This window comes from Leuciscus leuciscus (genome assembly GCF_965113295.1).
Source record: "Leuciscus leuciscus genome assembly, chromosome: 10".
NCBI lineage: Eukaryota > Metazoa > Chordata > Actinopteri > Cypriniformes > Leuciscidae > Leuciscus > Leuciscus leuciscus.
The window spans coordinates 36,771,167-36,915,052 of record NC_138734.1 but is presented as its reverse complement, the minus strand read 5'-3'; the positions used below and the strand labels follow the sequence as shown (position 1 = coordinate 36,915,052).

Here is a 143,886-nt window from a genome sequence, read left to right as displayed (position 1 = left end):
TGACCATTCAAATATGTTCCTATAGTTACCAATCGGCTCTTAAGATTCTCACCTGTACAATTTCCATAGCAGGCGCCAGGCAGCTCATTTGAAAAATGTACACTGCATAATGAGAAGGAAGTCGCGTAAAAACAGTAAACCGTTCAAAAATACAGCAAAATACTCGACGACGGATTTTTGGAAAATATTGGCAGTTATCATTGATGATCCGGGTAACCGATCCTTTCAGGTCTGAAACAATATGGCATTAAAACTCGTTATGCTCATAAGGCTTAAGCTCATGATTATGAAATATTTTAGGAAATCTGACCTAAGTTACATGGTCTAGAGGAGAGCATGAAAAAACAATAACACAATGATAGTAAACATCATTTCACGACAGTTTTGCCTGTTAAAAGCGAGCGGCAACCTTCCAGTCTCTCTTGTCTTGTGAAGCCAACACGGAAGTCAATTAAATAGTTAATTATTTAGGCTTCAAACATGCTCTTCAGACACCTACAGGTGACGTCACATCCATATATTTTTACAGTCTATGGTTAAAAGCCTCAAAGAGCAACTTTCCGACGACGTGTTTATCTGGAAAGTGACGGCCAGCCAGTCTTTAATAATAATAATAATAGGCCTACACTGTCCCCGTTATTTTTTAATATTTGTGAAATAAGTCTCATATAGCCTACTAATACTAATACACTTTAAAATATAATTTATTTCTGTGATGAAAAGCTGAATTTTCAGCATCATTACACCAGTGTTCAGTATCATTTGATCCTTCAGAAATCATATGCTGATTAGATACTAAATTATTATCAATGTTTGAAACAGTTGTGCTGCTTTATATTTTTTTGGAACCTGTGATACTTTTTTTCAGGATTCATCGATGAATAAAATGTTTTTTGTTTTTTTTAAACTGCATTTATTCAAAATATAAATCTTTTCTAACAATATAAATCACTTTTATACCAATTTAACACATCCTTGCTGATGTAAGTATTAGTATTAATAAAAAATTAAGCAGCACAACTCTTTCCAACACTGATAATAAATCAGCATATTAGAATGATTTGTGAAGGATCATGTGACACTGAGGATTGGAGTAATGATGCTGAAAATTCAGCTTTGCATCACAGAAATAAATTATATTTTATCGCATATTAAAATATAAAAACATTATTTTAAATTGTAATAATATTTCACAATATTACAGTTTTTTCCCCCTGTATTTTAAACATTTGACCGGTACTATATATATATAAAATACAAAAATGAAGGAGGGTGTTCCTGCACTACTTTACCTGATTTACTTGTGTTGCAGTGGGGTGATGGCGGGTCTGTGGTTGTCAACGGTGAGCATTATGAGGAGGAACTCAGTAGATGTGATGAACTCTATACATTAAAGGAGCTTACAGATGTTACTGCTCTCCATACTTCCATGCTTGCTTATGGCTTTAAGAAGATGGCAAGGTATGCTTTTGCTATAATTATAATTATTTATAAACACCAACACAGACAACAATCTCACAGTACTCCTATGGAGGATGTATACAGCCTTGAAAATGACTAAGCTGTAATTATATGGCCAAAAGAGATGTTGAAAATTGACATCTTCACCCTTTATTAAAATATTAAAAATGTGATTTGATATTTTGTAAGCATATTGCGTAGTTGTGCTTAGAGTCAATTGTTTTATTTGTGAATGAAACTTGCCAAATTGTGCGTACATAATCTTTGGCCAAACTCAACACATGCAAAAACAAGAGAGAACCAACAAAATATTAACAACTGTTTATGTTGTAGCCAATTTTTGCTTTTTTTCTGTGAGCGTTTTGCATTTTATTTTTGCATGTTTTGCAGAACGTAAGTTTGCCCCTTTTTTTGCCAAATAATTTTGTCCAAAAAAAAATACCTTAATCAAGTTTAGTTCTATTCTTCCCTCTTATTATATATATATATATATATATATATATATATATATATATATATATACACACACACACTCACCTAAAGGATTATTAGGAACACCATACTAATTCTGTGTTTGACCCCCTTTCGCCTTCAGAACTGCCTTAATTCTACGTGGCATTGATTCAACAAGGTGCTGAAAGCATTCTTTAGAAATGTTGGCCCATATTGATAGGATAGCATCTTGCAGTTGATGGAGATTTGTGGGATGCACATCCAGGGCACGAAGCTCCCGTTCCACCACATCCCAAAGATGCTCTATTGGGTTGAGATCTGGTGACTGTGGGGGCCATTTTAGTACAGTGAACTCATTGTCATGTTCAAGAAACCAATTTGAAATGATTCGAGCTTTGTGACATGGTGCATTATCCTGCTGGAAGTAGCCATCAGAGGATGGGTACATGGTGGTCATAAAGGGATGGACATGGTCAGAAACAATGCTCAGGTAGGCCGTGGCATTTAAACGCTGCCCAATTGGCACTAAGGGGCCTAAAGTGTGCCAAGAAAACATCCCCCACACCATTACACCACCACCACCAGCCTGCACAGTGGTAACAAGGCATGATGGATCCATGTTCTCATTCTGTTTACGCCAAATTCTGACTCTACCATCTGAATGTCTCAACAGAAATCGAGACTCATCAGACCAGGCAACATTTTTCCAGTCTTCAACTGTCCAATTTTGGTGAGCTCGTGCAAATTGTAGCCTCTTTTTCCTATTTGTAGTGGAGATGAGTGGTACCCGGTGGGGTCTTCTGCTGTTGTTGCCCATCCGCTTCAAGGTTGTGCGTGTTGTGGCTTCACAAATGCTTTGCTGCATACCTCGGTTGTAACGAGTGGTTATTTCAGTCAAAGTTGCTCTTCTATCAGCTTGAATCAGTCGGCCCATTCTCCTCTGACCTCTAGCATCAACAAGGCATTTTCGCCCACAGGACTGCCGCATACTGGATGTTTTTCCCTTTTCACACCATTCTTTGTAAACCCTAGAAATGGTTGTGCGTGAAAATCCCAGTAACTGAGCAGATTGTGAAATACTCAGACCGGCCCGTCTGGCACCAACAACCATGCCACGCTCAAAATTGCTTAAATCACCTTTCTTTCCCATTCTGACATTCAGTTTGGAGTTCAGGAGATTGTCTTGACCAGGACCACACCCCTAAATGCATTGAAGCAACTGCCATGTGATTGGTTGATTAGATAATTGCATTAATGAGAAATTGAACAGGTGTTCCTAATAATCCTTTAGGTGAGTGTGTATATATATATTCCTCATATTTTGATGGTTTAATCGAATTTTCAGGGTCATTAAAAACAAATATCCCCTCTCCGGACATTTGGCCACTACTGTTTATATATTTCCACAAACATAAATATATTCATGTTAGCCATGTGAAACTGTTTTTAATGTATAATTATGTATTATCACAGAATGTCCAGAGGTAACGTCCATGTGTTTCAGCATCCGAACTTCTCAATCAAATCAGCCCATCTTAAAAAGGATGTCAAGAGAGAATCTAAAGGTACAGGGACATCCAGGTCCAGAACTCAAAGACAGAAGCCTCTGAGAAAGACTGGTGACCAGTGTCTGATGGACCGTCAACATTCGCCCTCATCAAGCCACCTTTGTATGTTTATTCTAATGTATATTTGTATTAGATTCAATGTGTTTCTATTATTTCCAAATGCATCCATTAATACTGACTGTGTCAGTCACTCCAATCAACATGACTTTCTTACATGCACATCATGTTGCATTACTATTTACACTTAGCACTTGCCATATACTCTAATTATTCAGTATTATTAATATTAATATAGCACTATACTATTAAAATTCCTTTGAATATGTAGATGTAGGTGTAATAATAAGGGAGGCACATATATCAGAATCTCAGTAAATGATCTGAATAACATAGACAATGCATGAAAACACTGCACAATATAACCTAAACAGAACTGATGCTCATAGAGACTAATCTGAACCCATAATGTTTTTCTTTCCTTAGTTCCCCCCGCAAAGAGGAGAAAGGCCAGGAGCCTGTATCAGTATATAGACAATGAGTTCACACTTCCAGACAGCCATCACTCAGAGGAGACACCCAACATCTCTGCTGCTGAGTCTCAGTCCTCCTCCATCTCAACCTCAGACAGAGACGGACATCTGGAACAGCAGCCCATAGATCTGCATACTGATGCACTCATGATCCTGAGCTGAGCATGACTCCATACTCTATATACACACATAAAATGCCAATGAATTCTTATATTCTTCTTCTATTACACAAAAGCAGTATATATACAAATATATATATGCACAGAAACAATAATAAAATAATACAAAAGACAGACACCATTTGCTCATGGATGTGTATTTTAATAAAAATAATTCTGTCAAAATTAAATGAGTACAATATTTCTTTATCATGTTTCCAGTACATAGGTATGTCTTTTTTTCTTTTTCATTTTTTTATTGTTTTTCTTTTTTATGTTGTTTTAAAGGTTTTTAAAGGTTCATGCTAAGTAGAGGGTAACTCATTTCACAATTGCTAAAAGAAAAACTCAAATAAAATTAAAATCGTAATAGAAGTAAACTGTGCACAGCTTGCTGTACTCCATTCGTCTTGCTCCATTGTCTTTTGAAACAGGAACATGACACGTTTTGGCTACTTTCTTCCCTTCGATGTATGTACGTACGTCCCTATTTAAAGCCAATATGACGTTCTATGATGGATTCTTTTAAAACAACAATATTCATTATAGGTGGTTAGATTATGAGTTCCAAAACATATTTGGCATTAAAAAGCCGCCCCATGACAAAAGATCTACAACGGACAGGTCAGTAGAAGTACGAGTGGCTCTCTACAAACTGCCATTTTGTAACTCAAACAGAAGTAAATAGTTACACAAGATGTCCCCATGCAACAAGATACCACCATTTAACAATCAAATTGACCCATTTAGTGGAGTAAAATGGTAAAATAAGTTGATTGAGATCATTAGGGATCAGGATGTGTAAAATATCTACCCCACTGAATCCGATTGACACAAACACTGCTAAAAACACAAGGTGGGGCTCCAATCAGTTGAATCTGCTATTGCCTATATCCATTATGTAACTCCAGAGTTGGGAAGGCCAAGTTTATTTTAGATATTGAGGAGCATGTGCAACTTTCCAGTGACCCTGCGGCCTCTAACTTCCACCAGATGATCTGCAGGTCGACCAAAATGGTTACTGCACTACACATACCTTCTGTTAAAATGCCTGACACAATACAACAAGCTAGACAGCACTGTCCTAAGAGTAAGTGAGGTATAACTGAAAAGAACGAAAGCAGGTGTAGATACGGGAATGTAACAATCTCATGATGGCCAGCAGCAAAAAAATGTGGGCTAAGCTACATTCAACACCACAGCGGCGTGCGTGCTGGCTGAGTGAACTGCTGGATTGACACGGGGTCGATTGACAGTTTTTCCTTCATGGATGATCAGATTAAAAGAAAGAAACAGGCTGCCTACAAGTGCCTGAGCCAGTTAACATCACACTTACAAAGGCCAAGAAAAAAGATTGTTAAAGAACATCTCGGAGGGGGGGGGGAAACAAAACAATTGCACTGATATGAGGTCGAGGTGAAGTTCTGGAGCAACAAACATAATCGCAATTTAAGGAGATGTTCTAGGTGCTAAATAAATACATATATTTCGTTTGCAAGTTTTCTGTTCATTTTTAGGAACGCTCAATTGTCTTGCATGCTGCAAGTTCATACTCTGTCCCTCCATTACTGAACAGGAGAGGTAGACGGATACAGTAATGCATCATGTGCATTAATTGAAGTACAGTGCATCCAATGGTAACAAAACTCGAACAACGGTACTCAACAGCCAATGAAACAACCAATAACAAAAGTTGAAACGGTGTCAGTCTGTATAGTTATTAATCTAACAGGAGAACTATCAACACAGTGACACTATTCACATGGATATAAAACGCACAGACTTAGTATACGAAGTTAGTCCGTGAGCTTCAGTGGAGCTTCTCAGTAATCAAACTAACCTTAAATTTCTTTTGTCAAAAACTGCCTTTTTATTTGGTACAGCCACAAAAATTAGAAAACCACAAGTTAACTTAAAAAAGTGAAGGTTGACATTTGCATGATACCCACGGCTATAAAGATGGTAAAATATCGGTAAAATAGATCCATTTAGGGCAAAGGTCTATGATTGAAAATATAATTCATCTACATTGGACCCAAAGGCAAGTCTGCGTCGTCACTGTGTGATTGTGTCTAATGAAACTGGTGCTGGTGCCTGAGATGCTAAAGTAGCTTAAAAGGTGAGACACTATATGAGCCATGCATTATTCGCACTCTTACTCCAATGGAAACATCGGAAGGTCGCCAAACTTCTGTATGCACAACATCAATGTTCATCTAATTCCTAAAGGGGCAGCTTAGGTTGACCAAATAATAATAAAAATAATCTATAGAATTTGCTTGTACATAGAAAAGGACCTGCTTTAAAATCCACAGTATGGTCTGGTGAAGCGACACCTGTTTCCGCAAATAAAAGAACATTTGTCTAAATACCTGAGCTCTGACTGAGAAAAACCAGAGTGCCTAGCTCAAATTTTCAGTAGGAACTTACCATTATGTATATTGTTGATATGGTACGCTTGAAATACTATGCACTGAATTCACCCATGAAAAAAAAAAAAAAAAAAGTTTGGGAAGTTGATTTGTTTCAAAATGAGCACAACAAACGGACAAAATATAAACTAAAATAAAAATGACTAGATAAACAGAATAATTAATTATCTTTAAATAGTGTCACACAATTTGTATTTGATAATACTAATTTAAAAAGAAGCCTCTCTTCTCATGTTTCTATTCATTCTGCTCGGCTGCTTCTGGCAAACGGCAAGCGACACACCAATTCAAACGCTTGTTCTCGCCATGGCAAACAACTGGAAAGTCCTATTTGTAGCCGTCCTGAACATTGCCTGAGGGAAATACAAAAGGATTATGTATTTAACATGGACAATAGAAATACTGGAATATTTTAAGAAATAAAAAAAATTAATAAACCCAGCAGTAAAAAAAAAAAGAAAAAAAAAGGCCTAAGTAAAATAAAAATGAGAAAGTGATTTTGCAAAATAATAAACACTGGCCTGGACTGGATAAATGTGCATTAAAAGGAACAAAAAAATAAATAAATTACAGAGTAATTATGTATTAAATTTGAAGAGTCTGATTTAATCATTAAAATATACACTATCAAAAAAGAACCAACCATTTAGAAGCGACTGTCTGATTTACATGTATTTTCTTGGGATCAAGCGTTGTCATACTGGGAATGTAAAATTTGTTGATGAAATTGAATATATATTAGGGCTGTCGACGTTAAAGCTTTAACGCTTGCGATTAATTCAAAATCCTTAATGCGTTAAAACACTGGAATTTAACGCAAATACTTTACACCATTAATGTAATTTACGTCACACAGTTAGATGTTCTTAGAAGTCGGGAGTTTATCTACAACGGCGCAAGCACCTGTAACCCTGATCGGCGGAAATTTATATTATAACTGTTTAATAAGCCGTTTTCGCTTCTCTGTTTGCGATCAGATCATTTTAAGCTGCTAAACTCCAGGAAAGCCTGGAAACTCCAGGCAGAGAAAATAGAGGCTCATGTTGCGTTTTCAGTGAATTATTCATAACTATCTGTTATGTTGCAGTGTTTAGTAAATCTGAATGGATCCTTGTACTGTAGTAGGTATATACAGTCGGGTCAAGACGGTTGGTTTAGGGGTGTCAATGTAGTCCTGTTTGGTATCGCAACTGGACTTTTGGAGTCTCCAAGTGTCCTTTTTAGGGAAAGACACCTAAATTTATCTTTAAAAACAGCTTGCAGAAAATACAGTTTTGTGTAATTCACCCTTCAATTTGAAAGTTTACTTTGCTGGATATAGCAAATGATTACAAAATGACCGCATTAAACAAGATAAATGATGTTATCCTCTCCACCAGTAAGCTGGTGTGTGGTGGGCGTTCTGGCGCAATATGGCTGCCGTCCCATCATCCAGGTGGATGCTGCACATTGGTGGTGGTTGAGGAGATTCCCCCTTCTATGTAAAGCGATTTGAGTGCAAAGAAAAGCGCTTTATAAAAATGTAATGAATTATTATTATTAAGCTTAAATTTCTCAATAAAGGTGCGAATAATCCGCAAAAAGGGTGCGATTGACAGTATATCGTATATATAACTAAATCATTTTTCTCTGTGACCAGACAAATATACACAGAATGATTTATGTTCTTGTGTTATAAGGAATGAAAGCTGAAATTATTATACTGAATTAAAATAAAAACAAAACTAAAACTAATCATTTTTCAAAGATGCAAATGACATACAAATTGGATTTTAAAACAAACTAAAACTAAACTTAAATTTAAAATCAAAATTCTATGCAAAAAAAAAAAAAAAAGTAAAATTTTTCAGACTATAATTACCTTGGTGCTCTCACCTGGACTAGTGCTAGTGCAAAAAGTTGTCGACTCTGGCGAAGGAGCAGGAACCAGAGCGAACCCTGGCCATCAGCTGCACGCACTCAGTGGCCTGACCCAGAGCCAGCATGAGAGGAGGCTGTTTGGGCAGATTCTGAGACTCTGAATGACGGAAAAGATCACAGATATGAAGCCATTACAACCATTAAACAAGTAGGAATGATCATAACAACTTGGCCATGTTACCGGGTCATTAAAAGCTCATTTACGTGCCTCATGTTACTGTGACCACATTTAAATAACGAGGCCTACATAAGTGCTCATGTTCACATAGTGTATTCATGTGTGATCTCAGCCTTACCCAGAATAGCGCTGTTCAGAGTGGAGCAGATCGCCTCTCTTTGCATGGGGTCCAACTGCTGGCCCACGGGGCAGTTCCAGGGGTCCGAGTACGCCAGCAGACTGAATGCATCCTGAGCACACAAACACACACGCTGGCGAGTGGGCACAAAGAATGTAAGAGTACTGCTACCCACAAGGCTAATCAACTTTCCACTTCAAATGTGCAACAAACAAGAGGCAGAGGAGTTGAACAGATTACTTTGCATGCATGCAATATGACTGCAAGTCTAAATAGACCACTTCACCAATATTTAATATAAAACACAACAGTCAAACTGACTTTTATAAATTGCACAATATCACCATAACACCTTTTTCCAATGTTGCCTGTGCAAACATCCACCTATTCGTCACATTCGCAAACCTTTCCTCCTCTTTCCCTCCATACCTGCAGCATCTTTTTGTGAGTGGCGTTCTTGCCGTACTGTCGGCAGAGCTGCTCGCTGAGGGCCTGAAGCTCTCTGCCGAACTGGATCATTCTCTCCGTGGCCGCCTGGTTTCCTCCACACAGCTGTCTGGAGCTGCAGCTGTCATCTAGAGGAGCAAATAAATTGCAATGACACCCCAGAAAGCAGACATGTTTGCGACTATAATTACACAGCGCACATAGATATTGTGATAGAAAAAATGTCTATAGTACTGCTGGGAAATCTAGCCCAGTATTGGTACATTCATTTGAGGCTGTTTAATTAGCCAGTGAAACTATTGGGAATGTAAGTATTTCTAAATATAATATAATTTTATTATAATTATTACAATTTAAAATAACTGTTTTGTTTTCTATTTGAAAATGCTATTTAATCCTGTGATGGCAAAGCTGAACTTTCATTATATTATAATTATATTGCATTATATATTGAATATTATATTGTATTATATTATATTTCAATATAATATATACACTTAAAATATATTCAAATAGAAAACAGTGGTTTAAATTGTGATTATTACAATAAGTATATTGTAATATGATATAATACAATATAATATTCAATATATAATGCAATATAATAATAATATAATGAAAATTCTGCTTTGCCATCACAGGATTAAATTGCATTTTAAAATATATTCAAATAGAAAACAGATGTTTTAAATTGTGATTATTACAATAAAATGCAATTTAATCCTGTGATGCCAAAGCAAAATTTTCATTATATTGAATTATATTATATTATATTTCAATTATTATAATATAATATAATTAATATAATATAAAAAAGTCCTCCATATAATAGTGACTAATTAGTTTTTTAATCCATCTGAACCCTTTTCTCAAACCAAAGCAAAGATCAATGTCTGAAAGCATCCAAAGAAATTCAATTTTTATTTTTTTGAGGAAGAAAACTGTGCACTTGGTGCTAATAAAAGCTACACACTCTACCGAAACTTCACAACCACAAACTATCGCACTCTCTCTTTGTAACCTTGGAGAAAAGCATTTAATGGGCTGAGTTATAGAGGAGCTCAAATTAGCATCTCTCAAGGGGGAGAAGGACAGAGCATAGTCACATTTTTAAAAAGGCGTTCTCACACCCTGTTGAATGTGATATTGAAAATCCTACACATGTGTTGTACCTGCTACTCCATTGCCAACACTGCTGTCATCCGCCTGTAGGATTTCCTGGTGTTTGTACGTGCCATTCATAATGCGAGTTGAGCTTTCTGTCACGCCATTGCTGTAATGTTCTGCCTCAATCTCCATCTCACTATCACTGTCAACACGCAAAAATACACAGTCAACAGCAAAGTCTCTCGAGAATGCAAGTACACAACACATTTATATGCTTGGCCTTGCTTGCATTCAACCGCATATCAAACTCAAACCCACAATCACTAACCCAAACAACACCGCCACACACCTAGTCTCCTGGTTGCTGGTGGCACTGTGTGGCTGGGACTTGGTGGAGTCGGTAGAGTTGGACTCGGAGTAATTGACGGAGGAGGGAGAGGAGGATGGAGAGGAGGAGGCGGAGCTTACGCCTGTGTATTTGTTGTGGCTCTTATTTTTGTTAGGAGGGGTGACCCCGTTACTGCATGTGGGACTGTCTGCTCCTGAGTCACGAGGAGGGAAAAAACAACGAGAACTATCTTAAACAACATGAATAAAAGTGCTTTACTTGAATTGTAAGTTACATAATCCACCCAACTGCAGTGCAGGTGAAACAAGTGATTCAATAAACCATCTGTTCCACATCTTTTATGAATGTGTTCTCTTGAAGATGTTACTCATGATCAGACCCACACAGAATCTACGCCCACAGAATTCAGAATTTGAACATCTGTTCTTTACAAAGTTCTACACATCCCTCAACTCTTGTATTTTGGTTTAACAAATATTTGGGCTAATTGTGATTAATGCTTTCAGCTACTAAATAAGTTACTTTGTTCATTCTAACATATTTTAATACATGAAAACCATACTGCAGAATTATGTACATTTGCAACCCACATTCAGGACAAAAAAAATTAAAAAGTGTGGGCATGCTGAAAACAATTTAAAGAGATAGTTCACCCAAAGATGAACGTTTTGGTTACCCATATTTTTCAATGAAAATTAGTATGGAAAAAAACGGGGACCATCAATTGTTTGGTTACCAACATTCTTCAAAATATCTTCTAATAATTCAGAGAGGTTTGAAACAACTTGAGGGCAAGTAAGTTAACAGAAACTTTGTAGATAGAGTCTTGGGCAAATGGGTGAACCACAAAAATTGTCAATAAATATTTAGGTCATATTTGACCTCAAAATAAATGAACTAATATTACTAATAATCATATTTTGCAAAACATTAAGCCTATTTTAGGAGCATCACAAATGTTTGCACTGTGACTTTGTTTTCATATAAATGTAATGCAAAAATAGCGAAAAAGAACACTACTGTTCTTATTTGCTGAGGATGTAGATTACCTAAATGGCTTCAGATTCCCAAGAAATATAATTTCTTATTTTTTCTCTAGATTCTGGCATGAAACATGGACATTTTTCCATGGGATTCACCCAAATGCATTGTTCACAAAGTGCAAAAAATATTTTAAGTAACTGAAAATGTGTGGAGTGTGTTTGTTACCTGTGCTGTGCAAGTGAGCGTTGGCGGCTCCGTGTCGGGGGCTCATGTTGGGGGAGCCGGGATAGCTGTCCTGTGATTTAGGAGAGCGGACACTAAAGCACCGTACCTCACTATCTGTACCATTCACCATCTCTACAAACTGCCGACACCTGAGGGAGGGCAGAAAAGAAAAAAAAACACTGTTACACAAGCAAGATCTCACACACAAATACCCTCACTTCAGACTTGCCAATCAATTAAAATGTCTGTCAACCAGGTTTCTCTTATCCATTATGCCTACTGACTGACACTGTCAGCTCAGCAATCCATTAAACTGTCTGCTTGTCGTTCAACTGTAATCCATCACAGAGAAAGAGAGAGGAGTCAGCTCTCACTGCTTCCTTCCCACACATCCTGGCACTATTCCCACGGCAGCATCTGACGTCTGATGACATCCAACAGTGCAATTATGCACCTCCATGTAGGGCTTTATATAAAAAGTTTCATCTTCATGTCAAAACAAAATTCCAGCCAAGCAAGATTAATAGAGATGGTTTCCAAAGAAAAGTTTAACAGCGTATGCCCCGTAAATGCCTGTAACATGTTGAGAAAAGAGTTTATTGATATGTAGTGCTTACATTGAGGGTCTGAATGCAGTTTTCCTTATGAACTAAAGAGCAGGGATATCATGTTTTCAATGCATGACTAATGGTTTTTAAAGTCTAAGACCACAAGTCAATACAGAATTCAAATTAAGCATAAAAATACTCATTTTAATTGGATCTTTACACTTAAATTTTGAATAAAACAAAGAACATAGTTACCAGAAATATATATTTTTTCCAATAACAGAGATTTTGAATATACACTATCGTTCAAAATGTTGGGGGTTGGTTGGTAAGATTTTTTAAATGCTTTTGAAGTCTCTTATGTTCATCAATGTTGCATTTATTTGATCAAAAACACAGTAAAAACTGTAATATTGTGAAATATTATTTCAATTTAAAATAAATATTTTCTATTTGAATAGAAATAGAATTTGTATTTTTATATTTGTATTTTAAAATTTAATTTATTCATGTGATGTCAAAGCTGAATTTTCAGCAGTCAGTCTTCAGTATCTCATAATCCTTCAGAAATCTGATGCTGATTTGCTGCTCAAAAAACATTTCGTATTATCAATGTTGAAAACCATGATCAATTATTTTAGGATTTTTTGATCATTAGAAAGCTTTACTGTGACTTTTATACACTACAGTGCAACAGTCGAGTTCCCAGAAAAACTCGATACATTTTATCCATAAGAAAAAAATTTTTGAACGATAACTTATTAAGCTTAAAGACAACCTAAATGATGACCTACGAGGTTGGTAACTGGTAGTTGCTTCTGTTAAAGCCGTCAGCCTGCCTAATTTTAACTAAGTTTTAAAATAATCGTGTTTAGCAGAAATTTCCACCAGAGTGTCGAAACAAGCAAAACGTGCTAAAAGATCTTGTCAGCTCCGCTCACTCCAATGAAGCACCACAAAAGTTTTAGAGCAAGGTCTTTCCATGCTCTAAAAATACTTACATATTTGAATATATATGCATATTTTGCAATAAACACACATATATATATATATAAATATCTGACTAACTTTTGTCAAAGTAGATAAGCAAGCCTTTCCATTTCTTTAACTTCAGCTATCATCTGAAACCACGGATTTTAGTAGGTGGATCTTCAAATTGCATATAATTTAAAAGGCATTGTTTCCCTTAAAACCTCTCAGGGACATAAATATTCAGAAGTATGGGCTGCGTAATGCATTATAAAAAAACATCAATTCAACAGGGTAGCTGACGTATGACTTGTAAGCGTTACTTTAAAAGTTAAAAGGCAGCTTCTTTTCAACCTTATGCAACAGTATGACTAATCATATCAGAAGCAGCTCAGAGCAAAGCAACCATGAACCTCTTTTCCCCCTGAGTGTGTGTTTTCACTATGAAGACACATAAAAAAGATCTTCATTCGTCAGAATGACTATAGGGCACTATAAAAACCTTTATTCAGTATAACACTGAGTAAAAGATTGCCCTAATCTCAGGCTACGAGTTTTCTGAGAACGCTTGCATTATGAAATCCAGACCAGAAAGCTGTGGATGTTCATATGCAACTGAGCTCCACTGATCCCCAGAGAAGAAAACACATTTTTCACCTTGCTTCAAGTTAAGCAATTCCTCTCGATTCATTCCACACAAAGTGGCACACACATGGTTCTCCAAGTCTGGTAAACAAACTCACTTCAACATGAAGAGTAAATTGGGGTTGTGTTCTAGGAGTCCGGGGTACAACTGCTGTGTTGCGTCAATGGCTTCTCCAACACGTCCTGCCAATACCAGTTTCTGTATTCCTGTATGCAGAAAGAAGCAAATGAGATGAAGAAATGACAGGTGTGTCTTGCTTTTGTTTTTCTTTAAATGGTCATATCATACATTTTTAATCACTCTCCCTGAAGTCCACTTAGATTGTTAGTAAAGTGTTTTGAGCATTCATAATTTAGTTTTATGATCATTTTCTTTTAAACAAGTGTTTTATTACTGCTGTGCCTTTAAGACTTCTATGTAATTGCCCTTCTCACATGTGAAAGGATACATGTGCTTACACACAAGCCGAGGGGGTGTGCTGTCAGGGGGTTTGTTTCCAGTGGTTTTTAAATGTTCCATTTATCTATATCTCTTTTCAAAATCTCTTTTCAAAACCAAAATTACATTTTGACAGTTTTACAAAACAGTGCACAATGATACTTATAAAAATAAACTTCAGCCATTTATTTTCGAACATTGGGATCTTTCAGTAGGATATGCAGAGCAAAGGTGCAACACACACACACACACACACACACACACACACACACACACACACACACACACACACACACACACACACACACACACACACACACACACACACACATCAGGAAAAGCACAAGGTTTGGAGAACTGTATACACTTTTTATGTTCTTATTTTGTTTAGGAATTATATTATCAATCCTACTTCTTGTTTTGATTATGATTTTAATCCAAGGGTTTCTGAAGGAGTCATTTTTGCAACATAGATTCTATATATATATATTCTATATATATTGTTTTAGATTCAAATGACACTCCCTTAGACTTTGCCTTTCTTTGTGAGCAAAATTATATATAACATTTAATGCATTTAATTGATTTAACAAATTCAATTAGTTGTTGCCAGTGTCACATAAAAATTATGGTAACATTAAATATTCAGTGTGTTGATTAAATATTCAGTGTGTTGATTAAAGCTTAAATCAAAGGTTTTTCTATAATTTTACACTGAGAAATTGATCAAATATTCAACGTTTTCACCCAGTCGTGTACAAAAAAGGTGGTTTTGCTTTACCAGTAAAATGTTAAGTTCCTCATAACAGTAATATTTTCCTACTCAAACCATAAATTACATGGGAAGATCTGTTATTTTTAGCTAAACTAGTTGACTTTGATCGAGTACTCACTCTGTCTGTTTTTTATTGAGGTTTGGTCCTCTTGGATCATGGTCTCTGTGGTTCTGGCAAAGGCCATTGCTGTGGCACAATACCCATGATGCACCAGGTAGCTGGACACCATACTGCAGATATAAACGTAAAAAGGTTAATGTGGGAAATATTATGAATCACGAATTAGCCACATAAGGCTGATTAGCAGAGTAACATGCATTATAAACTACAGCGAATAGAAGTAGATGTTTTATCAATATTGCGACTGCTGAATTTATTTTCAGGTGACAGGCTGCTCACTTCTGCAGAACCGCCTGCCAGTCTCCCAATCTTTCTCCGATGGGGAAGCGGGCGATCATGCTGTGGATCTTGGCCCTCCATTCGCTCATGTAGTCCTCAATGTCAAACACAAAAGGCTGTTGGCCAAAATTAGCATCTACTATCTCCCCTGGAGTTTGCAGCCCTACTGTGGGGTACAGGTTAGGCTGAAATGAGAGACAGAAAAAGAGAAAGACAAAAAGAGAGAGCTGAGAGACTGCTTAGAAGGTCTCAAGAATCATTCAGTCACACCTTAACTGGAAAAGCCTCAAATGAAGCTTCATGCAGAGGCATAAATCCTCATCTGAGCTCATTACTAGCCTATGCCACGCTATCAATCTGCTGTAACTGGTATTCATTTAGCAGACACAGAGCGACTTACAAATGAGGAATGCTACAGTGCAAGCCATTCATTTCAAGGGGAGAGTAACGTGAAGTGCCGCAATACGAAGATCCAAAGTTGGGCAGAAAAGTACAAGCTAGCACAGAGATACATACACATGACGTGAAAAAATGAGGAAACAATATAGGCGGAAAGTTACATCCAAAATTCGGTAACACTTTATTTTAAAGTCCTGTTCCGCATGAACATACTATGTACTTATTACAATAACTGGGTTATAACTAGGTACTAACCCTGAACCTACCCTTAAACCTAACCTTAACCCATGTAGTTACCTTATATTACCAGTACTTTCTTGGGCAAATACACTGTAAATACACATAGTGTAAACCCAAAATTCTGAGGTGATTTTTAATACAAACACCTCCAAATAAACTTTATTTCCATTTTTAAATTATCATGATGAGGAGACAATATAGGCATAAAGTTACATCCAAAATTCTGAGGCGATTTTTAATACATTACAAACATTTTCCAATGTTTGTTTTATTTCCATTTTAAATTAGATTGTCAATTCCAGTTCATGTGGTCTCAGACTCATTTTAGAACAGTGTTATTATATTATTATGTATATACAAGTATAGTATTTATTAATATTTCAAACAAGCTTTTATTTGTATATTTTAATTTTAATTTTATTTTAAGTAATATTTTGTGCTTTTGTCATTTTTACTAATTTCTTAAGTTTGTATTTAGCTTTAATTCATTTTTATTTCAATTTTAGCCATTTCCGTACTTCAGCTTCAAACTTATTTCAGTCAGTTGCAAAGACAAAACAATTTTTTAAGTGTTTCATCTGATATTTATATTTTATATTATTTAAATAACGGATTTTTTTAAACTTACTTTTAGATTACACTGTTTGAGAGAGGTCTGTGTGCTTTACTTACTGGCAGATCTGTGAAAGCCACACCTGGAGGAACAAAAAAAAAAAAAAAAAAAAAAGTCAGAACCGCTCAGTATTGTGGATTCAGAGATTACATAAGAAAGATACTGAAAACTTTATCTTGAGTCGATAAATTGATTTCTAATGATTTAAGCATTAATACGATTTATGCTTAAATAATTTTCCATTAAATTAGTACCTAAACTGTGCCCGTTCTTGGTGTAAAAGCATGTGTTATTGATGAGGTTCACGCAGCAGCCAATGACGTCACCCGTTGTGAAGGTCGGGCCATAAGGTTGACCAGTCCCTGAGGAACAAAAGGAGTGTCCGTCGTCCCCATGATAACCATAGGAGTGCTTGTCCCAACCTAAGGTGAGAGAGCGAAATTCAGTATTAATTAATTAAACAGTTGGATTAAAAAAACTGCATTTCCTGTTTCGATGTTTGGGGGGAATCCGCAGAATCCTGTAAAGTGGATTTGAACATGCTAAAATAGACTTTTATCGGATGATAAAAAGCGTTATCAGACCAAAATATGTAATATTCAAAGATGCATGGTATATGTAGAAATTTCCCAATTGTGTTGCACATATGTAGAAATATTCAGAGTTAGGGGGGCACAGATTTCGCTTGCTAATAAGGAATCTTGTTTCTGCCTCTGTACTGATATCCACAGGATGAGTCGGAGCCGATCCTAAGCCTGCAGCGTTTGATATGCCATCTGGTCTCCAGCATCATAAAATACTGCTTCTTACATAAATTATGAGCACCAATCTGATAATACTGCTGGAAACAATATATGATGGACAGCAGAACCCTGGGACAAAATTATAAAGGTGGGCCCCAGCAGGCACAAGCGGGTGCAATTATCAATTATCATCAAATATCAACAATGATATTGTGGACAATAAAACAAAAAGCATTTTAATTGGAATTAATATGACAACGTGTACAAACAGTTAAAGGACAAGTTCGGTATTTTACACTTAAAGCCCTGTTTACAGATCGTATCTGATGAAATAGAACGGTTAAGATTAAAATTTGGACACATGCTGCTGTCCCGAGAATTTTAGGTTTATTTCGCTCCCCCCCCCCACCCCCACCCCCACAATGGTTGTCTATGTGCACTGGAAGATTCCGTCCTAAAAACACATTAAACTTTCGTTTACAAAGACGTGAAACTCACCGAGTGGTCAGGGGTGTTCACTGATATGTTCACTCAAAAATCGCTGAAAAAGATGCATTCCAACAGGTTTTATCGTATATCGTATTTATCGTTTAATAGGACGTGCTGTGAGACCGCAGCACCTTTACGGTATTACTCCGCCGCTTCTTCTTCTGCTTCTTCTGTGTATTCAATGAAATGCCGGTGGTTTGCTTGCAATTGGCAAAGGTGCATTATCGCCACCAACTGGGCTGGAGTGTCTATTATTCAAGCTCTCAACGGAAGAATCACGGGTGTGACGCGTTTGGCAAAATAGGTCCACAAAAGCGAAATAAACCTAAAATTCTCGGGACAGGAGCATGTGTCCAAATTTTAATCTTAACCGTTTTATTTCATCAGATACGATCTGTAAACAGGGCTTTAAGTGTAAAATACCGAACTTGTCCTTTAAGAATTGCTCAAAAGACGTAAACGTTCTTTTTATTTTAACGTATCTGCCGTCCGACAGTCTGAACGGGGTTTGAGATGTCGTTGACAAAGCATTGTGTCTTGCTTTGGACTTGACTGACATTTTGACACTGCTTGTTTGCTACCCACTATTTACTTGTAATTATTCCTCTCACTGTAAAAAAAAATAAATACAAGTTTATGTCAGTAGTTGCATATGCATAACTGTAACCACAAAGTCTTTTTACAAAAGTGATGGAGAACCGCGGACCATATACGGCTCTCAGTGATTGCTAATGAGTAGATTCAATTAAAAATTCACGTATTACATATTTAAAAATGTTACATAAGTGAATAACCATCGACGCCCGTTTTCTCATGTATAATACAACCTCGAAATATGGTGTGGCACAACAAGCTAAAATTTAATTGGACAATGTGAAGTGGAGTGGTAATATCTCAGTCTTTTTCATAAATCGGTTGTAAACTACATAGCCACAGTCTGTTTTCAGTTTTTTAACAAAGGTGACATAGAAAGGTGAAATAGAAAAAAGAGAAGTATTAATCTTTACAGCCCGCATGGACAAATATTTGCGTTTGCGGAGCGATCTGGATCTGTGGTTTCGCATTAATGGTAGTGTTCAATTAACTCTTATTTACGTATGGCATTGAATATGAATATATCATGGTGGTTAAATTAAGTCTAAGTGCCATCTACAGGCCTATTATGTGAAATGTAGGCTGTTAGGTGGCCTCATATATATATATATATATATATAGGCAGATGGTCCTTTTTTAGATTTGAGCCCCTGCCTCTGAGGAACTGATGCACTTATTGCCTCCTGCCCGATGATGTTATCTTCCCAGTTGTTCTAGAAAACTGGATATAACAACAAAATTGTCCTTTAAAGGCTTCGTCCACCCTAAAGCTCGTTCGAGGGGCAGCTGGACAAGCCTGTGTGTAAATTTAACAAGACCATTTTAACAATTCAGTAAGCCTCGGCTCGCACTGCCTCAAACCACCAAGAGGAGGAGTCTGTCTACCTCACTGACTGGGCTGAACTAAATCAAAACTTGTACGTGTGTCGGCAGACCATTATGATTAGTACATGATAAAAATGGTGTTGCGTAAGCAATTGTATTTGTAGTCACTACGTGAAATGGAGTAAACAAGTGCATTCTGTGAATGACAGACAGATGCAAAAAGAATGAAAAAATTAGGAAGTAAGGCAGTGGCTGATGGGGGCTTGTTGTGTGGTATTAGATTAATCTGCAGAGCAATGCAGGCTGGGATATTACTCCTAAAGCAGAGCTCAGTGTTCCCTTCATGCTAATGAAATGGGCAGAACTCCAGTATGGGATCAGAGACACGGAGGTCAGCGGGGGCGTGTAAAACCATTACGCTCAGACCGCACACATAACCACACACGCAAACATACAATGCACCATACATTCTCATGGGAAACCACACATGACTTTAATTGATTAAAGTGTTTTGGAATCATGGGATGTTTAGTTATTTGCAAAAACCAAGTGAACTAAAGAGAGAGAGAAAATATAGAAATATTAGATATATTAGAAGGGAGCATAAAAGATATTAGAATAAAAAATAACTTACAGACATTTGATCACATTTAAACATTCGTATACATTTGTTTGTGTCATTCATATATATATCACCTACAACTAGAGAAATAATATCCTTCTGTTGGCTTTAGAATCCAAACTAACTAGAAAATACATTGGCCACCCTACATGCGTTTGTCTATATTTCCACTATATTCCAAAGCGCTCTGACAAAGAGTGGTTTAAGCAGAGAGCACAGAGGTCAATGAACACACAATTTGCAGTCAGCACGCACATGCCGAATTGGCTAGATTGCTCCAAAGCATTTCAAAGGCATCAGGCACAGTGGAGAAGATAACAAGCAATTGACAAAGTCACTTGATTGGTCAGAGGGATCACAGGAGGGTGACATTAACCCAACTGTGCCCAAAATACAGACCTTTTTTCTTATACAATCTACACCATTGTTCAAAAGTTTTGATCTTTCTATATATAAAAGAATTTTGAATAATTGTATTATGGTTTCCACAGAAAACATTTAGCAGCACAACCGTTTTTTAACTTTGACAATAATAAGAAATGTTACTTGAGTCCCAAATCAGCATATTAGAAGTACATTAATATGTACTGTTATGTTTCTACAGCACGATGTGCTTCACACTCCTAAATGTATTGCTTAATTCATTATAGTCTACTTACATATTATATCTTCATTAGTGTCAGCTTAACTGAAGCTAAAACTTATTTACTCCACCTGCTCAATTAGGTCTTTAATTTAGCAGCAAATTTTGATTTAATTTGAACCAGTCCTACTACTAATTACATTTCAATTTAATCAGTTAACTTGACGTTATCAAATCATATGCTTGTACAAAATGATAGGATAAAGCAGCCTACATATTTTTCAAATTCCAAATATTGTGTAGAGGAGTATGTTCCACATACTAGGGTATTCAGTCACATTTCCTTTTTAACATTCTGCATTATGATAATGCACGTTTCATTTGTATTTTTCCATCAAACTGGATTTTGTTTGGTTATGGTGTCTTTTTTCACTGCAGTTAGTAATTTAAAACTAGTCCAGTAGCAGCTTGATGTCCTCTGCCGTGTGAATGGATGCTCTGTCAGAATGAAAAGATTTTCTCTGATTAATTTTAGCTTTTAGCTATGAATAATTATGACAAGGCTTTGTGATCTCAGAACATTCTGTATGCCAGGTAAAATCCATTGAGGAAAACCAATAATGAGATCTAGGTCTCCTCTCCTTCCCTTTGAGGACTCATGAGGAAAAACACATTACAAAGTTATTTCCTGAGATTGAGGAGTACAGAAAGAAAAACCCTGGATTCTCTGCATTTGCAAGGTCATTCTGACAGCTAATGTTTTTCAGGGCATGCTGAGGCATGTTCATGGCCTGAATTACAGTCTGATTGACTAAAGGATATTAAAAAAGTGTAAAAAAAAAAAAAAAAAGAAGACGACAAATGATCTTAAGCTACAAGACCAAACTCAAAAGTGAATCATAATGTCAGCACTGGCCTTTTCATGAACAGTGCACGCTAGTGCATAGAAAAAAAAAAAATCTGTTCATAATCTTTATCAAAATGCAATAACTTGTCTTTTAATCTTCAAAGCTCTTCCTCACAAACAACTTTATTTTTTGGCTCAACGAATCCCTCTCATCCAATCGCATGGTCCCATTCCGGTATGTAACACCCACTTCACACAATCCAACCATTTCGATGGATGAAATCAAGTCCCTCACAACTTTTCTCTCTCCAATATTCTGCCAGAATTAAAATAGGTTATGACCAATACATTTTTTATTTCAGTATGTATATCTACATAAAGCAATTTTCTTAACTACAAAAGTTGTCTGTTTTTTAAAGCTACAAAAATGGGCTGACTCACCCATTCTTCAGTTACCTACAGTTCACCATGACCCACGGTCAAGGCTGGGCGGTATGACAATACATATAGTTACCACGGTATAAAATGTCTATCATTAGAGATTTTGCTTTATCGTTTATATCGCGGTATGTAAATATATAGCACTATCGACACTTCAGAGTGATGAAATACATGAATGAGGATATAAAGAGCGTGCTTGATGTTAAAAAGAGTTATAAGAGCAAAATATCTTGAAAATGAACTCAGTGTTCGTGCTGACTGACACCCTGGCAAAGTGCATGCACAGAAAGCGGCCTCTCTCAGAAGGAAATCGTGAATTTGGGAAGTGCTCAGTGTTAAAATGTGTTATTAAGCACATAAGCAGTGAAAAAGAACTGACTGACGCACAGCGTAATCGCACGCAATCGAAAATTCAGTTCTCTTTCAAGTCTTATTGCGCTTGAATGGTCGAACACAAACGCAATTATGTCAAAATTCCCATCTTGAGGAGTATTCATGTAAACACAGCCGGTTAAGTCTCAAGTGAAAGTAAACAGTTGGGTGTAAACCGGATGTGTATCAGTATAAAGATCCGTGTGTTTGGTCTTAAAGTGACAGCAGCCTAATAAACCTACCCGCTGCTCATTAATGTGAATCAAACAAAAGAGAAAATAACTTACTCTTCTTGACTGAATAACTTATTTTTAGCTTTAATAAGAATACATTTAAATTTAATTCATACAGTGAAGACTATGCAATATTAAATTTTTTACATTCTATTATAAAATTTCTGTACTAATTCTAACTACATGTTAAATAAACCTATTATACCTGAAAAACTTAATTTGGTTAATTCATATTTTTGCTATATTGTATTTGTCCAGTTGTTTGTAACTTGCTTCTTTTTTCTTATTTTTAATAACGGAAATGAGATAATGATGATGTGATGTATATCTTTATCGTGAAATAAAATCTCATAACGTGACAATGAGATACCCATGGTGAGCACATCATCCCTTTAGTGTACATACACGCACAAACACTCACCAGGCAGTCTGTTCATGTTTACCCCCTGGGCAGACAGTCCAATTCCCATGTACCTGGAAACACCAATGAGAGAGGACAAATGTTAGCTTTACGAAAAAATTAGGACACTGTCACTGATAATCTCTGAAACTGTATTTAAACCATATATTATGCTCCTGATAAAGTTACTATTCAACTGGGTTTAGTGACTGGGTTCATTTTAAAGGTCTAGAATTAAACAAAAAAGGTCAGAAATATTTGCCCTGCATAAATAAACGAGATACAGGAAAATAGAATTGGCATTTATACATTTAGTAGAAGATGCATTTATGTAAAGCGACTTACATTGCATTTAAGGAAAAGAAAAGGTCCATTGTCTATTGTCAATAGTGTAGCATGTATAAGCACATCTCTAACAGAAGTCACATTCGAAACAAAAAGCTTTCTGTTGGTCAACGTGGTGAATACATGACCAACCTGAACCTGTTGCAAAATGGCTGGATTTCGCTTATGAAATTTGCTGAATAACAGTAGATGTGACCATACTTTAAAAATAAATACAAGAAGAATCAAGCATCTAAATAATATCGAATAATAAAATAATATTGTAAATAATATAATAAAATTAATGGTGATTAGACTGAAGAGCCCCTTCTCACAAGGGCTGAACAAGTAGGAAGTTAGATGTGGTATATATTAAAAAGTGCTAAGTGAGTCTGGGAGAAAGTTCCACAGCCTGGGATCACAGTGACTAAGGAATGACTTGACACTTTTTAGTCACAACCTGTAAGCTGCAGTTAGATGACCTAGTAGAACAGGAGCAATCCTGCTGGAATATATTTAGTAATCACATTGCAAAGTGGTCACAGGAAAGGGTGGAACCCTTTTCCATTTATTTTTGGACAATGATATCCTCAAACCGAAGGCATGACAAACACCAACTACTGACTCAAGCATGACACATGGTTTCAGAGCAATTATCATTCTGAGACTGTGAAAACACCTTTTCATTCATTTCAGAATATCTTAGTATTTGGTTCATAATTTTGCTTTAATGAGCAACCATAAGTTTGAGTAAAACCTGATGATCATGTTCTTCATAATGATTTGAGAATGATCTAAAGTGGATCTTGGGCTTCAGTGGAAGAAAATAACAACTGAACATCTGTACAAAGAGTCACATGATCAGTGCCACAAATTTACAAGGCGATCTAGAAATAGTGCTGAATATTAAATATTACTGATTAATTTTACCTTATACGTAAGGTAAAATTGTCTTTGTTTTCATTTTTTTCAGAGTCCTAAGATTTTCAATGTACACTCAAACTTTTGAACCCCACTACATGTAAAACAGATCTGATACCTCTTCTCTTCAGATTGCTTCCCGTGATGCATCTTTCCAAATTATAAACAAATCTTGTATCTTGTAACAACACTATATACAAATGCCTTCAACCAGAAGCTATTTGCACTTACCCATCTCTTCCTTTGCTTACGATCTTCACCTCAAAGTAGTAGATGCCACAAGCAGCGGGAATGGGATGGGTGGCCCGAACAGACGCTGCATCCTTGTGGTTTTTTCCGTGGCCTAAAGCAAGACGGAAACATTGAGGGAAATGAGTCACTGACCAAACACACCCTCTGATATAGATGACTGTCCACATAAATAACAACAAAGTTCAAAAAAGTTTTTGAGGGGACAAGGGTTTCCAGTTAGGGATAGGTCACGATGGTTGACGACAACAGACACTCTCCAGTTGTTTTCAAATGCATGAATATATCTCATGCCAACAGCCCATAAGAAACACATCCAATAGGGCAAAGGTGAATCTAAAACGAAATACAGAGCTTCATTCCAGCTGTCATTTTCGCAGTTCTCCAGACAATCACTGTATAACATTCTTTCTTCTGTGGAACATTAAAAGAACATATTTTGAGAATTGTCTCAGCGAAAGACATTGGTCACCAAAACCAAAATATCTTCTTTTGTGGTTCAAAGAAGGAAAATCAAACTAATTTTCATAGTGGGTCTAATGTAGGCACAATAGCCAATGCGCTTAAGGTATTTAAATAAACCATTGTATGGGCCCTAAATGGGTTTGCTTTGTTCATGGGTTCCATGTCGTCCTATCTGAATTAGATACTGGTGCTAATTCATATAGGGCCGACATGGAACCTAATTAGCCCAAGTATGGGACTAATTTAGATAGGGCAGACATGGAACCCGTGGGCCCATACTCAATCCCATATTGTGCGTACATTGGCCCCACCATGAAATGTTGGCTGGGGAATGATATGAGGGTGAGAAAATAATGACAGAATGGTTTGGGTGATTTGGGTAACTAATTATTTTCAAATGTTAAAATACTCTCCTATCCCAATTTGATGTGCAGAGACATCTATAATTAAGCTGAGGTTGTATTCCCAAAGAGTGCAAACAGTGTGGCAATAAAACATTGCTATGTTTGTTTGAATGGTCCAACATGTCAACTTTTGGCTCAACCAATGGCATAAGTTTGTGGTGGGACTACCTGTTTGTGAACACATTCCCCACCAACAGTTTATTTGTAGATGGAGTGTGTTTGGAAAACCTATTTAGAGGGAATAATTATTTCTCTTTTGGTGCTGTTGGTGGTCCAGAAATGAAACAATGCACCTTTAAAAATTAGTAGAAATTAAAAAAAGTCAACATGAAAAAAATTACACAGTTTACCTTAAAAGACTTAAGTCTTGATGTAATTAATCAGTAATTAATTCAAAAGGAAATGTTTTTAATCTTTTGTCAAAATGTTACAACTTAAAGGTATAGCGGAGGATGTTTTACTTCCTGGTGGGTAGTCTAAACTATTGGTCCTCCTAATTGTCAATCATTCTGGTGAATCAATCAAACTTTTCAAAAAGTGGAGAGGGCGGGTCTTATCTAAAATTTGGAAAGATCCTCCGCTATACCTTTAACACACTGAAACGACTTTCCTCCTCTACTTTGAGCTCCTCCCCTTGAACTGCAAACTGCACTGGTCAATTCTGATTGGGTAAGCCCGTTTTCATAAGACCAAGTTATTTCTGATGCATAGCCTAAATCAACTCTCATCATGTTTCACTCAAAAGGTCAAATTATGGGAACAAAACTGATTATGAATGGCATTTCATGTAGTCTTTTAAGTTAACATGTAATACACTCTGACTTCAACATTTCTGCTCATTTCAATTGTGAGAAGTGAGTGTCATTGCCGTCTAAGCCTCCATGTACCATAGCAATGTGCTCCAATCTCCTAATCCATTTTCCTGCAGGTTGCTAACACCTGCCAGCATTAACAGACACTCAGTATTAGATTCTGCGAGGCCAGGCTTGCCTCCTGAGCCAATCATTTACTCAAACCTCACTGCACTTCAAGAGTCTCATGTTGAACTTCTCCGTGTGAACGTATATGGACGTATCTTTGTGTTTATGTGCCCCAGACCTGTAACTTAACCCACATCTGCAGTTTGATTCCAGAACACCATGTCACCATTGCTACTGTATGTGGTAGTTTGAAGCACCAGTGTGTAAAAAATGATGTACTAAGTATTCATTTATGCTTCATCATCACCATCTGATAACTGTAATAATATGAATCACTTATTTTTAGCATCCCAAGTTCTGCTATCAAGCCACAATAGGTTTGTCTGCCAAACCCAGACAAGCATTCATAATCAAGAACACACAAAATCTATTTATATTCGTGGCTCACACAACCAGAGTAAAGGCAGAAGACCCTGTATGTGCAAATCCCTGACTCTCTCTTTCAACACACACACACTACAAATGCACATACGTGTGCACGCTCCTGCCCGCCCCCTGCTCACACGCTCAATCTATTTATACATCATGCCATGACCACACCATTCTGGGAGCACAGAACAGCGAGAGGACCTTGGGTGATTCTCTCCTTCTTTAGCTGCTTGTCTGTCTGTCCCTCCCTCTATTTCTCTGCCAAACATGTTTAATGCACAAAACACAAACAGCTTTCATACAGAGTCCTCCTCTGCAGTGCATAATCATAGGTCTGGTGCATCTTAAAGCGCTGCTCTAATCCAGTGTAGGACATATCATTTTTTTATTGTATGTTCTGCATCTGCGCTAGCTGCTTTCAACATGCCTCACTTTTCTCTTATTTTTGTAATGGGGATGAGCCAATAATTTGTTAACACCTTTAGGACACATAACCAACTCATTTCCAGTCTTGACACAAGGGTGTATCCCACAAAAACTGTGAGAGTTTACATGCATGATCTCACACTTATTCTACTTAATACTGTTGAATGAACCAGGCTTACGCGGCTTACAAGTAAAAATGAATATGATGCAATATAATATAATGCAACGTCCTGTATTCATTTGTGGTGCTGGGGGTGGGGGGTACCATCTCCCAGAAATTTGTTTTTGCAGGGTGGGATGTCTGTAATTATGTTGAGTACAGTAGGCTATGCACAATTGTAGTATTTGTTGAATCGGATTCAATTCATGCCAATTTAACAGAACATTTCATTACTGCATTACATTAATACACCTGGTATTAAGATGCATTTTGGTGGATCGTAACACAAGTAGATGAGAGAGACACACATTCCTGTTTACACCTGGTGTATAATTCATCAATTTTAACCACTTCTGTCCTGATTTCATAGACGGGAGGGTCTATGGGTGGATAAATGTTTGGGCTTTTTCAGATCGTTCAATCTAATGGACGGAATAAGCTCAAGCAATTTACATATGAACGCGACCGGAGATGACAGAAAAACATATGGAGAGCAGCAGTTTTCATTTCTGTTCTGATAGCCGCAAGACCACACTGAACGCTGTGAGTGTGTGTTAGAAACCAGGAATGGTGAGAGAACATTGTGCTTGGTACATTTTTCATCTTCAAGTTCAAACCAAACTTGGATCTTCAGCTAACAAAGTTTAAATCCCATTTGGCGGAGAGTAGGCGGTCTTTTGTGGCTGTTCGAACACATTCGACCACATTAACGTTTACACTACAAAAGCAATCCGGTCAAATCAGTGATCCAATCGACCAAAATGCATATTAATACCAGGTGTAAACAGGGCCATTCTTACTTTACTAGGGGTGTAACAATATATCGTGTCACAATATATCGCAATACAAAAATATGTATCGTGGATAGTGACAATATGTATTGTCTATATAGTTCACCCAAAATGAAAATTACTGTGTGAGAAAAAATTCAAGTTTTCAGAGTTTTAGTGTCAGTACTACATTAAACTACTATATATAATGTTGAATATAATGTATAATAATGCAATGGGGGATTATTTGTGGGTCCTGATAATGCCAAATGTCTGATGTTACCAGTAAAAGTGTCCTACATTATTTTAAATATATCTAGTCAGTGACAGTGAAAGCATATTCGTCTAAAATAATTCTGTATTTTCAGCTTCAGAATCATGAATATTGTTATTCTGGTGTCTCTATTGTCCTGTGCTTTGGGTTTCAGCACCAAGTCCAAGACTATTCATTTACACACTCAATGAAATACCAAATTTACCATTTTAATCAACAGTACATTTTTTCTAAACCTTTTACCATATGTCTTGGAGTATTGCATTAATATCATATCGTGAGTTGAGTATCGCGATATGTATCGAATCGTGACATGAGGGTATCGTTACACCCCTATACTTTACAGTAATGATAATTTGAGGGAATATGTGCTTAAAGTTAGCATGAAATGAAAATTCACCAATCTTCTCTGGTGACGTACGCTGAAATTCTCCAAACATTTTGTCCGCTTAAACTCACCCTGTCTTACAATCAACTGCAAGCTCACATTCAGCCGATGTGGCTCCATCCAATCAACAATCAATTGAATCAAGTTTTACATTTTTGATTTTTTTCCACAAAATCATTTATTCAAATATGGAAGAAAACATCTCTTGCTCTGTCCGTTTCATCGCAACTTTAAATAGTCATGAAAAAGACCACCCAAGAGGACGTCTGACCGACATGTAAATCAACCAATCACAGTTCGTTTTGTTCTGCGTCATGTTTAGGGCCATGAAAATGTCGATGTCCCTATACGATAACAGACCAACATGCATCAAATAAATGATTAATTTAAGAACGCTGTGCAAGTTTACTGCAACAATGGTGCCGCGAACTTTACACACTTTTGAAAATCCAGTGTTTAGTTGACCCCGATAAGCGCTCATTGTCACAGTTGTAAACACGACAGCTTCTTCCATGAGGGGGTTTGGCATCACAACGTCTTTGTTTCCAGGCAGACCGTTAATGAACGCAAGACACGTCTCCTGGAAATCCAAACCAACTAATCAGATGACTACGAAACTCCCAAAGTATTTCTCATTTTGTGTGTCTAACGCATCAGACATTCAGCCAGCAGTCTGAGGCCGTGACGTCTGAGGCTGAGACTAGGATGATTATAATTTCCTTTACTTGAAACTCATGATGGGAGGAAAGGCAGAATGCAACAAAAAAAAAATCTTTACACAAAATATTATTATTATTTTTGATACGGAGTGAAGTATGACTAAGAAAACTATGACTAAGAAAAAAAGAAGTAAATTAATGGTTGGTTGAATGACATACTTATATACTCTCATATAAAAAAATCAATCAGCATCACAGAATTACACTGCTATCTGGTAAAGCTCTCTGACAAAACATCTAAGGGAAATGTGGGAGCTGCACAAGGCTACAGCTGGCATCCATAATAACATCAGCTAAGCAGGCAAAAAAACAAAACTACAATATGAGAGAACAAAGACACAGGGAGAGAAGATTGGGAGTGTTGTGCTAGTGTTAGCAAACAGGGTTTCACAGCTTCACAGAGACACTAGGGGGAAACGAACACAATCTGATGATGTCACCGCACCGACTAAACATGCATGATTGGCTCCTCAGACAGGCAAAACCCCTCTATAGGCAAACATTACAATGAGCTTAAAGGAAACAGAGTTCAACAGCATGCACACAGGAAATGGATAGCAGTCCACCGAACCACACGGAAACAATCTAGGCTTAAGTTATATTTCTATCTATTCATCTTGCCTAAATCTTGCACAGACACAGCAAAATCTGCATCTGGGTAATGGGGGCTCATGTCCTTGTCAGTGTGACGATGTGTAAAATGAGGTCCACATTGCAAACAAAGATAGAGAATGTACCTCTCATGTCTTTTCCACGTGTTTCATCATGCACAGACTGATTTTTTTTTATTAATTTTTTTACATGCATCCTAAATAAAGATGAAGAGCCACATAATTTTATATCATATAAAAGCACAAAATTGCATAGATTTTCATCAAAATATTTGACAGCACATATCTATTGTCTTTACTTGATGAGAACATGATTCAAAGATATTACCTAAAGTTCAGTCTACAGAAACAGAATCTGGTACACTGGCCAAAATAGCGCTGAAGGTTAATAGACTGCAGGTTAAATTATCTATTAAGCGGAGCTGGTTTAAATATATATTTAAATACATTGCTACAAGATGTATATAATGGCTCTTTAAAAAACAGATTATAGAAACAAGCCTTTTTTTTATCCTAATCTAATCAAGGCAATCCTGCTTTGAGGATAAACTGACTAAACAGTCAGGCTGACAGAACAAAAAAAAAACACAAAGATCCTTAACAAAAAGGAAGGACATCAATATCAGTGTATCAATATCATATGACTCTTAAAAACCAAATACTTGGCAAACATCAGCCACCATATGAAGTGGTAAACATACCCATAGCCTGAAAGAGGATAGTGGCCAATGAGGTACAATTTTCCACAGACACAAAGCAGTGTACATTACCAAAATAATGCAGTGTTGTTCATTGCTGGGTCAAAGGGGATGAACTAAACTTTAAGGATAAACTTCCCCCTGGACCTGGGCATTAACACAGATATACTGTCTGTATGACAGCTGTCAAATGGAACACACATTATGTAAGAAAATGAACAGCTATAGTCTACACAAAAGTGACCTTCAAGTGAAGTATTGGACAACAGGCCCACAGACACACAACATTATAATCAGAATTAGGTGCATTATAACAGCATTTGTGCCTAAACTAAAAATAACCAGGGTACATGTTGGTAACATTTCAGTAATCTGTCAGACAACTGACAACACAATACAGCCTTTTACAAACCTAATAATTCACATAGATGCTACAACAAAAGAGCTCATTGTTATTAAGACATCACTGAATATCATTGTTTTAAACTGATTTTTAAATGTCAAATTAAATGGCAAGTCAAGCTAGCTACTTTATTGTGATTTAAAAATCATACTAGCAAGTTTACACTAGCAAAAGTATTTGTAATACACACTTGTGTTTAGTAAATGGATGTGTCTATTAAGTTAGCATTAGGGAAAAAAAGTATACTAGCAACTATATTGGTATAACTAAACTAACTAAAGAATAAGTAATAAAAGTAGATAACAAAAATTATTACTAGTAAACTGTACACCAGCAACAATTACTACATACAGCAATGGCATGCAGTGGTGTTCTCAAAAGAGGAGGCAAAGTCCTGACGCTTTTTTTATTTTTATAAACCAAATGTAAATTCATGTCCCAGTTACTCTTTATGTTGACACATTTTCCTGATTGAATAAACAAAACAAAGGTAAAAACAAAAAAACAAATACAATTCTATTTTGTATTCATTAACTAGCCTATACAATATAATTAATGTTCTTTTTATTAAAACCAATTTTTACGTTTATTCTAAAATAATAACTAGCCTAACTGCAGTAACAATTTAAACAATATATTTTATTAGTGAACTGATGTTCCGCTGTTCTTTTTAATAGTCAACTTATTTTTTATCAGTCATCAAGGTTGGTAAACACTGTCACAGACATGATGTACCTTTAAATTCAACAAGCTGATTGCTCACTAAAACAAAACACATTCATCATGTTTTCAGGCCATTTTGAGTTTGATTTTGGCATGACATAAAGTGGTGATATCTATGTGGCCAAGTTATTTAATTAGTCTTCCCATTAACGCCATCATTTTGTTAATTCAGATCAATTCGTGAACGTGCACGAAAACAAAAGGCAGGATTTATCCCACGAACTAATCATTTCCAACCATGACCAATAATATCTAATGATTGCCTCCTCTCATGAGACTTTCCCCCGATCATTCTCAATTACCCCTCACAAAACCCACTGTATGCTTTGGGGGTCTGTTAAAAGTCAATGGACTCAGGGGAAGCATTGCCTCCCGCTATAACTTTTCCCGCTGGTTTCACTGTTGAACACTGTTACTTTAGTGTCACATTTTGTAATATTTGTTGCATTGTTTTATTTTTGTAATATTGGTTATTTTCTCATCCAATTTTTTGAGGCACTGCCTCCCTTGTCTCCTCGGAGGAAACGTCTCTGACGACTAAAAGGCACTGTTGCTGTGCGAATGAGCGGGCTGGAGCGCGTTAAGTGTTTTCTGTTAGAACGGTGTTGTGTAAGCGGCCCCTAAGTTAACAATTAATGATCTTTGCAACGGAAGTGAATCAATCAAAACTAACTTTAGCTGGACAATAACTTTATTCTAGAGCTGCTGTAAAGCCAAAACAATCTCTGTTGCTTTAATTTCCTATTATCACTGTAAAGCTGCTTTGAAACAGTCCATATTGTTAAAAGCGCAATATAAATGAAGGTGACTTGACTTGATACAACTCCAGTTTGAAATGAATAGGGCTAGTTGATATGTAAACTACAAATTCCCATTGAATTCAATGGCAAAAATGTGCAATTTGTTAACAGCAACAATGCAAGTTACTTGGCACTATTGGGACAGTGACTAAAGGCAAAGAAATACTAGGCCTAATAAATAATAAGTTCTAGGGACTAACTGAATAGATATTAGTCACTACTGGAATGACGACTTGTTTAATGTATGTCTAATGTCTAACTAGTGAAATTGAGAGCAGTTACTGTAGGATTATACAGCAGTAATCAAATGATAGGTTCAACAAAAATAGATACTACTTGGCCTGAAAGAATATTTTTAAAACAGCTTGCCAAAACCATTGAAAGCCCATAGATTGCGCTTTAAATAGACTAATAGTTAAACAGACTGATAGTTCTCAAAATAGACTGCTTTATTATATATTTACTAGAAGCATGTAAACAGTTGTTAAACAAAAAATTACATCTGCACTGGGTAAATTCACAGTCCCCCCTGAGGCGACTGGGTCAGTCGAAAAGCCACAACAGTTTAAACAGCTAGTGTTGTGGAATTCGAATTCATTATAATGGCGAATTCGAACGATTCGAATCAATTCGATATTGTTCGTCAATACAAATGCGCACATGTTCGTGAGTCAGATATATCGGATAAGCACAACAACAACAACATAACATTTTCAGCTATTTGTTTCGTTGTGAACGCGCCGCGCGTCCTTATATAAATCACCCGATAGCGGATAACAAATACACTTATGCAATGCGGAGTAAACTAAACAAGCATTTGCGATTCATTGTAGCTGCTTAGCTGCCCTTATTGCCCTGCCGTGGCTAGCTAGCCCCAGCATCGACTAATTCACCGAAAGGGAGTTCAAACCATAAGCTTGGCAAACCAATAACACTTGATGTTGTTGACATGGCAATGGGTAAAAGGTAAGTTAGGTGTCCAAAAAGCTAGACTCTCCAGTCGTGCTTATGCCCCAAGCTACTCTCGCTAGCCGAATTCTGACATGACGGTTTGCTAAATGTCAACCCATTTAGACATTCCTCTTTCCTACTATACAACAAAGCAGAAGGGGACGGAAAAACACAGCTCAAACTAGATCGGGGGAGAATGCATATACTCGAGTGCAGCGAACCCAGACGGGATTGTCAAGGCCTATGGGTTGACAGTTCAGCGTGTGTCACATCTGTATACCTTTGTAATGCACCCGCAGATTATTCTGTGAGAGCCCGATGTAGCTGTACTTATCCTTGGGGCTCCAAGATCGGGGTAAGGGGGTCTCTTCCTCATTCACGGCCGGGTACAGCCGCTTCAAACGCTCGCTTAGCTCATGCTCTTGATAATTAAAAGCAGGATCTCCTGTTAGCAGGCTCCCCGCTCCAAGCTCTGCCATTTTTGCTTATGTTTTTGTATTCCTTCTAGTAATCCTACCCTGTTGTGCCAATCCGCTAAAAAGGAGACAGCGCTAGACTAAGGAGAAACACACACACACACAGCAGCGGGGAGAGAGAGATGTCCCCGGATAACAGCCGCTCGCTCGACAGTGACGTGTGGGTACTGTAGTCGAACACAAAGCCTGCGCAGTGCACGCGGCTGACATGAGGGAAGTGCCGTCAACTACATGACCCATACCTAATTCAACTGGGGCTGTAAAACGCAGGCTAGGATTTGTAGTTTTTATGTATATGGCTACTTGATTTTTATGAAAGTAAACCATGTCGAAATTAAACAATCTCGAATCAGTGTCTCGGTGGTTGGTCATTTATTCAAATGTGTGGTGATAAATTCATTACACTACTAGACTCAGGTATAAAATTCTGTCACTCTCAGCTATTTATGTAACAGACTTCATGTAATCCTTATCCCAAACTCTTGGTCTGTGAAGCAGTCATTTTACCTTATTGACTTGACTTTATTAATTTAAAGTGTAGGCCTACTGATTGTTTTCTGTGTTAGCGTCCATAACATGACGAGCATATTTTTGTGTCCAAGTACATTATTTTCTTTTAAAATAATTTGATAAATTCATGACATATATCACCTTATTCTTAGTTCTTTTAGTTTGAATTCCTTTTTAGTACATTTAAATAATACATATTATTGTATGTTTTGTTATCTTAAAGTTACCCCCAAAATGTCAAGTGGTGAAACTGTCTGAACAAATGAACAGACTAAGAAAACTATTTAAAATACATAATACAAAGTTAAAGTCTTAATAATACAAAGTTAAAAACTAAATACTATGGCATCATTTTAGGTTTTAATCCTTTCATATAAAAGTTTTATAAATTTCAGTAGTTTTAAAGATAATTGAAAAACCTTTGTCCAGCAATTTGTATATTCTCAAATGTCAGAGTGGCACAGCTGCAAACATGGCTCTTTTATTATAAATTGACAAGGTAATAACAGTAAACATGAAAATGCATCATCCAGAGGTGCCTAACTGATCCTTGTGGCAGAGTGAAAAAGTTTGTAGATCTCTCTCAAATACTGGTAAAAACTGCTCATTTCAAGTATGCTACCCATACTTAGTAGGTTAGTATACTTTCCCTGTCAGGTGGTACAACTACAGTATATATCCATATTTGGCTGTACCGCCTGACATAAAAACAGTCAACAAATGAATTCAAACACTTTGAAATATTATTAAACAACTGAAACTCGTTTAAACATTGTTCATGACTCAAACATATGCATTACATTAGTTTTGAAAAGTTTTCAAAAGAATAATATTATTAGCCTATATGTTTTAAAGAATAATGCTTTTTATTTATTGAAAATGCTAATTGTATGACATGTTCAGTAAAGTTTACAGTTAAAAGCAAGTTAATTATATTCAAAAGCAAGGTCACTTCTAACCCTACGGTCACTGATCAAGACATTTTGTTCAACAAGTTGAGTCTAAAAAACAGACGCTTGTCTTAGAAAAACAAGACACTCGGTGGTGTAATCCAGTAGCCCTGGCGTTTACTGCCAAGAGGGAAAAAGACAATTGTTAAATCATAACAGAGCATCCTAACATTTAAAATATTTAGCAAAAAACGTAATTTATTTGAACATATACACGTGAATTGAATGCAACCCATATGACGTTTTAGACGATAAAGGCATGCCGTGAACAGCTATACATGGAAGGTCTTTTCAAGGGTCCTTCGGTATCATGGCAACCACCTGTCAAACAACAACAATGCCACGCCGCTGAAGTTTCAGTTGGATGTACGCTGATAAATCTGCTGTGGAATATTCTAAAGCTATTTATTCGTCCAAATGTCACTGAAAGAACAACAGTTGCCACCGTTGTTACACTTTGAAAGGCAAGATATAAGGAGATTTTAGAATCGTTAATGTTGCTTAGTTCACTGAACTAGAAACGATTGCCTCCAAACAAGTCAGAAGTAAAGTGGAAAACAGCTATTAAATCAATAAATGACCAATAGCATGTTTGTACATCAAGATATTTGATTTAAATAAATATATACGTTTGAAGGAAGTTGTATATGTTAATGATTACCATCTCCCCACGTTATTCTCTATTTTAATCACCTTTTATTATTTTGTAAAGTTCAGTTAATAGTCCAGCAGTGTGACAAATGTTCATATATTTAATGTAATATCTAATTTTTTGTTTAAAAATCGTTTGGATGAAGTATCTCCTGTCACTGCTTGACATATCGACTAACGTTAGTTGAAACTGTCTGTCTTCTGATCGTTATGTCTCACTTTCCGTGTAATGATGACAGCAATAGAGGATCACAGAAGCACATTACTGGCAGGATGTTTAGGACAAAGTTTATAAAAGTAAGTTATAAACCTCCTGGTTTAATTACTAGTATATAACAATAACTAGTGCTGTCAAATCGATTAAAGGTGAATTGTGTAATATTTAGGAGGATCTGTTGACAGAAATGCAATATCATATACATAACTATGCTTTCAGTGGTGTATTAAAGACCTTACTTAATTGTTTTTACTAAAATGTTTTTATTACCTTAGAATGAGTCATTTCTATCTACATACACCGCGGATATATATATATATATATATATATATATATAGATAGATAGATAGATAGATAGATAGATATTGATATTGATATTGATATAGATATAGATAGATAGATGGATAGATATAGATATATATTATATATTTACAAACATTTATGTTAGATGCGATTAATCGATTTGACAGCACTATTTTAATCACAAAAAAACAATATTATTTGATAGTATTCCAGTCATGCACTGATAGCTAGCTGACTTAGATATGGATCTATACTGTTAACTGTTTACAGTAAATAAATCAAGTGTGGCTTGGATTTAGGAACGTATATTTGGTTTATTAGTCCTAAAAATAGATATTTATTTTGTATTATTTGACTCCACCATCAAATGCCCAATAATGCTGGATCACTCTCATTTTCCCTCAGACCAAAGTGGGGGAAACCTCCAGTGACCTTTCACCCAGGCCTGCTGATGCTACCTATCAAATTGTCCAAAAGCCTAAAGAAAAAATACTTCATGGGTATAGTACAACACATAGCCTTCTCAGTGTTCATTTTTAGCAAAACTAAACTATTTTTAGGTTAGTTGTAAAACTTTATAGAATAGTTTTAAATAAAGTAGTTTTATACAATAGTTTTGAAACTTAGTCATCTTATTGATCTTTTCCATGTCTATTCTGAATACCAATGTCTTGTTCCTAATGTCTACATATATAATGTGCTGCAGATCTCTTGCCAAGCCTCGTTTCTTAGAGCAACTGGAGTGTCATCTCAAGAGAGATTTAGAAGCTTTAGACACACACAGCCCCAAAGTCCAAGAGCTCCGACTGCAGGTTTATATCCCACTTTGCATTAGTATCTTGTGCTAACTTTATTTTATTCTAACCAAAGCTGCATTTGTTTGACAAAAACAGTAATATTGTGAAATATTGTAAAAAATCTCAACTTTTCTATTTTAAAATGAAATTCATGATGGCAAAGCTGAATTTTCAGCATCATTACTCTAATCTTCAGTGTCACATGATCCTTCAGAAATCATTCTAATATGATGATTTGATGCTCAAGAAAAAATATTATTAGGTTATTATTATCAATGTTGAAAACAGCTGTGCTGCGTAATTTGCTCTTGTGAAAATCATGATAATTTTTTTCTTTAGGAGTCTTTGATGAATAGCTTGATGAAAAACTCAAAAATAGCATTTATTTGAAGTAGAATTTAAGTCTTAACCATCACCTCTGTTTATTGCATATATTTTCTGAATATATATACATATGTGTGTATGTTTATGTAGCATAGTATTTAAGATTTTTTTTTTCTTCTGCTTTTTCCCCTGCATTATGAAGGTTTATCAGGAGGTCTTTGGCTATTTAATTGAAGAATTTAAAACCTATAAGCCTATTTTGTCTGCCATCAAAAATGAATATGACATCACATTAGGTATGTACAATCTTTTTATTATTTGTGGTACACAAAATGTGTAAAAGTGATCCTGATCACCCTCAGTACTATAATCTGCTGCAAATGTAAAATAGAGGAAATCTAATTCATAAAATAAAGTAAATAAATAACATAAAATGAAATGCTAATGGGACTGAATGGGTCAGTAGTGATTGATGTTAAGAAAATAGTTGAGATGAACTTGTTAATGTCTCTCACAGCGCATCTTCGTGAGCAGATTAGGGATCTGCTACCACTGCGGGCAAAGATAGTGCTTGTGTCGGAACAGTGTGAGAAGAGGATTCTGGATCTGAAAGTGCAGGAAAGAGATGAGATCCGAAATCTGAAGCAAGAGTGTCAGCGACTGCAGGACGTCGTCAAGAGTATGAGAAGACAACAGAGTTCTCTGCAGACTCAGGTGGAGCTGGAATGTTTTTACAGTTTATTATTTCTGGCCTTTTGTAGAAATCAACATTGGATTATTCAGACAAGCTTTGCTCGCTCCGAATATTTGTATTCTGCATGGTTAAATATAACAACATATCGGTTAATAACTAGCATGAACTTTCAATTTGCTACAAGAGAGGAAAGCTTATTTAATTTTTTATTAATTATATCATCTCATGGTCTATTAGCAAACGAATCATATTATGTTGTGGTTTCTCGCATATTATGTTTATCTTATTAACATCTGAACACAGTTTGAAATGAATTGAAATCTATTGGATGTTTACAGCAGATGCTTGTCAGGGCCAAACGGTGGGTCAGTGATTTACATTTCAAGTGGTGCAGGTCATTCATATACAAATTTGGGAGAGGAGAGTGAAGAAAAAAAGAAAAAGAATAATGTTCAAACGAGCCAGTTGTATTTTTTGTAATTTTAGCAATTTTGTTATGTGCTTTGTAATTTAGTTGTATTCTTTTTTTATATTTCTATTCAACTTTTAACTTTAAGTCATTTTAGTACTTCAATTTAGTTTAAGTTTTTTAAGAGTACGTTTATTTTTTATTTAATGTTTATATTTCATTTTATTTTATTTTATTTTCAATTACCAAAGTTTTAGTTTTAGATAACAATAACAACACTGCTGCTTCCATAAGCATATATGAAAAGATATGCAAATTGTTGAGATGATGAAACAAACTCATGTGCATCTTATCTCTTCCACAGGTTGATCGTCTAAAAGAGGATCTGGCCTCCCAGTATCAGCTATACAGGGATGAACGGGATGCACGAAAGCTGCTCATCACCACAATCAGCACAATGCGCTATACTCAAGATACTGAACGTGATGATAATAATGAAGGTTATAATAAAGGTCACACTTGTGATGGTGATGATGATGATGAGGAGTAGCACAGTCTGAAAAAAAAATAAACATGGAAACAAAACAATTACTGCTGAATTGAGTGTATGACTTTAAGAGAATAAGGAGCCAGTGGAGGAAGCATAGCAGAGCTGTGATGTCAGATTAATGTAAGATGTTGAATGTTAGCTGGGCTGGAGGTTTCTGCATAGGTTTGATTGCCAGGAGTGAGTTGCAGTAGTCATGATGAGAGCAGAATAGAGCCTCTACCAGTCTACTAGAACCAGATTAGCTTCTATGGTAAGAAAACGAGAGTGTGTTTTATTGGAATATCTTGTTTTTGGAAGGAGTGGATAGAGATTGAGGGTTGAGTTGTAAGGAGGAGGTTTGACTCTGCTTGTTCCTCTCAGAGGTGGAATCTGAGGATCCTATGGTGGTGAAAATGGCTTTGCAGGTGTGTAGAGAGGATCTTACCAAAGCTCAGGTTGAGCTCAACCGCCTGGAAGCAGAATACAGTGATGTGGTCCCTCGACGGGACTGGGATAACCTGAATCGTATGCATGAGGAGACTCTAATAAAGGTATGGATAATTTTTTTTTTTTTTTTTTTTTTTTAAAGCTGTTTCTTTAACTTTCTATTCATCAAAGAATCCTGAAAAGATGTATCACGATTTTTTCAAAAATTTTAACCAGTATGAATAATAAGAAATGTTTTTTGAGCAGCAAATTAGAATGATTTCTGAAGGATCATGTGACACTGAAGACTGGAGTAATGATGCTGAAAATTCTGCTTTTTGACATCAAAGTAATAAATTACATTTAAAAATATATTAAAATAAAAAACTGTTTTAAATTGTAATAATATTTTTTCCATATTACTGTTTTTACTGTATTTTGATCAAATAAATGCACCTTTCGTGAGCAACATCCAAACGAATGACTCATAAACATCAATTCTAGAGGTAGAGTGATACTAATAATCATTTGACGATAATATTTAATTTGATTTCTTTCCTTGTTTCAGCTGGAAACCTTACAAACAGACTTTGACCAGATGAAGTCTGAATATGACACACTGCTTGAGGTTCATCGCCAGGTAGTTATACAGCGAAACAGTCTTCAGAATGAGCTGGAAGGATTCAAAGAGGTCTATAATGATAAATAAATAATCATAAACTTATCTGATTACTTAACATTCTTCTAATCTACAGTCAGCACCTGCTGTGTTACACTCTAATCAGTCGGTGCTGCAACATGGCTCTGATAACAAACACATTGTAACAACTCCCAGACCAAACTGGGAACAATGTTCAGGTATCAGTATCTGAATCTTCCGTAAGGCTTTCACCAAGTTTCTCTTCTTAATATAGCACATATGTTGAGCATATGTTTTAGATGTTGATTATGTAATGTATTTTATAGACATACTCGGAGGAATTGAGCGATGTAAAGAGCTTTTTGAAGGTCAGTCCAGCCAAAAGAAGCTGGAGATCTTGCTGCAGGAGATGAATGGACAGAATGAGTTCTTTACTGGACTTGTAAGTGTTCCTATATATATATATATATATATAAAGCATTTGTAGCATTAATGCTTTAAGCGTAAATACTCTGATTTACAATATGCTTGTTGTGACTAACTTTGGGCCCAACTCGATATTATAATTGTTTTGACAGGGCACATCCAGTGAAGTCCCCATTTATCTACAATATGAGGGGACAATTAAGAATCTTAAGCTCAAGAAAACAGATGTTATCAGAGTTATAAAAGATATCTGGAGGAACAAAACTACAGAGAATGAAAAGGTATGGCATACTAATATCCTGTCTTGATTTGTTTAAACATTCACTAGTTGAGTACTTATAACTGTATTTCTCCACACATTTTTCCTCAATGAAGAATGATTACTCCAGAGATCTGCAGATGTTTCTTCACAGCTATCTTGTGGAACAATATAAGGATAAGTCCGGAGAGTGGGCTTACAGCTTGATGGAAAGCATCCAAAACAATCTTAAAGATGATTTCATCTGCCTTTTCAATGACATCTTGACTGGGAAGGTTTGTGCTTAATCTAAGTTACAACCATTTGCCATACTGAAAAAGTCCATTGAAAGCAGGTTTTTCAGCTTCTGTATTTAATAGGGGCCTCCAAAACTATCCCAAATTTTATTGAGATAATTATATACTAACTGAGATTTGCTGTATAATAATTGAGTGTCATTTTGTGGCAGGTTGATGAGAGTATCTACCATGGACAGACACAGCTGCTGTTTCACTTGCTCAAGGTTTTTATTCAAAGTGACATAACACAGTGCGGATCACTAACTGTCTTAGAATTTAGGTGAGTGACAACTCATATGTCTTCAGTAGAAATATATATGATTGTGATTATTATAATATGTGTGCTGATTATCAGTGAGGCATTGAAGAAGGCTTTCGCCCTGAAGTCAGATCAGGACATAGAGGAGCTCCTGATGACGGCTCAGACAGAGCTAAGGAGTAATGGAGTGCGCATTTCTTATCAGACACTTTATACAGAGGTCAGTTTGGACAAGAAAATATGTACACTACAATTCAAAACTTTGAGGTTGGTAAGCCCTCTTATGCACACCAAGGTTGCATTTATATGTTCAAAAATACAGCATAAACAGTAATATTGTAAAAAAACAAAAAAACAAAACTGTGACTACTTAAAATAACTGTTTTTATTTGATTATTTATATAATTAATATTAATGTAAAGCTGAATGTAAAGCTGAATTTACAGTAGCTATTTCTCCAGTCTTCAGTGTCACATGATCCTTCAGAAATCATTGTAATATGCTGATTTTCTGCTCAAGTCACTTTTGATCAATTGAATGCAGTCTCTACATAAATGTGTTATTTCTTTTCATTAAAAAAACAACTTACTGTGCCCAAACGTTTGAATGGTTCTGTATATATTAATATGTTAGAACAACATCATGTTTTGTGTGCATGTTGTTTTCACTCCAGGACACAGATGGAAGACACAAAGAATTCCTGAGTCTAGTTAAAAAACAAGCTACCGCTGAGAGACTCCAGTACATCAGCGAGCTGAGAGTGCAACTTGAAGGAAAAGGGTGAGAAATCATCCATCAACTGTTTACAGAATGAAATGCATTATTAGATATATCGGAGTAAAGCCACATCAAATGAATCCTGTATTGTCATAGTTGTGTCCTGTTTTGTATGTCATCAATGTAGGGAAGTGGACGCAGAGCATCTCAGGACTGCCTTCAAAACTATCGACCCTTCACTGGATTCTGAAACTCTGGACTGGTATCTCAGTGTAGCTTTTAAGACAAAGGAGTGTGAATTACAAGCTCAAGCTTTGAACACGGAGGTTGTGCTACAGCGTCTCTCTGTGGCTGATGTAAAAAGGGCAGGGCCAGAGCGATGACCATAGTTATGTCAAACACAGTTTTGTTTTTTTTACAGCACACTACATATATAAACCAAGTACAGCACTAGGGCATAGAAATAGCTCTGTGTTAATAGTTTGCATATTGCTATGTAATTAGAAAATCACATATCAGGAATGACACAACATTAAATAATTAGATAAAAAAAATATATCAGTAGCCTTTCTGACTTCTTTTTTGATTTATTTTAAAAAGAAAAGAAACGTCATGCTTGTTATATTGACATTTTACCTCGAAAATCAAGAAAGCTGTATTTATTTGTATTTTCTGTAATTACTTGTCAATAAATGGTACATTTATATTTATTTGTTTGTCAAGTTTATTCTGATGATTGTTAACACTTTAATGTCATTTATTATTATCAAGATCTCAATTTTCCAACCCATGGTAAATGCAAAGAAGCACTGCGTTTGTGAGGCCTATTTATCAGTTAAACTAATCGAAAATTAAACACTAAACAGAACTTTTCTGCCACATGTAGTTTTATTTTACATAGAATTTAGAACGTTTTTAAATAGCAGAGAAGTTGTACAAATATCGTTTCTGAGTGACAATACTTGTGTGAGTATTTTAAGTATACTATTCTTGGATTCACCTGCTGCTCGAAGCTCTAGTTTTAGATTTGGAAAGCAATACATCAAGAATCGGTTGACTGACTGTCAAGAATCAAAATTCAAAGCAGTGTGTAAGTGCTTTGCGCATGCTCAAACTGAAGAGGCCGCTCAACTTCTGTTCACGGCGCGCTGGAATCGCCATAACTGGAACCGGGGGATTCGGTTTAGGGCTCACTGAGGTAAGATGTTGGCCACATATTACTTATAACAGCTAACGTTGTATTTACATTGCACAGAACTACTTTATATATACTTTATGCAAAGTAGGACTGGGGCTTTTTTCCAATAATAATCTGAAGCGCTAGCTAATAGGACACGCCTATAGGACTGGAGCGTGTACGGGCCGCGCGAGGGTGTCGCGCCCGCATGCAGCTCATATGGCTCTGAGGTATTTTTAGAACGGAACGAGAGCGCATTTGCTCCAAGTTGACCGTCACTATTCAAACTCCGAGTCGATAATTAAAAAGTAACGTTCACTTCTACGTAAAGCACAACTTTTTCCTCATCACAGTTTAGCCGGCGAGTTCGCTGTAGACAGTTAGCACGTCGGCTAAAGCTACAATGAATCAGTCTTCACCGAGGCCAATGAAAGCTAGCTAATACTCTTAGCATGTTGACTTTTAATGGTTAGTAACGTTCTCGATCAAATAGCTGTTGCAGTTGGAAGGAATAATTCTAACCACAATTCGGAAGTCATCATATCGCCACTGACTGATTTGAATTTATTGAGTAGCCTACTTGTAACCAACCTACCAAGCTAAAACCTTTAAAATCCTCTTTAGAATGGCAAGCCGAATGTTTTGTATAGATCAGTCATTCATTTAAGTGTCATTTTAGTCGACTTCTCTAGCTTGACAGTAATCGTTCCAGCGTGTCGGGTGCAAGTCAGTTATTGTCACCCATACATTTGTAATTTGAGATAAATTGTCATTAACAGCTCAACTAAATGCGTGTTGTGTAGTCCAGAACTATAAAAAGGAACGATTGTACGTGTTAGATGTCAGGGCACACTATAGATTTTGGAGGAAATTCATTGTTTAAGTTTGAAAGACAGCAGTGAATCATGGCCCAAGCAAGCACATGATACATTAACCAGCCAAAGTTGCTGACAAATCTGTATGAGTGTCTAACAGGGTGGAGCAGGAGTGTGTCAGATTCCATGAGTTTCTAAGTAGAAAGAAGTTTATAAAGACCCGTTCATATAAAGTTTTAACAATTGTTATAATGTATGAGACTAGGTAAGTCCACACCACAAGTTACAACTATAATGATAACTTTACAGAGGAACGATATCAAAACGATTTTTCCTGGCTGATGGGATAAAAACATCGGCAGCCAATTAGAATCCACCTGACATTAAATAGATCGAGCATACGAAAATGACTACAAAGGCTGTATAATGCATGCCAGGTCAGTAGTTGGCGATGTCACTTGTCAAAACACCCCGCAAACATGTAAAATGCATGCACATTACGTCACCGTTTTCACATATTGCCGTTTTTGTTGTTTAAATGGAGAAGATAAAAGACATTGTTTTTAAAAGCTTGTGTTTTCAGGCCCCAAACACACAGTTGTCTTGTAGATGAACGACTAAAACCCATAAAAAGTTTTCCGTTTTTCAGTTGAAAACGGTGTTGTGTAAACGCCCTTTGTTGATCGTTGAGACTATTGGTGGAAATCGTTGTACGATCAACTTAGGCCTACAATGCTTTTGGGAAACGCAGCCCAGATTGATTCTGATTGGCTGTAAATGTTTTTTTTAGCATTAATCAGCTGGACAAAATCGTTCTGAAAGTGATTCCAATGACATCGTTCATCTTTGTAGTTATAGTTGTTGTGTGGACTTAACTATTCTCATACATAGAGTGTAAAAAAATAAGTAAAAAAAAGAAAGTTGGACAACGTGTCTCCACTTCCTTCCTCTGTAGAAAAATTAAGCCAAAATATACCAGAAATGACCATTGTGGATTATGTCATTTGGAGCCAGTAGTTATCCTGAGGTGGAGCCGCTGTATAAAGGTCCCGCCCATGTCATGCTACTGTAGACTCAATAGAGCATCACAGTCCCGCCCACAGCCGGTGCCGGAAGTAAAAATTCAATACAATTTCTCCATTGACAGTTGGGGTATAAGCCATAAAAACGTAACCATACATGGTAGACTTAAAACCAGCTACGGCTGTACTAAGCGATTGTATATGCTCATATAACCGCCAAAAGTTCATGGGGCACTAACCTTGTTTTGAGATAAATGCCTTTTATTCGCGATGTCTTGGAGAAGTACTTCATTACCCACAATCCTAAACAATCCCACAATCCCACAGTGATGCATCTGATTGGTGGAGCTCGTGTAAACCCCGCGAAAGTTCGTGAAGACTCAAGATAAAAAAAAATAAAAAAAAAACTGTTGCGTTTTTTTGCACTGTATCACTGATGTGACATTTGAACCGAGGAGTCTTCATATATGGTATGAGTCATATCAAGCATTTTATGATGCCACTGTCAAAACAATATTTAGCTTAGGCATACCCAGAGCCATAGAGAGCTCTTCATGCATTTACTGAACATTTGTGTAATAATTTATGGCAAGTTAATAAACTGAATATGATGCACTTTCTGGTTTGCTGACCTTCACTTTTTAATTTTCACTTGTTGTTATTAAGAAAATACATTAAATGTTATTAAAATTAAGGATGAACTATAACTTCATGAATAAAATGAGCATGGATCACAAGTGGGAAATTGTTGAGACATTTGTCAGCAACCTGCCCGTGGGCCGCTGAAACTGATGAGCAGAACGCCGCGCGGACTGCCAGATCTGCACCCGTGAGCCGCGGACCACCAGCCATGCTTTCCAGTCTATTTACACAATTACTACTGAAAGAACTGCTATAAACGGCACAAGAAAAAGTTCGCGTGGCTGTCGTCAGATTTTAAAGTCGCTCTAAAGGCTCTTTCGCGGTTGTGGCTTCAGTCGACTTCAGTGAGGCGCGGTGGTTTATGGGATGAGTAGTTCCTTCGCTCGGAAATGAAAATATGTACACAGTCTTGTACCTTTGACTTTTTTTGGATTTTCTCGCCGTTTTTTCACTCGAAATGATATGTTGTATGCCTATGAGTTCAGCCGTAGCTGGTTATCCTCAGACATGCTCTAAAACTCTTTAGATACGGATTTTCGAAAACGTCAATGGGAGAAATGAATGGGAAATTTACTTCCGGCACCGAAGCGCTCTCGGGCTGTGGGCGGGACTGTGATGCTCTATAGAGACAGAGCGTATTTAGGCCACGCCCACACCCAGGGGGAAAACAAACCAACTGTCTCCATTGACATTGCATTGCGAGAGGCTGCCTCCTTGTCATTTCTTGCTTCTAACAAAAGACAGAAAAATGCCTAAAAACTGCTGTGTGACAAGGTGTACAGCAAAGAAGCTAAAAAACCCAGAAATAAGTTTTTATTAGCTCTCGACCCCAAAAAACGAGTGTTTAGGACATAAAAGTGGATACAGGCAGTTGAGACAGAGCGTCACGTGTCTCATTACTCTGAGAACTAACGTACACCCGCTGGAGGAGACCGTAATCGGCAACACAGGATAGTTTATCTTACAGAAATATAATATATAAAACTGACATTTGGATATTTGGCTCACCAGTGACCAAATGTTTAACTTACTGCACACGTGGTGTATTTTTAGTGCATACTGAGTGTCAGGATCCCACAATTTACCCATTCATTCCAGCCTGTATCCACTTTTATGTCCTCAAAAGCTCGTTTTTTGGGGTCGACAGCTTATGAAAACTTATTTCTGGGTTTCTTAGCTTGTTTGCTGTACACCTTGTCACATAGCAGCTTTTAGGCATTATTCTGTCTTTTCTTAGAAGCAAGAAATGACAAGGAGGCAGCCTCTCGCAATGCAAAGTCAATGGAGACAGTTGCTTTGTTTTCCCCCTTGGTGGGCGTGGTCTTCAGATTATGACGCGTTGCGCTCTGTCTCTATAGGTGTGTTCGACTTGAAGCGTTGATGTGCAGACTGTTCAGAGTGTGACATTAAAGTACAGCGAGAGCGATTAGAAACTCGAAAGCATACGGAGCCGTCTGCTCTCTAATCGCTCCCGCGCTACTTTGATGACATACACCGATAGGTCTGCAAGTGCCGTTTTAAGTCGAACACACCTTTTCTCAAGCACAGCTGTCAATCATGATGTTACACCTGTAGTGGCAAGATTCAGTCTTTGTCTTTGAAGAAACTTCTCGATTCAGGGGTTTCAGTCAGGTGATCATCTAACAACCTCAGTTAAGACCCTCATTATAATACTGTTTCATACACCTTGCCCCCCAACTTTGCTCAACCAATGAGTGTTCATTAGGTCATTTTTTTATATTTTTTATTGTTCACCCATGCTTTTTTTGTACTCCCCATCAATCATTTCTTTTCTTGGCTCCATTCCTAATAGTGGAGAGCCATCACCTAGTTTATCATCAAAGTAACATAGAAAACCCGTTTTTACAGTGTCATTTGCATCATTGCGCTTGATAAACGGATCTTCATATTAAAACATCTGATGTTCCACAGGGGTTGGTACAGCTGGCTGGGTGTTTTTCACAGAGCTGCTAAAGTGAGACATTGTGCACTCTGTGACCGGAGGCCCTCTCTGAGTTTCACACTACTGGCTGTAAAATGAAAATAGAAATTCTTAATGAAAAAAACGTTTCAAGAAATACACTAAATACCCTGTTTTTATAGCATCAAATTGTAAGACACTAAAACCAAACTTATTATAAAAATGAACTCTTGAACATACGTCAATGTGATAAGAACTAACTAAAATGACAGATCTTTTGAAGTGTAATATTTTTTGTTTTTTTAGTTTAGCTCATCCCATTCAGTGGAAGGGGTTCATAACCTGATTGAAAAGTTTTGGCTTCACTTTTCAGGGTGTGTGTAGCACACTTCAGGGCTTGAATGTCGGCGCGGGTATTGCGCATAATTGTAATCATTCCCGCAGGTCTCCCATTTATAATGCGGGAAATTCCTGCAATCATTGATTCACTTTAGCATGAAGGATGTGTTAGTAAATTAATCCACACAGATTATAAAATCAAATCAGTCTTTTAACAACTATCTGCGAGACGCAATTTCACAAACAGCGTGAGTGTTCAGTGGTGCCGCGTCTTCTATCTCTCTAGCCCCTTTCACACCAGTGCGTTGATCCCGGGAAATTGCCGTAAAATTGCTAGAGGGCCTTCTGTGTGAACGCAAACACGTCCGATGCCTGCATGGGGACCTAGTAACATTGCCAAGATCAGGATCAGTCCCGGAACATGCCCTGTGTGAACAAAAGCCAGGACCAATGCCGTAAGGGGTGTGTCGCAGTGATGACACACGTGCCATTGCACGGGCCTTTCTACAACCTATGCTACAGCATATGGGGAACGAGCCACTCGGCAAACCCAGTGGCGCTACTGGGGAGTATGGACTCGTCTTCGTGTAGAAATGACATCTGACAGGAGTTATCACATCCTGACGTCACGTGTCTTTACGGGATCTTTACGGAATGTGTGTGAACGCACTCACAGATTTAGGTGTTGTGCTGAATTTCTACCCCCTGCCAAATTATTACCCCCCTAGTATTGGTCGAAATTCGGCACAACACCAGAAAATCACTGGCAGTGTGAATGAACCAAAAGCAAACGATCCCGGGACACATTATCCGTGTATTTTCCGGAATCTCTGTGTGAAAGGGGCTTCTGTCTTTCAAAATGTTTTGCGCAAGGCAAGGCAAGCATCAAGCGCTGCAGCCGGCGATAATACACACTCACGTTTAGGAGTCGAGACATGGCGGAATATTCACTTGCTCAGTCGGGCCAGCAGTGCATCACGAATGAAGTTTACCATTTGCACGTCTTTTTAAGTCTTACCAGTTTAAACTTTCAAGTGATTTTAAACTATTCAGTGCTCGCGCGCTCTCTGTTTTTTTTTGCGGATTATATTGCTTTCACACGCAAAACTGTGTCAATTTCGGACTTCGGGAGTACACTCTAAACATAGTCGGTTTTGTCTTTAATAAGCTTAAAACGCATGTGACAGTATAATGAACACAGGATCCGTGCACTAGCTCTTTAAGTGACGGCAGCCATATGTGTCTGTCATTAATTTTGTTGTCAAAACAACAAAAGATCGCTTTAAGTTGAAGGAATCAGGATCAATAGCCTATGAATTTAATTTAGTCAGGACTAAAATACAAACCAGTGTTATTTTCACTTTATTCAGTTTCTGTGTTTCTGAATACTAGTGTTAGACCTATTAAAAAACGTTTCTCTTTATTTGTATCTTTATTCTATTGGATTTATTTGTGCGACTTTTTAAAAATTTTATTGAACAATTTAAATCAAGCTTCCTTGTTTTGTGTAAATTCTTAACAACAATATTACCCCTTTGTAAAAATGCAATGAGTGCAAACATTTAGGCGAGATAAATATAATCATTTTTTGGGGGGAAATTTTGGGGGATTTTCCAAAACGAAATTCAGGCCCTTGGCACTAGAGTTATTGTCCTTGGTGAACAGTCCTTTAATCAAGCCATGTTTGGTCTGATCTGTGTGGCTTTTTAATTTTGTGTGCTTTTGTTGTTTGAGTGATTTGTTTCTTTTTTTTCTTCTGTGTGTGTGTAGGACTATGTTTGGACATATACTGTCAGATAAACTAAAAAGGTGAAATCAGTCATTTTTTGCTAAATAAACATTTTGCATACAGACAAGGAAAAATATCATTCAAATTATTCACACTCACATGAGATGATTCCTATCAGAGTGGGCCGCCATGCTGATATCACATGACCAGCCCTATCATGCAATTGACAAGTTACTATTAATGTTTACTTCACATATTGCTTTCAGTCAGTGTGTGTGAAGCCTTTTAACTAAGCATAACAAGTAAATCTAAACAAACCAAACTGTGTAACATACACAATACACACACAAGTGATAGTATAAAAACAAAACAAACACTTTGGTGTGAAGTATCAGCATTCAGTACACAAAAATTGTGTATCCATGCCGCATGCTTTTAGCTGTCAGTATGAAGTCCAAAATTGCTGGTAAGTAATATTGGGTCAAATAAAAGGCAGTGCACCTTTAAATGTAGATTAAATTCTCCTTAAGTTTCTGGGTTTTTTTTGTACTAATGATCTTGTCAATGGTTGTCATTTGTCAACCCTCAGTAAGTCATATACATTGAGTCATTTATTCTGTCTCCACTAGTGCCTGTAGAAGGGTGAATCAGAATGGGAGACAAGCCGATTTGGGAACAAATAGGATCCAGCTTTGTGCAACATTACTATCAGCTGTTTGACACAGACAGGACTCAACTTGGATCAATATATGTGAGTATTGTGTCTAGTTCTTTTGCTCAGGATAGTTCTCTCTTGACTAGTCCTTTAAGGCTGTCCCACACTAAAAGATTTTTAAAAACTTATCAGATTTTCAAAATGTAAGAGACCACAAACATGACAATAAAAAAATTATAGATTACAATTTTTTTGTTCCTATAATGTGTGGAGTGCCGTGAAATGTGACTAAAGGCTGGTTTATACTTCTGCGTCGGACCTACTAGGGCTGCAGCTATCGATTCTTTTTGTAATCGATTAATCTAGCACTTAATCGATCGATTAATCGGATACATTTTTTTTTGGTGTTTTTAAACAACCAAAACAAATAATGCATAACGAAAATGATGTGGCTGTAAAATGATCAAGCATTTGGCTTTTATTTCTCAAAAAAAAACAGAGGTATTTATTCCAACTCCAACATTTGGCTCCAAAACTAAGCCTATTTATTGCAATTTTTACCCATTTAGTGTTTATAAGTGCCAGTGCCAACAATTATATAACAATACAGTTAAGTCAACTTACTGTAAAACATGTATAACATGTAAAACTATGAATACAAACTTAAATGATAAAGGCCATTTGGCCTTAGTTTTGTCTTCTTAATACAACATTAAAAAAAGGATTGCATTTAACTGCAATTTAACTTCAAATTGCATGCATTGGAGAGACACCTACACATAGTGTAGCTTTGAAAAGGGGAATGTTTTATTGCAAATATGCATTCGGTTAAATAGAAAAAGAACAGCATTTTGTTTTTCACTTAGGCTAAGTATATTAGCACGTTTTGTAGTATTATATTTTTTGTTAATTGAAAATGTTCTATGCTCAATTACTTTGGTAGCCGATTATAATGTCTTCCCCAAAAGTACGAGTGGATTTGGAGAAGCAGGCTGGGGATTTTCATTTTTTGTTGTTGTCTGTAACTATTTGGCAGACGTGACATACAAACAAGGTCTCGCAAAGACTGCAATACAATATTTGTTCCTCCATCACGTCCCGGTGTATACAGTAGGGCTGAACGATATTTTGTTTTAACATCGACATCGCGATGTGCGCATGAGCGATAGTCACATCGCCGGAACATGCGATGTGAAGGGTAGTAGCACGCATGAGAGAACGGTAGCACCAGGGTAGCACACAGTAAACACGAGTTTGTTGTATGGCTTGTTGCTGGGGTGACATGCACGTTCTGCGTTGCCTGCACAGTGATTGGTTCGCTGTGCCGTTGCTCACCGCCAACATTTACTGGCAATCTAAAAATAGGCGACGAAGAGGATCCGCTGCAAAAAAATGATGATTTCGTACCAAAAAGAAAGTCAAAATCAGGACTATTTCGGCTACAAAAAGGAGGATGTTGACCAAAAAGAGGTACTTTGCCTGGAGTGTTATAAAGTTGTTGCCACAAAACATGGAGGTTGGTGTAAAGCTGCTGTTTTATTTAAAAATGTGTTCTGCTTTTGTGTTTACAGAAATATGTTCTAATTTTGTGTTTACAGAAATATGTTCTAATTTTGGAATAAAATATTAAGTGACCTTTTTGTCACTTGTAATGAAGCTTGCTTATTAGTAGGGGTGTAAATCGGACAGTTAATCACGATACGATATCGATTCTCTCAGGCAGCGATACGATTTTTGCCGATACCTCAAAAAATTCTACGATACGATTCGATTCGATTCAGGGCTATATCGATCGATTAATCGATATTTAGATATTATATGCCAAATGTACACAACCAGTTACGTTTATTAACTCACACTAATACATGCAAAAATATATAACATGAAAGTTTAATTAAACTCTGAAAATTGCACACCCTCTCCCAATTGGGACATTTACAAGTTGTTTGTTACAAGTAAAAAAACAAACAGATAACTCCGTTCTTGTTCATTTTCATATATCATGTTTGTTTTTTTTATATTGTGCATTTGAATATCAATCAAACTGCAGCTGGGTTGTTTTGATTAAGTAATAATAACAACAACAAAAATACTGGTAACTTATAAAATTAAAGTTCATTGAAAGTATTTTTTATATCTATTTTGTTTTTGTGGCAAAAGCAGATAACTCCACATTTCATGTTTCATTTCAAGTTAAATAAAGCCAAATAATTGCTATGATACATAATAAAACGCTTGGTTAATCTTTGTAACGTTAATCTTCTCAGCTGACATAGACGCCTGTCAAACTTTGTTGTTGTGATTAACGTACATGCAATACAGTGAGCTTTTCCCTCACCACTAACGTGCTGTTTTAGCAAGATTCCGTGAAAAAGTTTCAGCTTTTATTTTCCTTTTACGGCCCGAAGAAGATATCACGGGTTCATCAAGTTCGCTGAAATCCACCCTCGATCACTTTTAGTCAGCTTTGATGAAACTCCTCTCAGCTAGCGCGTCTTTTCAAAGTGACAAGCAAGCAGCCTTGTCATCTGACCTGAATACTGCGCACTGATGCGCTAAAACTGACTTTTCGGGGCTTGTCGTTTCTGCTGTAAAACATGAACTTGCGATGCCTTGACAGTGGAAAATACCGGCTTTTGTGACAAAGGGTTCAGTCAATCTTGTCAGGCGTCTATTTCAGCGGAGAAAAGTTACGTGAGGATGTGGAGTGTGTCAAAATAAAGGTACCGTATATCGATATTTTATGTGTGGTATCGATGCATCGTATCGTTAGACGTTTGATCGATGCATCGATTCATATCGATGTATTGTTACACCCCTACTATTAGTGAAATTATTAATATCATGGAATGGTAATTATTGACTTTAGCCTGGATTGATGGCTCGCAATATCGCAATATATATCGTTGGGAAAAAAATATTGCAATGTAATTTTTTTCCAATATCGTGCAGCCCTAGTATACAGTGAATGCATGCTGAAATTATTGTTGCGTGGCTACATAAAAGTTTAAGCATGTGATGCATTGCCGCAACGGATTGAAGCGCGCGTCCGAGTGAAAGATAGAGCGGTGTGTGCGCGAGCCACACGAGAAAACACTGTATCCGCGCCACTGATCGCAGCGGCAACGAACACTTTGATCACTTGATTTAAAAAACGCATATCAGTGACACAGGGATGGAAATTAACTTTTTTGTCCACAGGCCACTGTGGCTGGTGGATTTAAAAATCTACCAGCCACTCAATGTTTTTACCAGCCACTTTCTTGTTTTTAACCTACAATGTGTAACTGCATGTGAAAATGAATACTACAAGATCTACAATACTTAAGCAGTTTATTTAATCTCAAGTCTCAATTAAATACTGACATTTTCTCTTTCGTTCTTATACACACACCAGGCAAGGCATTATGGGTGCGTTAGTAGGCCCACCCACTTCACTTTTCAACAGGCCCACCCAAAACTTGTCTTCAAAAAAAAAAAAAAAAAGTTTATATATTCTAATTTTGTCAAGAACTATAAAAAATCGTCAATAAGATCATAATTTGTGCTAAAATAGTCTAAATGTTTAGTTTTAAATTTAAAAAAAAACTGGTTATGTCTATCTTGATGTTTCTGCGCAAATTCAGCAGACGGGTTTGTTCCGATCAGAGCTTGTGAGTGGAGAACGCATTTCTGAATAGCTCGCTCATTCCGCAAGGTCGCTCGCTCAACCCAGAATGGCCTGATCCTGGTTCGAATATGTGGAATAGGGCTGCCTCCGACTTAAAAAAAATTCTAGTCGACTAGTTGTTGTTCATTTAAGCCATTCGTGGACAAATCGCCCCTGTATATTATTTTAATTATGCTTAAATAGGCTATAGTCTACAGGATAATGCGCGTTTACGTAATATAGCCGCACTCAAGCGCACGACCGCACGCATAAAGCTTGCCACAAAGAACCGGTAAAAGTAATGAAAATTAATGCGTCTAAAATAGCAAGGAGACATTTAATTATTTATTAATAAACTGGTGTTTTGCGGATTCGCCATGAACGCCAGAGAGAAATGCACATTTCATATGGATTTCACAATCAGAGAGCCTATTTCTTTTGGTTTTGAATATTTTCGTTTAAAAGTAGACATTTCAAGCTTTCTGTAATATATAGCCTATATCTCTCAAATCTGTGAGGCACAAGCTGAGTTTCGGCGCTCTCCAGTTCACATGCAATGCAAGTGATCATGCCGGCGCCTTAATACATTGTCTGCTATATATTTTCTTATTATTTATTATAAATACAGGCAATTCGTTGATAAAACATTGATCAAAATTAAGATACAATTTATACAAAACGAAAATCTTTTAAAAAGAGCCTTTCTACAAAACAAAACTCAATGAAGTGGTCAAAATCATGTCTTACATGTCATGTCTCCAGACATATTTGCGCATCTCATGATGTATCATATCTTTCTCGGCGAACAGCGCCGTTGCTGGGAGGGCGCCAGCGCCTCTGCCTCGCGAGTGGATGATAGCCCTGAAGACGCCAATGGTAGGCTATACCTTTAGTGGTAGTATAGGTACCTTTTGTTAAGTTATACCTCAAGAGTCTTCGTAGCGCACTAAGAGACAACGGTACGATGCGTATGGAGATTCCAAAGCGCTCTTCTTTGGTCAGAACCATGGAGAGCGATCGCGGATAGGTCCGTCCTATGCACCGACACTTTTTACAATGCAACAAAATATTTAAAGAGCATCAAGCTATTAAAATCTATATTTTATTTTATATTTTAATCTGTTATTTTATCAGTCATTTTTATTAGGTTAAACAGTGATTGAATAACGGTTTTAATTTAACATTTTTAATTTAAGGTCCACCTTGTCTCGTCGTAAACTAACCAATCTCGGGACTCCCCATTGTCCGCTTTTCTCCATCGTTCTTTAAAAAAACGTTTTTTTACCTTCGATGTAATGCCAAATTTTTTTGAAGGTGTGCCTCCTCTAAAAGTGTCCGCCGTCCATGTGAAACAGTATGCTATTTTTATTTACCCGCCACGGTGGCCGGTAGGTGAAGCGAGTTTACCCGCCACAACACAAAATCACCCGCATTTGGCTGGTGGCGGGTGCTAATTTCCATCCCTGCAGTGACATGATGGGTTTTAACTTCATTCAGGAGATTTTGGGTAACTGCACAACTGACAGATGACTTTGAGCGCACCGCCAACGGTGTGTGTGTGTGACCAACTTTCGGACCCTGCACTAGCCTATAATTTTGTTTTTAAAAATGTAATTATGTATTTAAAAGTTGCGTTTATCTTTACTCTCCGCCATCGCGCCAACTAACTTCAAAATGTATCACGCGCTATGGTGTGCTTCCTGAACATTGAACAACGGTCCGTATGAAACAATCAGATCCCTGCGCGTATAGTGCGCGTCATAGGAATTTAACGAGGCTTCGAGGCAGAGTTTTTGCCTCGAGGAATTTTTGTAATCGAGTTAATCGAGTAACTCGATGAATCGTTTCAGCCCTAGGACCTACGCCGGAGCCTCTATGCTGTGGGCAACGCGTTGGTTTTCATTTCTGTGCTACACACAGCCTATGACGTAGCTACGGCGTGAGTTCGACGCAGAAGTATAAATTGGGCTTAAAGGGTTAGTTCACCCAAAAATGAAAATTCTGTCAGTAATAATTACTCACCCTCTGTTGTTCCAACCGCGTAAGACCTTCGTTCATCTTCGGAACACAAATTAAGATAGTTTTGATGAAATATGAGTGCTGGATCACTCCTCCATAGGCTGCTAGGTGGCCCAAACTTGCTGGCCCAGAAAAGTTATTAAAGAGATCGTTAATATAGTCCAAGTGACTACAGTGGCTCAATCTTAAGTATATCAAGCGACGAGAATACTTTTTGTGCGCAAAAACAAACAAAAATAACGACTTTATTCCACTATTCATTTCCTTCTCTCTGGGCCTCGTAGTGTTTTTGCGCTGCGCGTCTGTGAAAACTAACCGAGCAGATTCAATCACTCTTAACACACTTTGCACCACAGGAAAATCTGATAAGAGAATCAGTAGAACCATCAAGATAATCGGGACTTCACAGGTTTGTCGGAAGGGGGGGAATTGGGCAAAAAATCGGCCCGATTATCTTGTAGTGTGTGGGTGCCTTTAGCTAAGAGAGAGAGATAACAATTAGAAATGTTTTTATTGTCTCTCTGTCTTGCCATCACGTTAGTGTTCAAAGCGTCCCTTGGTTTATGTCTTGCAGAGCGACGCTAGATGCCCAGTAACAAACGAGTTTTGTCGTGTGTTCAACAGAAGAGTCTTTTCAGGCCAGAATTGTTGTTTGCCTAAAATGCTCATACTTGGATCTATATTTTGAGCAACATATAAAAGATGTTAAACAAATATTGATGTTGGATATTTGTTGAGGAAATTTAACAAACAAAATATATTAGTGTAATCTGTGGATTAAAATAAAGTATTTATGTGTGATTTGTTTATCTTCTGTGAGTGCACCTGTTATTTGTCACTGTCACTTGTTAATTTACAAAATTTTCTGCTGTCGGTTGGAAACTTCGTATCTCCATTTTTTTTTTTTTTTTTTTTTTTTTCATAGATCATTACTAGCTCACCTAGTTCACCATGAAGGTCACCCTTTACATCTGTCTGTGGGTTTTGCAAATATTTAACCAAAGAAAAGTAGTAAAAAGAGCATGTGACTAAACCATAAAACTAATATATATATATATATGGCTAATGTTTTATGTATTTGAGGAACGAAGAAGTGTGTGTTAGTCTAGCAATTGTCGTCGAGTCGTAACCAATACTGTCTTAAATGGCCTGTGTATAGCACATTGTTTTCAGTAACATGAGATTTTGGCCAAATGACAGGATAAACTGAGCACTTTATAACCTGTAAATTGATGAAAAGGTCATGCGATGCCACTTACTGGCTCAGATGCAGCCATTCCTATGACGGACAAAACGCGCATGTCTGAAATTCTCAGAAATTCCTTGTAAAAACCTTGTAATTCCATTTGAGCTTGATTTTGGTCAGTAATATAATGACACATGAAAGTCTGACTATATATAAAGCCATAAAATATGAACTTTGACAATGTGGTGTTTAATTGTTTGGAGAAAAAAAATAGTTTTTTCCATTTTATGAAAAGCAGTGTTTTTGGAGATACAAGGTTTCCACCAAACAGCGAAGATGTGTGTGTATATATATATGTGTATGTATGTATGTATGTATGTATGTATAAGACTGGCCAAAGCACTGCTTCTCTATCTACATATTGGCTGATTTAGCTCATCTACATGTTCTTTTTCTCTTAGATTGATGCGTCATGCCTTACGTGGGAGGGTCAGCAATTCCAGGGAAAAGCAGCCATTGTCGAAAAGCTTTCCGTAAGTATTTGTGTGTATTTTGTTAGGGGTGGAATTTAATTCAAAGTAGTTTAATTGGTTAGGATTCATTTCTTATTTCCTAAAAAAAAACTAAAATCAACCGATATTAGTAAGTCGGGATGTAGTAAGTCGGGATGCACCGATATTACAATTTTGACCGATAATTCTTTACTTTTGAAAGCCGATTACCGATATATTGGCTGATAAATCAAAATTAAAATTGTATATACTTTGTTAGCCTGTATGCATAAACAAAAGGCTCACCATTAAAAGCCATGTCCCAAACACTTCAACATAAATCAAACAATTGATTCAAACAAATATACAATACATTAGCCTAGCCTAGCCTAGTTTGAACCAATGTAAGATTCCTTTACTTTTCAAATAAATTTTACACTCCTATGGCCATCTTTCTTTATTAAAAAATGGTAACACTTTATAATAAGGTTTCATTTTGTTAGCATTAGTTGAACATGAACCAACAATTAATGAGCAATACTTCCACAGCATTTATTAATCTTAGTTAATGTTAAGCTCAACATTTTATAAGACATTTTTAAGATCCAAAGTTGTATCTGTTAACATTAGTTAATGTACTGTGAAGTAACAGTGGCAAATTACTTGTGACAATGACAATATTGTTATTGTAACAATACAAATATTTTATTAACTAATATTAACAAAGGCTATTGCTCTCTGTTAGTTCATGTTAGTTAATGCATTAACAAATGATACCTTATTGTAAAGTGTTACCAAAAAATCTATTGTCTAACAAAAAATAAAAAACCTAAATAATACAAACATTGGGCTGCATATAAAGAAATAAAATGCATGTGCCATGGATAAATAAAACGGAATCGCCTCCGCACGGACAATAAAGAAATTATTTTAATCAAACCACATTGTTGATGAAAATAATACGAGAACAAAAAATGCTTGTTATTAATAACGCATCAATATTTAAAAAAAAAAATATTTTATTGTTTTATAATACAGTAATAGTAAACATCTTTAATATTAGGCTTACTCTTTCAAATTACATCATTGCTGTTTGAGCAGCGTGCACTGAAGCTGAAGAGAACTAATGTTAAACTGAATCGCTTTGCTAGAAGGTTAATCAACTCAACGGATGCTGAAGAATGCAACTAAACCCAAAGAATTTACAACTTTTTATTACCATAGTGTATACAATTATAATTATATGACAGTCGCAATCATAGCTTTTAATGTTTTGCGTTGCTGTTTGATCACGCGCGCTGAAGCTGAAGAGAACTAACACCGGGAAACTGAAAAACTTTTCTAGCAGGTTGTTTAAATCAACAAAACGCATCCTATGTGAGATTAATATTTTAATATTAATATTAACAGATATTTATATTACATTAACTTAATATTACGAGTTATATCTGCACAAAATTACGTGAATGCACAAGCGAACTTGACTGTGCTGGTCAGAACGTGTAATCCCTGTTCTGGATGCGCTAAATGGCAACTAAACCCAGAGAATTCACAACGTTTTATTACAATGGTGTTCTCATTATAATGGCATGTATATGACAGTCCCAATTATAGTTATAAATGTGCATTGCTGTTTGAGCTGCGCACGCTAATGATAAAGATGATCACTGGTACAATTAAGCATTCTACATTAGATTAATCATATACATATATATATACACACACACACACACAAAATAAACATATTACAGCTTACATTGGCACAAAATGCTGCGAATGCTCAAGCGAACTTGACTGCGCTCTTTCCGCCTCAATGTGCTCGTCGCGCTGAAACACTGGCAAACAAGAATTCACAACATTCTTTTACAGGCGATCAACAGTTCTTATCATAATGTTATGGAGCCTATGTGACATATCTTCCTTTTCGAAGAGATTCCAATCATTCAAAACCATCATGGCGAACAGCGCGCATCTCTCAACTGAAGTAAATCATATATTATCTATCGGCCGATATCGATATGTGGTCGATATATTGTGCATCCCTAGTAGTAAGGTATCTTTCCATTTAATATACATTGATGATATACATCTTTTTTTTTTTTTTTTTACTTTATTTTGTGTGCATTTTTTAATTTTCACAAAGAACAAAATAACCACTAGAAGGGTACTACAAATACAGGTCTTCCATTTGTTTCATAAATTTGGGTGAGTTACATAAGTCCATTTCCACCATCGTATTTTACATTTATGTGCTTCCAGTCTCAGGTCATGGGTCATTTTTTCCATTGCAAATATTTCCTCCATTATATTCCTCCATTGGTCCAGACTCAAAGGTTCCATTTTTTGTTTTGATCTTTTTCAGAGCCTGCCCTTCACAAAAATAGCTCACAGCATAACAGCACAAGACCACCAGCCCACCCCTGATAGCTGCATATTGAGTATGGTAGTAGGCCAACTAAAAGTAAGTACATTTTATTTAAGTTTAGTTTTGGTTTCTGACAGTTATGCTATTGCAGCAACGCTTGAGGTGAACAGTTTTGGCAAATATGTACAGGATAAAAGTGCATTCTTGCCCATTTGAAATGCATAACATTAATCCGAGTGAGATTTAACTCAAGAGCAGCCGTGGAAGGTTTCAGCCTCTCTTGATTTTCCCTCTCACCTTACGTGACATGGTAGTGCGCAGTCAAAGATTTCATAAGTATTTCAGAGCTGTAGTGTATGTGTTTGTCTATCAGGCAGACGATGACCAGGTGCTGGGCTTCCACCAGACCTTTCTGTTGAAAAGTATCAGCACTGCCTGGGTTTGCACCAATGAAGTCTTCAGGCTTGCCCTGCACAACCTTTGAGCCTAAAGGCTCTCGGTGGTCACATGGCCTTTCCTCCTCCTAATAATGTCTGTAAGGACCAGTGTCCGCTTGGGTTCACGCACACCATACAGGCTCTCTACTAACGGCTTTAAGCTGTGTTCAGATCAAGCATCTGTGTGGATCTAGTATGGTGGGAATGTCATGACATGCTGAATTTGTTGATGCCAATTTGCCTGTTGTGTGTTTGTCGATTTCCTTGCGCCTTTGCAGCATCAAAACAACCAATGAATGAGTGACGTGAGAAATAATCGAGTTCAACTTAATGAGCAACGACTTTTATCTTGAACTCTAAAGATTTGTTATGAAGAGCTCTGTATTTTAGCCATCATAGGATGGGAAGAAAAACTAACTTGAACTCAAAATGTGTGAATATGGCACTTTTGGGATCAGTTGGATTTCTGTTAAGGTTTTTAGATTTCAGTTATAAATGACCATTTGGCCATTGGGGTCAAATTATTTTTAATTTAGTATTTATTACATTTTAAATTAGGTTTTATTTTTATACATTCATTTTTTATTTTATTTGAGGTTTTTATTGTTTTAAATAATTTAAATTATTTTTATTCTAGTTTTATTAATTTTGATACTTCGGCTCAAACTTTTTTTCAGTTAGTTGCCCAGGCAAAAGCTTATATAAACTTAATAAAAATATTAATTTTCTGTTTGATTTCAGCTTTTTTAATTAACAATTTATTCATAGTTTTAGTTAACATAAACAACACTGCACTGATGTGTACTAAAACACTGGGTTAAATGTGTACTAAAATGACATCTCCAAGTTTTAACAACAGAGTTGTATTCAGTGCATGGGTTATCTTGCACAGAAAGCAACTTTTACCTTGTTAACCTTCTTTTGTTTGAGTTACATCTGTGTGTGTATTTAAAGAGATAGTTCACCCTAAAACGAAAATTAAGTCATCATTTACTCACCCTGGTGTTGTTCTAATGCCATTTTTTTCGGACCACAAAAAGAGAATTTGGCAGTGAATAGCGATCAGCATCAAACTTTTTTAAAAAGACGCAAAAGTATCACAAAATGATCCCATGCAACTCGTTTCATATATTCCATAACCGGTTATAACCGAAAATGAACCGAAATGTAATGTATTTTTTAATGAATATCCTGACCTTGGCCGTTGATCTTCTCTTCACGGCTATGCCACGTGTGCATTTTTGAGCCTCTCTTAGCACCGTAGTACACTCCGACTCACCCAGAAAAAGAACACAAGTTGTGTGAAAAATCAAGATGAATTAAAACCATGACATATAATACATTGCCTTGAAATCCCCAAAAAAGTATCCGTGTACTTTCTCCAGACCGGAACTCCAGTTATCAGATGACAGTCAAAATGACTCAATAATTTCTTGTTAGGATGAACACAACGGATATATTCACCTTAGAGAAGGTACATGGATTATATTTCATGTCGCATTTTTGGTAATCTTGATTTCTCACAACTGCAGCGCTAGAGTCTCATGAACGTGCAGTCAAGCATGAAAGACCAATGGCCAAGGTCAGGATTTTCTTAAAATAATAATGCATTAAATTTCTGTTTGCTTTTCACCAGACCCTATCGTATACCACAAGACCACTTGGAATATACAACACGTGTTGCATGGGATCATTCTGTGATACTTCTGCGTCTTTTTTAAAAAGCTTGATGCTGGTTGCTATTTACTGCCATTACGTAGCCTGGCAAGCCAGACCTACATCAAGATGTTTGGTCTGGCAACTCACCATAGACACGCTCAATCCGAGGGGCGGGATAAACGGCTGTCTTTCAAATTCCCTCTGCACGCAATTGGACAGCGCTTCAACCAACCAGAGCATTTTCCCAACAGCGGAGCTAGTTGATAAATTCAACTTTTGCCATATCTGGCCGGCAAAACAACGAACACATCTTCCTTTTTTTAAGAATGACTTAAGTGCCGTTCTTTGCTCTTTTCTCAAAGAAAAACTTAACTCCAAGTCCTCCAGAGTCGCGGCCAAAACCGATTCGAAAGACTGTTCTCCAGCAGCCGTCATTCTTTGTTTTCAAGTAGCAGCCAGGGAACCGTCGCAACTCTGTCGTCATATGTTAAGTCCGCCCCGCATACTCTATACGCGACGTGATTGGCCTGACCCAATTTAGGTTTTTGCAGCCCTTAAAGTCTATGGAGAGTTGCTAGACTGCCCTGGCTGCAAAATACATTTTGCTGCCGCTAGGGTGCGTCTAGATTTCTAGGCTAGCCATTACGAGCACGAATAGGACATTTCTTAAAAATTCTGATTTTGTGGTTTGAAAAAGAAAGAAGGGAATACGGCATTAGAACAACACCAGGTTGAGTAAATAACTTCATTTTCGTTTTAGGGTGAACTATGCCTTTAATAAAATGCAATAACCTAATAAAGGGTCAGTATATATGACATAGATGATCCCTTGTCTTGGGTTATTGTATTATTTATGGTGATTCATTACTGAAGATAATTTGAGCCCAGAACTAGGTTCAGTGTTTATGAGAAACTGACCCAGATTGTTTATCACCTTTACATGCTTTTGTCTTATATACTGTTTTTATTTTTTATTTCACCTTCACTGACCAACATATCCTTTAAAAAACATTAATTAAAATAACTTCTTATTGGGGAAAAATTTAGAATATTGTGACAAATTATCAGCCTTAAATTTGTCTTGGTTGTTTAATGCAGCTTTTGTCTTTCTGTATCTGGATTAATTTGCCTTGAAATTTGCTAAACATATCTGAAAACATGCATGATTTTTGATTAAGTATAACAGAATTTTTAGCTCTGGTTTAGCTATACCCCTTCTCTTTAATGAAGTGTTGCACAGAATGAAATCTTCTTTCTAAGTCTCTGTGTTTCTGCTTTGTCTAGGCAGATGATGACCCCATCATGGGATTCCATCAGAGCTTCATCCTGAAGAACATTAACGAGGCGTGGGTTTGCACCAATGACATGTTCCGCCTGTCGCTGCACAATTTTGGTTAAATGTCCCATGGTTAGCAGGAGGGAAGTGGGGGAAGGTGGAGGATGGGGCCCACCCTGATGACGCCTGTACCTGTCAATCAGCCCTTCATTCATCACACTAAAGAGAAACGGCACCGGATTACAGCAGTCAATCACAGAAAACATGCAGGCATATACATTACTGCCTCTACTCCAGAAATGACGTTTCTTTGCTGAAAGCCCACACATCCATCAAACTGACCCTTTTCCTTCCCCGACCTGCATGATGATGGGGAGCTGAAAGATCAGAGGACGCCCTGACCAGGACAAACACGTATTAACCTAACCTCGGCTGTTTGATATTTACATTTTAGTTGCTGATTTTTGACTTTGAAATAACAACTGTCTGTCTTTGTTTGCTTAAGTACAAAATGTTATCAGCTTGTTTTTAGAATATGCTTTAGATTATTATTTTTTTTATTGTTGTTTTTGCCCCCCTTGGAAATTGGTGTCTCCATTCATTGTGATGTCAGGTTGCTCTAGCTATCCAAAGAACACAACCCTAATTTCCCCTTCCCCCTCAGACCAGTGTGCTTCCCGATTTCTGCTCACTGCTCTCTGTGACAATAATTTCCAAGCCACGATACACAATAAAACCTTTGACTTTTTCTTAACAACGTCATCTTGTTCATCCCCCTGTCTGGTTGTGCCTCTACCTTTTTTCCCCTTTTCTATGCTTGACTGTTCATATTTTTGATACGGTTTCATATTAGATTCTCTCATGAAGATTATTGTTTTATTTGAGCAGAGCCAAACACAATGGAGCCGGTATTTCTCTTGTTATAGGTGGCCAGTGTCTCCTGAAGCAGATGTTCATACTAAAAATTATTTTTCAACATTTTCTATGTAACCCTAACTCTATGAATGGTAGAATCATCAATGGATGCTCTTGTTGAAAAAAGGAAAAATTATATGCGTCCTCCAATGATGCTACATCACATAAAGCAAGTTTAGGCATGGATAAAAATGAGTTTGAGACAAGCCGAAAACCCCCAGAAGTGCAGATTAATTTTCGTAGTGCTTTTAGAGGCTTATTTTCCCCGTAATGGGATGTGGGATGTTATGTTTCATAAGCTTGTTATGTTTTGTAAGTATGAATGTAAATGCCATCGAGTTTGTAGTGTGCCCAAAGCTGTTATTACCTTCTATATTTAGGTTTATATTTTGACATTACCGTCTTAAGAAGGATCACGAAGCATGAAACGTGACATCAGAAATACTAGTTTGTGGGAATAAGAGGTGATTCTCTTCATTTTCACATGTTTACACTAAAGGAGTTATGCTCATTGTTTAGGATTAGAAATCCATATTCACAAAATATGAAGGCCTTTGTGCCAAGAGATGGTACAGATATTTTAGAGAGATGTCTTCTGAGTTGTAGCTTTTTGCACTGAAATATCTAAACACATCTGTTAGAACATCATTAATGAGTCGATTTCTCACATATTTTTGCTGGGCAAATACATGTATTGTACACGTTCGTCATGCTTGCTCGCCCCTTCAGAAACGCCCTCTCATTTGTGGTTTGAGGGGAATAGCAAAAGAAGAATTGATTTTTCCAACAAAAACAACAGTAATACAATGTGAATACAGTAAGAGACTACTTCAGTTGCATACATGTATGTGGAAATAAAGGAGATCAAAGTAAAGTGTGATGTTATTGTTATTTCTTTAGGTGGTGAAGGAACTAGATGAAATATTTATTTTCTTGCTTAGGCGATTTTCTGAAAACTATAACAAAATTGAATAAGTTAAATAATAATGATGACACGACAATGAAATATAAATATTTATTAGAGATCTCTGAAAACAGGTTATCTTGTTAAAATGTAAGTGTCCGTCAAGTTAGGTGATTCAGTCCGGAACTAAAGAAATCCTGCCAGCAGAGGCGGGGGAATGAAATGCAGTGAACGCTCAACGGAAGTTGAGGGACGGTTGCAAGCTTTAATGAGGGGCGAGCTCAGATACTAAATTAAACTTGAGATTTTGACGTTTCCAGCGAATTAATCCCCCCTTCCCTACTTTATGGCTTCCAGTTCCAATATGGACATAGAGGGCGCGACCCAGCACCTTCGGGACATCTTAAAACTGGATCGTCCCGGTAATTCGGCCGGTAAGTTGCCGGGGAAGGGAGCAGCTAGGCCGCGGTGGGATGATGCTGCGCAGCGCTTGATTTCAGCGCGAGCCAGCTGACTATAGTGGCTCAAAAACGCGGGACAACGCTAACTAGATTTAATAAGTGGAAAACGTTATTATTTTGTGTAATATTGTGATTGACTAAAAGGGGGTAACGTTAACGTAGCAAATAAGTGCTAACGTTACACTCCTGCTGGCGCAGCAGCAGCTTTGCTCAGACAGAAAGTGTTGAGTATTAATTGCGACATTATAAGAACAAATGTCATTCAAGAGTCTAAAGCACTTCATATTTATCACTATGCGGTGGCTTGATAACCGTGACCACAACAAACATTTTTTTATAGAATTTGAGAGAAGGTATGTTTTTTTTTTGAAACCTAGACAACTTTTCGTGCATCATCGCTACGGGGTTTCTGCAGGTCTTAAAAAGTCTTAATTCATCCTTACACAAACGAAGGCCTTAAAAAGGGCTTGCATCAAAACAGAGAGTCTTAAATTCATAAAGGCATGGAATTAAATGTTACATGCACTATCTACACGTTCTTAAATCAAGATACATTCACCGGAGAAGCAAAATGTAAAATCAAGTCTTGGAAAAAAAGTGAGGAGATGCTTAAACCAAAACCAGATATCGGTAAATGAGTGATATAAACTTCCCTTTGAATTAAGTTGGTTTTTCTGATCCCACACTGGCAGATATTTGTTCTTGTTTTAATTATAAAATCACTTCATTTTGATCAATTTCACAGAAAGCAAGACTTAATATCTTTGCTTCTCCAGTAAATGTATCTTGTTTTAAGAATGTTTAGATCTTTTTTCTTTTCTTTTTCTCCCAGAAGGTACATTAAACCTTGTCTATATTCTAGTGGTTGGGAGCAAAGTGAGTCAAGCTTGTTTTTGTTGTTGTAAAAAGAATTAAGTAGTAATGGATACCTGTTGGAAGTTGTATCTTCAACGTATGTATGTTTATCAATAGGAGTGGAAATCAAAATATCTGTAAAGCATAGATGGTAATTCATATTGACATGTTTTGGAAGTAATTTTAGTAAGAGTCAGAGGATGTACAGGTGCATTTAAGACTTGATTTATCAATCAAATAATTCCACAGATTCCTCCTTGGTAGAGAGCCAGAGAAATCTGTCTTTCAATGGAGAGTTGAATGGAGTTTTTGGAGCGGATATTATGAACGCAGGAGGACATGCAGAAATGTTGGAGCCGACTTCTCACAACTCAGACAAACTCAATGGACAGGAAACACAGACCATGTATGTATTTGCTGTCATTAAACATTAATTGTATAATATTATTCTCATTCCATAGCAAACCATTATTGTTATGATGACATTATCTTTCTATGATCTGTATTTTCATTATGTACTAAACTTAAAATGGTTTGTTATAATATTTACACTACTGAAAGAAGTCTCACGTTCATGAATGCTGCATTTATTTGATTTAAAATACATGGAAAAACTATGTGAAATATTATTACAATTTAAAATAACATTTATATTTTTATATTTTTTTAAAAAAGTAATTCTTTCTTATGGCAAGCTGAATTTTCATCATCATTACTCCAGTCTTCAGAGTCGCGTGATCCTTCAAAAATCATTCTAATATGCTGATTTGATGCTCAATAAACATTTCTTCTTATCAATAGCTATGTTTCCATCCACCTATTTTTATGTGAGGTTTGGGATAACGTATAAAAAACCGTATGCGCTCAATTGAGACAGATAATTTTTTTCCTGATAAGAAGACATGCACATAAACTACTATGGAAACACATTTACTGAATAAATCCCTCGATGCTCAACAAAAAACTCATGTGACTTTGCCTCAGGATGTGATTGGATAACTGGACTAACCAGTGGATCAGTTTCATTGTACAGCATCTTAATTGTTGATTTGAATATTCTGAAATGCCTGAGCCAAAGTTTGTCATCAAAATGATTTGGTTTAATTCCCTCTCAGAAGCGTCTCACATGATTGTGTTCCCAAACCACAGCATACAAACGCAAGATAACATGACAGCGTTTATTGCGCTTCTTCTGTGCGCTCTGAGACGCAAATCATTTATGACGTATAAAATAAAAAATAGAACTACAGTGGCTTTCACGATTGAAGCAACTTACGTTTTTATTACAGATATTTTGCGCCAATTTACAAGGAAGTGACTGTTTTGTTCTCTTGATCATATGGGATGGAAACGCTGCTTTATTCGCAGATGTGCTTTATGCGATATTCCAATTTTACGCATAAGTTACATTTGCATCTTTGGATAGAAACAATAGCTAATGTGGAAAAACATTGTTGCTTAATATTTTTGTGGAAACCGTGATGAAAATAAAGTTTAAAAGAACAGCATTTGTTTGAAATTGAAATCTTTTCTAACATTAGGTTCAGGATTATGCCTTAACTGTCACTTTTGATCAGTTTAATGCATCTTTAATGTTTGAACGTTAGTGTATGTTGAGTAAGCAGGGTTTTTTTTAAAGATATTTCATAAGTCTGTTTTTTGTACCAGCTGCCTTTCAGGAGATGATGAGTCCACCTGTGTCTCCATCAGATCAAACAATGTGGAAATTGTGTCCAGCCGTGACTCTAGTATTGACAGTAAGGCTCGTGGTAGCAACAAGGTGTGTAAATTAATGAACTTGTACAAAACTGTTTCTTATTTGCAGTTCAGGGTTTCACGGTCATGGAAAACCTGGAAATAAGTAAATTACCAGGCCTTTCTAGTCAACAAATCTTCCAGCTAGAAAATTATTTTTTTAAACTCTATAAATTGATATTTAAAAACTAACTATTGTGACACTCGTAACAATTAATAGGTCAAAATATGTAGAAACCCTGGAAATTGTTTTATTCTCTGAATCTTTTTCTCATGACTGTCTTACAGGTTAAAATACAGCCAGTGGCCAAATATGACTGGGAGCACAAGTACTACTATGGCAATTTAATAGCCGTGTCCAACTCATACGTGGCTTATGCCATCAGAGGTCGGTTTGCACACTTTTCTGTTGCTGTCTTTGTACATGGCTCGTTTAGCACACTACTTTGAATCAAATGTTGATGGGATTCAAATGAATGGTTTGTAATTGTTTATCGCTCACAGGTGCAAACAATCATTCTATGATCCGCGTGCTGCAACTGGGCTCGACGGAGCGTTCGCTGCTGAAGGGCTTCACCGGTGCAGTCACAGACCTTGCCTTCGCCCACTTGGACTCTACCCTCTTGGCCTGCGTGGATGAGGCTGGAAACATGTTCATTTGGCAGCTCACTAGTCACAACGGCAAAATACAGTATCCTCTGTAGATGGAATTTTACTAGATTTGATTATGTTTGTTAAAAAGAAAATCGCATAAACAGGAGGTTAATGAGATTCCCGAAGGTTGGAGACCACTAATGATGTTTTAAAAAGTAGCATGATCAGTGTCACAAATATTCCTTAAAAATAATATTAAATATTTAATTTTCATTTTATATCACAACTTTCTCCTAAAAATCCTAAATCTGTCTTTTTTTTTCAGGTTTAATAAAAAAAAAAATCTGGATTCACATGTATTTGAAGTAAAAGGTTCACTTAGGTCCACTTCTGATATTCTACTAACTATAAGTAACTTTACAGCAAATACATGTCAACTAACTTCTCATTAGAGTATTAGTAGACTGGTTCGGGTAAATAGAATAAGTTGACATGTAGTTGCAAAGTTATTTATAATTAGTAGAATATCTGTTGTGGGACCATCAAAATAAAGTGTTAGCAGATATTAAGCTGACAGTCTACTAATACTCTTAGAGCTAGGTGACATGTTGTTGCAAAGTTAGTTATAGTTTGTAGAATATTTAAAGTGGACCAATGAAATAGTATTACCTAGTAAAATGCTAATAATAAGCAGGTGAACTGTGATATTTTTCTTTAACATCGATGTCTCTTAGAGATGAAGTGATCGTTCACATCCACAGGCCTGAGGACACTCCACTTAATTCCAACCGCAGACTCATCTGGTGTCCCTTTATCCCAGAAGACAATGATGAGAACCCGGAGGATGCGTGTCAGACATTGGCACTGCTTCATGAAGACAGAGTATGTTTTTTTGTTTGTGGAATTTGACAGTTTTATAACTTTCTTTCTGAAATGTCACCATATTATTAGATTTAAAATGTTTTTAACACTATTACTCTCTTAACTGGATTTTTGCTTGTACTTGTAGGCTGAGGTTTGGGACCTTGACATCCTCCGATCCAATAACAGCTCATGGCCTGTGGATGCCACTGAACTGAAAGAGGGGTTTATCACCATTAGAGGACACACAGCAGTAAGTCCTGCCATCCTTTAGCCTGCAGTGCTGTATTAACTAATTAAGAAATGAGATAGATTTAATGTCATCAATGGCACATACATTTATGTACTTATGTAGTGTCATGTTTATAATTAAACATTACTTTTTCTATGCAGCGCATTAGTGAGGGAGCGCTGTCCCCTGATGGCACTGTCTTGGCCACAGCAAGTCATGATGGATATGTGAAATTTTGGCAAATCTACATTGAAGGACAGGACCAACCCAGGTACATGCTTGAGACATTATGAAATTGAACACACTGTAAACATTGTAGGTCTATAAGCTTTTTTGGTAACACTTTATTTTAGTGTCCTTGTTACACGTTATATGTACTTACCATAGTACTAACAGCAAATTATGCATACTTACATGCAACTAACCCTCAACCTAATCCTACCCTAACCCTATAGTAAGTACATGTAGTTGTTTAATATTACTCAGTACTTAAATATATAATTACAATTGAACAAAGACACCTTAAAATAAAGTGTGACCGCTTTTTTAATTTAAGAAATTAATACTTATTCAGCAAGGATGCATTCATTTGATCAAAAGTGACAGTAAAGGCATTTATAATGTTACTAAAATATTTATATTTCAAATAAGTGTTGGTCTTTTTACAAAAATATTCAGCAGTACAATTGTTTTCAACATTTATGATAGAATCAAAATATAGCAAAAATTCTGATAAAAGATCAGAAATGTTTTTTGAGCACCAAATCATATTTGAATGGTTTCTGAAGTATCATGTGACGCTGAAGACTTGAGTAATAGCTGCTTCATGTAGCTTTCATGTATTTTCCAAATAAATGTAGGGTAGGCAATTCTTTTTATATTTACTTTTTGTTATACTGGTTGAACCTCTCTACATCCTGATAGCAATCAATAATAGAAGTGGACAAAATTTAAAAACATGTACATATATCTTCTGTGGAAGTCTCAGGACCAAACAATGTTTGTCCAATCATTGCATCCTGTCAACATATGTATTTCCATACCTCCGCGCACCCTGCTCGTGAACGCATCACGTTATCATCAGCACGTTCATAGTGGGATCTTATGCTTTCAAAGCTAGCTTGCTATTGCTAGCCTCTCCGAAATTGCCTACCCTACCTTTAATGAAACATTTATTGCATCTAGTTTTCAAGGGAAAAAATATCTGTACTAATATACATTTATATTATTAAGTGTATATAGTAAACTTATGACTGTAATTACCACATAAATGAGTTGTCAATATATACCATTTATATATTTAAAGAGGTCATATGATGGTTCTAAAAAGAACATTATTTTGTGTATTTGGTTTAATCCAATGTGTTTATGCGGTTTTAGGTTACAAAAAGTAATTTTACACATGCTGTACATTATTGTTGCTCCTCTATGCCCCGCCTTTCTGAAACGCATCGATTTTTACAAAGCTCATCGTTCTGAAAAGTGTGGTGTGCTCTGATTGGCCAGCGATCCAGTGCATTGTGATTGGCCCGAAAACCTTAAGCATGCGATGGAAATGTCACAACCGTTACCATATTTGGATCATCAGCTCCCAAAGCAATAATGAGAGGTGATAATGTCAGCACTACGATATCAATTCGAGCCCGAATCTGATCCGGAAATGCAGATGACCAAGCTGATCGATCAACTTTGCTTGTTTGAATAGTCAGTGGCAAATTCTTAAAATATGAAAACATACTAGCAGGCTGTGTGAGTCAAAGCGCCAGACTGTACATGCAAATATGGAATTGCTTTTTGGAATCAGCCTTTGTGCACCGCCGGCCTTGTTCTCTCGCAGGTTCTGGAAACAGTCTTCCGAAAAATGCGCAGCACACAGTCGAAAATTTGAGCTGTACTGTTCTGGAACCGTGTTGTAAATAAAGCTTAAGCACCGTTTTCTAATTATCGTCATTTGGAAGGCCAAACGAAGTAGTTTGGCTTTTGCCATGAAAAACACATGGCGGCAACAATAATACGGCGATAATAAAAGTTACCCCGCCTTTCTTTGCATATACATTTGGGTGGTGTTATGAAACTGCCCCACATACTGGCGTAGATTTTATGGGGGCGTGTTTGAATGAAGCGTTTTAGCAAGGTGTGGCTAAGCCTTAAACTTTATAAAGCATATCTCTTTAGGTTTGACACTTTGAGCTTTGTAACTCTGCAGATCTTATACTTGCGCTAACAGCTACATAACACACTAAAGAAAAAGGAAAACATGATATCGCATCATATGACCCCTTTAATATGTAATCATACTGTTAATAATAAAAATGAGTATTGACAAGATTTTTCCTCTGAAGCCATCCTGTAATTAAATCGATAACCTACGGACTGTAATAAATGCAAGTAACCTTGCTCCTTTTGTAGATGTTTGCATGAATGGCAGCCACATAATGGACGGCCCCTTTCCTGCCTGCTCTTTTGTGACAACCACAAGAAGCAAGACCCTGAGTGAGTCTCAAGTTCATTTAGTCTTCAGTGAACGCAATTACATTTTTGTCACTCTGGGCTTTAACTGTCTTTGCTGTTTTCTTTACTCTTTGAAATTGTGTGTCTTGGACATGTGCTGTATATCTTTGAACATAAAACCATTTTTGTTTTTTCTGAAGTGTCCCGTTTTGGCGATTCCTGATCACTGGAGCTGATCAGAACCAGGAGCTGAAGATGTGGTGCACAGTGTCATGGACCTGCTTACAAACCATCAGGTCTGTTCTTAAGCTAAAAGCTGTAATTGAACTATGGAGCTTGCATAATCAAAAGAGGTGTTTATATTTGTAATTGTTAGATATGCCTATTGTATTGTTCAAGCTTAAAAGGTTAGTTCACCCCAAAATGAAAAAATTGTCATCGCTCACCCTCAAGTCATTTGGTTCATCTTAGAAACACAAATGAAGATCTTTTTGATGAAATCTGAGAGATTTTTTTTTTTTTTTTCTCCATTGACTGTCCACGCAACTACCACTTTATTGCTTTGTTCATAAAGAGATTGTAAAACTAATCCACACGAATCGAGCAATTTAGTCAATTTTCTGAAGATACTGGGTTGTTTTATAGGATGAACAAATTTAATTTAGGCTTTTATTCACATATAAACATTTATCAGCAAACATAAACAGAAGCTCAGCCGTTCATGCTTGACACGTGAGAACAAACCTCATTGGTTCTTGCGGAAGCTTAAACGTGCTGCGTAACATACAAGAATGAACCTCATTGGATCTTGCAGGTTACCATTTCTGTTGTGTGTGTTGATGAATGTTAAGTCTAAATTCAATGTTCATCATATAAAGCAATCATGTCTCTTCTGAAAATTTGTACTAAACCACTCAATTCATAATTGGATTAGTTTTACGATCTCTTATAAACTTTTTGAAGTGACAAAGTGGTAGTTGTGTAGACTGTCAATGGAAGGACCGAAATCTCAGATTTCATTAAAATATATTAATTTGTGTTTCAAAGATAAACAAAAGTCTTACAGGTTTGGAACGGCATGAGGGTGAGTAAATGATGACACAATTTTCATTTTGTGGTAATTAAATTAACCCTTTAAGCATAAAACTTTCGCCTATACCTTAAGTCTATGGATGTGATCTAAATATGAGAAACAAGCTACAGTTAGTCCAAAATGCCGCCGCTAGAGTTCTTACGAGATCAAGAAAATATGATCATATAACACCGATTTTATCATCACTGCATTGGTTACCTATAAAGCTCCGTATTAATTATAAGGTAATGCTACTGACTTATAAAGCCCTAAACGGCTTAGCTCCAGTCTATTTAACGGATCTTCTATCACCCTATAATCCATCACGCTCTTTAAGATCACTAAATTCAAGGCTTTTGGTCATACCTAGGATATCCAGAACCACCAAAGGAGGGAGAGCATTTTCATATTTGGCTCCAAAACTCTGGAATAGTCTTCATGATACTGTTCGTTGCTCAGACTCGCTCTCCCAGTTTAAAACTAGATTAAAGTCGCATCTCTTCAGCCAGGCATTCTTATAATCCTACAGTTCAAACTACAATCCGGCCTCTAGCTCATAAATGCCAGAGGAGAACTGGCCCCCGACTGAGCCTGGGTTCTCCCAAGGTTTTTTTTTTCTCCATTAGGTCACCTGATGGAGTTTTAGGACACCATTACGTCACTTGATGGAGTTTTTCGGTTCCTTGCCACTGTTGCCTTTGGCTTGCTCAGTTGGGGATATTTTGGGGATATTTAATTTAATTTTATCAATCAATAAATTCCTCTTGAAACAAACTTTGTTGTATTATTTTAATTTAATACTGTGAAGCTGCTTTGATACAATCTGTATTGTGAAAAGCGCTATACAAATAAACTTGACTTGACTTTTAGAAGAACTGTTAATTTGTTTCAGGTTTTCTCCAGATCCATTTAACAGCAGTGTGCTACCCAGCCTGAAGGCCAGTTTGGACCTGTCTGCAGAGTTTCTTATCCTTAGTGATGTTCAGAGGAAGGTCAGACTCATTATTTTATATTTCATATTTAATGCCCACATGTTTTGTTTACTCACTCTCATGGCGTTCCAAACCTGTATGATTTTCTGTCTTCGGTTGAAACCACAATTGGTTATTCTGCAGAGTCCATGTTGCTCACTTCCATACAAATTAAATTAAGTCGTTATTCACTGAAACAGTAGCGCTTCTAGCTCATATGGCGCCCTGGGTGAATCTAGGTGGCGGAGAGAGCTGAACGTGCTGCAACTGAAGAAAATGCATGCAAATAAAAAAAGAACACCAACAAATTCATTTTGACAACACGTTCTGCAAATACTCACAATGCAACCAAATACAGAAATGCACTGCAAATAGCACAAAGCTCAACATGTTGCAACTGAAGAAAACGCATGCAAAAGAAAAAACACCAGCAAATTAAGAAAACATCTTTCTGTTTGACGACACGTGCTGCAAATACTCACAACGCAACTAAATGCAGAAAAGCGCTGCAAATAGCACAGACCATAACTGAAATGTTTCAAGGGTACCCCATCAAGTGACAAACCTGTCTGGGACATGTTTATTGTTCAATATCTACTGTCGTCGATGACCTGAAATGTGAGGGTTTGTTTATTTTAACATCCTGATCGTATGTGCGTTGAGTATTTGATAGCGTAACGCCGTTTTCAGGTTTGACTAATGTTGACATAATTGCAAAAAAAACTAAAAACTTTAGAATTAAAAAATGCTAAAATGTTGTTTTACAAATTGCTAAACAAATTGTTGTTATAATGAGTTCATAATGTCTAAACATAAATCTGAATGAAAAACTTGGAAATGGTATATGAGCTATTGTGTAATCCTCTGCTGCCATCTAGTGGCTGTAGTTGAAAATTCATGTTATTTAAATTTTAAGTGTTTGTTTTCCAGTAGAGGACAGCAGTCTTCCACTAAACCATGGCACATTATTCATGTTATCACCATGAATGAAATTGAGAAATGTAGGTCTTTTTAAAGTGAATTTTTTCAAAAAATTATTTTGCTGTTTTATATAAATGTATATATTTAAATTATTACAAATGGAGGGCAGTAAAAAAAAATATATATATATAAATCCCCCAAAACCACACACCTGTACAGTAAAAATAATACAATTTTATATATATATATATATATATATAAAAAAAAAAATTCTATTCAGGTCTTCTTTTCACAAAAGGAAAAAAATCTGAATTAAAAATGCTAAAATACTTTCCTAGTGAGCACACTGTGTGACGTATTCATATGAACTGATTATAGCTGCACATGTATTTCCATTAGTATTGAAAGATATCACTTTAGTGCCAACCAACATGGCTGCCTTATATGTGTGGAAAAGGTTGCTTGTAAAAGAGTGAGATATTTGCATGATCTTGTGTAAAGATTGTTACATATTTGTAACAAAAATTGTTACAAAAACTTTTCTCTGTCTGTTTACGTAAGCTTGTAGGACCGAAAAATGAATTTTGTTGCCCTATGTTTAATAGCATAGCAATGTTTTATTATATATTTAAAATTACACTCATAATGATACGAGGCTGCATACATACCTTTGTCACATGTTTCCCCTCTTTTTCCTAATTTAGGCTCCTGGCTTAGACCTTTTTTTTCTTATCCATAATTTCAATTTGTGTTGATTTAGAACTTATCCCGCTTTCTCTACAGACGTCACTTCAATGGAAGCCCTGAGGTGACTTAAAACAACTCCCGCTCTTCCTCACTTCTGAGTGAGAGTACTTTTCCGGGTGCACACACCGAATCCCGACCAGGGGTGCGTTTCCCAAAAACGTTGTTAGCCAACTATGATTGCAAGTTCCATTATTGGTAATGACAAAACTTGAGACCGTAGTAGGCTTTGGGAAACACACCCCAGGTAATTCCCACACTGTAATTCCCATGGCTTGTGCCACCTCTGTAAAGATGTCACCCTGGGCGATTGCCCATGTCGCCCATGCCTAAATCTGCCACTGCACTGAAAAACTCTCCCTCTGATGTAGCTCTAAAATGTTATTCATTCAAATGGTTAGTCTTTTGGAAACATTGACGTCAAACCTGATGCAAAACATCTTCAAACACTAATTGTGGATGGGACATGGGAGATATTCTTGAATCTAATAATTGTCTAACACCAGAAAAGACTAAAATTAGGTCTGTCTGCAGGGTTTTGGAATTTCAGTTATTTTAGGACAGTTAGAAAGACAAATAGGAAGTATAAAAGCAAATTAAAACCATGGTCAACAATCTAACTCCAGCATGTGTACTGTTTAATGGGATTCTTGAGCTTAGGTCAATGTTGCTATTACAACAAGCAAACATTGACATTCTGTAAGTAAATAACTGGTTGTTTATTAGCAGCTGATTTTGGGTTGTGTGTTTGATATGTAGGTGTTGTACGTCATGGAGCTGCTACAGAACCAGGAAAAAGGCTGTGCCAACTTCACTGCAGTTTCAGAGTTTCTGCTTACATACCCCGTGCTCAGCTTCGGCATACAGGATGTTGCCCGTGCACGATTGCGACACACTGAGGTCCTTCCCCCTGATGAGGAAAGTGAAAGCATGACAACAGGTCTGTTCCTCCCTTATTTTAATGCTAGCTTTGCGTGTGCAAATGTTTGTAGTCTTGCTGTAAGGTGAGTGAAGATGCGTTCAGATGACGCTAATAATGATAATACTGTTGCGTTTTAATATCTTCTCACAGAAGGAAGCCAGGGGCCCTCAGAGTCCAAATCAGGAATCCAGATTAAACTCTACTGTGTGCATACAAAGTGAGTTATTTACATGCAAAAAACATCTCTCGATGGTGGCATGATATTTGTATTCAGATATTCACAACACTCTTATGCCTACAGATCACTACAGGATGTGCAGATCTGGTTCCAGCCCAATCAGGGGGCCTCATCCTCCCTTTTCATGCCTCAGTCTGGATCACAAGATGGCTTTGGTGAGTCTGGAAAGTATACTATTAGTTTTTTACATATGTTTCCGAGACCATCACTACTAAATCTATGCTATGGCAAAAGAAATGTATTTAACCAAATTATGGTCTGAATTAATTAAGGTGAGCGAAAACATCATTGCTTTGTGTGACTTGTTTTTTATATATCTTATGTATTTAAATATACATCTTTTTTTTCTTTTTCTTTTTTTTTTTTAATGTAAATGTCAAGCATTTTCACATTATGGGATTTATTTATTTTTTCATTCCCCCAGGTTTTTCTGACCCGCTGTCTGATCTGAATGTGGAGGCAATGAGCTCTGATAAGGAGTCTGGGGACAGTGGATCACAGAATGACCTGAGTAAAATTCTGCCGCTTCCAAGTCCAGCTGACTTCATGAGTCCAGCCCCATCAGCCTTGCCCAAACTCATGACCCCGGATGCCTTTATGACGCCCAGTGCTTCTGTAAGCCTTTAATATTACAGATTCATCATTAGGTCGCTTCAGTGATGGTAATCATTTATCTTTGCTCTCTTGTTTTTTCAGATGCCCGCCTCTCCTGGCAGCAGTGCAAGCAGCCTGACCATAGTCACGGCCATGAGCAGCTCAGACAACGGTGCAAGGTGGGAGATCAACTCATTTTTGTCAAGTTTTCTTTTTCTTATTTTAAAAAACATTTTTACCCTCTTCATTTTCATAAGTGTTTTGTTTTTTTGAGACTTGGATTTCACTGTATGAATAACACACAGTGTACAAAAGTACACGTTAGAGTGTAAAATGTGGGACCCTGTCACACACTCATAGGCATTGCTTAATTTTCTTTCTTCCAGGGGTGGAGATGATCTGACCCAGAGCCCTAAAATGTCTGTCGAATGTGGCAACACTAGCTTGACTCTGAATGCCAGCACTGGCAGTTCAAGATCCAACTCCATCCTTATCTCAGGCCTTGGGGAAAACATCCAGGTATTAATGGACATGGTAAATTGCATTTAGTAATATATTGTCTATTATTGACGGTGTATAAATGTGACTTTGTAAACTAAGATTTTTTTTTTTTTAAGAAATTAATAATGTTGTTTAGCAAGGATGCATTAAATTGATTCAAAAGTGACAAGACTAGGGCTGCGCGATTAATCGTTTAAAAAAAAAAAAAAAAAAAAATATTTATTAATGTGCAGCTTGTCAGTGAAGCACAGCTCTGTGATCAGTAGTAAATGCTGCTCCATCAGAAATCCATAGGGTGTCGGCGCTAATAGCCTAGTGGTTAGCGCACTGACATATGGCGCAATGCGCCTCTGGCTGACCCGTGTTCAAATTCGACTTGAGGTCCTTTGCCGATCCCGCTCCTCTCTCTCCACTCAATGCTTTCCACTGTCCTATCTGCAAAAAAAAAAAAGAAAGCCATAGGGCGCTCGTGCAGAAACTCCAAAAATGCCCTGCAGAAGTAATGTCGTTCCAGGAAATCCCTATGGGCATCATACTATATCAAACGCGGTAGCTGAATAAACAGAAGATTGACATTTTATTGGTTAAACATGACTAATAAACACACGACTGTGACAATATATGGTTTATCTGAGTTCATCAAGCCTTGAGTATTTTCATGATAAAGTATATTTATAATTTATACTTACAAAGCTAATCGACATAGCCTTTACCGCTGTATAGAATACTATGAAATATGTTGTGTGCCTTATTCTGAGTAAGAAGCCACATCATCTCACAGTGGGATGCTCAGTTGTCGTTATGAAGTGAGTTTGGAGTAAAAACTGTTATTAAATGTTGTCTTTTGTTGGTCAAGAGGTTCATAAATGCTTCTCGTGTTTGGAAAGATATTTGACGTGTTGCTTTTTCAAATGCACATAATAAGCGACGTAATAAACGTTTCAGATGGAGCAGCATTTGCTACTGATCACGGAGCCATGCTTCACTGACAAGTAGGGCTGGGCGATATGGCCAAAAACAAATTAGCACGATAATTGTTTTATATCAGTCGATATCGATAATTATCACAATAAATGTCAAATCTTAATTTCTTTTAAGTTTAAAGGCAGATTTTTGCTCCTAAGTGAAAGTTGAAGAAACCGGAGCATTAATCGTGGTTTTAAACTACTCTTTATTGTCAGAACGTATCATGACAAACACTTGCCAAACGGGTGAACATTTCACAAATCTGAGGTAGAACATTCAAATATTTGTCATTTTTCCTTAATAAAATAAATATCTTTACTGTAAAATAAATGTCTTAGTTCCTGCTTGTGCTAATGGGGGATATTGTTTCAAGTCTTGAAACAGGTTTGTGTTGCCTGACTTTGATGGCACGTATCTTCAGCACAGTTTGCAGTGCAGGCTGCAATATTAATATTACATGTTTTGTCTCGAAACGCATATTTGGCAGTGAGTTGACAGTAGTATTAGCTTAAGTATGCAGATTTGCTATGTAAAATTTATGTTCATTAACAAAAACAGTAACATCTGTTAAAAAAGAAATGTAACAACCTCATTTTTATTTGGTAAAATGTAATATTCTGACTGTTCGAGTTTTATTAAAATTAACCATTGGTCATCCAGTATCATGCATTTAGATCATAAAACCAGGCCTATAGCACCTCACTATCATGGCAAAATGTAACTGTTTTCTATGGTATTTATTTGTATGAAAAACAGTAGCCAGTAGCCTAAATACATTAAATACTGTAATTATATTCCATTAGTCCTTTAATACATTGTCTACATTAATAATATAATATAATTCAATATGTATATGGTGCAGTTAATATTACTAGGCTAACGTTACAGTAAATCCATGGTGAATGATGGGAATTTGTAGACGGAAAAGCCTTTTGACTATCGTTGCGCTCAGTGTTTCTCCTGTTGGTCAGCGCTGTTTCATCTGCCTTTAAACTGGTTTAAATCACTGAGACATTTGTGTTCTCCGCTGAATTCAAGCGCTTCTCACTGGATCTCGTGACCGAGACGGATCAGAGTAAACGCATCTGCCCTAGTGAGCTCGCACTGCGCTGCCGTTTGGACTTTGAGCCGAGCAGATTAATGGTCCGTGTGGTGCGCGGTTCAAATGAGTTTCGTTCCGCTTTTGGCGCATAAACATTATCAAACATTATCGAACTCTTGATATCGTTTTATCGAGAAAAATTATATTGCGATAATTATCGTTATCGTTTTATCGTCCAGCCCTACTGACAAGCTGCGCTTAAAAAAATAATCACAGCCTTTGCGATTCCATTATCGCACCAAGCCAAATCGGTTTAAGCGCGATTTCGGGTTATTGCGATTAATCGTGCAGCCCTAGCCCTTTTAAAAAAAATTATTTTTTTTACACATTTTAAAATATCATTTATTGTGACACAAAGCTACATTTTCAGCAGCCATTACTCCCACGTGATCCTTCAGAAATCATTCTAATATACTGATTTGGTGCTCAGACATTTCTTATTATTGTCAAGAATGAAAAACAGGTGTGCTGCTTAATAGTTTTGTGGAAACTAATAAATGTTTTAAGGATTCTTTGATCAATAGAAAGTTCAAAATAACAGCATTTATTATAAATGGAAATCTTTACTGTCATTTTTTTTTATCTTAAAATATGTCAGTGCCATTGTTTTGTCTCGAGATGCACATCAGTAATGTTTTATAATAAATGTCCTAATTAAACTAAGGCCTAATCCTGGCTTAATCTAAGCCCTGTTTGTGAAACCAGGCCATACATTTCTTAATTTGATCCTAAACTTGAATGGTGGAGTAAATGCTTATGTCATTACTGTACATCTGAACAAATCAGATAAGATTTCAGCACTCAGCTCAGACTGTCAGTCCTTTAGATCTGATGTAAATGAAAAACTAATGTAACAATTCTTCTGTTTACCTGGCATCCCTCCATCCACTCTTCCATTTAAAATCCCCATCCGGTTAGGGTTTCTCTCCCCCACTGGTGCTTTCTCCATCCCTACTGCGAGAGGCCTCTCTGCTCTGCGAAGCTGCTCCTTACTCTCACAGACTTCCCCTCCCTTATTTCCCCTCTCCTCCACAGGTTTCCTCTCCAAACCCTCCTCTCTCCCTGGATCTCCAGGCCATAGATCCCATGATTGTCCCTCAGGCCTCTCCAACCAGAACTCGCTCTCCGGATGTTATTTCCTCTGCTTCTACGGCAATGTCCCAGGACATCCCCGAGATCGCCTCGGAAACCCTGCAGAGAGGACTGGCCAGTGCGGCTGCTGACTCCGTCTCCATCCTGCATTCTGACAGCATGGCTTCAGCCGCATCGGTCCTCCACCTGCTGTCTCCGAGAGCCCGGAGCAGTGCTGAGCACAGTTTGCTGCCTCTCGAATTGGGTGCAGCATCTGTGGATGGAGAACAAAGACTCAATAACACACCCTCCCTACTAGAGACAGCTCTGTCACAGGAGAACGCTGTAGCGGCTGGAGGTTCTTGTTCTGACAGCAGCGTGAACCATGCGTGGCCCGCAGCACCCGATATCACACGAGAGACTCGCAACAGCCTGAGAGACAATGGTTTGGGAGACTGGTGAGTTGCTGTTCTATAATATATTATGTACAATAATATGTAATAAAATATAATTTGTATTAGTGCTGGGCAGTATGACCCAAAATCCATATCACGGCGTTGGTATAAAATTATACCGGTTTCACGGTATATGACGGTATATTTTATTTCAAGCATGACCACATTAAACCACATTTTCTACTGATTGAGAGAGGAAATACTGCAGTAGATTGACTTAGAACGCCCTATTTTACTATCATGAGTGAATATTATTGAAAAATTCCACACTAGTATTAATACAGGTTTTCAAGGCTGTGCCAGCAGGAGGCGCTTTAGGAGCGGCAGAAACAGCAGTTTCCCCAGTAATGGCTGAACACAAAGCAGCAGCGCTGATAAACGCTGCTTTTTTTTAGGAAAGATAAAGAAAGATTCAATTGAAATAACATCAAAACTTTTCTAAAGACCGTCAGTTCACTTCAGATACATTCATATAAAAACACCCGCGCCGCGTTTTGACTTCGAAACGTGCAGTGCTCATGTTTATTCAACGATGTCAATGCCAACCACAAATTGATTTTCCAAAAGCCTGTGTTGATATTGTGAACTAATGTATGGGAAACACTGTAATATTTGACAGCTATCAATTATAGTTTAACCTATCCATCTTCACCGTCATGTTTAGAAACACATACAGCTTTGCCCTGTGCCCTGAGAGAGACTCTCAAACAGTGAGAGCTGCGTTCCGATCGTTGTTAAAGCGACATGCACCGGTATTACGGTATATTAAAAATTAATATCATGATAAAAATAAACACTGGTAAGTCGGTATGAACCGGTATACCGCCCAGCACTAATTTATGTATATATATATTTTTCATCTGTTTTGTGATTTGTTGATGTTAATTTAATATTAACATTTAGTATTGATTTATGTTTTGAGAAATTGAGAAATCAGTGATAATATTTGATGATACAAAGCTAAACCATTTGATAACTCTGTTTTGACTGTTTATTTCCAGCTCTAGGGAGGAAATAAAGGACAGGCACAGTTCTTCCCCCTACCACAGGCGCACCTATCACCTGACTCAGAACGACAGTCAAGATGCAAGTGCAGAGCAGAGGTAAACTTTACATTTTGGAGTATCACATATCCAGGTGTCAGCATCCTCTGTAGATCAGTTCCCATTACTATACTCATTTTTAATGTTTAAAAAGGATTTGTTTCTGCTGTCTGTTCATTTTAACTTTACATTTGCTTGCCATACAAGCACTTTAGGAAGCTGTAAAATGCGTGAATCTCAGATTAAGTTGTTTAATGGGAGTATTATGAGGTCTGTGGCCACATATTAACATTAACACCAGCTGTGAAATAAATGTCTCACCAGTTGGCTGGTAACTTAATTAGGAACAGAAACATGACATGGATTCAGTCAAATTTGTCAGAATATTAGTCTGACCTTCGCTATATCTACATTGATGTGAGCAATTCAAATCAAGGACATGAAAACCGTCTGCTAAAAGAGAACCTGTCACGACTGTTAATCTTTTTTTTCTTTTTTTTAGGAACGGTATGACAAAAACTTCCTGTTTAGTGTTCTAAATGAGTTCTGCTCTGAAATGGGATTCTGAGTTTAGATTTTTCTGTAATACGAATCCCATAATGTGGGATATGTAGGATATTCTTCAAATTAAGCCACCAAAACGGTTTCTGTGCTTCCTGTGCAAGTAAAATCCACCTGTCCCAGACAAGAGTTAATGTTGAGCACTTATTTTCTTTTCCTGCTGTGATTTGACAGTGATCATGATGATGAGGTTGCCAGTCTGGCCTCCTCGTCGGGGAACTGTGGCCCTCGCTCCTCTCACAGACTTCCTGTAAAGGACTGGAAAACATCACCACGCAGCTCCCCCAAGCTCAAGAGGAAGAGCAAGAAAGATGAAGGGTGAGTGAGCTGCCCTCCTTACTATGTAAATCTTCCTGATATTAATGTTTATATTGTTTAATGTAGGATTGAGTGGTGAGCCCTTTCAGCCATGTAATCTGATTGTGTGACTGATTAGATCATCTTTGTTTTTCTCCCTTCCCAGAGAGTCCTCACAGTCTAGACAGATTGAGAACCAGGTAAGTCTGTTGATCCCCTGCACCAAAATCCGAATGCATTTCGTAGCATTTGTATTGTTGTAAACCCAATCAAAATGCATGAAGGCTTGTTTTGTCTAGTCACTGTGATTCATCATATAAATAAAACATTAATGCAATGCTAAACCATGAACAACATGGCAAGCTCTGTAGAATGAATGTTCTGCTGTGACTACGAAGACTCTTGCAACTGTGCTGATGTCAGGGATGCTTGAGTTTCATGTGTGAGGAATTGTTTCATGTGAATGAGTTTGCTGTTGTGTTCTCAGATGAGCACAGAGGTGCAAGACGAGCTCCTGCTGATGTTGCGGAGCCAGCAGAGGGAGTTAGCAGAGCTGAGACAGAACCAGCTGGACATTCTGCAGAGAGTTACCAGCCACATGGATGCCATACAGAGCTCCATCATGGCTCATATCGAGCACTCCATGTTGGCTCAGCAGGAGCAAGAACGTATCCTTCCACTAGGGGGAGACTCATAGCTAGATTAGGATTAGAGCAAAGACATCGAACGAATGAACGATATTGAGAAATTGAGAATTTAAACGCATGGTCTTTCATCAACAATGCTACACTGGCTGAGTAAAATTGATATTGTAGCCTATCATGTTTCATGGCCACGCTCAATTTTCATGCTAAATAAACTAGAAAGATAAAAGTCCCACTCTGCTGTAATTTCTACAGAATATATTCACTTTGAAATATGTCACATTACAGAAGTTAAATGTATTATGAATGGCACCACACATGAAGAAGCTACATTTCTAAGCAATTTAAATATAATCTAAGATGAAAATGAAGTAAAATCTAAGCCCACTATCACAAGAAAAAGCAAGAAAGCCGATATGAATATAATTATTCTCTAATGCATGATCTTGTTTTTTTCATATGCATATGAACAAAAATCCCTTTCGACTGGTCGGGCCCATACTATTTGTTGTTAACTTTAACTAGCTGTTGACAGAGAGAAGAATGGAGCGAATTCTGGCTGAGGGACAAAACCGGAACCAACAGCTCCACGACCAGCTGGTTCAGCAGCTTGTCCAGACTCTGAACAACAGTCTGTGCAACCGGCTAGACAAAGTTTTGCGTGAAGAAATGAAGAAGATCGTCCCACAGAGTGAGTGCCGATGTGCTAAACTCAAGATCTTAACTGTACTTTTTTGTCAACGTTCAATACAGCAAAGAACATTCTGCTCTTTTTTTTTTTTTTGTCCTTGTGACATGGCTGGAAAGAAGACTTTATTTTAATTTTTTTATTATGATTTTATGTTTATGTAGAGCTTTAGTTGACCTTTTTCTTTTATGCAGCCATATCGAAGAGTCTAGAACCTGTGACTGGCCAGATGAACAGCACCATCGCTGCCAAGTTAACCGCAGTGGAAGGAACACTGAAAGAAAATGTCACCAAAGTTGTTAAGTCCAAGGTCAGTGGTTTAACGTTTGAGAATGAGCACTTAAAAAAAAAAAAAAAAAAAAAAATCCATCCAAACTTACCATTTGTTAGAATATTATTTTCCAAAGGCTGGGTTAAATACATTTCTGGCTGTAATGTTTTCTGAAACTACAAACTGAGCAGTTCAAAAGATTGCACCAACTTCTGTGCACCAGTGTAGCACTGAATAATTCATCATGGAAGACGAAACAAGCACAAACTGGGGAAAACTATAACTCCTCTAACTTTGTCCTATTCTTCCATTCACAGAACACTACAGATGCCATTGGTCGTGCTGCTGCCGAGGCCATGCAGGGCCCCATTCAGGCAGCCTACAAAGAGACCTTCCAGAGCATTGTACTTCCTGTGTTTGAGAGAGGCTGCCAGTCCATGTTTCAGCAGATCAATGACAGCTTCAAACAGGGAACCCACGAGTGTAAGAACCATCACAATAGACTTCGCTACCAATCTTACATTTTATTTCTGCTTTTTTACAACAACAAAAAAATAAGCATAGAGCATATTAATGAATCTGGCATGCTTTTTAGGTCTGATTTACATATCCTGCGTTTGTAGCACCAGCTAATTACAACCCTTTTAATGTATTACTACTACTAAATGTATAACGACTTTACATTCTCCTGCAGACATCCAACAGCTGGAGACACACGTCAAGAACAGGAAACAGCGGGACCAGGATGCACGGGATCCCGTGATTGGCCAGCTGCAACAGATGATTGACACACTCCAGAATTCTCAAGACCAGCTGGCCTCCACTGTGACGGCCAGCGTGTGCTCTGATGTTCAGCATCAGCTCCACATGATCGTGGGAAAGTAAGGCTTCCCGTCACATGCATGCAACACATTAAAGTATTGTTTCACATAGGTAAACATTAATAATATAATAACATAAATATATGAAAGTATTACAGCTTTTGCCTTTTTATTATTAGTAATAGAAAGGTAAACACTATAATACTTTCTCATATACCATTGTTGCGTTCAGCAAATATGCCTATACATTTATATAATTTAAACTGTCTCTGAATTTTAAAGTCTTTGAATATCTAATAAATGTTTAATTCTGCGAATAGTGTTGTTTACTTCCTTTTTAGTCATGTATTTAACTTTTTATTTCTTTGTAAAAAATAAAATAAAATAATTACTTTTGTAGGATTACATAACCAAGAACTTGCTTTCTAAAGTTTAAATTTTTTTCATATTGATTTTGTTTCAGATTATTTATTTCTAATTTAGTAAATTATATGCTGCAATGAAGTAGAGCTGAATGACTGGATAAGTTAAGAAAAATAAAAAATAAAGTTCATGATTTTCCCATGATTCTGAATAGACAACTAAACAAAATGATGTAATTTACTGGAGGTTCTGACAAAATGTTAATTGCTGGTCTATTAAAAAAAAAAAATGAATCAATTCTTTTTTTAAATTCAGTTTGAATGAATAATTCAATGACTTGTGTGTAAAGCCTCACTTGTTTCATTATTGGATAAATCTGTTTTTGAACCAATCTCTTGAATGAATGATTCAATGACATACATTATTTATTTATTTTTAGCAGTCACTTGTTGCCACTGATTGGTTATGTTTTTTTTTTTTATATTGTTGCCATAGTCTAATGGTGTCTCTCCTCTCTGCAGCCTGCAGGACTCAATCCTGACGCAGGTGCAGCGCATAGTGAAGGGAGAGGTGAGTCTGGCCATGAAGGAGCAGCAGGCAGCCGTCACCTCCAGCATCATGCAGGCCATGCGCTCGGCTGCAGGAACACCTGTCCCCTCCACACATCTGGACTACCAGGCCCAGCAGGCCAGCATACTGCAGTTACTACAGCAGGGCCAGCTCAACGAGGCCTTCCAACAGGTTAGTTACCGATCGCTAGACACATACATATGCCTGATATTTCACTCATGATATCATGCTTCTGTGATCATGTTTTATGGGCTTTTTTATGGTCATTAGTGGTGCAATTAGATAAACTGCTATGTCATGTAGCCCTTTTAACACACTTTTACATGCATTAAGCCAGTGGTTCTCAAACCAAGCTATTTTCTTTCTCCCTCAATAACTATTATTTTTGTTGAAAAAACATCAAGAACACAGATTTAGAATTTTAAAGATTTGAATTTAAATTAATTTAATGTATGGTTTCTGTTAATACATTTCTAAACAAGTATGATTGTCATAAATGCAGCAAGAAATTCCAGTGGAAAGGTCTAAAAGGCTGAGAACCACTGCATTGAGCCATATGCTGCTGCAAAATGTGCCACACTGTAACCGTTTGCATTTTGTGAAATGTAAGGATTTAAAGTCCACGTGAAATCAATATTAGTTTTTTTGGGCTTTTAGTATGAATATGTTAGTTTTACTGTTATCTATAAGCTAGTGCTCCAAAACAATGACTAAATTCACAGCATTCAAAACTTAGTCAATTATGGATCACTCTGTACTTCAGCAGCTCATCAGATTTTCTGTCCAATCAAATTCTCTCTAGAATCTAAAGTGTCCCGTCCCCTACATATAAATAGACGCTAAAATCGGACACATATTCACACATTTACTATTTTCTACATGGTGAATAAAATATATAGCTGTGATTAAACTAACTGCTATTGGCTATTTTAAAAAGGGGAGGAGCTGTTCAGTATGTTTCATCCTGTCTTCCTGTTTCAGTGGAAATTGAATAATGCTGCGTGTTTCAAGCCACTTCAATGGGCCTTTAAGGGAAATCTCTTTACAAACACTTCTATGGAGTAAATCAGTAGCATTTTTGGTTGCCCTCTGTAGTAGGGATGTCAACGATTAATCGACGATCGATTAATTGTCGATAATACATTTAATCGATACAACTTTATCGATCATCGATTAAGCAGGTCTTCATGCGTGTGCGCGCTGCTCAACCGCGAAACATGTAAAGCGAGCACGCCGGAGTTATGTTTGGGACCATTTTACACCTTCATCATGACTATAAGTTTGCGTGTGCATTCGCAGCCTTTTGTTTTGTGCAAAAGTAAGTTGTAATACTGTTTATTTTCTGTAGGCCTATCTGACTGATCTCATATTGGATGCATTTGGTTAAGAATTAACTCTGTAACGCGCGCAGCTCAAACGGCAGTGCACGACTAATAATGACTATTGGGACTGTAATATTACATAACATTATAAAGAGAACAATATTGTAATAAAACATTGTGAATTATTTGGGTTTAGTTGCCGTGTTGCGTTGCTCCAGGAAGACCGCGTCCACAAAATGAGTAGTTCTGAATGAATGGCATGTAACTTAGTTCAAGTTCACTTGTGCATGAATTTGCGTCATTTTGTGCAGATATAATTTGTAATATTGTTTATTTTGAATATATCTGATTAATCTCATATAGGATGCGTTTCTTTTAGATAAATAACGTGCTAGCAAAGTGCTCCAGTTTAACGGTAGCAGATTCATTCGGCGCGTGCAGTTGTTCCAGAAAGAGCGCGTCCACAACAGTCACACATTCTAAGCGCATATGAGGCGGCGTTGGTGACACGTTGTATTAGTAGTTATATTTGATTATTAAATAATTTAATTATCAATCACATCGAAACATTTTACAATCCTACTAGCCCTTTATTTATATTTAAAACCATTCTAATTAGGGATGCACCGATTGGGAAATTCTGGGCCGATACCGATGTTTAACATAACAACTTGGCCGATGCCGATGTTTTTTCTTTTTGTTATTTATTCCTTCTTTTGTGCCACGGAAACATACAAGTCTTTCGGCTCTTGATCACACTATCCTAGAATGAGCACAAATTCAATCAGACCAATTTATGAAACAAAAAAAACCTTTAATGTCACTTTCTGGTTGACAGTTATAACCTTATTTATAAGTTCTTTTTCAGTTGTTATGAAGAGCAATATGAGAGAGAAATTTGGTAATCATTGTCTGACCCAACAAAAAAAACATTATAATATTCATTTTATTTTTCGTGTTCGCATTTATGAGGGAAAAAACGCGGGTGAATGTTCATACCAAAATATTAAATTTTAAGCGCGCACGCGCTCTTCTGTGAGAGAGAGAGAGAGCCCCGACCGCGCGCGCGCTCTCACTCACTATTCAGAGCGGTCAAGCTTCCCCGTACTTTTTGACAAGAGTCCTTGACAGGGAGGCCAGAGCTTCTTTGCAGCTCAAGTCGGCGGCGGTGTGTACAGTTAACGCTCTATCTGTTGACGGCGCTGAGGGAAAAGCTCCCGCCACTGGAAGAAGCAGTCGCCGCCCATTTGTGTCCTCCTGCGCACCCATCAAAGCCGTGCAGAACGTCTTCAGCACTCGCGGATCGTGCATACTCCGCCGCTTCTTCTGCTACACACCATGGTCGTTCTTTTCTCGAGAAAAGGAGTTTTCTCATAGAAAATAAATAAATAAATGCGTCATTGTACCCAGCACTTCTGAAAATGCACTTCCGAATGCGTCTCTGTCCCCAGCATATCAAACCAAACTGACGCCCATGTGACATCGGCGAATGTCATTTTTATTTCCCGATGGCCGATGGCAGTTAACGAGGCAAATATCGTCCGTTACCGATGTTCAGCCGATGCATCGGTGCATCCCTAATTCTAATTGATTTGGTGAGGAACATAGCGTTTTGAGCAGCATTTGCAGACCCTGTCATGCTGTCATAGCCACTGCAGTAGACGCATATCGCAGTATTAAGGCTAACGATTAATCGATTAATTGATCGTTAATTTAAACGACGATCGATCATGGGAATTTGTGAAAATTGACATCCCTACTCTGTAGGGTTTTTGTTCAAGTTAAATAATGCGAATAGCTAATTAAGCCTAATTAATCACTAATAGCCTAATTAAGCTTTTGGGAGGAGACGTCTTAACATAAGTGCTGACAGTCAGACTGCAATAACTGTTCAGTATTCTCTTGATTTGTATTCATAACTTGTTAATTTATTACATAATTAGCATTTTCAGTCAATTTAGTGGTTGTAGAGAATCACTATAATTAGTCTGAACTGTTTGGTGAAATTGAACCCACAGGGTTCCACAGGTGACATAACATGGGATTTGACCTTTTACTGTCGTCTCTCTATATATGTGATCATCTTTCACAGCAACACAATATTGGATTATTTTCTCCAGGTTTTTTCCTGACTGCTTGCTGTGATTTTTCTTGCAGGCTTTATCCGCAGCAGACCTGAATCTGGTGCTGTACGTGTGCGAGACCATTGACTCTCAGCAAGTGTTCAGCCAGCAGCCCTGTCCACTCCATCAGGCCGTCCTCCTGTCCCTCATCCAGCAGCTCTCCACCAACCTGAGCACACGCTCAGAACTCAAGATCAGGTTTGTTCCCTTCAGCTCTATCAGTCAGTGCAGTCATGCTCTATACTTATCTCAAAATGTCCTTTATATAGCAGTTATTCCTTCAGCACCCCCCCCCCTTGTAGTTTCAATGAGTATGCAAAAGCATGCAGAGCACTGTGCTTTTAATGATTAAACTCTTAAGTATTTATTTATAGTCCTGTGTCGTACGTGATCAAGGGCAAAATGCGGTTTCATATCACAGTACATTAATGCTTTAAGACTCGACATCGTCCCCTTCTCCTCTTTAATTCCTCTGTGAATGACCTTGTGTTGAAGGGGACATCGGTTTCTGTGGCAGTGCTGCATTGGGCTGCAGTTATTAAAGTGCTGTACAGTTTGGGCTGCATTAGAGTTCTCTGCTGGGAGAAAGGGACTAACTCCTGTGAATCACAGAGTAATGCTCTGCCTGTGTGCTGCCAAGTCCCTTTACTGCTATAAACTGCTATCTGCCAGTCCTATCTCTGAATTGCACTCTAAAATACTAGTGTTTCATACTGTCCATATGTGCATAGACATTACCATCTGTAAGTCTGTCCGTTTTCTGCTTGGACATAAGGATGTTATTTTAAGCAGTAAGGCACATGCTTTAGGTTTTATATTGATTTATATATTTATATAGTGCCTGAATTTTATATTTATTTGAGTCTACGCCAAGGTTATTATAGTTTTGCATTTTTAAATTAGTTTTATATTTTAATATCATTTTCAAATTTCCTATAAATTTCAGTTTAGTTTTAGTTAGTTTCATTAATGGTTTTAGACATGCTAAAACATTAATGAATATAGTCATGCTATTTGTTTTTTTCCGTTTTCCATTTTTTCTTTTTCTGCTCAGTGTGGTATCTTGTCTGTGTGTGGTAGGCCTATCTTGTTTAAGGTAGTTTCACATGAGATGGTTATCTTACCTGGAATTAAGGTACAGCTGTATTTGCATAAGGTCTAGACATGATGGAAATATTTAGCCTATTTGGCCATTTCTGCTTTTTAGGGCTGGTTCACACAGAAAAGGGGTTTTGCTTTGAAAAATGGAAAAAAGACGTGGGCAAAGTGGAATGGGGCAAAAGCGCAAGGTCTCGATACACGTCTTTTAAAAGTTGAACTTATTTTAACTTAAGTGCAGCGTTTTTAGAGCGTTGTGTCATGCACATGATGCTGCAGAAGACGCGAGACTCGAGCGCAACGGACATACATTGAAAAATAAAGTGGCGCAGTGGAATGGAAAAAAGTAATTTTCCGGTACAGGAGGAGAGCTTATTAATTACGAAAACGATTATTTATTTTTACTAATTATTTTGTTTCAGTTAGTTTTTCAGTAACTGTTGTTAGTTTCGTTTAGTTTTAGTTTTTCCATTTTATGTTGAAAAAAATGCAATAAACGTTTCAGTTTTTGTTTACGAAAATAACCTTGGTCTACGCTTTTATGACAGAAACCATTAAACACCTTCATATGAAAATCAATCTTAAATTTGTTTCATTCATAATTTGAATATGTATTAAATTGAGACTTTCCTTTTATGAATAACATTTATTAATAATATGAAATGTTACTTAACTGCCAAATTAGCATATTTTAATGATTTCTGAAGGTTCATGGGACACTGAACGGTTATTTTAAATTGTAATAATATTAGTGTTTTTACTGTATTTTTCTATTAAATATATGCAGTGAGAATAAGAGGGTTTTCAAAAACGTTAAGTTAAATTAAATAATAATAGAATTATTATTCCAAACTTTTGACAGGTAGTGTGTGTATAATTTAATGGTTCATGAATATTCACTAAGTAATTTGATTGGACGCTCCTGACCAGACAACACTATCATGACCCAATTATTAATCACACACTACACCTTAATTCCATATTGGACATATGATACAGTACATAAGACACATTTGTTTTCCATTTAATAACAGCTTGCCGAGTTCAACCGAATGGAACGAGCAGGGGTCTTGAGGCACACAAAAAAAAAAAAAAATTGCATTATTTTTTTAATCTTTTTACCTGAACGCTTTGCAATGTGGCGCTTATGGCACGTGATACTGAAAAGCAAGTCTGGAATTAGCACAACAGCTGCTTCACATTATGTAACGCTTGAGTATTAAACAACAAAATGCAGTGAACAGTAAAACGAATAATGAAGTGGATGGTTCTGGCTTTGTATTATTTTAGAATTTGGTGTTCAAGGCCTGTGTATTTTTTGCTACGAACAGTACTGCAGAATCTCAACTGGTTGACTTGTTTTTAGCATCACACGGTTATTTTCTGTCATACCACCAAGCCCTGTGCGTTGTGCTCCGCAGTGATCCGCTTTTACCTCCGCAAATAAAGGTTAGCAGAATACAAGATGTAAACAGTAATTTTCTGCACAGAGAATGTAATATCTCTCTGGGCCAATAGATTATAGTTGAGATAACAGGACTGTGGGCTTAAATAAATTGGAACAGGGCCTACACATGTGAAAATAGAGCAAACTGCCATGAGGCATGAAAGCTTAGCCATCTGGACAGGACTACACTGCAAAGTCCTGGGGATATTAAGGTCATTGTATTACATTTCCTTTTCTTTTTTTTTTTTTTCGGAAGCTTTAACTTAATGATCGCTTGTAAGGTAATTAAGATGACCTCTGTGCAACATACCGCTCAAGTCTCTGGTGGTATCATACAGCAATGTCTATTAATTTTAAAAGGCAGATGGAGAGATTTCCCACATAGTTTTCCAGACAGGTGGCATTTTACTAATCCTTGATGGACTTTAAATAAAAAAACATTTAAAAAAACAAGCAGCCTGGAGAGAAGACCAAAAAAGCTTTACCCTAGAATAGCTTAAAGAAATAACAAACATGTTCTGTTAGTACAGCTGTCAAAAAAAACACCAGATTTGTGTTTGAGGACTGGAATGAATGACTAGTGCTAGTCATTCAAATGATGGGGAGTTTTGAAAGAAATTCATATTTTTGTTCAGCATGGATGTATTAAATGGATAAATTTGTATTTCAAATAAATGTTTTTCTTCATTGAAGCCTGAAATAAAAGGCATATTGAGCAAATGTTTCTTCTGCACCAAATCAGCATATTAAAATTATTTCTGAAGGACACTGAAGACCGGACTAATGGCTGCTGAAAATTCCGCTATGAAAAGCTCAGACCTCTTGCACTTTTTGAATTTAATATTAATGCATTGTTAGAGGTCTGGCCCAGTGCAAAGTGCTTCCAATATTAATGAGATTTGGCTTCAAAGCAAACTGGTGATCGTAACAGGATAGATTAAAGGAAATTAGCCTTCCTGCAAAAACACTTTGATGAAATAAATGATGTAAACGGTGCCTCCAGTTGAATCAAAGCCTGATGTAAGAAAACATTGGCTCCTTCATGACGCGGATGATTGCATGATGGTTGCGATGATGTCAGCAGGTATTTTTCAGTTTTAAGCCAAGGAGCTCTTAAAATGCCTGGAGAAAGCTATTTTTTTTGGGGTACCCGTTTATTTCAAAGGCACTTGTTTTTGGAAGTACTTACTTTGAAATGTGCCATTTTTGCTCCTGGAAGCTCATATCCAGGTTGTTTTGTGTGAAACACTCGAGTAGTTAAACGCCATTTGACTCGTTTCTCTGATGCCGCGGGGAAAATAAAAAAAACACTGACGGCACCACAAACTCTTCTCTAGTGGAGTTAGAAAAGTCGTAGAAATTTTCTTGTTCTTAAGATCCCTGGCAATACTTCTGCAATAATATAAAATATATATGTTGCAAAAACATCTATATCATGAATGGCCGTCTTTTGTAGAAAGATTTTTATCTCCTTTCTCTTTTTCGTGTGTAGCTATCTAGAAGATGCTGTGATGAACCTGGACCACGGAGATCCCGTCACCAGAGACCACATGTCTGCAGTGCTGTCCCAGGTACGACAGAAGCTCTTCCACTTCCTGCAGCAGGACGCCCAGAGCCCTCTGAGCAAGCGTGCACGGCGCCTCATGATGATGCTGCAGGGCCTGGTCAATCACTAGAGCCCCTTCGGATGGCACAGCTGACATCTTCACAACCCGTCAGTCAGCGTCCCGTCATGACCTCGTACCACCCTGCTGTTTCGGTTGCTTATCTGTGCTCTGCAGCTTATTGGCTCTCTCCGAAGCACTATTGGGAGTTGTAGTCCAGACTTGGATGTAAAGATATATTGGTGGGTTTGGACTACATCTCCCCATCCTTTCCTTTCTCCTTTCAGGCTTTTTTTTTTTTTGCCTGCACATGTGAAAAATCCTCAGTTTGTATGCGGCACTATCATCAATGCAGAACAGGACATGGGATACTTCAGTTCATTTTCATTGTGTGTTCGGTACCTTGAGACCATGACATCATGGTGTGTTTTTTTTAGTTTTTTTTGGCTTTCATCCTTGACAAGGAATCAGGAACAAGACTGTGGAGAGCATGAGAACGAAACTATAACATGAACACTCCAAGTCTCTGCTGAACGGATGGTTTTCTGGCTGCTCTGCTTTTGTTTATTTTGGTGAAGCGCCATTAAATGCTGCAGATATGGAGACATTATCATCACCTCATGAACATTAGCCCTGTTGGTTATTGATGAAGGTTGTATTTAGGCCACTGATCCTCATCTGACTCGTCTGTTTTGCTGAAAATAATTTGGCCAACATGCTGCTTTCTCATGTCAAGTGGAGCATCAGACATGTTCCTGGATTTTTTTTTGTTAATTCTATCGGGATACAAAAAAGGTCAAAGCGAGATTTCTGTTCTAACAGTTTAACTTCTGGACAATTGCAAAATCATCCCACAGAGTTGATACCATGTTTTCCAATCAACAGAGCCCTGTAAAATATGTTTGAGGGCTTATATTACCAAGGAATGCTAACCACATAGTTATTTAGAATCCCTTCAGAGGAACCATCACCTGCAGTACAACTGCAAGTCTCTAGAGGGCAGGCATTTATGTATTTTCTTTCTAATTTTAAATGCTGGCTTCTGTGAATTATCTTTTTTTTTCTTTTGTTTTCAGGTCTTCTGTGAAATTACACTACTACGAATGCAACAAGGCTTTTTTTTTTCTGTTTCAGTCTGTATCGTAGCCCCCAAATATTTGAAAGTGTTGGAGAAAGTGGCTGAAACTAGCTGGAATGCCTACTTTCTGCTCTGTTCTAGTCAGTTGATTGTATTTGAGTATAGACTGAGATTGCCAACACTTGTTATACATTAGGAGGGACTATTTGGTCATGCCCTCTGACAGGGGAAGAACAAAAAAGAAAGTGCCTTATCAGCCTTTTGCGTATCAGATACTGGTAATCGTGTCCTCGGACTCTATGATGGGCGCCACATTGGTGTGTGTGTGTGGCCTATCTCTAAGCAAATTTTCTTTCTCACGTTAACACAGAATTGAAGTTAGGAATGGACAGGGTTTTTTCTGAAACATTTCCTTAAAAGTGCTGTAAACCGTGATCTGAGTTTTTTGTTGTTGTTTTTTCATCCATTATTTCCTCACAAGTTTCATGCTAATGCAACAAGGAAGTGCCGGCCCGTTGATTGTGTTTAACACATTATTCGTTCCCTGTCATCTTTATTTTTTAGAGCTGTGCATATTATATCCATAGCCTTTTGCAGCAGTCTGTGTGGCTCATTAGGACATTTTTACAGGGTGTAGGCAATGTGTCCTTTTGCTTTATTCTCTTATGTAAAAAAAATGCTCTTTAACAGACATGAGCCTGCTGTGCAATTAAGGATAAATCTGAGGCTCTAATTAGGATATATTAAACTCAGCATGCTTGCATGCTACTGGTGAGAGCCATGTATACACAAGTTAACCTGTTTTTACGAATTTAACACCCCATTTTGTTCAAGCTCTGTAAACCTATATTAATCCCTTTTCATCTTCATTTCACTTTCTTAAATAGTATAGTTTCCAGCAAAGATAACCTGCGATCGGATAGACAGTTTTATGTTATGTCAGGTTGAAATGTGAAACGTCTTGTGAGTTTTAAGGTTTTGTTGCATTGCGAGAGTAATTGGTTTCGATGCCGTTTTAGACACGTCTGATGATGTTGGGGTTACTATACTCTAATACATAGCCTTCGGTGTTTGAGGCTTACACAAACTTTTTTTTGCCTCTCAAGAGATTTGCATTGCAGGTTGTGTACGACAATTTAATTGTAATTTTTTTTCCATTTGTGTTTTGATTTTTGTTCCCTATGTTTGGAATTATGTTGTATATTTTACACTTGTTTCTTTCATCCTAGGCGTTTTTGGAATAAAAAAGGAAAACATTGTTCAATGTTCAGTTAAGACTGTGTTTTCTTTTTCGTAGACCTGTTTTAATTCTTGCAATGGCACCTCCTTACACATTTCAACATGAATAAAACTTACTTTTATCAAAGTTTAAGTTCTTCATGAAAGAAGACACATATGAACACATAGGCCTGGTTTCACAGATAAGGCTTAGATTAAGCTGGGGTTAGGCCTTGGTTTAATTAGGGCATTTAAGTAGCTTTTATAAACTTGCCTTAGAAAAACCATCTTGTATTCAATGTACAATCTTAGTACACAAACCAATATGCAGTTATGATTGATAGAATTTACTTTAACCTAAGTGTAATACTTATTAGTGTAGTAGGAATTTTAGTAAGTTTTATCTTATAATACAATACAACAACATAATACATTACAGATCATTAGTCAATACATTCAAGTAGGCTACTTAAAAAAATATATAGATATATATTCATCTATATATATTACATTTTATACATGAAATATGAGATAGATAGATAGACAGGCCTATATAGGCTATATATATATTATGTTTATGCATATCTGTAGCCTATGTAAGCTACGTGAGCAACTGACGTTAGCATTATGTAATGTTTGCTGATGATTTATTAATGATAGTGTATGTAGACCAGCGTGTAGTAATGCGTGAGTGAAATGAAAAGTTGTGCTTGCTCGAAATAAACCTCCGTGTTCCCGCAGCCTCCTCCCCTTTACTACAAGATACGCGCGCTAGTGAATCATTCATCACTCACTCCAGCGCAATGCAAGCTGATGCTCAGAGTTTCTGCTAAATGAACACACCTCTGACTGAACTACCTTCAGTTTCTGTGCACTGGGATCTGTTCAGGATGACACCTCTCCTCTGCAACGCCTGCCTCATCTTGCCTGTTGCTTTACATCTGCGTAAGTTGATTTTAATACATTTTCTCAATGTTGCTCGCTCTTTCTTACCAGCACACACCTGAGTGAAATCGCGGGATTTTGTGGTTTACTCTCAAGCTGCTATGAATCAGCATCCGAGATATTATGAGTAGGCTAACATAGATCGAGAGAGGTTACCTTAGCGGATTATGTTAGTGTTCATGGGCTGTTTTCCCATTTTAAGCGAGACAGATGAGTTTAAAAATCCGATAAATCACATAGGCTACTGGCGTATATAAGCGTGTGTCTGTGTCTGTCCAGTTCAGTCTCGAGGAGTTGAGTCAGTCGAGCTCTGGATGTTGCCGGGGCACCGCTGACGTCTCGCTGCTTCTTTGGAGTCAATGCAACTGTTCATGTGACTTATTTCACCCGAGGATTTTCCCCCGAGGATTTGTGTGTGGGAAAAACACAACGATAGGAACAAATCATGAATAAAGGCATCTGTTCACTCCCTCACAGCTCTTCTCTCCGGAGAGAGTATAACCCCCTTTTGCAAATTACGAAACAAGATGTTATCAGTCAGGAAGGAGAATATTTGTTTAAACCGTTTTTAGGAATTAAAATCATGAACGATGGTGCCTCGTACGGAGTTCTTTATCTGTTCAATTTGACGATTATTAAAGTTTTGAGGAAGAAGTGTTTGTAAAAAAGAAAAGAAAAAAAAGAATAATTAAAAAAGATAATTTAAGATTTAAACGGAACAGATTTAACAAATTAGAAATAGCTAATCTAAATGTAATACAATACTTAAAAGGTGCGTTTAAACCTTTTAATTATTTTACAAAGACATTTTAGAGGCAGTAATGCAAGTAATTTGTCCAAAAAATGTATTGGTAATTTCTTTCTTTCTTTCTTTCTTTCTTTCTTTCTTTCTTTCTTTCTTTCTTTCTTTCTTTCTTTCTTTCTTTCTTTCTTTCTTTCTTTCTTTCTTTCTTTCAAAATACAACTGAGTGAAGTAGGCTATAAAGATTAAAATGTAAGTTCTTGGATAATTTCGAGACAGAAAGCAATGCAATAACCTGCGGTTCAGATTACACCAGTAAAGTGATTTTGATTCACTAAATAAAGAACCGACTCATACGAGTCATTCATTCGTTAATGAATCAAACGTATCGGCTTGTGTCAAAAATCAGTAGCACCTCACTGCAGTACACGAGATCCAGGGGGCGGAGTTGGATCCAGATCTAAGGGGTGGAGATTGGTAGGTTTAGGGGTGGGTTTAGGGATCAGGGGGTGGAATCGCATACTCTCTTGAGTAGGTAGGCTACTTATTTTGAATAAGTAATTACTTAACTCACGGCCGTTAAGATCTATATAGCCTAGTATGAATGTAGCCAAATCTAGACATAGGCCTACTACATTTGCCATGCTGCCGTCAAGTGAACTACCAGTAAAGTTGCAGCTTCAGTTGCTTAGCATCACTGCCATTCACAAATCCTCTCCCGTGGCCTCATGGGATAGTAAAGTGTCCATCAGATGCACACTTCAGAAACTCACGGGGAAGAAGTAGGCCATCCGGGTACTTTTTGCGTATTCTTTTATGAGTAGCTAGCCTACTGTGAAATCATACATAGCCTATTTTTATATATTTTTTTTTCACCTACTGTATAGTAGGGAAGTAGCTAGATGAGATTTTGGATTTTGCCATCTTGTAGCGCTGTATGTTTTTGATTATTTAAAAAGAACAGATTCAAAAGAGTCATTCGCTCAAGATTCGGACTACACTGGTTGAGCTGTATGTGGTTGATTCACTAAAAGAACCGGTTCATTATCGAGTCATTTGTTCTGACCAGGTTCTTTTTTACAGTTTATGGTTCTGAGTCTGGACTGCACGTGTATGTTCAAATTAAGAACTTTCAGTCAACTGTATAGATCGTTATTTGTCGACGTCTTTTTCATAAATATTACCACTAAGCATTATGAGAATTATATTATCACATGATGGCTTTTATTTATAGTGGCTCCACTCCACAACAAGCCACCACAACTGTTTATTTATGAGCTTTTTGTGCCTTTATTAAACAGGACTCTAGAGAGAGAGACGGGGTTGGAACTTTTTTATATTGTTCTCTTCAGAATAGCATTAGAAGAAACTTTATAAAAGATATACAAAAATATATGTGAATCTTCATCCGTGCTGCTTCACTTCTTTATGATACAAACTTACTGCTGCACCACAGCTCCTGCCGAGCCACCCTACATATCATTAATTTACAATGCCATAAAATATGAGCTAACTATACTTATATGAAATATCAAACAAGCTAGACTGTCCACGTGATCAAAAACAATCATTAGTCTTAAAGTTAGTTGATGTATTTGGCAACACATGGCTTTTGAGAAAAACATTCCCACATTCTCACAAAATGTGCAATTATTAGCAGGTGCTTTTTTAAAACCATAATTTACAATAACTTATAATCAAATAAGTTTGAAAGGGATAGTATTATACCGTGCATGATTAGAGACCACAAAATAAACCCATGATATTGCTATAATACAATGTACATCTATTTTTAGCATGTCTGTCACATTGCCACACTGTAGAAGGCTATATTTTGTAACTACAGATGAGTTGAGACAGTGAACACAAGAGACTTGTAGAGCAATTGTGGAAGTGGTTATTTATATATACACAAGTGAATCAATCTTCAGTGTGAGATCTAGAGTTATATGAATAATGAAGAGGATTGTCTTTGTTGGAGTATGAATGCAGAGTCTGCTGTATTGATGGTTTTTGTGAGTTTACTGCACCACTGAGGATGGACAAGGTCATGGTTTCGATTCTCAGAGAATACATAGTCGCTTTGGATACAAATCTCTCTCTCGCAGTTAAAGGTTAAAAAAAAATACTGCATGCAAATAATAGACATTGACATTGACATACAATTATCCTTCATGAAGATTCCACTGGTATTGGTAATACTTGCAAACCAAAGCCTTATTCAGTCCCAAAGTGCTATTTACTGAACGTACAATTCAGTAGTTTATGGAAAAGACAGATTTTTCATATGTTTTATTATAAGCTATTCCTGAACTGTTTTAAATACCTCGCACTGGGGGGTGAGACTTTTTGATTTAGTTTAAATAGAATAATTCATATTTTGGTTGATTTTAGGAGTAGAAGAGAAAATCCTCTCAATCTTTTTGCGCTCTCGTTCTCTCCCCACATCACTTTCATATTCATACGCTTTTGGTTTGAAAATTTAAAGCGTGCTCTGTAGACAGTTCTCCGCATTGAAAGGAGCAGACACGACTTCTGTGTAAAGATAGTTTTAAGACTCCTTGAAAACTAGGACACTAATGTTTACCGCCAAGGATATCATTCTATCTAATGTTCGTTTCTGCAACATTAATTACTCAGTAAACAGGAAGTGGTCTGGTTTGCAGGATAGACAGAAAGAGTACTGTTGATGTACTGTAAAGTGCCAAGGTCTTTCCCTCCCATGCTTTTCACAGAGTGTGTGATAGCAACTTCTGAAGTGTTTGAGACATCAGGACCTGCTTTTAATTATTAATAATATATATACACACATAGAGTGGGGCCTGACATCTGAGGCCTCATTGAAAATCTGGGATTCAAAACTGATTTTAAACCTGTAAACAGATATAAAAAAATATTTAATAAAACGTATAAAATGTATAAAATATCACGCATTAAACTTATAATATGCAACCGGTCAGTACTCTGATTTAAAGGAGAACTCCGGTGAATTTTTAAGTTAATCTTGATCGTTTTACCTTTGTGAGTACTGTCTATAGAAATAAAAACGAACCGGATCGGTGCTTGCAACGCGGAGCTGTTACAGTTAATGCCCAGAGCTCCCATTCAGCTAAAACGGCAGTTCTGGGGGCATAAACCTAAAGAGTGTCTTTGTGCCTCTTAACAGACACAAAATGCAATTAAAATGTCTTTCCAACATGAACAGGGCCCTTACATGACAACAAGATGCGTTTAGCAACTTAGCCATTGTTTAAACTCACCTAAATAGTGTTTTAGACGGCTATGTAGTCTCGCGCTGAAGTCCCGTGGGAACTCAGTTGTAGCCGGAAAAAGTGCGCGTGATTTTTTTTTTTTTTTTTTTAAACCACTTCAGCGGAAATCCCGCCCTGCAGCTGATGCTAAGGTTTTCATTGGTCATGTCAATCGTCACTGTAACCTAAACCAATTAAATCAGCTGCAGGGCGGGATTTCCGCTGAAGTGGTTTGGGGGAAAAAATCGCGCACATAGTGCAGGTGGGAGGAGCGTCGTGTTCCGGCTACAACTGAGTTCCCACGGGACTTCAGCGCGAGACTACAGCTAGCCGTCTAAAACACTATTTAGGTGAGTTTAAACAATGGCTAAGTTGCTAAACGCATCTTGTTGTCATGTAAGGGCCCTGTTCATGTTGGACAGACATTTTAATTGCATTTTGTGTCTGTTAAGAGGCACAAAGACACTCTTTAGGTTTATGCCCCCAAAACTGCCGTTTTAGCTGAATGGGAGCTCTGGGCATTAACTGTAACAGCTCCGCGTTGCAAGCACCGATCCGGTTCGGTTTTTTTTCTATAGACAGTACTCACAAAGGTAAAACGATCAAGATTAACTTAAAAATTCACCGGAGTTCTCCTTTAAGTAACAATTCTTGGCTCATTTAGTGAGAACTGGTTCATAAGAGTCATTTGTTCGAGGACTGACTGGTCGCATTAGTCCAGCATTGTTGCACTGAATAACATAAATTGAATCTTAGTAAGATGTTTAAGACAGAATAAGACAGAAATTAACATCCAAGATGTATTTATGAGAAAACTAAAAAATGGTTGCACTTCGACACATTTTGATGGTCCACTTTAGACATTCTACTAACTATAAGTAACTTTGCAACTACACATCGACTAACTCTCATTAGAGTGTTAGTTGAGTATTAGTAGACTGGTAGGGTTAGTAGAATAAGTTGACATGTAGTTGCAAAGTTACTTATAGTCAGTAGAATATCTGTTTGAGGACCATCACAATAAAGTGTTAGCAGGTATTAAGCAGTCTACTAATGAGAATTAGTTGACATGTTGCACAGTTCCTTTAGTTAGAAGAATGTCTAAGTGGACCATCAAAATAAAGTGTTAACCCAAAATATAGAGCTCAAATGTGAGGCTTGAGCTGTTTGCCAATTTAACTGTCACCCAAAAGCAACTAACATTGATTTTTCTCATATTAAAGTAGAAAACTGCAAAACAGAACCATTATAAGTAGTCTCAGACTTCAGCCTAACTATATACAATCAACCTTGTCTCAGTGAGTTTCTGGTCTTTCGTTATAGACTCTGTATATAGCTTAGTCCCCAAATAAGCGCTGTGAAATGAACCAGCAGCTGAGGCATGACATCCCCTCGACTCCCCACCCCTGTGACACCGGGAATGAATATTCATGAGAAAAGTGACTTACCTCTATTGAAGTTACAGGAACTTGTGTCCTCTAGAACTAATGAATCCTGAGTGATTCAGTGGTGTGAGCATTTGTGTTCATGTGGTTAGTGTGCGTGTACAGGAGAGAGAAAGTCTGAGGGAAAGACAATGACATAACTTGCAGGGGTAATTAAAGGCAGCTGAATTGGACGCAGATTCTGCAGTGCATAAGGATCATGTGTTTTCAACCGAATATACAAGGTCACTGCAGTCCATCTCCCAGGTGGTAAATTTTGTGTGGGTTGCATATCTGCATCAGAGGTAAGAAGCTCGCTGAGTCCCTCGGGACATATGGAGGCTAAATGTGCTGCCAAATACGGTCATCACACTTTTTTTGTTGCACTTTTTACAACTAAAAAGACTATGGGAAGAAAGTCTTTCATAAAGTCTACTGGTACTTTAAAATCGTGTATTTGACTGACTTCAATGAATATAGGCTATCTTTTACATATCAAAGTGATTGTGATTATCTTAAGGGAACATCATAATGTTACTTTACAAACTGATTTTTCCTGTCACACATGCTGACTTTGGATTCTCCTCCTGTAACTATAATGGATGAAGTGCACTGGCCAAATTAAGTTCGGCTTGAAATAGATGTTTTGATAGTCTTTTCTTCCCTATTGAGATGTATATATGAACGGCTGAGTGAAACGGCTTTTTGAACAAGAAAATATGTAGGCGGGACTTCATTGGGTTGTTGTGGTTTGTTATTGGTCGATCTCATGTGAGTGACAGGTTGTCCCGCCCTCGTGCCAGTAAACACGTCATCAGAGAAGAGAAGAGATGTCGCTGCAAGAGGGAGGGGAAGTCATTTTGATTAAAGATTACAAGGGCACATTAATTAAAAAATAATGATGTGTACAGATGAATAATTTATAATAACTACTGCAATATTCCATAAAAACAAGAATTGTCCATTTTGATTTCATGATGAACTTAAGCCAGTTGTGCTGTTGCTTTTTATTATTATTATTTTTATAGAGAGTTAGAAAGACATCAACTATCTGAGTGAAAGGGCCAAATAGTCCTTCAGGTTTGTCTTTTCTGTTACGGTGGCGCTGTGGAGGTGGACATAAAGAAAGATTAATATGGCTGTCAGGTTTGTTTGATCACGGTTGACTGACTGCTCCCTCAATGGCTAATCCTTTGAACCAGTTGAGCTGAGACACGTACACTCACTGTGGTTTTCTGTAAAAACAGCCATTGTATGACAAGCATGGATAGTTTGACAGAGATGATCTGAAGAGAAAGGAACACTATAAAAACAGGTCTCACAGGATTGGGAAAACAACACACAGAATGGACAGAGAGGAAGATAAGGAAGTTTAGTTGTGAACAGAATACAAAAAATGAAAGAATACAAAATTAGAGATGAGATGAGATGAGACATTACAAGGCAAAAGGAGAAGATGGAAAAAAAATTAGAGAAGAAATGAACTGTCAAGATGAGACCAGGAAACGAGACAAGATGGGAAAAGTGAAGAGATGAGGAGACAATACCTGGCAAAACGAGGAGATGAGGAGACGAGGAGAAATAAGTAAAGATAAGCCAAAGAGACGAGATAAGAAGAGAGAAGAGAAGAGACCAGATGAGAGAAGTGAAGAGATGAGATGAAAAGACATGAGACAAGGAGACAAGATGAGAGAAGAAATTTAATGAGATGTCAAGATGAGGAGACATGAATAATGATGAGACAAGGAGAAGAGAGAAGGAGAAAAGTGAAGAGATGAGGAGACAAGAGAATACGTGAGACGAGGTAAGACTGCAAAATTAAAAGAGGTGAGACAAGAGACGTGGAAAAAGAGAGGAGTGCGGAAAACAAGAAGAGAGAATAGACAGAGAAGATGTGAGAAAGGAAGAGATGAGGAGACAAGAGAAAAGAAGGGATTAGATGAGATGAGCCAAAAGAGAAGTGAAGTGATGAGGAGACGAGATGAGATGGAAAGACATGAGACAAGGAGTCAAGATGAGAGAAGAAATAAAATGAGATTAGTCAAGATGAGGAGACATGAATAATGATGGGACAAGGAGAAGAGAGAAGGAGAGAAGTTAAAAGATGAGGAGACAAGACGAGAATAAGGGAGACGGGACAAGACTGCGAAATTAAAAGAGTTGAGACAAGAAATGAGGAAAAAGAGAAGAGAGAAGGAGAACAGGAAGAGAGAAGGAGAACAGGAAGAGGCAAGATGAGAGAAGGGAAGAGATGAGGAGACAAGACAATAGAAGAGAAGAGATGAGACAAGAAGAGAGAAGTAAAGAGACAAGATAAGAAGACGAGATGAGATGAAAAAACATAAGAGAAGGAGACAAGATGAGAGAATAAATTAAATTAGATGAGTCGAGATAAAGAGAAATTAGTAATGATGAGACAATGAGAAGAGAGAAGAAGATAAGTGAATAGATGATAAGACAAGAGAATACGTGAGACCCTCGTGAGAAACCCCAAGAGTGCAAAATTAAAAGAGTTGAGACAAGAGATGAGGAAAAAGAGATGAGTGCGGAAAACAAGAAGAGAGAAGAGACAAGATGAGAGAAGGAAAGAGATGAGGAGACAAGACAAAAGAAGGGATGAGATGAGATGAGAGAAGACAAAAGAAGGGATGAGATGAGATGAGAGAAGGGAAGAGATGAGGAGACAAGACAAAAGAAGGGATGAGATGAGATGAGACAAGACAAAAGAAGGGATGAGATGAGATGAGAGAAGGGAAGAGATGAGGAGACAAGAAAAAAGAAGGGATGAGATGAGATAAGACAAAAGAAGAGATGAGATGAGAGAAGGGAAGTATTGAGGAGACAAGACAAAATATGAGATGAGAGAAGGCAAGAGATGAGTAGACAAGACAAAAGATGAGATGAGATGAGAGAAGGGAAGAGATGAGATGAGAGAAGGCAAGAGATGAGTAGACAAGACAAAAGAAGAGATGAGATGAGAGAAGGGAAGAGATGAGGAGACAAGACAAAAGAAGAGATGAGATGACAGAAGGCAAGAGATGAGTAGACAAGACAAAAGAAGAGATGAAATGAGAGAAGGCAAGATATGAGGAGACAAAACAATAGAAGGGATGAGATGATATGATATGACATGAGAGGAGACAAGACGAGAGGAGAAATTAAATGAGATGCGTTACGACAGGGTGAATGATGAGTAATGATGAGACAAGGAGACGAGACAGGAGAAGAGAAGAGATTATATGAGATGAAAAATGAACAGATGAGAAGAAATAAAAAGATGAGAAAAGAACAGGACAGTAGAATGGATAAGAATTGTGCAGACAGGAAGAGAGGAGAGAGGAGAAGAATGCTGCAGCCTTTGGAGAGAAGATTGCCGCACTTGGAAGAGGCCCAGCCTGTATGCCTGGAAGCATGCACTAACCCTGATAAGTTACAGCTGGGAACTTCAATGTTGCAGTCGATAAAAACTCATTAGACCAGGACTGGGTCACTGTGTTAGTGTCCAGTGCAATGAACCTCGCATTTACTCTCCATCAGAGAGGACGAGAGGAACGTCTATTGATCTTAGCAGTAAGCTCATTTATTTGGTGGATGGAAAATAGTTTCAACATGGCCTCAACGCTCACCCCAGCTAGGGTCCACAGTCTCCAGGCCGTGCACTCGAGGGAAGGAGAAATACAGGAAAGGGTAGAGAACAGGACATTCGTGCTAACAGTGGGTGTCAGTGTACATTTAGAAAGACCTCGACTTCTCTCCAGTGTGAAGACTTAAGTCAGGGGTTTGAGTGCTACTTTTGTTTAGCACGGGCCCGTCGCCAGAATATACAGCCTTACAGCTCCAATTCTGTCATTATTGTAGAACACAATCTACTTCCAGGAAATCTGCTTCTGTTCCTCTGACACTGCCTGGGAGGAGAGAACTATCCACTGCCCAGAATAGCATCTCCACCTGTTTGAGTCTCCCTGAAAGCCTTCCCTGGGTCCCAACTTCCAACCCCAAAAAGTTGATTTCATTGCCTCAGAGTCTTTCTTATTAGAACTATTGAGGTTAAACATGTTAAAACAAATTTAAGGTGGTGTCTTATTCCCTGCTCTGCAACAGAATTTTTTTTTTTTTTTTAAATGCAGACTTTGCACCACTCTGGTGGGCTTGTTTGTCTTGGTTTTCCCGTGTTTCAAGTCAGTAGAGACTGGTCTCAGACACTTGCTCTTTAATTGCAGAAGACCTATTTATACTTATGTATTGCCTTACATAAGATCTGTACATAAACTAAATCACGACCATGAATCTTTAATGGTGTAAGCTAGGTGGATTCCCCTGTCAAGTTTCAATTGTAAATAATGTAAAGCTGCTTCGCCAGATGCTTCTGTCTAGGACCTTCAAAAAGACCTTGACTGCATTCATTCTCTAGTCCGTTCTCTACATATAGGCCTACTGTGCAATGAAAATCACATTTGTGTTACCAGTGAGTTATAATGCTTACAAAAAGCATATGTCAGAAGTCATCTTTGCTAATTTAGCCGTCTAATATATCCCCTTTTTGAAGTTTACTTTTAACAGTGAGTACATCAAATTCTATAAGTTCTACAAGAAACAAAGCCAAAACAATCTTATTAGCATAAATCTCATACAAAAGTAGTTTATTACACCGCTCTCTGGAATACTTCATTCCGATTGGTCAATGGCATTCAGCGCTCAGATATTTATCAGACAGATCATACGAATAACTGAAAGTTTTATCGCATGTCTCATTTTATTAAACATTACAGAATTTTACTGTTATATTGCTGAAGTGTTTGTCTTGATAAGATTAAATAATTCAACTCAAACTATTATTTAATGTCCACATATTGATTTTATTGATTTATTTGGTGTCTTGCCATATAATAGGCTCTGCATTGGGGACCTGTCATGTTTATTTGGCGATAATGACCGGCTAAAGCACGTTTTCCCCTATTTAACCAAACGATCCCAATCTAGCGGTTTTGTTAGATATGCCATTTACACCAATCATCATTTCAAATGGTCCTGTTTATCATTTTATCATAATTTATCATCAGTTTCTTTGATCATCCTTTAATAAAGCATTCTGCTGATTAAATTTTGCACTGTCCCTGCTATGAATCTGTTCAATAACATAATTGTTTTTTTCTGCCCTTGTTCAAATTGAATGCCAATGCCAAGTGGTCACCAAAAGAGGTTCAGTTATTGTGTGGCCTATTTCAGAGAACAGCGTTGCAGATTTCTATGAAAAATAAAAATATATTCTGGTTATTTCCTATTAAATAGCATTGAAAAAAACATTATGACTCACTGGCTTGTATAGTATGGAGCTCTTAGTATTTAGCCTTGCTGCCTCTTTTCCTGGCCAAACAACCATTCAGAATTTTTCTTTTTCTAAATTTAAACCCACTGTTTCTATAGTTTCTGAATCTCTATTCTCATCAATATGAGGGAGTGAAAAGTTCAAGGGGCAGGTGCATTTGTGTTACAGTGATAACAAGAGTGCATCATAGGTCAATGAAGATTCATAATGTGAATAGAGCACAACAGCCCATATTTCAGTGGCCTTGGCTCTATATGTACAGTCATTTTCCTATTAATTTACTTTATGGAGATTAAAAATATTCTTCAGTAAAGATTTCTAAGCCTTGAACAAACCAACCAGCTCTGAAAGAAATCATAACATTTGATTCCAAGCAACAAATTATTTGAAAATTGTATGGTACAAGACGTAAAGTGTACATTTATAAGACAAAGACTCATTTCATGAAGCATTGCAAATTACATTATCAAATAGAATATAAGTTTATGTTAAATATTCAGGTGTATACAAATATGTATGGATTCGAGAATGTAGGAAGACTGACTCGAATGTGTCATTGTCATGTTTTGGTTTATTTTCTGTTTTCATGGACTTTGTATTTCCTGTTTCCCAAGTTACTGACTGTTTCTATGGTTACTAATTATGCCCTTACAAAAAATAAGTATACTTAAAGTTAATTTTATTAATATTTAAGTAAAGGTCAAGTATATTTTAAATATACTTTAAGTAGTAGCCGAAGTATACTAATATTAATGTACTTGTTGTACTTGTAATTGTACTATTTCAATACTTCGGACTAAATTGGCTCACTTTTTAGTGTGTAAAAGTATACTTTTAAGTATACTTTAAGTGTAACAGTACTACTTTTTCATTTCTACAGCAACTATACTTACTACAAGTTAACTTATAGGTATACTGATAGTTTACAAGTTAAATACTTGTAGCACATTTTTTAGATTATGAAAGTACACTTTCTAGATTTATACTGCAGGTATACTTGTAAGTATTTTTTAAGTGAACTTAACATCATACTTATAGTTTACTGTTTATATATTATTTTTGCACTTTATGTATACTACTATGTTCCTATTTATTTTAATTTTTTATACTTGAAATATACCTTTAACTGTACTTTAAGTAGATTTGAAGTAAATTTCCTATGTACACTAACATTGGACTACACAAAAATTCACATGCTCAACAAGGAACATATCTGTTTTTTTATGAATCAATATTTTCAAACAATGTAAGTTTATAATACAGTACATAAATCTTTGTGAAAAAAGTATTTAATAGGCTACACAACTACAAGCCAAGTATACTTGTACTACTTAATTATACTTACTTTTAAGTAGGCCTATCTCGATCAAAAGATTGAGTACAAGTATAGACCTTATGTAGCCCCGCCCCTTTTCAGCGCTGGACTTGTTGTGTTCTGTCTTCCGGTTTGTATTTCCACAGCATGAAGGTAAGATTTGACAGATTTATGAATTTATGAATGAACCGCTCGTTTTAAAATCATCCCGGTCTACTGACATTTGTTATGACGTCCACTTCAAACATTACAATGCTCATGATAACGTTCACTAACTCTACACTAAGTAAATCCACTTCACCAGCTGATTACTCGACAATTACTAATTATTCGACAGCGATGCCGATGCCATAGAAATATACAGAGTTACCGCAAAAACAGAAGTCAAAGTATAGTGTAATTATACACAAAGTATATTTCTGAGAAGTAGCCTACATAAAAAGTATACTTTATTATTTTAGTTTAAAAGAAGTATACTAATAGCACACTTGAATAAACTTCTTTTTTGTGAGGGTGTTCTTCACCTGTGTCCTATTTAGTTGCTCATTTGCTCTGGTATATTTCCCTGTGTTTCTATCTTGAGTTGTCAGTTATTGTCTTGGTTTAGCAAAGCTGTTACACTGCGTTTGGATTTGATTTACCTGTATTGTCTTTATTCATTAAAACTGCTGCGAAAGCTCTCTTCAGGATTTTGGGCAGTGGTGTTACCATCCAGAGATGGGAATTTAGGTGGGCAATATAAGAACAAATAAAATTAAAATGCAGGCAGCAGCGGTTCCAGACAGTGCCACATACTGTGAAGCCAATACTACAAAACAAATAGACAAAAAAGAAAGAATATGAAGATAAAAATGTTTGTTCATCAAATCCAATCAAAGCATAAACCTCCGATCTACTACTGGCTGCTGAAAGCACTTCTGGATGCCCACCTCTTTGTCCAATTAAGTATGATTTTTTATATATATATAAGTTAATTGTTAAGTTAATCAAACTGACTTATGGCCTGTACAGAAGCATATATCATCAATTTCCAACCTTGGAGCTCATGGTAGGTCAGGTCTGTGTAGAAAGGTTTATGAGTTAACATTAAAATCAATTTCTCTATGAGAAAATAAATAGGATCTTACTTCCTGAACCCTACTGTTGCTCTCTATTGAAATGTAATTGAGAACCACTTTATCCCTATACTTACGGATCATCTCTAATCCCTAGCCTGTTGATTTATTTATTTTATTCCTTGTCTATACAACACTGCAAAAACGCTCAAATCAGTGTGGCTGGAAATCACAATGATTATTTTTGGAGTGCAGATTTTTGCTGTGTATTTACTTTACATTCCAGACTCCTCCTTAATGAAGTAAGTGAGGTTTTCATATTCAGTTTAAAGAAGGCTGACTTCACAACATGGCCAGATGAAAGAATATTTAAAAAACAGAATTTGCATATGATCAAAAGGCTCTTGGGAATCTTTTACTCCTTCGGATCGGGAGTACAGGGAGAGATGGATATTAAGGCCTAATATCAGAGCTTTAATGTAGTCATAATTTTTCACCGTCTGACTGAAATGAGAGGGGAGAGTTTTAAACGTTCAGTTAAACATGACTGATGCGTTCAAGTTTTGCATCCTAATTGTGTTTTGCTGCTTCTAGACGATACCCCACCCCAAAGCCCCCGCAGACTGCTCCTTTTGATTGTTTGAATATTGTCTTGTTTAATCACTACCCTATTTCTTGTTCTACCAAAGAGATTAGATGTTGGAATATTACATACCGGTTTGTTTATTCACAGCTTTTCGGAGGATTTTATTAGACTCGGGTGAAATAGAGACCAGGGAAATCACACCAACCTGTCAAAGGGTTTTTGATTTAGCATAAAAACTATTATTCTTTGTTCTCTCTTCCTCTGTCACTGTATAAAGACAGCTCCCGTTAGCTTCTTACAGAGACTACATTTAAAATAGCCGAGAATCAAAGGGATTTTTTTGTCTTGATGACACTTCTAAGACTTTCATGTGAATACATGATCTGTTCATGTAAATGGGTCTGGAAGAACGATGAACTGCACAGTTTGAGTTCTTTGATGGCAAAATATAAAACATAAAAAAAAAAAAAAAAATTAAAACATTTACCATAATGCAGGTTCCTGGTCTGTGAAAGATCCAAAATGATTTTAGTAATCCTTTATCTAAATGACCTCACTAACTACTTTACGTTACATTGATAGCCTACTAACCAGTTCTTGGTTCACACCAACAATGATTACTATAATAACAATAACTATATTAGCCTCCACACCAATGGACAATAACTTTCTGTTTTTTCATTAGGCTGTGTATGTCACCTGCCGCTTTAAATGCTCAAGCTCTTTATAGTCGAGTGGATTCTGATTGGTCAGTGTTGGTCAACGAATGTCTGATGGTCAAAACATACGTTCTGAAAGTGATTCCATCGATATCGTCATCTGTATTGTTATCAATATAGAGTGGTGCAGGTATAACGTCACTTTGTAAGCCAACTGGCAGTTAGTATCACACTGATTCACACTGGATTTTCCCATAGGCTTTTGGATTATCGCTAAAAACAAGCTTTGTGACCAACAAAAAGTTTATGATACTTGCAGATGAACACAACTTTAAAAAGTAAAGTAAAAAGCTAAAGGTAGGCTATAAATTAACTACACCCATAGACAGTATAAGAAATGGACAGAGTCATCTCATTGGAACTCAATTGAGGCAAGTGAAGCCCATTTTCACCGATTTTTTAGGACTTCCGTTCCTGACGCGCAGACTCAAACTGAGCTTGACGACGTAGATGTGACGTGAGCAACCCGTCTGTCTTCTAGTGGCTGTGGCATGAGAAATCTGAATCATTCCCTTCCGAATCTTGCATAGACGGAGATCGTGAGTAGGAGGTGTCCATGAGCTAGAAGCAGGAGAAACTTTTGCTATAGGTATTCTGATTCATTATTTTGTCATTTTGCCTCCACGTCCCCCCGATTGCCCACGAGCTTCTCCTCCCGTCAATACGGTAATCTCTCTACAGTGCGACAGAGAGTCGTGTGGTTATGACGCAATCGTTAGCCTACTTTTACAAAAACGGCTTCTACAGGGCCATAACGTAAGCTACAAGGTAATGGAGCATTTTATACATTGTCGTGTTTCTTTAGAAATAAATAATGGACAAATGGAGTCTTCAAACGCCTCAGATGTAAAGTTATTCGCTGTCAAAGTGACGCCAAAATGAATGGGAGTCAATGTGATGCTAACAGCAGGTGAAGTTCTGCTACAAGATGGTGGCACGCGGCCGGCTTCAACTTCCGGTCGACTTCCTTCCCGCTTGACTACACCACGGTCGCTCGACTTCAACGTCACCATCACTAAGCTTCCGACAACTCTTTCAGTTTTTATCTAAAAACATTTCCCCAGAATGTTTGAGTTAGACTAGTTTATAAGAGCACAATTATGAGTATAATGAGGCTGTAAAAGTGGACTGAGTTTACATGTTCGGCATGATGACATTTAATCTCCTCGACGGCCTCTGTAGCAACATCCTTTTACAAGACACATAACAGCTTTAAAAAATCACGAGCTTGTGTTCACCAAGGACGATGGAACCAGAAGTGCTAAAATGCTAACTCGCTTCCACGTTTTGGCCTACAAAGTGATGTCATACCTGCATCTCTCTATTCGCCACTGGTTCCTTCGAGATTCAATGGGGTTTTAAAATGTTTATTTTTATTTTTATGTGTAAGCATAACTTGACTATACATTGACGTTTTGTTCTACAACGTAAATTACACACACACACCCATACAGAAAACGTGAATTTTGAATCAGTTATGTTCATTTTTGAAAATGTAGGTTTTTAATGAGTAACTAGATTAGACAGCTTTGGGGTGTGAGTGTGTGCAATGTATGTTACAGAACAAAACATTAAAGAATCATCGAGTTAGGTTTACCACAGGCTTTATTATTCTATTAATTGAAAAAGCCTATTATAAAACCCCATAGGAAAGTCTCGAAGGAACCAGCGGCGAATTAGACTTCCAGGTTCTGAAGTCATACCTGCTACACTCTGAGGACTTCCCATTTCTCATAAAATTACAATGATTATTAAAACATTATACTTAAAATATTATAATAATAGTCATTGTGCTGGATGCGAACGGCCCTACAGGGGTTATTTACAGCTTTTGCGAGAAGGGGATTGAGATACTGTATATTTAAACTGTTGTGTGGACGGGACAGTCACACCTAAAATAAAATAAGGTTGTTAACTGTGTGAATGTAACTTTGGAGATCACACCCCGCTAGCAGCTCTGGTCCATTCTGGCATCGACCACCTTCCTTTTTTTATAGTGGAATATCACTTGGAAATTAGTTACATTGCAGAAGTAAAATGAATTGAAATGCTTTTAAAAGCAATACAACTAAAGTCAAATGCAGACCAGAAGATTTCCTATTTTTTTCCAAAGTCAGATTTTTTTGACAGATTAATTGAAATGCTTCTCTGGTGGTTTAACAGACTAAAGTTGTATTTGATGTGGAAATTATTTTAATTGGGTCTTTACTGCTAAGCTCTTCCAGCAAGCCCAAACCTGAATCTAATTTATACTGCATTTAAGGGAGAGTCTCGGTGAAGGAGCTCCTCCATCTGTGTAGGTTTATCTGTGACCTTGTTCTGGACAGATAGCAGCTGTCAAATTAATGCCAGTGGAAGTATGATATCTCTGTTTCAAGCCTTTTTTTAAAGCATCTAGGAGTCTCTCACCTTTATCACATGAAATCAATGAACCCTTGTATCTTCTCCATTCCACGAGAGATAATAAAGAGATAAAATCGAAAGCAGATCTCGTCTCATTTGGTCAGTTACTCCTTCTCCCTTCCACTTTTTAAAGTGACACATGACTGCACGTGTGAGAGATTGTGTTATTGTGGCAGTCGCATCACCTTCTCTTGATCAAAGCCAGTGTTAGCGATGGGAAAGACGTCTGCCTTCCTTTCTCTCATCCCTCCCCGACTTTCTCTCGTCTCCAAATGAAACCACAGTCCCATGGGGCCTGCGAAATTTTGAAAACTCTTCTGGGAATTGCGCATGTTTATATGTGTTACATCTCTCTGAGCATTTGAGGGCATGTGCGTGAGAAAAACATCCATTAGAGCAAAATGAAAAGGTTCCTTTTAAGATGCGTCTCTCCACCATTTGCTTGCAAGGATAGCTTTTATTTCTTTTAGGTTGTGCAGCTGCTCTTATGCCACACAAAGAGTAAAATGAAGTGAGCTTTGGTGTTGTAGTGGATATAACTCAATGCTGCAGCTACTGAACTGGTTTGTACTAACAAGCAGAAAACTCGTCTAGCACCTCTTTTTGAGCTCCATTTTGTTCCAATTAGTCCTCCTCACCTGGAGGATGACCTGGGCTATGAAAGCCGCCTCATAGTGCGGGTTATGTCACCGAGTCAGGCTTGATTTTACATCCTCATTAAAGAAGATTTGTACTCTCTTTCCCTCTTAACTCTTAACATCTCCTAACGTCTCTTAACGTCATGCGTTACAAAAATCCAATAGCAAAATGTTCCTGTCTCAATTTACATTGCATATCTATGCAGCACATCCTGCATTTCCCCCCCCCTCGGTTTCATGAAAGAAATTAACAGCTGGCAAATGCACTTCTTCTCATCCCCCGCATCCTCCCTCCATTCAGTGTTCTGGGAGTGAAGGTGTGAATGGAAAACCGCATAGGTTAACCAATCACTTGGAAAGGGGACTTTGCTGGCATGAGCTAATTATCAGAATTTGTTTGTGCTATTGCAGGCGGCTTCTCTGGAAGCCCTGCTTTAGAGTTAGCTCGGGGAATAGAGGCTCTCCTCGCCTTTCGCACGCTATGCTGTCACCGCTAGGCTTATTAGCCTGTCGCCCCTAACGATGCGACGCAATAGAGGGCCACAGTTACCATAGAAAAAGTTGCCATAGTGCAGCAAAAAAGAAAAACTGCCCCCACTCCCTCTCGTTTCAAACAAAGTAACAGTTCAATATTCTTTCTTTCTGCAGAGTTGTGTATTCTGCATGTGCCTAACGTGGCCCATTGAAACATTGTGAATATGTATGTTTTATTCTAGGTGCCTCTATTCAATTTGTACCAAACTGAAAGGTTTGCTTTCGTATCGCAAAAGCATTGTTTTTCATGCACTCCACAATTTTGAGATTTTGGGCTTTTTTTACTCAACAAGTCTTCTTTCAGACCAGTGGAAAGAAAACCTCCAAAATACACAAGTGTTTATTGTATCACACTTTTTTTTTTTTTTGCATTTGCAGACAGAAATGGCCACTTCAGCAGCACTTACATACACTCAATTTTCTAGTTTTATTCCTATTTTGAATGAGTGGTTTCCTCATAGATCATTCTCGGCCTGATTTATTAAATTCCTAAAAATGTTTTTTTGGCTGTTGACAGTATTTTCAGTATTTATAGTGATAATAAGATAATAAAATCTCCTCTGTAAAAACCTTTAACTCTAATATCAACTAAATGAGACCAGAATTTTGACTAATAATTATCTAATGTTCTGATTTCTGTTCTGAAAATGTATGGAAAGTAGTGCATATTTAATTTAGATAATGTCTCGTTTGCATATAAACATAACATTTCATAACTTAACCATACCTTAAATTACATAGAAGCTTCAGACAATACAAGTGTATTGTATATTCTCCAAAAAGGTATATATAACCACCCATACACTGCATATAATGAAGTGTCTGTCTTGTGCTGCCAGTGCTTTTGAGTGAGCTCTGCTTCCTGCAGGCACTGAGGTAAAGTCTTAATGAGTTCTAGCCAATGTGGTCTCTTACATCACACAAAGAATCAGTATTACCAGTCTTCCAGAACTTTGTCCTGATACCTCTAGTACTGTAAGAGTCTTTTTTCTTTTCTTTTTAGGGCAAATATATAAATATGTGTGTCTTTGATGTGTGCCCCCCCCCCCACATCAAAAAATAAAAATTCTGATTCTGATTCTTACAGAAGTATCACTCCCATTATACAGCACAAGCTGATTGGTTCCTGTTGCATATGCAGCCAATGAGCTTGCTGCTCAACATTTAAATAGTTGGTCAATGTTTGTTGTATAGAAGTTTGCAGTACACTTTCTAATTCTAATTCTTTCTAAGGCTAATTTCATATATGATATTTGTGCAGCAGCAGCAAACCTTACATGCTCACAGCCGTGTGTTGTGTATGAATTGGCAGTAGTATGTCTCTACACTTGCTCTGTAGCAGCAGCAGCAATAACAGCGTTGTAGCAGATCTATTCCACCGAGAGATGTCATGTTCGAAATATGCATGTTTTGATGTTCATGTATTGAGTTTTCCACATGGACTTGACATGGAAATTGCACATATACCCTAAATGAGAATACTTTGGCAACTTGCCTGCATGTCTACTCACACCACTGAACCTTATTTACATGCACCGCCGTGTTTGTGCATGCAAATCTTCAGAAACCGACAAATAAAAATGGTTTTCATCTATTTTGATGTGCTCCCCATGGGATGTCTGCGAGAGCCACGTGTTGCAAAGCTCAGCAGCAAATGTGCCTGCTCAGCATTGGTCTGGATAAAGCTTGCATATTCAACCTCATGAATAGGAGATGGGCATGTTTGTGGCCTACAGCTCCATCATCACTTGCCCATCTTATGCTCCAGAGGTCATCTGAATTCAGCATCTTTAAGTCTATAATGAAATTAAAGCTTTGAAGTCTGTCAAAGTAGATAGATAGATATATTGTGTCCCACTAGGGACAGGAAATTATGCAACTGTTTTGCTCTAAGCGCTCCATGATTCTCAACGTACCACATTATTTATTATGACGTTTTTGTTTCAAGGTTTCATAACATGCTCCTTAAATGATGATGTTAAAATGCTTCATCATGAATTGTGTAATGGTCTGAGTACATGTATTGTAATCTATTGTGATTTCTACAACTAGAGTGAACTATTCATATTGCATGAAGTGTATTGTGCTTTAAAACACAGTGTTAATCTTATTCTCTTATGAATAACAGAGTATATTAAATGAATTTTGCAGCTTTAGAGAGACCTTAAACATTTCTTGTAATTGCATATTTATACAAATACAATATAATACTGCCGTTATTTCTTTTATATTATTAATTTATTTTAGAGCATATTTGATATGAATGTAATTATTAATATAAAAATTACTTTATTTCGTATTGATATATTTTATAATTTTAAATTATTAATATTAGCATGTTCCATTATTAAATTTGATTGCGTATACATTATAAAGTCTGGGCACAGTGTTAGACCAAATGCTTCCTATTTGTCTATTGATTTCATTCCTTTTTTTTAAGTTTGGTCTTTCTCAGTTTCTCTTTTCTTTCTCATTCGCTCTCTGCAACCCCCTCTCAAGCAAGTGCCCTGTTTTATATAATTTATTTATTCAAGAACCCCATGGACTCCCCGTGGATCTCTGGCACCACAGATTAAAAATTAATGTTGTGGTTCAAATAAGCCCTGTGTCTGCCGCCTAGGTCACAACAGCTCGCTGAGCTGAATGGGTAAGGCCAGATCACGCTGTGTGTGGGTGGACAGCACTCAGATATATCAGAGCTTGTGGATTACACAACATCAGTAATAACATTACTAATGCAGGCAGTGGTTCAGACTACTCGTCAATCCGCTTGAGTGTCGGCCAGAGATACAAATACAGAGATATGTAATTGAACGCTGTACGCTCTTGATCCGATGAGACTTTTGGGGCATATCCACTTCTTAGGTGATTTCTTTTTCCTCACAGGCTGCTCCGTTTTGTTGTTTGTATGTGGTGTGGTCTTTACTGCATGGTAATGTTTCTGGAATGGTTCATCATTAGTTAACGTTTGTTAATGCATTAAATAACATTAACTGACAATAAGCAGGACATTTGTTACATTATTTATTAATCTCTGTCAGTGTTAAAGCGTTTTTCTTGTTAACCAATTAATTAATAATGTTAACAAATGGAACCTTCTTGTAAAGTGTTACCGATTTATATATATATATGTATATGTGGCTGTCTGGAATACTTGATTCTGATTGGTCAGTCGCATCAATCATGGGTTTGATTTTTCCTTATACTCACCGTAACTGTATATTCAAATTCAGTCGGTTTACTAATATATATATATATAGTTATAATGTTTTTATCTTTTTTGACTTTTTTGTACATTGCAATGGACTTTTTAGTGTAAGCTTTCAGATAATATACAGGGGACAGTATAAATAATTTACACTCAAATCGATACGTTATGTCCACATGTTTTATTTATTTGGGTAGTAACCTTGTAAGCGGGATAAACTTTTTTTTATTTTTAGATAGTGGCCGGCTTTCTTTACATTTATCACTGTATTGATAGTGGTATTGAGTCTTGTATTATTGAGTGACAGTTATCTGAATTTCCCCTTGGCATTATTAAAAGTACTTCAATATTTTGGATTTCTTCAGTCATTTCCATTTACATGCAGTGCCTCAGTTCTTTGCCTTCTCCTTTTCTAATGTATGACTTGGTTTTCTCTCCTTCTCCATATCTTCATTAAATGTTGATGGGGATGAGTGAAACCAATAATCCTCAGACCTCACTGCAAAAAAACATGGCTGAAAATCAATAGGTTTGCAGCAGTGTGAGAAGAGAAAGAGAGAGAAAACTCTCTCCTATCAAATATTAATCATTCATTTCCCCAAGGGAATTAGGAGAGTGCTGGTGATTTGCTGTCTGACCCAATTAAGATCCTCCTGCATATCTCACTTAGGTTCACTATGACTTCCATCTTTGGTTTTATTGTCAATAGGTATATGCTATATAGATTGAGAGACAACAAAGAGCAATGGATGCTGGGAGAAAACTGGCACATGCACAGAGAAGCAAACTTTGGTACCTTTAAAAAAGGGTAAGCCATCGTCTTTTTGACGCTTTAACTGGAGCTCCTAACACATGAAAGCTCAGAGCAATTCAATTGAATTTTTTCCCCATATCCTCAAGGTTAGAGATGTATTATCCTGTGTTCTGTTCTAACAAGGAAGCATAGACAATTTACAAATAATCGAGAAACCCTCAAATCGAGCAGTGGTAGCACTGAAGTGTTTTTCCTCAGGTCTGTAAAGGATGTAGTGAAAGCCATTCAATGTCACCATTGCTGGTCTGTTGATGAACTTGTCTATTTCTTTAGGAGAAATCTATTTTGCATTTGAGCTTTTGGAAAAAAAATGAACCATAACAGGCTTGAAGGCTTGGCAACCTGAAATGAGAAAATACGTTTCTTTTTATTCTTGGGCTGTTACATCTTGAAGGTTATTGTTTTGTGCATTATGCTCAGATTCCCCACGCTAACATTGCTGAATTTATTTTTAAGTTTAAGTTTAAATGCATTTTGAATGAATTAAAAATGAATACGAATTTTGCAGCCTGACACATTTCTGTAGGTGCAGACTCTTTCTATTCTTTACAAATGTTTTATCTAGTCTTCATCTCCTCAAGTATTTAAATGAGGGACAAAACGGTGACTGATATTGTTATATGGTTGTGTGTCTCTATTTGTTCTAGTGCTTGTTCCCAGTCCATGTTCTGCTGCTGCCACAACGAAGTGCAGCTCCATCTATAAAGGGTTTGCCCAGTGTCTGCTTGCCCTGGGAGACAGTCTCTCTGTCAGTACCCAAAAAGATGAGGATACGCAGGAGATCGACTCCATTTGCAAGTAAGGAAAACCCCTGCTCCAACACAAACATAAGCATGAATGTTCTGTACATTTGAAAGAAATTAATACATTTTTCAGCAATTAAGCAATAAATTGATCAATTGTGACAGTAAACACTTTTTAATTGTTAAAACACTGTTTATTTAAAATGACTGTTCTTCATATTCATCAAAGAATTTCAATTAAAGTGTATCATGGTTCCCACAAAAATATTAAGCACCACAACAGTTTTTAACATTGATAATTGATCACGTGACACTGAAGTCTTGAATAAGGATTCTGAAAATGCAGCTTTTAATCACAGAAATTAATTATAATTTAAAATATATTCAAATAGAAATCAGTTTTCAATATTAGTGTTTTTACTGTATTTTTGACCAAGTAAATCCAGCTTTGTTAAGCATAAAAATCCTGTTAGTCTTTTGTAATATCCCGTTAAATAAAAAAAATTAAAAAGTCTTAATGACATCAACTGCTATGAAGTGACATCATTTTGGTGGTTAAACAACACCACATGATTTAGTATTAATAATTGATTTGATAAATTATGTGATATTTTGTGGTTTCATAAATTGTACTCTCAAAGCTCTTAATTTCCATCATATTAGATTCCATTCTGTTAATTTCTTCCCATTGTGTAAATGTAAATGAAGTTATAATTGATGACATGTGAGTCTCTGAGCTTTTCCAGAGCATTTTTCTGAAAGTCTGGCATACCTATATATATATATATATATATGTACTGTATATGTGTGTGTGTGTGTGTGTGTGTGTGTGTGTGTGTGTGTGTGTGTGTGTGTGTGTGTGTGTGTGTGTGTGTGTGTGTGTGTGTGTGTGTGTGTGTGTGTGTGTGTGTGTGTGTGTATGGAGAGAGAGAGAGAGAGAGAGAACTAAGAGGAAACATAATTAATACAATTAAAATCCATCAAATGTGAAGTGTCACACAGGGAATTCGATTTGTTGAAGATGATTTGTTCTTTTTTATATAAAAAAAAAAAATGGTACAACAGTATTTTACTGTAAAATGACACGAAATATAAAGTTAGATATATCACCATTTTTCTCTGTATATGGCACAAGAACTCTTATTCTAACTATTTTTTAAAAGTGACTAAGGTCAAAAGGTCAAGCTGAACAGAAATGACCTAGCAGCACATTAACTTTTCTGTATATCGCCACATAAAATGGCTCACGCTCAGAGCACAGGAGTATTTGCTGTACGCCGTTCATTGTGTTGTCCCAGGGAGAATGTGATATAAAGTATCCCAGTTCACTGATATGACACCTCATTCATTCTCTAACTCCCTGCATTGCCTTTCATCTCATTTTCTGTTGCTCCCTTCCACGCTCTTCTCCATTTCTTCCTCTGCTCACTCATCTTTCTCCTCCCTGGATATTCAAATTAAAGACTCTCTCTCTCTATTTCCCTGTCTGTCTCTTTCCGTCTGCCCCTCTATAGATCATGCATCTATGATATGACTTTATACTGTGTCACACCCTGTAGCTGCAGGAACTCTTTAAGTATTCATTGTGTAGCAGCATGATGTTGTTGAAGAACAGCCTCCTGTATATCCTCCAGTCAGACTCAATCCGTTACACTTCGCACGTTTACGCCGCTTACCGAATGAATGGTGATCTATGCGACAGCATTATATGGTCCTGCATTCAGCATTCAAGGCATACACAAGCAGGAAATGAGGAGAGTGCTTTCTTTAACACAGCTATTTAAGTGTTATTCCTCCAGGTACCAATTAATCCTGCCACTGAGCTCAGTGATCGCGTGCACACACACATGCATAAACACAGGTACGCACGCACACATTCACACGCAGGTTCGCAGGAAGTGTGTCTGATCATTTGTCAGGGGATCTTTCGCTACAGTAACATTCTTCCACCACCAGGCTTAGGCCAACAGTGCTCCTGTCTCAGAGATCTGAGAGGGACGTTTAAGAAAAGAATCGGTGGTGAAGGACAGACTTCCACTATGAAGTGCACACAATGCATCACTGTTTAATATACAGTACTGTGCAAAAGTCTTAGGCATGTTAACACCCCCCCCCCCCCAAAAAAGGTTTTAAGTCAGTTATTTATATCGTTTGCTGCAGTGTGTCAGTAGGAAATATCAGTTTACATTTCCAAACATTCTTTTTGCCATTAATTGTAATAATCCAGTGAGATTTCTGTATGCACAAGGAATCTGACAACAGCCGGGATTATCTGATCTCACCATCATCGAGTCCGTCTGTGATTACATGAAGAAACAGAAAAAACTGAGACAAACTAAATCCAGAAGAACTGCGGGAACGTCTCCGAGATGCTTGAAGAAACCTTCCTGCAAAGCTACAGTACTGTGTAAAGCACTGGCACTTGTGTTAAAATGCTGTAAAGTGAGAATGCTTTCAAAAATAAAATCACAAATTGAATTTATTTATGATTTAACTTCTATTAACTAATTAAATCCAATATATGGTGTAACGACCCTTTCCGTTTAAAACGGCTTTTGTCCAGGTACACTTGGGCATAGTTTTTCAGGTAGCTTTGCAGGAAGGTTTCTTCAAGCATCTCTGAGACGTTTTTTCTGTTTCTTCATGTAATCACAGACGGACTCGATGATGGCGAGATCAGATCATACCGGCTGTTGTCAGACTCCTTGTGCATACACAAATCTCAATGGATTATTACAATTAATGGCAAAAAGAATGTTTGGAAATGTAAACTGATATTTCCTACTGACACACTACAGCTAAAGATATAAATAACTGACTTAAAACAGTTATTGGGGGGGGGATATTAACATGCCTAAGACTTTTGCACAGTACTAACAGTCTCGCTCTATTTAAGTGCTGGGGTTTTAACATAAAAGGGTGTTTCTTCACTGGGAACATTTATGTGCCTGGGGTTGAGTTTTATCAAAACGTGACAGATTTTTTATTTATTATTATATGAAGGTCACATTTATACTTGTGAAACTCTTGGGAACTTTTACTTTTTGTCTTTGTAACAGATTTTTTTTATTTTTTTATCAAGGTCACATTTAAGCTTGTGGAACTCTTGGGAACTTTTAGTTTTTGTCTTTATAACAGATTTTTTATTATTATTATTATTATCATATGAATGTCACATTTAAATTTGTGAAACTCTTGGGAACTTTTACTTTTCGTCTTTATCATTTATTTCTGCTACTTTTCAAATGATTTTTTTTTTCCTGTGTAGAATGTTTTACTCTTGTTTTAGAGTAACTCCAGACTTTCAATGTTAAAATATATTTTTAAAAAATCATTAAAATATTATTAATATGAAAAAAAATCACATTTTAAAACCTATGATAATTTAGTTAACAGTAAAATAATCATAAATCAGTTTAGAATTTATTTAGGTGATACTGTTATTTATGAACAACAGCTGTTACTGTTCTTCAGTTGTTCTGTTATTTCTACCATAATCAATAATTTTGACAGAAAGGTTTATCAAAAATTAGTGTGCTTGGTTACCAAGGAGACAACAGTGAAGAGCATGCCTAAGATGAAATATGAGATGTGCACAGAAAATAATGAAAAATCTTGGTAACCATCACTTGTGAACAGAATATTTGTATTAATCTTAGATTAAGCTGTAATTTTGTCTAATTATGAAAAAAAGTTAATTGTGTTTTTAGGGTACATAATATGTAAAAAATTGCATTTTCATCACAGAATGATATTGTTGAAAAAAACAAAGAAGATAGAAAAAAAGTTTGATTATATTGCGTATTCTTGCATCAACCTGTTTTACCTGCTCATCACTATTGCTCTAAAAATCTCTAAAGATTCAACAAATCCTTGCTTACTAAAACTAAACATCAGTTCAGTATACTATTGCATGCAATTTATTAAGTATGGGCATTCATATATCTTGATCATTCTAGAGTCTTGGTCATTTTAGAGTACAGATCAACCAAAAATGTTACTTTGCAGAGTTTTTTTCATCTAAATTCGTAAGCTTGACACTAAGTAGGTTTATGACAGATTAAAAAGCCTGTATCTTACTGTAGTGCTATTTGTCCTTTATTTTACATTATAGTTACATGAGGGATGTTTCTAGACTGGATAAACCCAGCCTGATCTGCCGGCGATTGGATTTCGCCCTGCAGTTCAGGCTGGAAACCTGTACATATATCTCTGCTGCTTCCTTTACAAATTTGCGGGAACCAATCACAAACTGGCTTATCCACCTGGCGCGTGATTGGCGGGTTTAATCCAATCCAATTCCAGAGCCGTTACGGCTCTGTCCAATTCCTTTTAACCTTTCGACGATGCTCAATGGCTTCTTTTTAGCAAACAACTCGCTCGAGTGGGTGTAAATACCACTTACTTTCATGTTTTTTTGTGCATAACCTGCAAAAATCACTCGATTCCATTGATGCTTCCGCAAACCGCAGATCAACACGTTTGGTTACACATTTCCTGCCTGGAGTTTTCTGCAAAGTACGTCACCCGGATCGTTGGTCTGATTGGTTGAAGGACTATCCAATTGCGTACAGAGTCATTTTGCCCGTTGATCACGCCTCTTGTGCAGTAGAAAATACAGAGCAGACTCCAGACTAATGTTCAATCTTAAAAGATTGAGCTTGGTCTGGTGATAGCCAGACTAGGATGTTTCAGGTTTCAGTTTATTATTCCGAACATTTAACCTTACGCTTGTGTCTGTTGCAGATCCTGGGATGAATTTCATGACTGTGCAAATATGGCCATGGCCGGCTGTCCCGAGGAAGCTGCTACGGTGTGGGAGTCTCTGAGACAAGAGTCCAAAAAGATGCAGTTTTCTGGAAACCTGTATGAGATGTGCTCCAGTCGTAGCCAATCCCAGAGCCCCGATGAGACCAATCAGGAATCGTTAAAGGGACGCGCTAGTCATAAAAGTCTGACCTTTCTGACCTTCTGTTTGCCTGTGCTACTACTGTTTCCATGGATATAAACGCATCTCAAGACTCACCTCAGAGTTCAAATATCCAGCACATATAGACAACGACACTGACTGCTTTTGTTCGGACATTTTCATACAGATCTCACGTAGTACGATAAGATTCATTTTATGCTTCAAATGAGGCCGTTCGGAACAAAAAGTATGTCATTTCCACACAAAGGACAGGTTTTCAGGTCCAAACGCTTACTTTTATTATTTATTTATTGTCTAATTATGACCAAAAAAAAAATCTTAAAGCCAGGGTAGGCAATGCTTTTCAAAAACACTTTTTGTTATACTTGGTTGAACCTCTCTTCACATCCTGATAGCAATCAATAATAGAAGTGGTCTAAATGTTAAAACATGTGTATATATATATCTTCTGTAGAAGTTTTAGGACCAAAACATTTCCAAATGCGGTCTGAATGCAATGATAGGATGTTCCACTTTTCTTTCAGCCTATGGGTGCGTCTCAATCAGCTTCCTAGTTCAGTAGCCATTTTAAGGGGTTTCTCATTCGCAGAATCCATCCAGTGCACTGAAACGTTCGCTCCCTAAAAAGTCCCACAATGCACCGTTAAAACCAGGGAGCATCGATTCTCAATATGTTCCCTTGACTGAAGTTCTGAAGCTTAGATCACACGAGACAACTCACTCCACATAACGACACGCTATAGATGTTTTCTAAAATACAAACCATTATTTTATTATATTTCAGCATAAACATACATCGCTAGACAGGTAATGAACACAATCTAGCTATCATTTATAATTTATTTACGGCTGAAATGTTGCATGTATATGTAACAAGCAAAGTATTTTATCATAATGTACTTTAAAGGGATAGTTCACTTTGAAATTAATTTTTGGTATGTTTTAGCTTACCTCAAGGGCATCCAAGATGTAGGTGTCTTTTTTTCCGCAGTAGTTTCAATTTTGATATTTTTAGGTCAAACCGTTCTTGTCTGTCAGTCATATAATGCAGGTCTATGGTCACTGTCTCAAAGAGTACATTTATTCATTTAGTCCCAAGCGGGACTAAAGCGGGATTCATTTTTATCCAAAGCGACTTACAATTGCTATATATGTCAGAGGTCGCACGCCTCTGGAGCAACTAGGGGTTAAGTGTCTTGCTCAGGGACACATTGGTGTCTCACAGTGGATTCGAACCCGGGTCTCTCACACCAAAGGCATGTGTCTTATCCACTGCGCCACTACCACCCCAGTATGCACAGAGTCCAAATTAAAACAATTCCCCATCGTCCAAATTAAACAATTCCCCATCGTAAGTACACATTGATGGCCTAAGACACGAAACGAGCGGTTTGTGTGAGAAAACGAACAGTATTTATATCGTTGTTACCTCTTGTACACAGCCACGTCCAAGTGATCTGAGAGCGCGGGCGGGTATAGATATATACACTAGATGTCGCCTTGGCTACGGTTTCGTTCCAATGAACTGCACTAGCCAATGCGACTTCTAGTGAATCGACCAAAGCTAAAACATACCAAAATTTTATTTAAAAAAGTGAACTATCCCTTTAAAGTACATTGCGAGTAATGTCAGAAAGATATCAGCTCTGCTGTTGTTCAGAAATATCATTATGGATGTTGCACAATGAGGATGTTGTCACGTCGCCGGAAATAGAGTCATCAGTGTTTAAATGTGTAGTGAGCCAGCGTCCTTACTGTCCTCACCAGTGCCTGAATTTGTACACAATTTACTGATTGATAAGATCGGGATCTATAGGGAGCTGATTGAGATGCACCCTATGTATTTGCATATTTGTATCTTGCTAATGCTAGCCTCAGAAATTGCCTACCTTACCTTTAAAATAGCAAACTTAATATTAAGCACAGTCATGGCACAATTCAAATGTCCATAAGGATGACCAAAATGCACCTCAAATGACTCCAGGCCTGATGAGGACAAATCGAAGATGGCGAAAGACATTTCCAAACATTCAAACCTTCATCTAAGAGGAAATAAAATGAAGGTATTCTGCAATACATTATTACATTTGTAAGATATGAGTATCAAAGCAATGTAAAGAGCCCTAGAAAAGTTATTATTTCACTCTGTTGTGTAATCTTCTTTTATAGGATCTTAAAAGGATTAAGTTTAAGGATTACACCAAATAAAAGTAAATTCAAGCAACACTGCTCACCTAGGCTTTGCCTGGGAACAGTCTGTAGTCTGAATGCCTTTGGGTGACGGTTTAAACCCAATTTATTATTGACGGGTTCAGTTTAACAAAAAGCACAGCATTATGCTTCAAGGTGTTTTTGTACCAGTCTGTATCTGTATGGAACTGCTGTTTATTTGATGTTGGTCAGAGTACTGTGTATATATTGTTCAGTCTTACATTATACATTCCTCATGGCTACTTTTTGATTTTTCAGGTATATGTATTTGTTATGTCACTTAATGATGGATTAGCTTTAAAAAAAACACTTCATGATGGTAATATATTGTAAATATGACCGATATGCTGTAAAGAAGAGCTTAGTCGAATGAATATATTATATGAAGCGCATTATCCTTAAGTGCATAATGAACAGATGAGGTAAATCAATGGAGGTGAACCTGTTAACATCAATAAGATCAAATGAATATCAGCATACAGTGTATTTCTGTGTATACATGACTTTGTGTGTAAAGCGATGGAGGTTTTTCCCCGGATCAGCTTTCATTACCTTCACTCAACTCTGTGCTCATGCTCCGCTCAGCGGATTCCTCAGTCAGTGTGATTTATGTTTAATTTTTAGGCTTAATTGGCAATCAATCATGTTTGCCAATGCAGTGAACTTATTAAGGAGGGCAAAAGCCATTTCTGTAGTCTGAGAAAAAAAAAAAAAACATTTTAATAGGGGAGGATTGTCATTGTCTCAAATTTGGCCTTTGTGTAGTAAACTGCTTTTCATTGTAGTACAATCTAATGAAAATGTCTAAATAATATAGTAAGGGCTAATATGTACAGATTTTATGTGTACATCACTCCTTGCTAGTTCTCATTAATGCCTCCCTTATTTATAATCTTTGGCCGTTATATCTAAAAAATTTGGAGGCAGATATAATTTGCTTGGCAGATGCATTTTATGAATCGCATGTTAAAAAAAGAAGTGTTTTCTCCTTTTATTTTAAAATCTGATTATATATTGCTGAGCGCTCACTCATTTTAAGCTGTGCCCTGCTTATACAAAAAAAAAAAAAGATTAAAAAAACTATGAATTGTCTTTTTAAAAAATGATCTCACATTGTTGAAGGTCTCTGAAAGAGAAATGTTTCTGTCTGTCTACACAATTATTTGCTACATACTAGTATATTCTATACATTATATAAATAAAACTATTGCTATTACATAATTAAAAGGTGCTGGTCAACTTGAAAGTAACTGAAAGTAAATGTCCCCTGCTTTACACTGTAAGACAAGTACTTTTTACAAGTATATCTGAGGGCAGAATGTGTGTAAATCTCTCGTTCTCACTTTGGATGGCATTTTTTATTCCTTTGCCTCTTCCAGATATTAATATTTCATGTGTCACAGATGCCTCTGTAAACACAGACACACCTTCAGTTAGCAAGATAGAGATTACCTCCCAACACAGCTGAATCCTGCTTAGAACATACATATAAATGCTCTCAGCAGTGCTATGAGAACAACCATTTTTATGGGAATAGCTTTTCTCTTGAAATCATGAATTCTGTATTCTAAGTTGTACAGAGAACATGGAAAATCAGTGTAATTCAGTTTATTGGTGGTTCAATATCCTTTTGCCCTGTGTTGTTGTAAGGCTGCTAGAATACTTATCGATGTTGTCTGTGTACTCTGTGGTGAGCTGATGAATTATGGAAATCCAGTACAGTTTAAAGAGTTATTATAATGCGCCATGGTTTTATTGCTCGTAATGTATTATGTTTATGTGGGCGTTTTAATTACAAGAGCCCTAACTATTTCTCTGCTTCCTTTAGGTACATTTTAATAGGCAGGATACATACAGCAAACATTTTGGACACTGTGGTTGATAAGAATAGCTTTACAAAAATCTCTCTAAACATACGTTTTTGGAAAATGCGGCTCAAAGAGATATGTCAACCCAAAAATGAAAATTCTGTCATAATTTACTCACCCTCATGTTCTTCCAAACATGTATGCATTACTTTCTTCTGTGAAACACAAAAGAAGACATTTTAAAGAATGTTGGTAACCAAACAGTTTCAGTTCCCATTGACTTCCATTGTATTTCTGTCTATAGTCAAGTCACCTTTATTTATATAGCGCTTTTTGCAATACAGATTGTTTCAAAGCAGCTTTACAGTGATAACAGGAAAATAATGTACTTTTTTTTTTCAGCTGTAAAGCAGCTCTAGAAGAAAATAGTGTCATTATCCAGCTAAGTTCAGTGTAGATTAATTTCAGTTGTAAAAAAAAAACCTTTTATCTATACAGCATCTCTGGAGAAAACAGTGATGTGATCGCCCAACTCAGTTCAGTTCTCATACAATGGTGTCAGTGCGGTCAGATCAGTAATATTGTTGAATATTAAGTGTCCCCAACTAAGCAAGCCAGAGGCGACAGTGGCAAGGAACCCAAACTCCACAAGTTGTGTGAACGGGACATTTCGAGACTCACACCTGTAAGTAAATGTTGTTGTCAATCCCAAAAACTGACAGTGTGAAAGTACCCAGTGCGAACTAAAACTGTTCGGTTACCAACATTCTTCAAAAAATAAAAATGTATATATTTTTACACACAAGAAAGAAAGTCCTACAAGTTTGGAGCGACATAAGGATGAGTAAATTATGACAGAATTTTCATTTTTGGATGGACTATCCCTTTAAGATGGTAAATAGTTTCTAGCTCATATAACCAGCAACAAAATTAGTTTTGGGTGAGTAAACAAGTTTTTATTGTTATTGTTAGGTGAACTGTCCCTTTAAGCTTGATTTTCCAAAGCTAATAATGAACCTCAAATATAATTTGATTATAAAAAAGAACGTGATCACATTGTAATGCATATGATGCCATTCAGTGTGATTTTGTGACTGGAAACCAAAGCATTCGCATCTCAATGGTGATGTCCTGACCATTAATCAACTCATGGTGCAGAAGACAGTTTGTGCTTGATTTAGGTGAGAGATCTGCTGGGACAGTTGCCCTCTGTTGCATTGTCACACAAAGCTCACAGACACAAACTGAGACACACACACACCTAAGACTCAAGCCAAACTATAACACTGCTTGCATTAATCAGAGCCCTTCCTGATTGATCGAGGGAGGATGAGCTGTTTGATCACATCCCGCCCTTCACTTCACCCCTCACCTTCCTCTCTCCACTGCTTTTGGCAGCTGTTCTAATCTGACACAACCACTTTAGGGAGGACCAGGTGATATTTAATGAATCTTCTGAAGAAGAGTGCAAGGATGAGAGGCATAAAGTTCACTTCAATTCTGCTCCGACTCCAACTTAGTAAAATCCTATTCCATTTTTAACTTTACATCTCTTACATCCCGAATTTGATTTTCTAGTGACTTTCAGACTTGCGGTCTTCACATCCACTTGAACATTTGGGACAAATGCAGGAAATACGAGTAGTGCAAAAAACACAAATGTTGGTTATGGGAGTGATTCACTGAATCATTCATTCAACCGCTTCGATCAAAACACTTAATTTATTATGAATCTTTTACTGAATCGATTCACTAAAAACTTGCAATTAATTTAGGAACGAAACCGTAGCCAATGCGACATCTAGTGTATATATCTATACCCGCCCGCGCTCTCAGATCACTTGGACGTGGCTGTGTACAAGAGGTAAAAACGATATAAATACTGTTCGTTTTCTCACACAAACCGCTCGTTTCGTGTCTTGGGCCATCAATGTGTACTTACGATGGGGAATTGTTTAATTTGGACGACGGGGAATTGTTTTAATTTGGACTCTGTGCATGCTCTTTGAGACAGTGACCATCGACCTGCATTATATGACTGACAGACAAGAACGGTTTGACCTAAAAATATCAAAATTGAAACTACTGCGGGAAAAAAAAAGACACCTACATCTTGGATGCCCTTGAGGTAAGCTAAAACATACCAAAATTTAATTTCAAAGTGAACTATCCCTTTAAGGCAAGCAATACCATAGATATCATATAATAAAGGCTAGATGTCTCGAGCGCGCTGCTGGCCAATGGAGGTCGACGTCCGCACACGGCGGCCATCTTACCACAGGGTGCTCGCTCACTCGTAACATGGTGCATGTACTTTTAGATAACCATAACTTGCTCAATTTTCTACCGATTTTCAAACGGTTTGGTTTGTTATAAACGTCAGACTCGTAGTTATGACACTGAATAATTATAACAATGGACTTCCATATGAAAGAATTATAGCCACGTTAATAACGTTTGTAAGAAACCAAACCGTTTGTAAATCCGTCAAGATTTCAGCGAGATAAGAGGATTTGTGTTCGTGCTGATCACTCACCTTAATTCACAGCTTCCCTGTGGTAAGATGGCCGCCGGTGATGCCGGAAGTGACTCCGCCGTAAGACATCTAGCCTTTATTATATGATACCTATGAGCAATACGCTCAAAACACTTCATTCATGAACAATGAATTGAATTGTATACTCAACTGATTCGTTCAAAAACAATGATTCTTTCAGGAACGCAACTGCCATTTGTTGCTCGGACACAGAGGTGCACAACGGTAATCCGGCTTTTCTACTTCTGTTCGAAGCAAAGTAACTGGCAATATTGTGTCAAAAATGGAACATAGACCCTGTTGTCACAGTATACATGATGTTAACAATTATGCGTTTGATAGATGCTAAATGCATTCAAGGTACACATTTCATTAATTCACAGCGCATCTGTCTTCAATGGTGTGTAAAATAGTGAATTCTTTCAGTCTTACTTAAAATATTGTAACATCAGCAGCTCTTCCCTCGCCCAGAAACAAATGTGCCATGATAGATAATAGCCCTTAAATTCCTTTCTCCATGTTCACTCATTAAATTCAGGAAGACAAAGGGTAATTTATCACTCAGGAAATCCTGATATTGCCCATTCCAGCTCCAAGCAAAACTAGCACACACTCCCATATTAAAACTCTGCCCAAGGGGCTGAATCTAGTTTTCTTTCTGGAATTCTCTTTCTCTTCACGCAGATTGCTAGAGATAGAAAATGTATATTAGCTTCTTTCCCTCGCGTTCCTTCATTTTTTCCCTCTCTCTGTGATAGATTCATCAGAAAAGAATCGAGGGTGAATCTGATGTGTTGAGGTAGATACAATGAAATGTGAGACAACATGGGCGAGGGGACTGATGGAAAAGGAAATAGTTTAAAGAGATAAAGAGGGAATTTATATGGAAAGAGAGTGAATGGATATAAGATTGAAACTGTTGTAAAAATAAATAAAAAGCAGATTCTTTAAAATAGATGTATCAGCATAGATTACTAGCAGATGAAAACTTGCACATTACAAATTCTGTGAAACTGTGAAATTGATGGCATGTATCAAATGCAAATAGTCAGGATTTGTTTATTTATTACACTGTACAAATTACATATTCATAGACTATAATGCTGAAAAATAACAACATGTGTACACTAATATAGTTTATCTTTTATAATATAATATTTCCCTTTACTTAAAATATTCACTTAACATTATTTCCCATGTGTTTTGAATCTCATTTTGACATTGACAACAGAGGTAGAATTTAACTTTTCAATTTTTAAACTTTTAAAAGAGTGGTGCGTAATGGAGTGCAGCAGATAAAAATGCAGAAAATGCATTAGATAGACCTCTTTATGCATGTTAAGAAATCTTAATTGGTAATTGCAATGCAAACAGTCCCATTTTTCTTTCTTTCTTTTTTGCTATGTCATTTTCATAAGTTGCTAGTAAAGAATAGTTTCTCTTTACAGTGATTGACTTGCCTCTATATCCTAAATCAATACTTGCTTACACACTTGGCTCTGTATCTCCCTATGGGCCCATTCTCCTGGCCAGAGGAGAGTGTGCTTCTGCTTGTATTTCATGCTGATAAAAGGTACATGTTTGTTTTAATAATTATTAGGGTTGCCTATACTGTTTGTGTGTGTTCGTGCGTGTGTGTTTATGAGTGTTTGTGCTCTTACAAAGCTGTGATTCATTTTTCACTGCTGCCATATTTTAATTCCCTGCTGAGTTAAGAATGGTCCCTGAAAGAGTCCCTGTGGAAATCACAGGAGGCAGTGGTGGGCTTGCAATTGCTTTGCACTCAGGAAAAGAGTAATGAATAATCTATTGGCACTACAGGAGGGGCGGGTTAAAACGGATATTGGTTAGGAGGGAAAACATGGAGACGATCACCAAGATTCCTACATATTTCACATATGGTAGTTCTCACTGACATTGCTTTATAATGACCTGTTCTGTACACACATTTGATCCCACTGGTATTAACCTACTTTTTACAGTTATGTTTTTCTTCTATATTGTCACAGACAATTTTGAGCTTCCACAATGCTCAAAACAATACAACTTTTTACAGAAACATAAATATAAGCGCAAACATTATTGTGACAAACATCATTTTTCCTCTGAGGAAATGTTAATTAAAAGGCCAACGGTTTCTTGTGGGCGCCTGGTGGTAGAAAATGTCAGCTCTGCAGTAGCAGTCTATGGAAGCCATTTCGAGTTTATATCACACAATTCTGAGAAGAAAAATCTTTTCCTCAGAATTGTGAGTTTACTTTAAACCCTGAAATTCTGACTTTTTTCGCCCCTTTGGAATTGTGATAAAAGAAAAAAGTCTAAACTATTTAAAAATATATAGTTAACTGAAAACAGGGCATATTGTGACAGGAAATGGCATAAGTTGCCACAATGAAACTTGCCATGTAACAGTTTTTAGTTTATAGTTTCTAAACACGTATAAAACAAAAAAACAATCCAAACAACAGTAAAAAGGTGTGAGATGTTAAAGGTAGGGTAGGGAATTCGTTTTATGAACACTTTTTGCTATACTGGTTGAAACTCTCTTCACATCCTGATAGCGATCAATAATAGAAGTGGTCTAAATATTAAAACGTACATATATCTTCTGTGGAAGTCTCAGGACCAAAAAAAAAAAAAGAAAAAAAGGTTTGTCCACTCATTGCATTCGTCTGATGTCCTATAGCTACCTGTCAACATGTATTTGCATAAAACATACAGCGATAACTGTAATTACGAGATGGCAACCCATGACAGATTTATGCGTTTGTCTGTAAGTTGAACAAATTACAAGCAATAGCATAAATAAATACAATCAGGGCAGGACTGAGGGCGCTTGGGACCCCTGGACTTGAGTTTATGTTGGGGCCCTACCTATGCTACAAATGACCTCAACTAGAACATCATTATGAGCACAAAATACACAAAAACTAAAATATGTTTTGAAGTTCCTAGAGCAATTAATATGCAACATGCCTAGTCTAGTCAAAGTTTAGACGTGATATTAAATATTATAATACAATAAAATACAGGATTTGCTCTCTCAGTTGAGAGAAGATAAAACCCCCGAAATAACACTGAGCAATAAAGCCAGAGATGAACAGTAATTTTAAATGTATTGTCATGTGTCCTCTTATGTCAGATTTGTACATTTAATCAATAAATTCAATCAGAATAAAAATACACTGTATGGCTATTGCCAATCAAATAAAATCAGTAGGCTATCAACAAAATCCATCTTTGTATTTAAACTTAATGCAGCTCAGATGCGGCATAAATGGATTTACACTGCAATTATAACTACTTATACTACAGGGCCGTTGAATGCTTGAATCTGATTGGTTGACGAACGTTCTAAGGTGTGCATTATTTTCAGGGAAACGCACGGCTAAAGTAGTTCCAGGCAGGTCTTGACCGCATTACAGTTCCATATCACTTCGCGTAGTCAACTGTAATAACGGAAAATAGGATACAATTCATAACAAGAAAAAGCATTTCGCCCCGTGCGCTTGATCTGCAATTTTCAATGTCTAGCTTCACAATCAATAGAAACATGCAGTTTAATTTGAATAAATAAACTATAAAGTCCTATCTATAATCAATAGAAAATTAAACTGAATATAGGCTAAATAAATGGATAGTCCTGCAGCACGGATTTTTATTGCAGATAATTTAACAAATAAATAATTATTGATAGGCCTACTTGTTAAAAGGGCTTTGGGTTTCATTTATTTGGCTAGTCTACTGTCATCTGTCAATAATAGAAAAAAAAAAGAATTAACGAATTAATTAAAACGAATTGAATTAATTAATAAATAAATAATAATATTGACGCACATGCTTTTCTGTCTCATTATTGCAACATCTCTCTCTAATAACTGCCTTAATAACTGCATAAAGCCGGGAACACACTTTAAGGCCGGTTATGAATGTAATTTGATACTTATGACTGATCATGCCCAAACGCGTGTTCAGCGCGTTCAGTCTGTGTTCAAAGTCGGTGTTTAAAATCTGCTGCAGTCGATGAAACAGTCAGAGAATGTGTCAGCTAGTCGTGTGTCCCCAGCATTAGTCTGCTATCAGCGGCTCAAACCTCCGTTACTAACTCTGAAATGACGTTTTGGAATTAGCAACGGAGGCATGGGATTAGATGCGTAAGAAATTAGTCCTACATACAAGAGCGTTTTAATGACAAAAACTTTACAAACGTCTTGAAATACATAATCTGAACAATGTTTCGAGGTGTGGTAACTGTAGTATAAGCGGAATAATTGACTTCAGGCCGTTGAATTATTAGAAAAATAATGCACACCCGAGGTGTAACGGCCACTCCGCTTCGCGTCGTGACCGCATTACCACCTCGGGTGTGCATTATTTTTCTAATAATTCAACGGCCTGTCGTCAATTATTCCTTACATAATCAGTGTTGGGTGAACTAATTCATGAATTACTGTTGATTTTTGTTTAATTTCATTTAATCACAGCTACTTCCAATGTCATTCCATTAAATACTGTATAGAGTATATAACAATTCTATATAAAACAATAGATTTTACATCATCATTTTTTACATATTATGTTCAAATGTAATGTATCCTCCCTTTAAATACTTTGGTCAGTTCAAGAGCAATTTATGCAATTTAATATAATTTATTTGAACAATTACAAGAGCAGTTTAATGTCTATTCTTTGCATTGTTCAACTGGTCGTGGTTGATATGGGATTCAGGAAATAATTAGTGATAACTAATGGAATAATTTTAGAGAGAGCGTAATTAATCTAATTACACTATTGTAGATGTAACTAGATGCGAAAGTTCGTCGAGACAAACTTTAAGTTGGCTTGAGAAAGTTTGGACCACAACGTTTTTTGCTAGGCGGTTGCTAGGATGTTATGGGTGGTTGCTATGGTGTTGCTAGGGTATTTTGGGAGGTTGCTAGGGTGTTCTGGGTGGTTGCTAGGGTGTCCTGGGTGGTTGCTAGGGTCTTTTGGGTGGTTGCTAGGTGGTTGCTAGGGTGTTTGGGTGGTTGTTAGGGTATTCTGGGTGGTTGCTAGGCGGTTGCTAGGATATTTTGGGTGGTTGCTAGGGTCTTTTGGGTGGTTGCTAGGCGGTTGCTAGGGTGTTCTGGGTGGTTGCTAGGGTGTTTTGGGTGGTTGCTAGGGTATTCTGGGTGGTTGCTATGCGGTTGCTAGGATATTTAGGGTGGTTGCTAGGGTCTTTTGGGTGGTTGCTAGGCGGTTGCTAGGGTATTTTGGGTGGTTGCTAGGGTATTCTGGGTGGTTGCTAGGGTATTTTGGGTGGTTGCTAGGCTATTTTGGGTGGTTGCTAGGGTGTTTTGGGTGGTTGCTAGGGTATTCTGGGTGGTTGCTAGGCGGTTGCTAGGATATTTTGGGTGGTTGCTAGGGTGTTCTGGGTGGTTGCTAGGCGGTTGCTAGGGTGTTATGGGTGGTTACTAGGATGTTTTGTGTGGTTGCTATGGTATTGCTAGGGTATTTTGGGTGGTTGCTAGGGTGTTCTGGGTGGTTGCTAGGTGGTTGCTAGGGTGTTATGGGTGGTTACCAGGATGTTTTGTGTGGTTGCTATGGTGTTGCTAGGGTATTTTGGGTGGTTGCTAGGGTCTTTTGGGTGGTTGCTAGGCGGTTGCTAGGGTGTTTTGGGTGGTTGCTAGGTGGTTGCTAGGGTGTTCTGGGTGGTTGCTAGGATATTTTGGGTGGTTGCTATGGTGTTCTGGGTGGTTGCTAGGTGGTTGCTAGGGTGTTCTGGGTGGTTGCTATGGTATTCAGAGCGGTTGATATGGTGTTACTAGGTTGGTTGGTAGTTGTCACAGATGGTTACTATGGAGTTTTTATAGAGTTCTTACTTAACTAATCGCTATTAGCATGTAGCTATTCACTGCTAGCATGTGTAGCATGTTGAAAGTGCTGTTTGCTAGCATGAGTCAAAAGAGCCAAACCTCATCTCTATACGATGTTCTGATACAGAGATATAGGTCTTGCAAAACGGTTGCTAGGGTACTCAAGTTTGGTTGCTATGGCGTTGCTTTGGAGCTGGTATATTTAAATTAAGAAGTTTAAAGTGGTTTGAAGTTTAAAGTGGTTTGAAGTTTAAAGTAGTTTAAAGTAGTTTGAAGTTTATGATAGATAGATAAGTTAGATTGATAGATAGACAGACAGACACACACACACTAACTCGCTCACACACTCACTCAGACACACACGCACACTCAGAGTTTATGAGTTTAGAGTTTATAAGTATAAATTGATGAGTTTATAAGTGTACGAGTTTTTGAGTTTAGAGATTATAAGTTTAAATGAGTTTACAGTTTATAAGTTTGAGTTTAAGAGTTCAGAGTTTATACATTTATGAGTTTAAGAGTTCATAAGTCTATGAATTCATGAGTTTATAAGTTAATTAGTTTAAATGAAGTAAATTTAGTAGTTTGAAGTTTAATTTAGTTTGAAGTTTAATTTAGTTTGAAGTTTAATTTAGTTTGAAGTAGATAGATGAGTTTATTAGTTTAAATGAAGTAAATTTAGTAGTTTGAAGTTTAAATTAGTTTAAAGTTTAAATTAGTTTGAAGTTTAAAGTTTAAATTAGTTTGAAGTTTAATTTAGTTTGAAGTTTAATTTAGTTTGAAGTTTAATTTAGTTTGAAGTAGATAGATAGATGAGTTTATTAGTTTAAATGAGTCTCAATGGCTCATATAGTATATAGAACGGCAGTTTGGTTTAGTCTTCAAGGGATTTAGATTTGAATTTTTGTCGGTTGGTCAGTTTGAAAAAGTCAATGGGAGTTTTTCCGAGTTTTGATCGTCATTTTTAGGAAAACCGTAAGTCCGATCAGTTAGAAAAGATATAGCATACCGAGTCAGAATAGTCTGAAGGTCTGAGCCGAGTTTGGAGTATGTAGAGTTAAAGCTCTAGGCTGTATTAAAGTTATATTTTTTTAGTCTCAGAAGAAGAATAATAATATTAAGTTTAAGTACAATATCAGTAAGTTGGCTCTCTCAAGCCAACTTAATTAGTAGCTAGTAATTAATAACTTTTTTTTCTAAAGAAACTTTGAACATCCTTTGCAAACACTTTGCATAAATTATGTTAGGAGATTAATGTTTTAAATATAACAGTTTTAATGTAGAAATATTAAGGGATTGAAAAAAAATGAAATAATAGGCTACTTTTTAAATATGAAACTACAACCAGGGAACTCAATTTATTTCCACTATCTCAGTTTAATATTCAGGGAGTGGAGGAATGTTTGGGAAACAGTCAGTATTTCATTTTGTGCCACTAGTGTGAATGTGTGTGTTTGCTGCTGCTCAGAGTTCAGAGATCTCACTCAGTTTTGAGCTCACTGTTGTGACATCAGTGGAGATTCAGTTCTGGCAGCTCTGACTCTGGTCTGCTGTTGGTGTGTTAGGAGTGAATAGATTGAAAGACTTTCGAGGCTTTCTGCAGATATCGACGACAAACTTTGAATTCACTTGCAGCATTCGGTGTCCATAATGACGCTGTTTAGCAGTGTATTTAGACAACTGTTTGAGCATTTTGCTCACTTCTTCCGCAGAAGGGAGGCGCCTCAGGGAGCACAGCAGTGTGCAGCGCAAGAATTAGCGGCAGTAGAGAAACTTCCAGAGGAGTGTGAAGCCTTCGACTTCACTGCCAATGACAGGAAGTGCAGGAAGAGATGCTGCGAGGGGTTTGAGAAGTACCAGTACCAGCTGAGTAAGACTCAGCCTTGAAAAGATGGACATCTACACCAGAAAAAAAGAGAGATGCACAGTCTGGAAAAGTTGATGGAGGGAGGAAGTGAGCTTAGGGAAGCTGGAGAAAAGAAAAGGAAGGAGAGAAAAAGGAAGGAACGGAAGATCACAGAGCCAACGCCACTTCTTGTGGAGGTCAAACCTCTGCATACTACAGACAGATCTTCCTTCTTAAAGCCAATAGAGGGAGAACTAATGCTTCCAAGTGTCTCTGGACTCCTCAGTTGCTCGCTTCAAACCCCTTCCGCCAATGACAGAACCACCCGCTCCAGCACCTGAGGATGTGTTATGCCTGCCATGTTCTCCGCTTCAAGTGGATCCTCCCAAACTGTTGGCGGTCCCTCCATGTCCCGATGAAGTTGTTTCCCTCCGACGCTCTTCATCCCAGATGGCTCCATTGGCTGTTCCTCCGCTTCCCACTCCAGCACCTGATGAACTGTTTTCCATCCGACGCTCTTCATCCCAAGTGTGTCATCCCAAACGACTTCCTCCGAACCCCACTCCTGCACCAGATGAAGTCGTTGCTCTGCGATGTCCTCTCAGTCGGAAGCCTCGGCCGTTCACTTCTTCCCCGTTTGAGCCACCTCCACAACTCATGCTGGTTGACATGGAGGATAAGGAGAATGAGTATGTGGAGTACAGGGAAGACCATCCGGGCCAGTGACTTACTCAAGTCTGAATGCCCTCAAATGCCGGAGGCTGAAATGAAACCGAGAAAGATGGTTGCTTGGTTGGAGAAGGACAGCGAGGTGCAGGGGGAGTGGTGGAGGTCCAGGGATTTGAGGAAGAGGAAGGAGACCCCAGTGAAACGGGAGACTCCAAGGCCATTCAAGGCTATTCAGATGATGCCTCTCATGATGAACTCATGATGAAGCTCTTCTTTGCAGCCTCTCCTGCTGGTCCCAAGAATGAGACCCAGCATAATGTTAATGTCCAGAAAAAGTGCAAAAGAAAAGTGCCACTTGTTCTGTTCACCTTCCAGTGGTTCTCACTGGTGGGGAATAGAGACGTGACAGGTGGGGCGCGCCAAACGGGAGGAAATTTTCCTTTTTATGCCTTTATATCTTTATCCAGACATCCCAACTGTCCCGGAAGATCCGGGAGTCTCCCACATATTGATAGTGGCTCCTTGACGCCCGCAAATGAGATCCAATCTCCCGGAATTGCGCACTAGAGAGTGACTGCGCGCGCATGTGTGTGGGTGTGTTTGTGTGACTATAAAGGCATATTAATATTAGCGGAACAAACTTTCGCGCCCATGGATATATGTGTAGCTATATCTATGTTTCGTGCCGATGGGTAGCAGGCTAGTGTGGGCAATAAATAAATTGTGCAATGCAAAACAGGCTCATTGCAGCCACTAATGCAGGGATAAATAGATCTGTCTTGCCAAATGGATTTATCTTCTTTTCTTTTTTAAAAGATTGCAAAGTGGCACTTTTATTGCTTTTCTATTTTTGAACTTGATACAAATTTTGACACAGCTGCACTTTTATTTTCTCTATTTTTGAATTTCATGCAAATTATGACACAGCTGCACTTTTATTTTCTCTATTTTTGAATTTCATGCAAATTATGACACAGCTACACTTTTATTTTATTTATTTTTGAACTTGCTGTTATTTGATGTAGATAGTTAGTTTGTATTTAGATATAACTTGTTACTATACTGATACTACTTGTTAATTCAATAAATTTGAACATTTTATTTCTTTAGCATGTTGGGGCGATGGGGGCAGGTGGGGCTTGAAAATTCCCCCTTGTCCAAAGTGGGGAATTACCGAAAAAGTTTGAGAACCACTGACCTAGGCAGAGGAGAAGGCCAAGAAAAAGGAGGAGAGAAGAGAAAAAGAGTTGCTGCTTGAACGCTACATGAACGATCCAAAACTGAAGCACTTGTGGATCAACAAGCACAACGGCAACTACAACTCCTCCTAATGCAGATCATCGTCCCTCTCGCTGATTCTTTGACGAATAAAGCTCGAAGACACAGTGGTTCTGTTTGTTCTGTTTTCTTTGACGGAGCAAAAACAGAATGTGTCAGCCAATACTGAAAAGATTACATTTTATAAATCTGTAACATTTAAAACACATGAAAATTTACACTTATAGAAATCAGAAAATTACTTATAAATATAGTAATGTTATTTATATTAAAAGCTTAGCTCAGAAGGCAGAATTCAACAACAACAACAAAATCCTAATAAAGAAAACCTTAAAGTTAGATAAATCCATTGTCATTTCCCCAATGTGACAACTAGCCCCGCTCTCCCCATTAATCCACAGATATAAGAGGTTCAGCTGAAAAGAATTGTATTCTAAAAATAGAGCAAGAATGTTGGATGTTAGCTTTTAGAATTATAGTCGGATTCCTCATGTTTAATAGCCCATCCTTTGAGGCATCCATTCACCTTTAATAAGTCCGGAAATTGTATGTGTTTGGTATGAGAGGAATGTCTCAGATAAAATTCTCTGACTCAGATTTGTGGAATTAAATCTTTGAGAGTGTATAATGAAGACAGACATTTCAATTAATAAATAAAACTCCTTTTTATTAATTAATAGTCGTCAGATTCATTTAATGTTTAAATTTCTTTTATAAAGCCTGCAAGGATTCCTGTCATGTTCACATTTATCAGTCGAGATCTCGACATAATATTTTCAATGAAACACAATCTGTTGGAATAAACCACAGTTTCACTCTTCAAGCTCATCAACTGCCCACCGTGTGCAACTCTGACTATACAGAATGTTCTCTAAACTCAGGGAAGGGTCACGGATTTCAGTGCCAAACTCTGAAATTAGATTTTACTTTGCTCCCATCAAACAGTTATTGAATTACTTTGACGACTTCACTGTATCCCATTAGTGCCTTAAAGCAAAACCAGGGCAGAGAGGTTTTCTTTCCCAAAGAATCTTTTCTTCTGAAAGCTCCTCCATATCTCGGTTTGACTCTCTTGTCTGGGGAGCAACCCAGGCCACCTTAGAAGTTAAGAAATATGAGTGTGAACCAAGAATAGCATATCTGCAAGAAAATGTGTCTAGAATTTGATGTCTTTCTAACAACAGATTACGTTGCCAAATCACTGCGTGGTTCTTCTGTGTAAAGTTTAAGGTTTCAAACGGGAAAGCGGTCTGGTCAAGATGTTCTTTCACAATCGTCCAAATATTTGGACGTTCAGTCTAATCTCCATGCGTAATGAGCTAAGGGAA

General features: G+C 37.2%; 5 protein-coding genes and 1 long non-coding RNA gene across 11 annotated transcripts; 5 read left to right on the top strand and 1 right to left on the bottom strand.

Moving 5' to 3' along the window:
• Nucleotides 1-4,312: 4,312 nt before the first annotated feature.
• Nucleotides 4,313-34,445, bottom strand: ranbp10 (RAN binding protein 10). 3 transcript variants are annotated; one of them, XM_082182525.1, is made up of 15 exons: nucleotides 34,023-34,445; nucleotides 24,584-24,695; nucleotides 23,129-23,181; nucleotides 17,213-17,380; nucleotides 17,018-17,040; nucleotides 15,707-15,891; nucleotides 15,425-15,537; nucleotides 14,191-14,299; nucleotides 11,931-12,079; nucleotides 10,701-10,914; nucleotides 10,438-10,574; nucleotides 9,248-9,393; nucleotides 8,819-8,930; nucleotides 8,464-8,619; nucleotides 4,313-6,955 (listed from the first exon to the last, which is right to left on the bottom strand). In XM_082182525.1, the coding sequence occupies exons 1-14, from the start codon at nucleotides 34,219-34,221 to the stop codon at nucleotides 8,489-8,491; spliced, it is 1,851 nt and encodes a 616-aa protein (XP_082038651.1). In that variant the 5' UTR covers nucleotides 34,222-34,445; the 3' UTR covers nucleotides 4,313-6,955; nucleotides 8,464-8,488. The 3 variants fall into 3 exon arrangements, with proteins under 3 accessions (XP_082038651.1, XP_082038650.1, XP_082038652.1); XM_082182524.1 differs by having other exon boundaries at nucleotides 8,478-8,619; nucleotides 34,023-34,444; XM_082182526.1 differs by having other exon boundaries at nucleotides 8,478-8,619; nucleotides 10,722-10,914; nucleotides 34,023-34,440.
• A 1,528-nt stretch (nucleotides 34,446-35,973) lies between these two features.
• tsnaxip1 (translin-associated factor X interacting protein 1) lies at nucleotides 35,974-43,313 on the top strand. Its single transcript, XM_082182516.1, has 17 exons — nucleotides 35,974-36,142; nucleotides 36,569-36,626; nucleotides 37,255-37,349; nucleotides 37,556-37,661; nucleotides 38,173-38,266; nucleotides 38,488-38,684; nucleotides 39,438-39,573; nucleotides 39,984-40,153; nucleotides 40,597-40,668; nucleotides 40,784-40,886; nucleotides 40,995-41,110; nucleotides 41,247-41,375; nucleotides 41,470-41,628; nucleotides 41,802-41,911; nucleotides 41,987-42,110; nucleotides 42,564-42,670; nucleotides 42,795-43,313. Exons 1-17 carry the CDS (start codon nucleotides 36,096-36,098, stop codon nucleotides 42,988-42,990), a joined length of 2,019 nt encoding a protein of 672 aa, XP_082038642.1. The 5' UTR covers nucleotides 35,974-36,095; the 3' UTR covers nucleotides 42,991-43,313.
• A 364-nt stretch (nucleotides 43,314-43,677) lies between these two features.
• Nucleotides 43,678-65,778, top strand: nutf2 (nuclear transport factor 2). Of its 2 annotated transcripts, none has more exons than XM_082182664.1 (5): nucleotides 43,678-43,805; nucleotides 50,882-51,003; nucleotides 58,223-58,294; nucleotides 60,615-60,713; nucleotides 63,998-65,778. In XM_082182664.1, exons 2-5 carry the CDS (start codon nucleotides 50,905-50,907, stop codon nucleotides 64,109-64,111), a joined length of 384 nt encoding a protein of 127 aa, XP_082038790.1. In that variant the 5' UTR covers nucleotides 43,678-43,805; nucleotides 50,882-50,904; the 3' UTR covers nucleotides 64,112-65,778. The 2 variants fall into 2 exon arrangements, with proteins under 2 accessions (XP_082038790.1, XP_082038791.1); XM_082182665.1 differs by lacking the exon at nucleotides 43,678-43,805 and adding an exon at nucleotides 43,868-44,014.
• LOC309508120 lies at nucleotides 51,011-55,020 on the top strand. Its single transcript, XR_014209393.1, has 2 exons — nucleotides 51,011-52,575; nucleotides 53,736-55,020. It is a non-coding gene; the product is annotated as an uncharacterized lncRNA (long non-coding RNA).
• Nucleotides 65,779-66,025: 247 nt separating the features above from the next.
• On the top strand, nucleotides 66,026-97,779 carry edc4 (enhancer of mRNA decapping 4). Of its 3 annotated transcripts, none has more exons than XM_082182445.1 (29): nucleotides 66,026-66,242; nucleotides 67,374-67,530; nucleotides 68,793-68,904; nucleotides 69,168-69,267; nucleotides 69,384-69,570; nucleotides 70,208-70,355; nucleotides 70,483-70,587; nucleotides 70,728-70,837; nucleotides 72,976-73,059; nucleotides 73,218-73,313; nucleotides 74,982-75,081; nucleotides 77,485-77,665; nucleotides 77,798-77,864; nucleotides 77,949-78,040; nucleotides 78,310-78,500; nucleotides 78,582-78,658; nucleotides 78,866-78,998; nucleotides 82,084-82,577; nucleotides 83,576-83,677; nucleotides 84,353-84,496; nucleotides 84,642-84,675; nucleotides 84,963-85,143; nucleotides 85,655-85,810; nucleotides 86,002-86,117; nucleotides 86,396-86,561; nucleotides 86,773-86,959; nucleotides 87,784-88,003; nucleotides 91,312-91,475; nucleotides 95,315-97,779. In XM_082182445.1, the coding sequence occupies exons 1-29, from the start codon at nucleotides 66,155-66,157 to the stop codon at nucleotides 95,496-95,498; spliced, it is 4,176 nt and encodes a 1,391-aa protein (XP_082038571.1). In that variant the 5' UTR covers nucleotides 66,026-66,154; the 3' UTR covers nucleotides 95,499-97,779. The 3 variants fall into 3 exon arrangements, with proteins under 3 accessions (XP_082038571.1, XP_082038570.1, XP_082038569.1); XM_082182444.1 differs by having other exon boundaries at nucleotides 78,866-79,013; XM_082182443.1 differs by having other exon boundaries at nucleotides 78,866-79,013; nucleotides 81,967-82,577.
• Nucleotides 97,780-98,437: 658 nt separating this feature from the next.
• On the top strand, nucleotides 98,438-129,040 carry nrn1la (neuritin 1-like a). The gene is made up of 3 exons (XM_082182659.1): nucleotides 98,438-98,667; nucleotides 121,330-121,480; nucleotides 126,172-129,040. The coding sequence occupies exons 1-3, from the start codon at nucleotides 98,556-98,558 to the stop codon at nucleotides 126,431-126,433; spliced, it is 525 nt and encodes a 174-aa protein (XP_082038785.1). The 5' UTR covers nucleotides 98,438-98,555; the 3' UTR covers nucleotides 126,434-129,040.
• Nucleotides 129,041-143,886: the final 14,846 nt, after the last annotated feature.

What these genes read in the sequence shown, in the direction of transcription:
- nrn1la (XM_082182659.1), top strand. Translation starts at nt 98,556, where the DNA reads ATGAACACACCTCTGACTGAACTACCTTCAGTTTCTGTGCACTGGGAT. An exon ending in GCCTGTTGCTTTACATCTGC is followed by an intron (nt 98,668 to 121,329) that starts GTAAGTTGATTT and finishes TATTTGTTCTAG; the next exon opens with TGCTTGTTCCCAGTCCATGT. An exon ending in GAGATCGACTCCATTTGCAA is followed by an intron (nt 121,481 to 126,171) that starts GTAAGGAAAACC and finishes TGTCTGTTGCAG; the next exon opens with ATCCTGGGATGAATTTCATG.
- ranbp10 (XM_082182525.1), bottom strand. Translation starts at nt 34,221, where the DNA reads ATGGCAGAGCTTGGAGCGGGGAGCCTGCTAACAGGAGATCCTGCTTTT. An exon ending in TCTGCGGGTGCATTACAAAG is followed by an intron (nt 24,696 to 34,022) that starts GTATACAGATGT and finishes GTCTTGCTTTAG; the next exon opens with GCCACGGAAAAAACCACAAG. An exon ending in CTCACAAAAAGATGCTGCAG is followed by an intron (nt 8,931 to 9,247) that starts GTATGGAGGGAA and finishes TTGTGTGCTCAG; the next exon opens with GATGCATTCAGTCTGCTGGC.
- nutf2 (XM_082182664.1), top strand. Translation starts at nt 50,905, where the DNA reads ATGGGAGACAAGCCGATTTGGGAACAAATAGGATCCAGCTTTGTGCAA. An exon ending in CCATTGTCGAAAAGCTTTCC is followed by an intron (nt 58,295 to 60,614) that starts GTAAGTATTTGT and finishes GATCTTTTTCAG; the next exon opens with AGCCTGCCCTTCACAAAAAT. An exon ending in TGGTAGTAGGCCAACTAAAA is followed by an intron (nt 60,714 to 63,997) that starts GTAAGTACATTT and finishes TGCTTTGTCTAG; the next exon opens with GCAGATGATGACCCCATCAT.
- tsnaxip1 (XM_082182516.1), top strand. Translation starts at nt 36,096, where the DNA reads ATGTCACTGAAAGAACAACAGTTGCCACCGTTGTTACACTTTGAAAG. An exon ending in TGAATATGACATCACATTAG is followed by an intron (nt 38,267 to 38,487) that starts GTATGTACAATC and finishes TGTCTCTCACAG; the next exon opens with CGCATCTTCGTGAGCAGATT. An exon ending in CTAACTGTCTTAGAATTTAG is followed by an intron (nt 41,912 to 41,986) that starts GTGAGTGACAAC and finishes GCTGATTATCAG; the next exon opens with TGAGGCATTGAAGAAGGCTT.
- edc4 (XM_082182443.1), top strand. Translation starts at nt 66,155, where the DNA reads ATGGCTTCCAGTTCCAATATGGACATAGAGGGCGCGACCCAGCACCTT. An exon ending in GGACAGGAAACACAGACCAT is followed by an intron (nt 67,531 to 68,792) that starts GTATGTATTTGC and finishes TTTTTGTACCAG; the next exon opens with CTGCCTTTCAGGAGATGATG. An exon ending in CGCTCAGAACTCAAGATCAG is followed by an intron (nt 91,476 to 95,314) that starts GTTTGTTCCCTT and finishes TTTCGTGTGTAG; the next exon opens with CTATCTAGAAGATGCTGTGA.